This window comes from Asterias amurensis, chromosome 7 (genome assembly GCF_032118995.1).
Source record: "Asterias amurensis chromosome 7, ASM3211899v1".
NCBI lineage: Eukaryota > Metazoa > Echinodermata > Asteroidea > Forcipulatida > Asteriidae > Asterias > Asterias amurensis.
The window spans coordinates 17,008,588-17,117,691 of record NC_092654.1 but is presented as its reverse complement, the minus strand read 5'-3'; the positions used below and the strand labels follow the sequence as shown (position 1 = coordinate 17,117,691).

The 109,104-nt window shown below is 38.3% G+C and overlaps 2 protein-coding genes across 3 annotated transcripts; both read right to left on the bottom strand.

Annotated features, from left to right (window-relative positions):
* Positions 1–569: 569 nt before the first annotated feature.
* Positions 570–21,059, bottom strand: LOC139940155 (myosin light chain kinase, smooth muscle-like). The gene is made up of 12 exons (XM_071936443.1): positions 20,833–21,059; positions 15,108–15,132; positions 14,075–14,380; positions 13,466–13,492; positions 12,704–12,788; positions 11,013–11,112; positions 9,555–9,658; positions 8,213–8,354; positions 7,212–7,405; positions 6,278–6,430; positions 5,884–6,001; positions 570–5,015 (listed from the first exon to the last, which is right to left on the bottom strand). The coding sequence occupies exons 2-12, from the start codon at positions 15,115–15,117 to the stop codon at positions 4,965–4,967; spliced, it is 1,290 nt and encodes a 429-aa protein (XP_071792544.1). The 5' UTR covers positions 15,118–15,132; positions 20,833–21,059; the 3' UTR covers positions 570–4,964.
* A 13,102-nt stretch (positions 21,060–34,161) lies between these two features.
* LOC139940152 (uncharacterized) lies at positions 34,162–106,010 on the bottom strand. 2 transcript variants are annotated; one of them, XM_071936438.1, is made up of 32 exons: positions 105,319–106,010; positions 101,706–103,304; positions 96,122–96,433; positions 93,322–93,373; positions 91,448–91,650; positions 90,155–90,355; positions 89,789–89,840; positions 82,285–82,454; positions 76,646–76,843; positions 70,015–71,679; positions 68,636–69,412; positions 67,109–67,224; positions 64,570–64,713; positions 63,713–63,806; positions 63,366–63,463; positions 61,860–61,883; positions 60,740–61,056; positions 60,093–60,263; positions 59,590–59,659; positions 58,973–59,065; positions 58,288–58,434; positions 57,375–57,452; positions 56,379–56,561; positions 55,707–55,793; positions 55,041–55,149; positions 52,968–53,054; positions 51,346–51,485; positions 50,421–50,637; positions 49,491–49,769; positions 48,759–49,119; positions 41,927–42,110; positions 34,162–34,300 (listed from the first exon to the last, which is right to left on the bottom strand). In XM_071936438.1, the coding sequence occupies exons 1-31, from the start codon at positions 105,779–105,781 to the stop codon at positions 41,927–41,929; spliced, it is 8,691 nt and encodes a 2,896-aa protein (XP_071792539.1). In that variant the 5' UTR covers positions 105,782–106,010; the 3' UTR covers positions 34,162–34,300. The 2 variants fall into 2 exon arrangements, with proteins under 2 accessions (XP_071792539.1, XP_071792540.1); XM_071936439.1 differs by lacking the exon at positions 52,968–53,054 and having other exon boundaries at positions 105,319–106,009.
* Positions 106,011–109,104: the final 3,094 nt, after the last annotated feature.

The following is a 109,104-nucleotide window of genomic DNA, read 5'->3' as shown; positions in this document are numbered from 1 at the left end:
AAGCTGAGTTTCACAAGGAGCTGGGTTCGAACACCACAGGCTGGATTCAAAAACATCCAGTTTCAAAGACCCCGAGTTGGGTTCGAACACCCTAAGCCGAGTCCGAACACAAGAAGCTGGGTATGAACACCCCAGGCTGGGTTTGAACACACCCAGGCTGGGTTCGAACACACCCAAGCTGAGTTCAAACACAAGGAGCTTGGTTCGAACACCACAGGCTGGTCGAAAACATCCAGACTAAGTTTCACTAGTGAGTTTGGTTCGAACACTCTGAGCTGAGTCCGAACACAAGAAGCTGGCTTTGAACACCCCATGTAGAATGGATTTCGAAAACACCCAGGCTGAGTTCAAACACCCCAAGTTGGGTTCGAACACCCCAAGCTGAATTCCAACGCTCCAAGCTGAGGTAAAACACAAGGAGCTGGGTGAGGGTTTTAACATCCCGCGCTAGGTGCGAACACCCCTAGCTGGGTTTTAACAACCCGGACTGGGTTCGAAATCAAACATCCTGAGCTCCAGGGTTTGAACACCTTGAGCTGAAACCTAAAACATTACAACAAAACAAAATGTTCTGGTTTGGAAAATTACTGTTTATTCCGTCATCCACAATGCGCCAAAATGGAACACACGTTCTCTCCTAATTGAATAGAGTATCACTGTCTATAGGAACAAAAGTGTAATGAGTTAACAGTACATGGTATTATAATATGAACTACCTTTAGTTTGAATATAACAATGTTTAACACACCACCAGTGGTTTAATAGGATTTTTTAAAATTATTATTTGTAACAGCTAAGAAAAACCCACTCCATTTTCTGTCTAATAATTAAAGCTGTATATAACAAACATCGATGGATATTTATAAAAGCAGAAATTAAACAAAAATACATAGTTTGTTCTATAGTTATAGTACAACTCCTTCATACATAAATGCGATTCAATGCCAGTCTCTCACCCCCTTGATTAAAAAATGTCATGTTCTATAATCGCAATGGCAACTGTGGGGGCAAACGTTTGCTGAACATTGAACTGACTGTTCCATTATTTTAATGGGTGTTTTATAACATTGCCAAGTTGATGGTTTACTTTTTTTATATTTCTCACAAAACGACCGGCTGGTTGAAAATCCAATTATAATAATGTGAGAATAAAATGTAAAAAGCCAACACTTGGACAAATTTGATGTCTGATCATTAAGATTTAACAACCCATTCTGAAGTAAATAGTGTGCGCTTCATGAAATTTCTTGTTAATCTGTTAGTTAACCCTCCTTGTGAATGGGTCACAATCATAAGAAACACATACTGTATTGAGCCCAAGTTCGTTCTCTAAAAACTACCTTTTATAGGTAAATTGTTGGAATTTTTGGAAAATTCACAAGTATTTAAAAGAAAACTTTTTGATAAAAAGCAATAGCAGTTACAGGATTTAAGTTAAACTAAATATTGTCAAACGGTAATTAAAATTGTAAATTCTCTTTTCTTACTCTCACACTCTCTCCCCCTCTCTTTCTCTCGCTCTCAAAGACTCAAGTGATTAAGGAAGAAATGCCCCCAGCCCACCGAAAAAGGGAGAGAAGAAAAAACCCAAACCCCAACAACAACAACATCATTTGGTGTGCCTTTTTTCATTCTGTGGTCAGTCAGGTACCAATCCAATGACGCACTTTCTCTTTATGAGAAAGGGATCTTGGGTCCTGACTTCTCCAATTTGAAAACTGTCCAATAAACACTTCGACAACATTGGCATCAAAAGGGGCCTTCTAAAACGAACACTGGTCCAAAAAACTTTTTTTTTACAGATGCACTATAGGAAAGTCAAACAGCATCTGATAGAACTATCAGCTGCTTCTACTTCTACAAGATTTTTTTTTCTTTTTTACGAACCAGTCACCTGGGATATATATTTATACCCATATTTATATTTAAATGTAAATATATTACATACAGAAAGACAGACAAAATAACTGACTGCCTGACTAGCCGACTCACAGGAAATGAACATCAGTTAGTAATCATCAATTAAGAAAAAATATGTATTTATAATTAAAATGGTGGGTTACATAAAAAGATATGAAGGACAGGAACTGTCAAAGACTGGGACATATAAAGAGGTAGAAAGAAAACCAAAAAGGTGAATCGAAACAAAAACAGTACTTATTTTACATTGACACTTTTAAATACACAGTGAATGTTGTGTTCAACCTAGCAAGTGATTAACTTATTTGGGAAAGAGAGCCATTTTAACCGGTTACCTCAAATGACTTGAAATTAATATCCCTCTCAAACTGGGAGCTCCATCATTATTTCTTGTTCAACTTGGATGACACTACCTTCTAAAATGATCTTATTCAAAAGCCAAATACAATCTAATTTGTACATGATAAATAGGAAAAACAGAAATGTTCTTAACAATCAATCATGGATAATTGTATGCCCAATTTAAATGGATGAACATTGGCAGATTTTGCAATAATTGACACAAGACACAAATGATACACCAAAACCAGAGAAAACACAGATTGAATGGAGAAGAACACTAATCAGAAATAGGGATTCGGTAGAAACAAGAGATAAAGAAAACAGAAAGATCTGCACCAAGAAGGGAAGTAAATGAATAATCCAAAGATAATTTTGCTAGGAGAGAAATTGCAAATACAACAAAAAGATGAGTAGAACATGAAACATGAAAAAGAAAGTTCACACAACTGAACAACTACTTTTGTTATTGTGTTAAGTATAAACACAACTAATACTTTTGGTGTTAACCAAGTAGTTCACTACTGTTCACCCTGCAGACAACTAAAAAGAAATGAAAATTATTCTTAATAACATTTATAAATAGGAACATTAAAACTTTTTTTTTTAACATATAATTCTTGCAATCACAGTTTAATTTCTATACATTAAAAACTCAAAGTAAATAAATTAATACGTAAACGATACCAAATAAAAGTTATTTCTGTACTCTTTGTCAGAATTATTTAAACAACACTGACAAAGAAAGTTAATTACCACTGATACTCTCTCTCTGTTGCACAAAACCATTAATATTTCTTTTAACAAGATCACTCTCTAAGTAAACACATGTAAATATAACACCGAAACATTTTACTTTAAAAGACAAAATTTCACAATACCCTCAATCAATATATTATCATTTGTAAAGACAACATTGCCACATACCACAACATTCTTTAGGTTTGTAGTGGTTCATATGTGGCTATTTTTTTTTTTTAAGTCCGTCATGGCAGTTTTTCAAACTTTCTCTTCACAAATTCCTTTCTTCAATCTTTCGAGACTCCATGTTATCAACATGAAGAACAACAACCGCTTTTATCCATTCACAATCTTTCGCTGTTTACAAACCAACAGGATACACAAATGTTATTTCATGGAAAACAAGCAAAAATGGAAAGAATACCCAAAACTTTACTAATCAAGATTTAACTAACTCTATAATTTTTTTCTTTTATTTTTTTTTCTTTTGTAATTTTTCTTGCCTCACTTTTTTTTCGTCTTTTTTTTTCTACTTCATTCTTGCTATCATTATGCTTTGTGATTCCTGTTTGTTTGTTTATTTGATTTTCTCACTTGGACACAGAGATATAACTCCATAAAAGTAATAACTGTAGGCATATTTCCTTTTTGAAAGCTCTGGAATGGTTTTGTTACCAGAGAATGATTCAATTTAGATGCCATACCTGCTATGTACATCATTATCATGGGGCGACCATCTTGTTTTTCATCACTAGAAGTCTGATACCTATTTGTGAAATGAGATGTTGCACTCTCACAAGCAGGGAACCATACCAGGGTGACCTGACCACAGTGCGATAAAGGGTGCATCGTTAAAATGGTCCAGTTTTAAAATCCAATATATTCGAAGCAATCAAATGCCTTACAATCCCATACTCACATAATTCAAATTCAATTTGTCAGCAATTTGTAAACATTAGGTTGACTCTTAAAGATTGTTAGCTCTTGCTATTGGTACAAAAGAATAGAACAATTTCGAAATGTGTTTGTAAGTATTTCACTCATGTGAACTGAGAAGTAGAATTACTTAAAACTATTCTTTCAAAATGTTTTTTTTTTCTTTTCTTTTTTCATTTGAACAGCTCTATAAGTCTACATAATTGACCACAAATATTGGACAGTTTTAAAATCTTACAATTTTTTTTCTGTTGTTAAAACGTGTGAACATTTTTGATGTTTTTCTTAAATATTCCAAGTATCAGCTGAACGGTATCGAAAAAACATCATTAATGCGTTTATCATAGAAAGAAGTTATTTTGTGGGAAACAATCCTCAAAGTAGTCCTACTTTGTTTCATGTCTTTGAGTAGCAACACAGCCTTTGTTACTGTACACCAATAACCATTTTTTGAAGTAAGCCTAACACGCACACACACACACCTACAAAATGTCTTGGTTATGTTTTGTGGAAAAAAGACATGTAACAATAGAGTTGATGTGAAAAGTAGCTGCTTCTTTTTTCTGGATTCAGGTCTCAGTATCAACGATAAGTTCTTTGTTTATTTAGTATCGTAAAACAAAGACAGAAACAATAGATTTAATTTAAGGGTCACCTATGCATAGCCATTGAACGAGATGCTTCCTAATATTGCCCTTCTTTTATTTGGTATTTCTGGAGTGTTTGTGACAATAAATACATTTTTATTTTGAAGTTTATCACCTTTGTCTGATGTGTTCGTCATTGCTTTCAAACACGGACACCACTGTGTTGGTTAATCGTTACTTCTCTAGTCCGAGGCACCTAGAAATGGGTGTTTTTTTTCTCCCCCGATGGCTCCAAACTTGAGGTAACAACTCCAATTGCTGCGATACCAGCTGCTATGGTGACGGCATCACAGATTTAACAGTGGATGCAAAGTGACAACAGATGAAGATTCTGGCAAGATGCAGCTTGGATGTAAAACAAGGAGGCTCTTTCTTTAGTATCTATATAAACCTCTTGACTCGTATCATGGCTCGCACTGCATTGAAAGCTTTCTGCAAAGTCAAGAAGTTAAAAAAAAAGAAAAAAAAACAAACATTCAATTCAATTCAGTTCTTCCACAAACATATTTCCACAAATAATACAGAACTACATCGTAATGCATACATGTATAAATAAAATACAGAGGAAAGCGCATGGAGGCAAGGCCCAAGTCAGCCAGGTAGCTTGTAACAGCCTGCCTTTACATAAACAAATACATAACCTAAGATATGCTTAAGAAAATACAAAGACAGACAGACAGACAGACAGACTGACAGACGGACAAACTACTGGAGAAAAGGACAGTGAGAATTATTTAGGAAAAGCGAGTAATGAGAGAGAGAGAGAGGTGGAGAGCAGATCTTTACGGGATCGTCAAATCATTCAATACTTTAAAGGTCTTGAAGAAAGTTTAACTTGTAAGGAACCCCTCCCAACCCCCAAATTCCTGCTTACTGTTACTTAATGTTCTTTTTGCTTTACTCAACTTATAAATGTACTTGTTGATATTTTTCATAGAAGTATGAAAATAAATGTGTATCTGAATTGAACTGAATTGAAAAAGTAATTATCACTGATTCTCTCTTTGAAAAGAAACATGAATTAAGGAATAACAGTTTGGTAATGACCAGGTTGGTGGCTGGCTGCTGTTAATGGACCAAGCTCAAGCGAGGTCCATTATTTATTTATTACAGTAACTTGTTATATGATTTACTATAAAGTGTTTTAGATATTATAAGTCAATTCTACGAAGGCAGCTCTAATGTGTGCTTCATCACTGTCTTTACCTGTCTATACAGATACAGAGAATAAAGGAGATTACCGATTCTCAGAATAGCGTCCTGACCCGAGTGCCACACATATATATCTGGTTGTACTAACCTGCCACCTTCTCTTGATGACGTATTTCTTGATTCGAGCCTTGGAGAGGGCGTGTGTACTTTTGAGTTCCTTCTTTAGCCAGTCATTATTCAAGCACTGATCAGCTGTCATTCTTTCACTAAAGTACCAACAAAAGTTTTAAAAAGTGTTGACATCTTTTCCGATCATAATTTGTGTGACAAGGGTGTTTATTCTTTCATTATTATCTCGCAACTTCAACGACCAATTGAGCTCAAATTTTCACAGGTTTTGTTGTTTTATTCATATGTTGAGGTACACCAAGTGAGAAGACTGGTCTTTGACAATTACCAATAGTGTCCAGTGTCTTAAATCATTACAAAAATAATGCAATTACAAAAGTCGAAATAATATTGAGAAATATGCATTGACGTACCTTTTGTCCTCTTTGAGGAGGCTTTCAATGAAGTTTTTGGACAGGTCTGAGATTTCATCAAAGCATTCATCATCAAAGTCCCATTCCACCTTAAGGATGTTACTCATTGTCTCACCTTCATTATCGCCCATGAACGGCGACAACCCGCTCAATCTGTAAGCATCAGATCAAATTGGAAATAGAAAATGAAATGTGGGAAGAAACTGTAAATAAAGAGTAAACTTACGGGTACAACCATTTGTAAATCTCTTTAGTGGGAGTGTTGGCTCTGAAAAGAGCCGGTGTGGTCTCGACGTTTCGAAAAGTACACTCTGCTCGTCTTCAGGAGAAATTGAAATGGTTTATTGATAAAAACCATTATCGCAGACAGAGACCAAATTAAGACAATTTTTTTCAGATAAGAATATTTACAATTTTTATAAAAAAAATACAGTGCACATATCCACAAATTGCTGGTTGCTGTAAAAAGGTTAATACATTCAATGTTTTCTTGTTCTGTTCTAATCTTGTTTCTCCGAGACAGTCTTCAGGACTTTCTTCATTAAGAATTAAGATTGAATAGGTTGGATCTTTGTGGTACCCACTGCTAAAGTACAGGATTCGAACTGCCTCCAGCTACTCGGCAATCTCGGTGGTCTATTCATAGTTCGTGGGTTAAATTAATAATTAAGATTTAGTTTTCTACTTCAACAGATAAATAGACCCTTCCCATGAAATATGTAAATTGCACACAGCGCGTGCGCACTAACGTTATGATTGGCAAAATGAGGGAAAATCGCGCTGTTTTGTACATGACTAATGGCTGCGTGACGCAGACGCGATCGCGCGTCTGCTCAGTGCACAACTCTATGGCGTTTGCCAACCAACAGGGTCTGTACGCATGCGTGAATGTAATAAGCATATTTCATGGGAAGGGTCCATTGAAGAAACTTACAAAACGTAGCAGATGACACCTACAGCCCACATATCTGTTGTGTAGGAGACCTCGTCATATGACACAACCTCTGGGGCCAAGAACTCTGGCGTACCACACGACACTTTAAGTCCCTTCGTCATGACTTGAGCAAGACCAAAATCAATAATCTTGATTTTGTTGCTATTCTTTCGCACACATAGGATGTTTTCTGGCTGTAGACAGAGAGGGGGGGGGGGGGGGGGAGTGCGTTAATTCAGCTGGTTCTATGTAGATTTTGTTCACCAGTAGCATAAGTAATAATAATCATAACAATAACAGGCGTTTATAGAAGGCTCTTACACAAGGTATCACAGCGCTTAAAAAAAAAAACAGTACAATAAGCAAATAAATAAAGGCATTTATAATGGGAAGACAGCTGGTCCTTAGCAGTCAATCATTGAACAGGAAAGTTTTGAGATGTTTCCTTGAAAACTTCAAGTAGCTCAGCTGAACGAATTTGATGAGGGAGACGGTTCCAAAGCCGCAGGCGGGGTATTTATATAAAATTCCAATTCCTTGCAGCAGAATGCACCTTTAACCACTAAAACCACTAAAATATTTGAATTTGATTTAAAGTCCTCAGAATTATAGATTTGAGGCCTCAAAATCAAGCATCTGAAAGCACACAACTTTGCGTATCAAGGGTGTTTTTTCTTCCATTATTATCTCGCAGCTTCCACCACCAATTGAGTTCAAATTTTCACAGGTTTGTTATTTTGTGCACATGTTGAGATGCACCAATTGAGAAGACTGGTTTTTGACAATTACCAAAGGTATCCAGTGTCTTTAAGACGAATTTAAAACTTTGAATCGTGGAATTACAATTTTAAGGTTTGCATTAACACAATGTACTGATAATCTCCAATTGAGTTGGGGTGGTTCTGTTTAAGGGCGAGACGATAATTTTAATTTTTATTTTAATTTTTTATATTTTTTTTACTTGTCCTTTGAGAAAGACAATTGGAGTAAAGTTTTCTTACTTTCATGTCAAGGTGCAAAACTTTTTGAGCGTGCATGAATTTGACACCTTCACATATTTGCCGCATGAAGAACGTAACTTCCTTTTCCGTCAGATCAAAGGATTCATCAATAACTCTCTCAAACAATTCTCCACCTGAAACACTGAGAATATAGATGAAAAAAAAGAATTGCATTATCTTGATCTGGGCCCAATCTCACGGCTCTGCAAACTAGCCTCTCTTCTTTTTTGGGCCCTTAGCACATCCATGTTTTGAACCTAAAGTCCACTGAACAAAAACAAGTTTGATAACAAGATTACAAATTAGGATTCGAACTGTCTCTCAGGCAATCTCGTTGGTCTACATGTACTTGGTAAGACACTGCTCTAGAATTGCAAAGGTTGTGGGTTCGAATCCCACCTGAGTAATATGCCTGTGATTTTTGTTCACAGAACTCGGGAAAGTACTGAGTATATACGCCTCTCTTAATATTTATACATGACATCATAATTCTTTCCCAAAATGAGGCTATGAGCCCAAGTCCCCCATCACTTGCAGTGGCTGCGCCCATCGCCTTTTTTTTTGGTTAGCATTGTGACGTATCTCATGCATAAGTATTAAGAGAGGCGTATAGTGCTGACACACATTGGTGTACAGGTAACACCAACAATTAAAATTGTTTATACCCGATGCAAATTTAACAGCTATTAAGATTACAAATTGTTATGCTGGAGACATGATATTTGGCCAGCATTGACACTGACGGGTGCAAGAGGGAAGCAGATAACCATTCTGCTTCGAGATCACTGGTTTTAAAAGGCACATGGAGGGCAAAGGAAGTCAGACATGCCCAGCAAGCTGACAACCCAGGTCAAAATTCCAGTTGAACCTAGTTAACTGGGGTCAACTGGTTCAACTGGATAGTGATCAAACTCGTCCATTTTCCATATTAACCAACTGGTTTGGACTAGGTTTAACTGTGTTCAACTAGGTTGAAATTATAAACCAGTTGGTCTCTGTCCATTTTCCATATTAAACCAACTGGTTTTAACTGTGTTTAACTAGTTTATCAACTGGTTTCAACTAGTTCCAGTTAAACCCAGTTTAACTAGGTTCAACTGGAATTTCGACCTGGGAAGAGAGCAAGGAGAAAGGAATGGACAGAACTTTTTTTAAAACCGTTTCATTTTCAGACTCACTACAGCAATGAAACAAGTACAATTTGTGTAGTATCAAGAGCTTCTCAAACTTCAAAGTGCTTACGTCTGTAAAATGAGAGCATGTTATTTACAACAACAAAAACCCATTCTTATTGGGTCTTGAAAGAACAGTCTGAACAAAAATAATAAATAAAGGTACTTACTATTCTAGAATCATGACCATATTATTTCCTGTGGCAAAGGCGTCATAAAGCTGAAGCAGCTTAGGGTGCTGTAGAACCATCATGATTTCAATTTCATGTTCACACTGTAATGAAAAATATAGGACTGTTAACTTTACCGGCACAAAAATTCTTCAGCTCCATTTTGAAAGCTCACTGTGTATTGGACGCCTTGGACAAAAAATACACAATGTATAAAACATGCATAAAATAATTACAAATCTGTGAAAAGTTGGGGCTCAATTGGTCATCGAAGTTGCAAGAAAATAACGAAGAAAAAAAAAAACATCCTTGCTGCATAGAATTGTGTGCTTTACAGATGCCTGAAAAAAAGGCCTCATGCCCGAAGCCTTTCTCAGATTAAAAATGTTTATGTGAAACATGACCTCTTTCTCTGAAACTACTTTACTTCAAAAGGGGGCGTTCCTTTATTATGAAGAATAAACCCAGGAAAAAATTCCCATTGAGTCCCATTGATATTTTGAATGGGATTCAATGGGATCCCATTGTTTCAATGAGATTCAATGGGATCCCCTGTGGATCCCATTAGATCCGGTTGAATATGTCCCAAATTCCACCTCAATCCCATTGTATCCCATTAATCCCATTCAAATTTTCAATGGGATCCCATTAAATCCCATTGATTTGTTTCAATGGGAATTTTTTCCTGGGAAGTGAAGAATAAAGTGATTATGTGAAGAATCTGTTTGATGCGCATGGGTTGTGTGTATGCGCGCGCGCTTAGAAATAGATTACATGCTGTTGCTATTAGCTATGAGTGCATTCGGCGTGATAATCTTGTGCGCCTGACAAGCAGAAGCCAGCCGATAATAAACAGCTCCAGCTGGTCATTATCAACCGTTTAAACACCCCCACGTGATGCGCTCTCCGCCAACAGGAATAGTGAAACTGTCCGAGGTATTTATGAATGACCATTAACAGGAGTAATGAGCAAAAGTACACACTGCCTTTGGTAAAAATTGTATGGGTGCTTTGGTCTTTGTTTGATACGAGCGAGACTTTCCCAATCTGTAATCACAACATATTTATGATTGTCTGATCGATTGGCAAGTATATACTGCCAAAACAATTTCCGCAAAAACAAGTTGTGACAAAGTAACCGTCAATTATGCTCATGCCAAACTTTCAGCCACTCGTTTACGAGACCAATTCTTATTGGTCAACCATGTTAATCAAGCCAACACAAACTTATGTAAGCCTTGCTCTCATTGGTTGTTCTGCCTTCCACTTCCTTGCATAATTTCACTCACACAACATGCAACAGTGTAAAGCCATAGAGGAACAACCTAGACTGAAGCTTTAGAGCTAACCCAGGAGCAGTTGGGGTCTCTAACCTAGGGTGTGTTGTGCCAATAATAAAGAACTTCATCATTTACTGGATACAATTAATTTAAGTAATAACATATTTAAAACATTTACCTCTTTTTTATCTGCTGGTTTCTCTGCCTTGATAAACTTAGCTGCAAGCATTTTCTTGGATTTCTTTTCCACACACTTGTTGACTGTTCCAAATTTACCCCTGAGAATTGTTTAAATAAGAAATATATATTTGGTTTGCGGTAACACCATGTGTGTATCTACTTGCCAGGTAGAGTTGTTCTTAGGGAACTGGGGTCTCTTGCTGTATTCTACTGCCGCAGAGTAGATAATCGGAGGTTCGGGAGACTTCTCAGTTCTGAAAAGAACTGTCCTGCTTTTTAACTATTACCAGGGCGGATGGTATAGAAATAGACTGGACTACTACTTTAGCTTATAGGATCATAATTAACTGTACTGCCGCGGAGTCAGTTCTGAATTGGTCTCAATGTTTCGACTAGCCTTGCTCTAGTCATCATCAGGAGACCGTCAATAAATAAGAAATACTTGTAAATACTGCTTCTTCTAGCACTATATCCGTCACTCAGTGATGCTCAAGGCCCTTCAACATTCAGGATTTTCCTGCAAGGTATTGTGAAGCAACGCTTTTAAAGAATCAAAATAATTTCTTGATAAACCACTATGTAATGGTTTACAAGGTGCTGTGGCGCAAAATACAGCCAATCAAACCAGGGGTGGATTTTACAAAGAGTTGGGACTAGTCTTATCTCGAGTTAGGACGAGTTACTCGTCCCAACTTAGGACTAGCTGTACATTTTTGATATCTCTTAGGACTAGTCCTAAGTTAGGACTAGTCCTAACTCTTAGTGAAATCGACCCCAGGAAGACCGGGGCGATCAACCACTTCTTTTTTTGGTAGTGCACTGGCTTCTTTCACGTGCATTTACACAGCACCCGGAACGAACAACTTTACGTCCGATCCGAGGACGCAGCAATAATGGTTAAGTGTCTTGCTTAGGTCACAAGTGTCAAGACTCAAACCCACACTGATGATAAGAGTGGTGTAATTTTTTGATGACCAGAAACACTAGAGCTTGAGTCCAGTGCTCTTATCAGCTCAGCAATACTAAGGGTAATGCCCCACACAGTAATGCACAAGCAACCAGTTTCCGGCAATCTCCAAGAAAGCAAAGCATTTACATTTCAAACTTCAAATTTAACCTAATTTCCTTGGAAAGAGTCTAGCCCGGTTCATACTTCCTGCGAATGCAAATGGGATACCAATGTTGACGTCACAAATACGCAACAAACAATTTGCAGGGGTTGAGCTGTGCTCAACTCTCTTGCGAATATCGCAGCAACAACAGAGTTGTCACGCCAAATTCACTTCAAATTCGCATCGCATTTGCATTCACAGTAAGTATGAACCAGGCTTAACACAGTGTAGTCGCCTGTGACTGTCACTGACGAATTCCTTTTGCACGGGGGACTTTTAGGACACTAGGTGGCAGCAGACTGATCAGGTAAATATTTTGTTCATGCTTATGTGCGCATTCTCAAAAACAACATAATTATAATGGTAATTCTGCTGCCACTTAGAGTCCCAATAGTCTCTCATTGGAGCTGCTGACAGCTGAACGGCTGAAAGAAAAATCAACCCGGACATTCCATTCTGTAGCAGGTACAGGCATGCACCTACTGTGCTACACTTTGTTTCACCCGTACAAATGGGACACAAGATACAGGCCATAATGCCTCTTAATGTCAACTTGAAGTTCAAAGGTCATACGTACTTTCCTAGTTCTTCTCTTATCTCATAGAAATCCTTGACGTTTTCCTTTCTGGTTTTGACTTTCCGTGGTTCAAAGGCTGCCTCATCTGTAGATAAAAGGAGGAAAAATAGTCTTAATAGTTGGCACTGTCAAAATACTCAAAGAAAGAAGATTTATTCTTAACAACTCTTCAACATCATAAACAATTAGTGTTACACTCTTTTGGAATTTAAAATGTTTTTTTATATGCCTGACATTTCGACCCTAGCAGACTCTGATAGGGTCAAAATGTCAGCCCACTAACTATTTTTTTTTGCATTTATACTATAGATCGTTTTAGTTGGTAGCCTAAGCAGTTTGCAACAGCTTATGCTTTTTTTTTCTAAGAAAATATAATCGGCTGTTGGAAACTTCTTACCAACCAAAAGGACCTATGGTATAAACGCAAACAAAAATGTTAATGGCCTGAAGTTTCAACCCTAGCAGAGTCTTTCTCGAAGGAAGGCTCTGTTAGGGTCGAAACATTGGACCATTAATTTTTGTTTGCCTCTTTAATAAAGAAACAAAACGGTGTGCATGGTTTCAATGTTTAGACTACAATATTTTGACAATTATTTTTCAAATAAGTAAGACTTGAAACTGTTTAAGATGATAAGAGTGGTGTACCTTGTAATCATCTATTTAATTGTAGTTGCCTTCGATCGGCCGCTTTTGGGCTATAACAAGCATTTGTAATGAAATGAATATAGTCGGAAAGATATTTTAAAATCTGCAACCTCTTACCTGGTTCGTCCTCCTCGTCATAGTCATCTGCAAGTTTTTGGGTGAAAAAAAGGAGGGAAAGAATAAACAAACAGAACCCAATTTCATAGACCTGCTTAAGCAGAAATTATTGCTGAATAAATTTGCTAAAAATAAAAAATCAGCAGGCTACCAGGCACAGATTGTACATGTAACAAGGTGAACAATCGGTAACCGGGTTCAATAACATTCGTTTACTCTGCATCTCCTGCTCCAAAATACGCCAGACTTACAAACAGTAGAGCATTTTGTGATTCTACCATTGAAGTAAAATGGAACCAAATGGGAGACTTTGGAACAGTAGGTGGCAGCAAACATACCGGGAAATTTTCCACTGTCTACATTAGTCTGATCATGCACACATTAGCGATAGATTTTACCTGGTAAGTCTGCTGCCACCAAGCATTCCAAAAGTCCCCTGTAGAGACTTTCTTCTGTGATTTTAGGCTCGGCATGGTGGAGTACTGATCTTTTAGTTTACAAAAGCGTTGTGAAGAAACAACAAATACCCCATCCCTCGCTAACCCCCCCCCCCACCCCCCCCCCATCCCAAACTTCCACCTCTATAAACCAAACGGATGGTTGACTTACCCCCTTTTGAATCTGACGCTACAATGGGCTCCGACACGATGCTGGGTTTGCTTGTCCCTATTGCGTTAATACAACTGACTCTGAATTTGTAGGTGCTATTGTCTTTGAGACCCTTGACCGCGTAGCTGGTGCTGAACACGTTCTTGGTCAGAACCTTCCAGCTATTCTTGTTTCCTTCGCACATCTCTATCTGGTACCCGGTCACGATGCTGCCCCCATCGTAGGTCGTACCCGGCCACACAAGGTTGATCATGTCCTTGAAAACTTTGGCCGCGTACGGTTTATTGGCAGGGGGTTCAGGAACCTCTGTTATACGGGAACAAAAAAAAAACACAAAATGTCCAAAGTTAAGAATGAAAGTATCAAAGTAAAAAAAACAAAAAACTTATTATTCCTATAAATCTTTCTTGGGGTGGGGGTAGCAGCGGAAGGATTGCTACAAATGTATACATGGCAGGCCTGGAATTTCATCTTTAAAAGGACAAGGCCACTTTAATTTTGCAAGGGGCACTTCCATTGGAAAATCTTAGAGTCAATGGGAAACTTTTGAAGGGGCACCAAGGCCAAGACCAGGGGCAACAGGTCTGTGGCCTGCGTGCGCATTATTCCATCCTGACCCGGTGCCCTGTAAATAATGGCAAACAAGAATTTAACTTTCAAATAAAAAAAAACTGGAATTGAAAAGATTGTTCACCTTTTGTTTATGCTATTAATAACAACATGTAAACAATCAACTGACCCAGTACTTCATGAAACACTTCCTCGGCATTTTATTTTTGGAAAACCTACCTGATGTTTAAATCATTTTAATCTAAAATGAGATACCATTGTCCAACGCCGGATGTGATGGTTTTGAAAGTTGAAGGTTGAAGGTACGACCAACCTCCATACTGAGAACCAATCTTTCCTTTAAATAGACCAATTGGACATATGGTTTCATGAAGTTCATCTGTAACTTCATCAACTGAATAATTACTTTATAGGCATTAAGTAATATTTAATACATCTGTCCGTTTTAATGAGATAATCTTACCTGCAGGCATGGTGTATTTTTGTCACTGCAAAAGAAAAAAAGAGAAAACAAGTTTATTTTAAAGACACTGATACACTTAATTGCTGCAGATACCTGATGTACATGTAAGACCTCCTTCTTGTTAACACACTTTGATTAACCCTCAAACCTCTCTAAACACACCTTGCAAGGGAGTGGTTGTTGCTGTTATTGCTTAAAGCAGAAAAAATGCTTAACAATTTTCTGCCTAGCAGAAACGAGCAGGTTATCCATCACAAGTTGCACATGTAACATGGTAGTTTGGCCGGTAACCTTATTCTGGTAAGCAACATTTTGTTGTGCTTAGCTATTTTATGTGCTTAAGCAGCTTTGTGAAATTGGGCCCTGGTGATTCAAGTCCGAAAATAAAGTAACACAACAAGGAGAACTTGAAGGAATGCACCCAACCATCAATGAACAGCAAAAAGGGAAACCTCTCTACATAAATAGCTCATGGAGATATCTGAGAATTATACAAACATTTCATCAAATATCTCATCCAGACATTCCAAACTATATTTATTCTCATCCAATTCACTAGGGATAAGATCCCTGTGCTTCACACAAACTACCTCTTCATAATCAATGACAAGATTTCTGATAAAAAAAACTATCTTCCTTTTACCAACAGCGTTCTTTCAGCAGAATCCTAACAACCCCACAAATATTGTTGGAAAAACAGACAGGCATCCACAGCTCTTTTTAAAAATCCAGAAGTGATTCCTTTTATGAGTGATATCAAAGAGTTCTATCCTTCTTGAGGACATAGTCCATTCCCCTGATAGGGGAATTCCAAGAAATGACCCCTAAGATACCTTTCTTAACTCATCATTTACTGCCAAAATAAAACACAAATGTCTTGCAAAGTCAAACAAAACCACTCACGCAAACTTGATTATTGACTAGACTAATCTTAATTATAAGTTTAATTATAGATTGGTTATGGTTTCCCTGTGTAATACCATTAAGTTCCCCCTCGGCCATGAATAGTATGCCCCGATAATGCAGCAGTTCAGTAGGAGGAGATTCTTCTAGGAGGTGCATGGACACCGTGCGTACGCTGCCGCCGGGTTATCTATGCTCACCCATAGAGTTAAGCCTTGGGGATACATTAATATCTACGTCATTCCCATGGTTGAAATTTCTCATCTCCTGTAGATCCTTTAGCCGACGTGGATCTCATTCCAGGGGAATGCTTCCCGACCCCCCCCCCCTCCTCCCTTCGGATTTATTAAAGCATCTCCCCTCTCTCTCTCTCTCTTCCGAACGAGCAGGAGGTTCTTAAGTCTCGGTGTTATGTTCCCAAATGTCAGAGAAGTACCAGGAGGGTGAAAAAAGGTTGTTGGTGATGAACGGAGTAAAAGGTCCATGGCTTGGTACACTATGACACTCAGGCCTGTATGCTCAGTTTTTGAAAGGGCAAGGGCGCCAAGGCATTTTCTCCTTGGTAAAGGGCACCCTAGAAGGAAATTGTAAATTTTTACTGAAGCATTTCAAGGGCACCGAGGCAATGACCAGGTTGCATGGAGGCAATCGCATTCAATGCCTCTGTGTCGTATCAAGGCTGGACACTTTTAACATTGTTTTGTTTGTTGTACAATCACTGCAAATAGTAGCAATATGAAGTTAAAAGGTTTTTGGTTGCTTCCGGTTTTTTTTCCAGCGTCTCTAGATTGACAAATAAACTAGTACATCCAATTCTCAGATTCTTATTTAAACTTTAAAAAAAAGAAATCATGAGTACACATTAAGTTATGTTTACAAATTCAGGACTGCAATTTCCTCATTAAGAGGGCAAGGCAATTTTGCAAAGGGTACTTTCATCTTTAAGTATATGGGAAACTTTTGAAGGGGCCTGAGGCCAAGACGAGGGGCAACCGACGCCATGGCCTGCGTGGCCTCCATGTTATTCCGGGTCTGCATATTTGAGTTTGTAAGTTTCAAACACAACTCCTTCTTCAGACTTTTCTGTCTAGCCGGCCTTTTTTTTTTCTTCTCAAAAACTTAACATCTTCACACAGTCTCGTTGTACTGTTGCACTGACATTTAACTGATAATCTTATATGTCATGGTAATTAAACCTCTTAACTGATATGAACTCATAAGAATGTTCAAATCAATCATGCACTTTTATGCCATCTTAAATTTCAAGACGCTGTTTTTTAAGGTTATTCCGAGTGAAAACAAACTTAGAACTGAAGTTGGCAGAAAACCCAACCATCATGTTCAGCAAGGATTGTTTGCTTGGTCCATTTCTGCCTACATGCTTTGCTGAACTAGAGACGAGGGAAATATTGTAAGCATGGATAAATGTGGTTATCAGTAAATTAGCACAGCTTGTTTCTACAACTCTTTTCCATTAATTTTATGACTGAGTCAAGAAAATGTAAACCTTTCGTTTCATCAAATTGGTGCTGGGAGTGGGGACTTACACATATGTAGGCTTAATTGGCAATAAAAAACAATTGTATTGGATATCTGTTTATTACAAGCTTAGAGGAAGTGTGTTTTAAAACTGTTCTGTTTATTAAATACAAGCTTAAACTTTGCAAAGAAAAAAATGTCTGTCTCAGAACGCTTGACCCCAACAAAGTTTTTCTCTTTGTGAACTAACAACTTTGTTATTATAATTTGTGTTTAAAAACTGTCTTTGTTTATCTGTTTATTAATACAAGCTTAAACTTTGCAAAGAAAAAAGTCTGCCTATGAACACTTGACCCTGGCATAGTTTTTTCTCTTTGCGAACTTCTAACAACAAAAATTAATATCTGGTCTAAAACAAATGTCATCACACTGACAGTTACTGATTAGAAATCCAGTCGAGGAGTAATGTCACAAGCAGAGAGCTGGGGCCCACAACAATGTAAGGAAGCAAAAAATTTTAATGGGTTTTATGGTTAGTATTACAATCCAAAGATCGGGCCGGACATACCACGCATAGTGAACTATGGTAGGGTGCATGTGTATAATAAGAACTGGGAAAAAGAAAAAATAAGAATAAAATACTTTGACCGTCAGTCGAGTTGGATATCTAGTTAAAGATTGTCTAAAAATAATTTGTTGAGTAAACATTGTTTTTTTTTCTTTTCATTTTTCCATTTTGTGAGCTCTGAAGTGCAAGTATACTGTGTTCATTTATGGTTTACTTTTGGTGATGAAAATTTAAAAGTTGTAGAAGCTGCATTCCTTCCTCCATGTTGTAAAGAACTTTTACAATGCAAGATGACCTCAAAAAGATAGACCTTCCCAAGGTATAAGCTTCAGTGTCAAATGGCTGCCCAATTATTTAATACTCAATTTTCACAGAGAACAGATCTTTCTCTACTATTTGTTTGAAGAAGGTACATGTATGCACGCCGTTCGCTTTGTGTTTGCTTTTGTGCAGGAGTAGATCACCAGGCCTGGAATTTTTTTCCCACAGACTTTAAGATTTTCCAATAGAAGTGCCCTTTTCAAAATGAAAATGGCCTTGCCATCTCAAAGATGAAATCCCAGGCCTGGATCACTGTTTGAGGAATAAACTTACATTAAATTCTGAAAATATGCAAACGGCTGAACTTGAGGGAAGATTCATGAATTAATATCCTTGCTATATTTATACAGTTATATTTGACACAAAATGTGAAATGAGCATTTAGCAGGAAAACAATGTGAAAGATGATCAAATGGTGTGACATCGATGGCAAAGGTCGCACCTGAAATAACATGTCTGTTGATTACTTTTAATAGGACTCAGAAAAGTACTACATACAACACATTGGTGTATGGATAAAACAGTAATAAAACTTTTTATGAATAAAACAATAATAATAGAGAATTTATTCTGTTGACAATTACCAACCCATCAATCTGAATCTGGTGGATCATTCCAATGAAAGTGCAATAGGGCAACATGTGCAGCTGTAATGTTGCCTCATGTTACATTAGTTCTTGTATTTAAACAATACTCCTACACATCTTAAAGGGACTGTCCGACATCTTCATTTAGAGTACCTCCTGGTTTTGTTTTCACCATACATAATCTGTGAAAGTTTTCGTCTACTTCTGTTGTGATGTTTTTTAAGAAGACAACTCTAAATAAGTTTGTGTTTTGTTTTGGGTTTGGTGAAGCAATGCTTGTTCAAATACAAATAAAATAAGCGAGAATGATTTGTGGACTTTTGATATATACTTTCCTTGACAGTGATATATTGCTATTGAGAAATAGTGCTAGTAAAAATGTGATGACCAGCGAATTACCAGTTTGAATTGAATAGCTTTTGTTTATGTAATTATAAATCCTGAACTATGTCTTTAAGGTGACGTACCATGGATTCAGATGTGTTGTACTCAACTGGAGTGAGACAACACAAATCACCCAATAGTACCCACAAATTGTCAAGAATCTTTTAAGAAATTTGTGTAGAATTCTTGTATAGATCCATTGACAAGGCAAACAATTTGATACAGAGAAATGTTCTGAAAGGATATTTATGAATTTCGAAAATTCTAAGAATTAAGATTTAAAAAAAAAATCATCCCCCCCCCTGAAAATTTAAATTCCATTGAGGTCGGGGGGTCAATATTGCTTCTCTATGAAAAAAAAAAACATTTATTAGTTTTTAATAAAAAAGTATAAGTGTAATAACAATATTATTTTGTAAAGTTGTGTTGATGATATCAAAATAAGTCAAGAAAGTTAATCACAATTGACAATCACAACTGAGTGGAAACTTATCAACTCACTTTAAAGGATATCAACCAAAACAAAATTGTATTTTAAAAATAAGAGGCGTGATGATCAAAATGGATTGGGGGTCATAAATGTATAGTCAACCTAAAAAAAAAAAGAAAAGAAAAAAAAAGGGGGCACACACAAATTATTTGATATATGAAAGTTAAAATAAATATGACTTGAAATACATCGTACTATTTGCATAACAAACCTTGTAAAGAAAACACATACTTTTTTATGTTACACTTTGCATCTATTGTTTCAGTTAAAAACAAAAAATATCACAAAAGGAAATTAATACCCTTAAAGAAAAAAAGTCGGAATGTGTAAAAGTTTTTGCAACACAAAATGAGGAAGAACCAAAGAGCACAAAATCATTCCCAAAAATTTGATTTTGAAATTAATGAACAAAAGGTAAGTAATTTAAGAATGAATGTACCCCCCCCCTTTCATGGCCTCAATTAATAAAATACATTTCATAGATCCTAATAACATTTGAGTACACATGAGTACACATAAATCATACCTCACACTCAATCGATCACAGTCATTTGAAATAATTTAAGCTAATTAGCTGAAGTTGCGGTGGGCACAAGACACACCGCAAAAAGAAAAAATGGAACAAGGGTTAAAGAAGAGTCTTAAAAAAAATCAACTCTGTGTATCTTAAAGAATAAGACTCCAGCAAACTCCAGTCATCAGAGAGAGGTTGTATTTTGTAATTGTCCGACCAATTACAAATGCAAAATGGAGGCAGAATGAGACCAGTATCAAGCAGCATATTTTGAATTCCTTCAGCAACAACGGAAAGAAAGAGAAAAAAAAAGCACCAAAGATGCTGTCACTCCATGTACCCGAACCCAATCAAAATGTCTTCCCCCAATCCAGTTCCTTGTCCAAAAAGTTTAACTTTAAGTTTGTTGTACATGATTTTTTCTTGGGGAGATAAAAAAGACAAGCAAAAAGAAGGCAAAAGGAGAGATTGCAACTCACCACACAAATTTGTAGAAAGAAGGCTGTTCCAATATGATTTCCTTGCACACGGTTGTAAAAGTATGACAAAAATTCTCCTTCCAATCCTGAGCAACTAGCTTACTACCATCCTCTTCTATCTGTGTGTGCATACGTAAGAAACGTCCCTGGCCAAGCCTGAGCTGCAAAGGATGCTGGGTAAATCCCTCCACTGGGCACAAAACACATGTATACACTGATGCTACACATCTACACATCTGCACTCTCTGCATGTGCTGGCCTGTTGCTTCAGAGGCCGGGGCTGCAAAGAGAAACATACCTATTTCTGGCTTTTTTTTTTCTTCTTCTTTAGTTTGGCCTTTGGGCATATAGGAAAACACACATGTAACACACAAACAAGCAAGTTTTACCTGTAACTTAAGAGGCATGTATTTACTTTAGGAAAGGTTAATTATATGCACTTGTGAAAGATCTGCGAGATTGAGAAGTCAATATTTTGAAACTGAGCTCTATTTGTCAACAAAGTGCAAAAGAGTCTTGCTTGTTAGGATAAGTTTTACCAGAGATTTGTTGTTATTATTTTTAATTTTAAAAAACATATGCATTTGGGGATATTTGTGAGAATTGTTTTCACAATTTGTGTATTAAGTTAAATGAAAGGGCATTATACTAAGATGATACATGTATGCATATATATTAAAATATTTCTACAGAGATTTTCAAGGTTAAAGTAGAAATGCAATTATGACGCGCCTGGGGAAGGGGGGGGGGTAGGCATTTTCTTATTTTTCTTATTCCACATTACATCCAAAAGCAGGATATAAAGATCTTTGCACTAGCTGCAGTGGAATATAAGCAGTGTAATGAGGAATTCTCAGAAATCAGAAATCCTTTGATTGAACCCCCATCTTTCACATAGCAGATTCCATTCCCCTGGTATGCAAGGCATGCATGTCCATATATGGGCAGGGAGTTCAACTGTTGTCCAATCGCAGGACAGCAGCAGACAAGTATGCAAAACAGCGTACAGCTGGTGACGGGGGTAGCTCACCACTATTTTAAGCGGGCAGTATTGCGCTTTGAGGGGCTCCAATGGGTAGAGTAAACAACAGTGACTGGGGAGGGCACATATGTTCATGTGAAATGTGGATTGAAGTTTCAATTTCAATTTTTTGTTTTGATTCCAAATTTCCAGACGGTCTGATCGTATAGATTTTGATGTGAGCGCTGAATGAGATGGGAAAGAAAATAAGGTGACAATGGAGATTTACCAGCTGAAAGTAAGAAGCTATTTTTAGGTTTCTGTGTGAAAAACCAAGATGGCGTAAAATATGTTTTTTTATTATAACCTTGGTGATTTAGAAAGCAGGGCTGCAATACTTTCATTTAAAGCCATTGGACACTTTCGGTAAACAGTATTGTCAAAGGCCCACACTTCGTGTATCACAACTTATATATAAAATAACAAACCTGTGAAAATTTAGGCTTAATTGGTCATCAGAGTCGGGAGAAAATAACAGGAAAACCCACCCTTGTTTTTGTACGTTTCGCCGTGTCATGACATGTGTTTAAAATAAATCCGAGAATTGATAATTGTTTTAATGTTTTCTCAAAAAGTAAAGCATTTCATGGAGTAATATTTCAAGAAAAGTCTTTCACCATTACCTCATGTAAACCCTGTAAGTTATTTGTAAATCTGTAAACTTTTTTTTTTTTTCCTGTTCCGAAAGTGTATAATGGCTTTAAAGAATTTTGGTTCCCTTTGTAAATCAAGATTTTGGCTCTTTCATGAATCCTATAGACCTTTATCACAGTGTGGCCATCTTGATTTTACTTCATTCCAACTCATTGTAACCAAACTGAGGCTGGAGGGCGAAATAATAGTCTGGTGCCATGCGCAATGAATGTTAGCATTCATTACTGTTATTGCAAACAAGGAACATGAACAAGATGATGACAGCATGAGGAAGATCTATACTCACTGTGAATGAAGATTAATACGCGATAGAAGTTTCAGATTCATTAGTTGTTAAGTTTTTGAGAAAAAAAGTGAAAATCACAGAGCAATGTTTTTAGGAGAGTTGCGTTAATCCATTGTACGTGCTAAAATAAGGTTTTTATTCATTTCCAAAGATTCCGCACCTCAGCAACTATTTTAAGGGAAGCTTTGTACATTCTGTGGATGTTTGGGTTGTACTAAAAGTACTCAAACCTTCTAAGCAATCAGAGTCACAAAAAAAATTGTGAAAATTGTCACTTTTCAAAAATTTGACTATGTTTTCACTCTTTTTAAACATTTGAGTGTTGGACTCAACTATTTATTTCCTTATTTCTCAAAAACAACCGCATTTCAGGCAAAATTATTTCATTATTTTCCACCATGACCATCTTTGTACCATTTAACTTATGTACAAATCTGTGAACATTTGTATTAGGAATATTGAGCACACACTTTAAATGCATTAATTTAATATCCTAAAGATAAAACAAAATATATAAATTCCTATAAAAGTTTGAAGGAAAAAAATTAAACATGCACGCAATGTACAAAAACGTATGCATGTTCAGAGCTGTTTTTTCCCCAAATACAAGCTTGTTCCTTCCCTTTAAGAAGAGCCAGGCATTCCTTGTTCAAGAAATTCCTAGTTCAAGAAAATCAATGTGCGCAGTCTCATTCTAAAAATAGAAATTCCTGCTCACCTTTGACCTTAGCTATAATAGGATCAGAGTATCTCAGTTTGTACCTAAACACGTAGAATTACTGATGGTATAAATCTTTAAAATCTTTGGCTCTGCATGTTTAGACATTTATCACGCTGTCACCATCTTGGTCATGCTCCCCGTTTCCAATAACAGTAATGAATGCATCAATTGTGATTTTCAAGGAGTGGAAGGGAACTCAGATGGTGTCTGTGTTTTAAATTGGTGTTAAAGGCAGTGGACACTTTTGGTAATTACTCAAAATAACTATTAGCATAAAACCTTACTTGGTAACAAGTAATGGGGAGCTGTTGATAGTATAAAACATTGTGAGAAACGGCTCCCTCTGAAGTAACGTAGTTTTTGAGAAAGAAGTAATTTTCCACAAATTTGATTTCAAGACCTCAGAATTAGATTTTGAGGTCTCGAAATCAAGCATTTGAAAGCACATATCTTCATGTGACAAGGGTGTTTTTTCTTTCATTTATATTATCTCGCAACTTTGATGACCAATTGAGTTCAAATTTTCACAGGTTTGTTATTTTGTGCAAATGTTGAGATACACCAAGTGAGAAGACTGGTCTTGGACAATTACCAATAGTGTCTAAGTTATTTCAGTAGATTAAGCAGTATTGTAGTATTCGTCCTCACAACTCATTGGGAATTAATACATCAAGTTTTCATGGTACACAAAAGAAGATACACAACTTGACATGCAGAGTCTTTCTTGAAGGCTAAAATATCATCTTAAAATATGATTTTCAATGTCTGTGTATTGACACTTAACATCCGTTTCCAAAAGGAGCATATCAGTTTCTTGCATACCAGTTTCCAGAATGGTCGCTCAAATAGTCAGCCAAGTCAAAATGAACCCCGCCTTGAAAAAACACAAATACATCACAATCCATAGAGTGACGTCAGTGCCAGTGATGATATGACCTGATTTATAACACACTGCGTTTCAATTTAGCTAGGTGTAGCCTTGTTATTTAACAAGCCGCATACATGCTTAAGATATTTGGTCAGATCAAGTTTAAAGATAGGACAACAAAAGTGAAATGACAGCAGGGCCAGCCAGATTTCTCCAGCAGAAAGAGGAAGGACACCATCACCCTCCAGCTGTTTTCAAAACACCAGTGTTTTCATATCTGAAAGTTCATTCCCCAATTCAAGGGAAACCAGTTGGTTGTTATGGACTTTTCTTCAGAAATTTGTGTGGCTGGTACCCTACTAGTCTACAACATCATGTTGTAAGCTCTTCCATGGAACAATCAAGACAAATAGGGCACTTTCTAGTGGAAAGCTAGGACACTTTACAGTGGAAATTTGAAGGCAATCTTCAATAGGAACATAGGGAACTTATGGAAACTTTAGGACCTTCCTGAAGAAAATTAAGGCATTCCTGTGGAACTTCAGGCTAAAAATAAAGGCAGTCTATATCGGGAAATTAGGACAATCCTGAAAAAACTAAGGCATTTCTAGTGTAAAATTAAGGCACTTTCCAGTAAAAAACTAAAAGGCGAATTTAAGTGAGAAATTAGGGAACATCAAGTGAAAACTTCCTTAGAATATTTGAAGCATCTAGTTGAATTTTAAGGCAATTCCAGCAGAAAATAAAAAGGCAGTGTTCACTGGGAAATGAGGGAAATTCCTGAAGAAATTTAAGGCATCTCTTAGGTTCAATTAAGGCACTTTCCAGTGGGAAAATAAGGCACACTCAGAAGGGCTAAATAAGGAACATTTCTATGGAAAATGAAGACACATTCCAGGGAAAAATTATGGCATTTTTCCATTGAAAAAACCATGTTGGAGATTGATGACAAAGTTTCTGTGATATAAATTATATTATTACTTTGATGAATACCAGGTTTATGAATTTGGAACACCATTTGTTTGTTTTTACTACAGTAGTATCATGAACCTTCAAACAATTGTGACTGTTAATGGAATATTATTACCATTATCTTAGAGCCTAGAGGTAAATGCTTTAGATGGTTCCAAGTTGCCGACATGTTGGGAGATAATTCTACCATGTGTCCTTCCATGAGGTAAACTATCTTCCAAAATAAACGATCTCAAAATGCAACTTTAAGTTTCTTAAAGGCACTAGACACTATTGCTAACTTACTACCCAAAATAATTGTTAGCATAAACACTTACTTGGTAACGAACAATGGAGAGCTGTTGATAGTAATAAAAAATCGTGAGAAACAGCTTCCTCTGAAGTAGCGTAGTTTTTTAGAATTGAAGACTTCAGGCCTGAAGCCTTTCATATGATTAGGCATCTGAAGGCAAACAAATTTGTTCAGCAAGGGCGTTTTTTCTTTCATTATTTTCTAGCAACTTTGATGACCAATTGAGTCCAAATTTTTACAGATTTGTTATTTTATGCATCTGTTAGGATACACAAAGTGAGAATACTTCTGTTTGAAAAATACCAAAGGAGGCCAGTGCCTTTAAAAATATTTTTTAAAGCTTCATCATGATTGCAGACAAGTAACAATGCAAAAATACTTCACTAAAAAAATGTAAAAAATCATAAATTGATTTAATTTATTGTAAAGAACATGGTCCATATCCCCTTTAGATGACATTTACTGATCTGTTTTATGTGCATGAGATGAATGAACCATTGATCAAAGATCATGTCATACCAGCTGGTGTGTTGAAGCTCACCTATCAATCAGTTCATGAACTTGTTTTTTTCTCTTGTTGAAGGTGGATGGATGGAGGGGGGATATGCAGAGATATTATTTAAGTCGTCATCAATCAAAGTCAATGTAACGGCTGCTTGTAATTAATTACCATGGTTGTTACTGCTATTAATATCCTTGCTGTAACCCTCAACCTAAAAACGCTGTCTTGATGAAATAAAAGTCCCTGCTTGGCTACGCACCGTACATCACGTACACGTCATCTGTAGCACGTGACTGACATATTAAAGGTGGTTGCACTCAAGTGTCTATAAATATACAGTATCACCAGTGGCAGAACCAGAGATAAGACCCGCCCCCATCAGAACACCTGTCCCTCCCAAAACTAGACCCCCTATTCACAAACGAGATTGAAAGAAATTCACAACTAAATATAGCCCTGACAAATCTCACTCTGAGCTGGTCTATTTCTGAACATGGCACCCCTGCATTCTCTGCTTTTCAGCTTTACGAGAAACACTCCATAAAGTGCCAGGAGTTCACACTTTATTCGAAAAAGGAGGAAAGAAAGTTTATGATTTGACAGTTTCCAGACAATATTAATTTTTGTTTTTACCCATACACCGATGTGTGTTAGCACTGTATACTCAGTACTTTCCCGAGTCCTGTGAAAAAATACCACAGGCATGTTACTCGGGTAGGATTCGAACCCACAACCCTTGCAATTCTAGAGCAGTGTCTTACCTACAAGACTACCGAGATTGCCCGGTAGCTATAGGCAGTTCGAATCCTTATGTTTTTGGCAGCGGGTACCGCAACGATATGTCTAGTTTCCAGACAGAAACACTTCCCTTGAAGGGTTGGCAGTAGTATGAACTTTCTAGGCTAGTCAGTAAGCTTTTAGATTGGTGTAAGTGGTGTCTTGCCTCACCTTCCACCTCTGGGACACCGGTTTGAATCCCACCGGGGAGCACTATGTAGATTTGGGTTTCCGGGCCCCACTTGACACAGTGGGTTTTCCCTGGAATAAGTCCCTGGGGTTTTCCTTCCACATCTAAAACTAAACTTTCTTCATTGTCTTCTCTCTTCTCGCTTGGCTCTAAAACAAGCATTGAGGATATATATCAAAGTTCAAAATAGCACTCCACACAAATGAGTGCTATTGAAACTAAGGCCGTGTCCGAAACGACAACTTCGGCTACAGCTACGTCTAGATCAGCGCGTCTACCAGTGTTGAAGAATAGGCAGACGCGCGTGAACCAGCCGTAGCTGTAGCCGAAGTCACCGTTTCGGACACAGCCTAACACTTTTTTCAGCCTGTAAATACCAAAAATAGTTTGCCCTTAAAGTCAGGCTGCACTATTTCAAAAGTAATTTATTACCATTTATTTTATCGTGGCTAAACTATTTAAACAAAAAATCTGGAAGCAATTCCATCCACTCCATAAAAATGTCAAGCCATTTGACCATGGAGGTAGGATCCATGATTTGACCATCAAAAGCTACAATTATACCACTGGCAGAATTCTTGCAGTCCCAATACAACAAGTTATACCATAGAGCTAGGACCCATGGTTATACTACATACATCACTCTGCTACCCATCATGCTTGCATTCCTAAGACACACTTTGGTCACACTTCATCCACACTTCTACCAGGTTAGGCCCACACTCCTTGTTATTATAAGCCCACCCATTGGACATGCATGCCTTGGATCACAGGGACTTCATGGGGTACCATGGCAAGGGCACCAATGAAGGCTGGGTAGGTAGGGTCACCAAGGGTTCATCTGGGACTCTGGGGTGTACCACACTAAATAAGCTCACAATATCAACCAATTTTTAACATCTATTAAATCGTTTTGGCTGATGGACTGCCTCTAGCTACCAGGCAATCTCGTAGGTCTAGTTGGTGTCCACAAGGTCGTAGGTTTGAATCCCACCCGAGTAATATGCCTGTGATTTTCCTTCTTCAAGGAACCCTGGAAAGTACAGTACAAGGCTTACAGAGTATACAGTGCTAAAAATAGTGTAAGGGTAAAACCAACAATTTAATATGATTCAAACAAACTCTAAAAATATTTTAAAATCTCTCTGAAGTAGACCATTATCTTTGCTGACAACTATACTTATTTGTTGCTGATTAGTTTGTTGGCAGCATAGCCATAGAATTATTGAGCTTCGCCCATTTGAAATGAAAACACAACAGAACAAATAATAGTCAGATTCCATATAAACGGGCCCTACACCGTTGGCAAAATAAGGCCATTTTCAAGTACACCCAAAAAACCTTCAGGTTAAAAAGTTAACAACCCTTAGGAATCTAAGTGAGAACCCTGAGGTCAACGAGGACAAGTAACTCACTCAAGATAAGACTAGTCTTAACTTTTTGTGAAATCCACCCTCGGACATGTACACAAGGAGTTTTGAAAACTAAAATAGGATAATTAGATGCATTGTAGTCAATCAAGTAATAAACAAATTAAACAATGAGTCACAAGTAGGACACTTGATTTATGGCAGCACAGCCCCTCCAAAGCAAGTGAATAAGGCATACTGCTCCATAATTAGTCTATGAATGGATGCCCTTATATGGTAAATTGCTGGCCACAGGCAAGGGTCCTTTGTTTGAGGGGAAATACTACATTTGGTATACCTACATTACAGACAGGAAAAATAAATCTCTGTTTATCCTTTTTTATGTTGTAAGATATCACTTTCAAATGGGAAGGTGTTTTCAAGTTTTTGTACATATCTCAGGAATGTATGGGGGATTTAAAAAAAAGTTACAAATAATCAAAATAAAAATGTGCTTTAATAAAAAAATTGGGGTCAGATAAGTGTATGTTGCATTGGGATATAATTTTAATAAGAGGAAACGCTCTAAGATGAAGTGAGTGACTTGTCCAAAGAAACAACAAATCAATCGAAGTTGCTTAGTAAAGTGTGATGTCACAACACTTTTTTTTTAGTGTTAGCTCAAGACCCATTTTGATGTGTAGACTTGTCTAGTATCTCCTTTATGTGAATGTCTTTGCTCGTTTGCCTTTTATAGTTGTTCAGTGATTGGTATTATCTTCTGTGCTTTTTTATATGCCCTTTCATGCCTTCATGTATTTATTTGGATTTAGGAAACATGTCTTTTTGGCGAAAGTTTGTTATGGTCCCCTGGGCACCCACCCCACTGTTATTTAACTTTGTGTGTACATGTGCTTGTAAATGTGTTTGCCCGAATAAATATTATTATTATTATTATTATTATTAACACAAATCGCTATGGTAATACTGACAATTTGTCATGCGATGAATTTTATTGCTTTGTGAAATCGGTCCCTGAACTGTGTAATTGTAATCATCAATTGAAAGCTGTAAAATATTGGGTACTCTTTTTGATACTGTTCAGTTCAATAAACCAAGGTAGTAAACCATGTTGATGTTAACTGACATTGAACTCCAATGCCTTTTAATTTTAAGACATCTGTCAGATACCTTCAACTAAAAATACAAGACACAGCTGGTTCGTTATAATCATACCTCCATGGTTATACAAGGGTCAAATTGGTTTACTATTTAATTGTTCTTAATTAGGATTAGTTGGTTAATGAGTTAAACCTGTGTACAAGTTAAAGGCACTGGACACCTTTGGTTACGGTCTTTTTTCATAGGTTGTCTCTGGGGTTTTTTTTTAGGCAATGGACAACTTAAGTAATTGTCAAAGACCAGTTTTCTCACTTGATGCATCCCAACATTATATGCATATACATGTAATAACAAATCTGTGAAAATGTTGACTCAATTGGTCAACCAAATTGAACGAGAACTATGAAAGGAAAAACATGCTTCTTGCACAAATTGGTGTGCTTTCAGATGCCTAAAGAAGGCTTCAGGCCTGAAGTCTTCGAATATTCGAGTGAGAAATTACCTCTTTCTACGTTACTTCAGATATTTTTGACCTTGTGAGGGTGTGTGTCAACCAAGTTTACATGATTCAAAATTGGAAACTAGTAAAATGAACTGTTTTCCTTATTGTTGTTTTCGTTAATGTTTTTTATTTTACCATTGATAGAAGAAAACAATATACAGTGATGATTAAAGGTACTTATAAAAAAGTGTGAACGAGGTACCAGTAAACACTCCCGCTCGCAATCGCTCACAATCGCTCGGACAAATTTAGATTTAGGAACAAGTTGTGCCGAGTTACACCCAGGCACCTGTCCTCGTTTGGATAACTACCTTTAATCATCACTGTGCAGTCAATCAAAATAAGACAAACTGCTCTTGTTGAGCAAGGCAAATTGAAAGCGCCCTCATTCAGTCACAAATACAGTCAGTTGAGGTTTTGAAAACTGATTTGGTACATTTCTTGTTGGGTTGCCGAAAGTGAACAAGAAAAAAAAAACTGGAAAAAAAAGCTTTTTTTTTAAACTATTGAATTAGTTTAAAACAGACCACTTACAGTTGGAAATTGGTTTGAAATATGCATTTGTGTTGATTTTAGACTAGCAGATCAAAGTAAGAGTTTTGCAAAATTCTTAAAAATGTATCACTCACATCATTTCACAATGATTTGTTTTGCTATGTTTCAGGGTTTATAAAATAGCTCTGGGGTAACCCTTTATCTTCCGAAAGGCCCGGTCCCACTGCAGCGATACAAGAACGATAACGATAACAAAGCAAAGAGGACGCATTCCATTGGTTGAATGAGCGTGGGGGATTCTGCGTGAGCAATTCAACCAATACAATGCGTTCTTTTTGCGTCATGATCGTTATCGTTTTCGTTATCGCTGCAGTGTGACTCGGACTTAAGAATCGTTTTTAAACTTAACATGGGCTCTACCAGTTTAAGAGTGCCCTGTTCACGCCCAGACCTGCCAACTTACCAAAAAAAAGAGTTTCATGCCTAAGTACATACCCTTTTTAAATTTTAGTTTCAACTGGAAACCTTGGAAACAGTAAGTGTTATTATGAACTGTTATTGCTTGGATAGAAGTAGGTCCTGGAGTGTTGTGGCCGAGCGGTCAAGAGCAATGGACTCAAGCTCTCTTGTTTCTAACCCGAGCAGAGTGAGGGTTCAAGTCACGGTCAAGGCACTTGTGTCCTTGAGCAAAATACTTTTTCAGTTGTTTCGACTATTGGATGGGACATTAACCTGTTGGTCCTGTGAACTAGGATTGACAGTCTATTTGAAGGCACTGGACACCTTTGTAAACAGTCAAAGACCAGCATTCTCACTTGGTGCATCTGTGAAAATTTGCAATTGGTAATCGAAGTTGCAAGAGAATAATAATAGAAAAAACGCCCTTATTGCACAATAATTTGTAGTGCTTTCAAAATGCCTAAAAAGGGTTTTAGGCCAGAAGTCTTTTTTTATTAGAGTGAGAAGTTACCTCCTCAACAAAATTTGTTACTTCAGAGGGAGCCGTTTCTCACAAAGTTTTATGCCATTAATTGCTCTCTATTGCTTGTTACCAAGTAAGTTTTTATACTAACAACTATTTTGAGTAATTACCAATAGTGTCCAGTGCCTTTTAAAGAGCCAGGGGACTCATATGTTCTCCCGAGCACTTAGAGACTTTCTTCTGAAGGTATTGGCGCTATATCATTATTATTATTCTTAATCTGCAAGACATCTGCAACTATGACAATGCGAATAAGCAGATGCTCTAAAACAATACAAAAAAACATTAAACTTTAAGATTTAGATGCGAAAGAAGAGATGCGAGACAAATAAACGGTGAGTAAATGTTTCTCTGCAAACCTTCAGGTTGTTTTTATTTGGGACTGGTTAACAGATGGTTTCACCATTCACTTTAGGAAATTACAATCATGTAAAGTATGGAGATGAAGAGTCAAAATTGTGTGACATTTTAAAAGACTTGTGCAGTTTCTTCCGTTAAAAACATCGACCCATGTCAAATCAAAAAATATATTTGATGGGTCTCTCTCTATTCCTATTCATAACCCGCTCTGCAAAATGTTCTCTCTTACAAGGATCTAAAAAACAAAATAGCAGTACTGGGTAAAAACTATACAGTCTTCATCAGAATCTAAAATGTATCCGTGGTTAAAGATGTATAATATTTCTACTGCCTATACGTGACATAGTGTTGAAGTAATCAACAAAGTCACAATTTTGTTTAAGTGGGCGAGGGGGCTACAGACGTGATTCTGCTGTTTTAAAGCTTTCGATTTTATTGACTGAATGGATGTAAAGTTCTATCCAGAATATAAAATTGCATAATGACATTCGATTCATGCCTTTATAATATATAAAAAGTTTTTATGACTTACATATATAACATGTACAAATAACGCTCATTTCTAGTCTACCATTCAATGATATGTCTTGCTAGGGTTGAATAAAATTAGGAGTTAAACACCCCCGTGAAAACTAATGCAAAATCTAAGACAGAATTATTGCAAAAAACATGTAGTTCAAACTGTTCTAAAAATGTGTATAGTAGACTACAGATATTTAAGTTACCAACTACGGGAAATAAAATGAGAAAAAGCCATCACCACTAGCAGATTAATCAAACTGTAGTGATTCAACAGTATAGGCATGGATTGTTTCAGCTAATTGAGGCAGCCATCTTTAGTTGTACAGTTTATTCATTTAGTCTTATTTGTTGTATTATTATTATTATTGTTTTATGTTTAATAAATATTGATATTAACTTTGTACACAGCACACATACCTACAAAGAAAAAGCAGTATCCCTATTAACCCATGCAGTTTATTTTTTATTTTTATTTTAGGAAAAGTGGAACGGGATTCTGTAGTTATTGCTTTTAAAAAAATGAAAACAGTTCAGGTATAAATTCATGTAGCATTTCCCCTGAATAAGGCACACGGTGAAATACCTTCATCATTCATAACTAAAAACGGATCATGAGAGTTGCAACTTGTGGCTTTAAGTTTGGACAAAATTGAACTTTTGTTCTCTTTTTTTGTATAAACATCTACCCCAGGCTAGTTACAACTGTCATGATCAGTCGTTGGAAGAAGAAAGTGTTCTGATTTTGTGATGAGTAAATTTAAAATGCTTATGTAAGCACTCTGACGATAGAGGGCTTCGGAGTCTGGGGTTGGGGTTTGGTTGGCAGAGTGACCATCGTTGTATCATGCAAATTACAACATGGATAGCAGGCGTCAACCTGTTGCCTTAGTCTCCACTTAAATTAAGTAGAGTGTGATTGAGAAGTTAAAGTTTATTACTGTTACTGCTGGTACATTCACCAATCATGAAGGCTCAGCTAGTAAAAATTTCCCTCACCATACCCATATTGGAAGGTCGGATCAAAGTTTTCAGGAAAAAAAACATGAATATGAGAGCGTGTGGTTTGGGCTTCTTTTTCTGTGAATTTTAAAACCTTTAAAAAAGCCTTGTCGACACCTATAACGGGAGAGGTTTTATTTATCATACGAAACTATCTGACTAAAGGCACTTTTATAAACATAAAAAACAACAGTTGCTCCTACAGTTCTCTATGCACAATCTGATCTGCCTGGTTTGCTTGATAAGGTCTAGGATACACTGCCAAAAAAAATGTCACTGCAATGTGTTGTGGTGGTTTCAACGACGACGTGATTTACAATTTCAGGATAAAATTGCACCAAGTCCAGTTCTTTCAAGTGAGAGACGCATGTCCAGAATAAACAGTTATTGGATTATTTGGACAAGTAAGATGGTGAGGGAGGAGGGGAGTGGTCAAGAAGGAGTGGGGTGAACTGTTGAATCCATTGCTTGAGGTTGGAGGGAGGGTGTTGAAGGGATCTTTCTGGCCTCAAATTCTCATTCCAAGTGGGCGACTTTATCAACAAGCTTCCGTGCTGTGTCAGGCATTGGTTCAATACCTATGGTTGCTTCAGAGATTGTTTTGCCGTGCTTGTTTGTAGCCTCGCATGTATATGTGCCGGAATCTTCCATTCTTAATTCGGTGATTGTGAGCGTGTAGACACCCTTGGCCTCGTCCTCCTCCATGTCGATGCGAACATCGTTCTCGTCGAGGGCGCCCTCCTCGTCGCACCACTTGACCTCGATCGGTTTTTCGCCTGTGATTTTGACCTGGAAGCATGCGCAGCTGTCTTCTACTTCTTCGATGTCGCACATCTCCTGTGTGAATATAGGTGCTGCGGAGAAATAAAAAGACATATGCAAAGCAATCAAACAAATGATCAATGATTTTTTTTCAAACTTAAAAAGGGCCATTGTCTAACCCCCAAAATGGCAGTTATCTGTGTCTTTTCCTAAGCTTTACAATCAGCCATTCACCTTTGATTTCCTTTTTCGTGAACTAGACAAGTTCAAACTTTAGCGTCTAGATTTGTAGTGGTCTTAATAAGTTTGCATAATATTGTATTATCTCTGTATAGACCTTATCGCAAATACCAATGCGCAAGCGCAGACTGTTGAATGAGGTGCATTGTGGGATAGATATGGATCAAATTTGGATACCAGCTAGACCACAATGCACCTAATTCCAAGCTTTACGCGCGCACCCCAGTATTTGCGAAAAGGTCTATGGCATTAACGTTTTCAATATTACACTAAGGCATAATGTGTGCATATGGAAAAACCTTACACACATGCACAAAATGTACCTCTTGTGAAAGGACAACAATTTGTTCTACTGTCCAAGTTCTCTTCCAAAATCTTGTCAAACATTGCTACATTTTACAACCATGCTAAAGTTAAGCAAGGGACCCAAGTTAAATTGCTGTCATGTGAATAGCACTTAAGGCACAATCTCTGTGCATGTGATACTACATAACATGTAAGCACAGCCAACCCTTCCCATGTAAACTTAGAGTGTACATACATTCCGATCCTTGTCGGAACCTAATATGTTGTTCAACCAGTGGCAATGAAGGCCTATTTAGCTGGGCCCAATTCCATAGCGCTGCTTAACGTTAAGCAAAACTTTGTGCTAACTATAGCAGAAAAAATTGCTTTAACATAAGCATATTTCACAGGTTCACAATGGATTCGTATTTGAATGTTACCCATTTTCATACAGTAAGCATCGGAAGGTTAGCATGCCTTTTTGTGTGTCTTACAGTTAGCAGTGCTATGAAATGAAAATCACACAGTAAGCACAAAATCGGTCGCTAAGCAGCTCTATGCAATTGGATCCTGGAGTTAAGGTGGGCCCATAATCATTTTTACGTGGGGGGGGGGGAGGAGAGGTGACGATCCCCATAAAAACATCTGACAGGCAGATACAGGAGTGTGGTATTGTTTCAATGCATTTGCTCCAGCCTCACAAAGGCAGGGACACATTATGGCAATGAGTCCACCGAGAGAAAAGTGGAAGTATCTGGAAAGTCCTGCAGTAAGGCCGAGGTACCACACAACCTGTCTCTGTGACCATATATGGAGAACCCTGATTGCATAGAGGGCGGGGAAGGGGGTTGGATAACAGGGCATTGTTTCTGTTTCATGGGGGCTCAGGTTTGAATTTCAGACCTGGCCCCAATTTCATAAGGCTGCTTAGCAGAAAATGTTGCTGAATAAGGTTCTGCTTAGCAGAAATGGGCAGAATATCAGTCAGAAATTGTACATGTGACATGGTATTTTGACTGGTAACCTTGTTCTGGTAAGAATAATTTTGTTGTGCTAAGCAACTTTTGCAATAACTCAACCAAGAGGAAGTTTCTGGAAAGTCCTACAATGAGGCAGTACTACACAACCTGTCCCCGTGACCATATATGGAGAACCCTGATTGCATAGAGGGTGGGAAAGGGAGGGGGGCTGGATAACAGGGCATTGTTTCTGTTTCATGGAGGCTCAGCTTTGAATTTCAGACCTAAGCCCAATTTCATAGAGCTGCTGATATTAAGCAGAAAATATTGTCTAACAATGTTCTGCTTAGCAGAAATGAGCAGGAAACCAGTCACAAATTGTACATGTGACATAGTGTTTTGGTTGGTAACCTTGTTCGCGTAAGAATGATTTTGTTGTGCTTAAGCTACTTTTGCAATGATTCAACCATGGAGGACCAAGAGGAAGTTTCTGGAAAGTCCTACAATGACTACACAACCTGTCTCCGTGACCATATATGGAGAACTCTGATTGCATAGAGGGTAATGTCAGAAGTAACTTAGGGTGGTTCCAATATGGAGCTAAGGTTCCAGGGAGTAGGACAGGGGGTGGGGAACAGGGCATTGATTTCTGTTTGATGGAGGCCCAATTTCATAGAGCTGTTTAGCAGAAAATTCTGCTTAGAACATTCTATTGAAGCGAGAAGTTAGTGTAGTGAAGTACCACTCGCAGAAATGGTAAATGTACAGTATGTTGGCTGGTAACCTAATTTTGGTAAGCAGTAATTTGTTTTGCTTAGCAAACTTGTATGCTTACATGGTAAGAGCTGCCCAAGCAGAAAATGTTACTTAAAAGTTTTCTGCTGAGTAGGAATGAGCAGGTTACCAGTCACAATTTGTACATATGACATGGCATTTTGACTGGTAACCCTGTTCTGGAAAGAATAATGTTGTTGTGCTTATGTCATTTTTGTGCTTAAGCAGCTCTATGAAATTAGGCCCAGAATGCATCCAAACTTTTGACAGCTTGAACGCTTAAATGTGGTAACACTACAACTTGTAGTTTGTATCCTAGGCCCAATTTCATATAGCTGTTAAGCAGAAAATACTGCTTGATGAAAATTCTTTGCTAAGCAAAAATTGAGTGGGGCACCAGTCACAACGATTGAAACTTGATGAAATTTTGGCTGGTAACCTGTATCTGTTAAGAAATAGTTTTCTGTGCTTAGCAAGTTTTTGTGCCTACAGGCTCTTATTCCCTTGAGCCACAAAAAAAGGTTTAAGTGAAGAGAAACAATATGAGGTAAGCCCGGTTCTTACTTCCTGCGAATGCGAAGCGAATTTTTACGCCACAATTTGGAAAGCATTTAATAATTCAGTTGAGATGTACTCAACTCCTGCGAAAAATTTGCTGGGAAACAACCCCATGACGTAAAAACTTGCTTCGCATGTGCAGTATGAACCTCCTACTTATAATGGTTCACTGTAGTTGAAGTCAAGTTTACAATGAAAACTTACTTTGAAATCTACAATTAGTAACAACTCTATAATGTAGATTTTCACCTAAATATTTTGTACTGACTTTAGATCAAGTTCTATGTTAAACTATAAAACGCTTCTTGAAATGAGAGTTAGGTATAACATACATTCTTTAAATATGAGTGTGGCGTAATGCCACTCCCATCTGCTAGAACAAAATTATTAGGGGAGATGTTAGATCCATGATAATATCTTAATTAAACAAATTATGTGGAATAAAAAAAACACAGACAAACGGAGAGACACTTGAACTTTGACCCCTGAAATTCAAATTATAAAGAGTTAGGACTAGTCCTAACTTAGAACTAGTCCAATGATATATTAAAAACTTAAGGCTAGTCCAAACTCGTCCTAGCTCAAGATATGACCAGTCTTAACTCTTTGTGAAATTCACCCCAGGATTGTTATAATCTAACAAAATCAAGGATTGTTAAAAGGAAAAAAAATTGATGATTAACATGGAAGCTTTGATAGCTAAGCGGATGAAAATGGGCTTGCCAAATTAGGAATGCACTGGTGGGCAGAGGGAGATATTAGACGTATGTGTGTAATGAACACTACAGACTATCAGTGGCTGTTAGCAGCTAGCAATAAAGCAAAATAGGAAAAGAGACAGACTTTGTAATGAGAAAAAACAAAAACATGAGAAGGCAAAAACTGAAAAGATGTCATTTTGATCATCCTGTTACAGTAAATGTTATAGTGGATGCATATAAAATGTTCTATAAATAGTTGTTTTAGTTAAGTCCTAAAACAGAATACATGCAAAAGACACTAGGCCTATTGCACACAAAGGAAGTATTAATGCCTTTGTGTAGTTCTAAACTCTGGCCCCCCCCCCCACCCCAAGGGTACGGAATGGTTAAAAAATGAACCAACATGTGGGATTTGTACAACAAAAACGTTAAGTGTCTAACCGATAATTATCAAAAGATTTTAATCCCAAACATTATTTGGTACTGGCAATTCCTGCATTTCATGCAGCCTTTTTTTGACAAAATTTTCCCCATGCTATATTAGTTAAAGTTTACTGGCCATTAAATTTAAACAAGTAATTATAACTTGACCAAAAAATACAGAAATATATGTTAATGTTATAAACATTTTTTTTCTTTTTCAAAAGCAAGGAAAATAAACCCCACATTTTGAATGACAGGGCCATTTCTTCTGCAACAAAAGCCAGAAACATTGAATAATGTACTCTTCCAGAAGTTAATAAATTGCAACCCCTTTAAGATATTATAAGTATTTTAACGCCAATTTAGTTACATGACAACTGGAAAGAAAATGCAAGCAGCATGGATATGTCTGAAAGCAGAAACAATGGAAAACAAAAAAGGAAAAGGAGGGAAAAAAACACAAAAAGAAAAAGAAAAGCAGCTCACCCTTTGATTTTGAAGCAGCCATGGTTGAAATAACTAAATGCAAACCCTTTGAAGCAGAGCTATCGGGTACTCAGAAGCATGCAGTGTTTGCCGACCGAGCTAAGGAGTGTGCTATCAAACGTAGGGAACTACACGAGGACAATCAGTCAAGACTTGCACGCCGCAGAGCAAAGGAAAGCAAAGAGAAGTAGTAGGCCGTTGAGCAAGTGAAAAGAGTAGCCAATGTCTCAGCTAGCTAGTAAGGGGCCGTACACAATGGTTGGTAGAGGCTATGACCCTAAGCTGGCATGTCAGGAATGGGGAGGTCTTAATGAAGGCATTGGTGAAGTCAAGGTATGTGGGCCCACTACTGACCAATCACAACGCGGAACATTCATCCAGGGTCTGTTCACCGCGGGTTCTGATTGGTCGGAGAAGGATGCAGGGATGGTATTGAGATTTCAGTTTTCTTCCTTTTCTTCTTTCTCTCTTACTCTGTTGCACAACCTTTAGCTATCTATTGGCATGTTTAAATAGACTGCAACCAGCGGTGGTGCTGACCAAATATGAACAATGATTGGAGGGTGGAGATGGCACTGTGGCGTGGTTGGAAACGATAAGGAGTAGTGTAGCTTGATTGAATATGTATAGAAAGTATGTATGTGATAGGAAGATGGTAGGGAAAAGAAACTACTACAAATATCCATTTGATGTACAGTGTGTCTAATTAGATTCAAGGTATAATTGTCTTCAGCTTTGGCATTTATTATTACTGACCAACGTTCATGCAACAGAAGATGCATATACAAAGGAACTTTTACAACCTGGCATTAATATGATGTGCGGTTTTATTGGAAGAGAAATTAATTGATAAAGACCAGGTACAGACCTTGTTATTATCAAAAAATGTTTAAGTCCATTCTGGAAGCTCACTGATTATTAAAAGATTATGCATAAATCCTCAAAGAAAGTATTTCTGTCTGGAATGTTGTAAAGTTGAGGTTTGCACTCGACAACTCCACAATTTGCTGTTTGAAAGTTACCCTTATTATTAACCAGGTTTTAAAGACCATTTATTTCTGTACAATCATCACCACATACAGCCAGATGTATGACTGATCTTGTTGATTTTTGGCCCTGTTATTTTCAGGAAAAATCCCAGTAAATCTAAAAATTAATTAAGAAACTGAAGTATGTTGTTTTGTTTTAGAATTGAACATTCTAAGTGAACAGGGAAACATTGTGACAACAAGTTCTCACTAAAATAGGACGTTTGAATTTGAATAACTTGCCGCAGGTTGGTCATTGTTTGTTAACTTACTGATTAAAAAAAAAACAGTAATGGGGTACTTTCTATTTAATCTGTTTTGTCAAGCATAATAGCCAATAGAATGTTCTAGACTGACCAGTTATGAAAACAAAACTAAGAGAACTAATCACGGTAATCTACTAAGTGTAATTAGCAGATAACACTGGTTAAGTCATTTATTACCAAATTGCATCTGGTTAATAAGATAAGATGTTTGTTTTGGTACGATATAAAAAAAATGCTTGAGGTCTTAATAATAATAATAATAATAATAATAATAACAATAATAATAAAGACATTGCACACATATCCACCCTGCTGGGTGCTCAAGGCAAACAGTCAAGGCGAACAGTATGTGTTCAGTCTTACTTATAATAACAGTGTCATTGTTTATAGAAGAATTAAAACTACTAATTTGCATCTGAACAAATTTGTTTAATTCAGTAAGGCAAACAGTGTGTGTTAAAGCCTTACACACATGTATTACCAAACACATGTGTCACTATTTGTAGAAAAAATATAATTACTAATTTGAATCTGAAAAAACATTTTAATTCAGTAACAACTGATAATAAATATTACATTTTTTTATGCTTAAAATAATTATGAGTGATTATAAATGTGGTCCATCCAATTGTGGTGGATGATTAGAAGAAACCAAAAAAAAGTAGAAAATGCATTCAGGGGGTAAAATTTATGTTGTTTAATAGATTAAAACATTTTGACCATTAAAATTATTAGGGAAAATTAGATTGAAAAGGTTGAGAAACTTTCAAGACATCTAAAGACCAATCATCCAGTGGTGTAATCAGATTTTTTTTATTTGGGGAAAAACGGGGGGGGGGGGGGGGGGGGGGCAAAGCGAGGGCAAAGACATAATGTCTTTATAAATTTATTTATTTAATTTATGAAGTATTATTTTAATGTTATTTTTATTTTTATTTTGTACTTATTTATTCATAGGTCCTTTTGGTTGATAAGCAGCAGTTTGCAACAGCTAGTGCTATTTTCGAATTCATTTAATTATTTACTTATTTATGTATTCATTTATTCTTATTTTTCAATTCAATCTATAAAACCATTTTGTTTGTGCATTCTTTTCGATCTGGAACAACTTTGAGTGCCCTGAATTGTTTGCAGAACTCAAGCCAAGTTTTATTAAAAACTTCCACTTTAAATTTCACTTGGCAACACGACAATTTATTTATCTCAGACACAACTTGATCCCATCTTAAATACCTGAACAATATCAATACTTGAGGAAAGAAATAAACACCACATTTCCGATAGCTGAACTTGCCACCCAGGAAAGTATATATCATATACGAACGAATGCTTTGAGCCCTAAAGCACAGAAGGGGCAATAAAAGTTGGGCTCCATTATGGAGATATTGAGAATCAATACTCATTATTCCTTTTGAACACCATGAACCAGACATAGATGGTGTCCATCTGATGAAGAATTGTATGGACGCTTACCAAACTATGGTCACCAGCCAACATGCCATTTCTCATGCACAAAATGTGACTGATATCCTGCTAATATTTGCTTAGCAGAAAGTTTTAAAGCAATATTTTCTGCTTAAGCAGCTCTACGAAATTGAGTCCAGGGTCCAATTGCATAGAGCTGCTTAAGCAGAAAAAGTAGCTTAGCTGCTAACCAGACAAAAAGTTACCAGCCAAACTACCATGTCAAGTGTACAATTTGTGAATGGTATCCTGCTGATTTCTGCTTAACAGGAGATATTTTCTGCCCTCAGCAGCTCTATGAAATTGAGTCCAGATTAGTGAAAAGCTTTATTCTTTGATTATGTTGCTGAAGCTAACAGCCATAATCGCCATAGCTGTAGCCATAGCATTAGCCATTGCAAAAGCCGCAGTCATAGCCATAGCTATAGTCAATACATTGACATAGCCATATCCCAAGTCCCTTGATTTGACACAGCCCGTACACACTGAAATAAAAACCACAAGGCACAGCTAAAATAAAAACTTGTTACTCACCTATCTGACTGATGCATCCTCCTCTTCTTCAAGTAATGTTTCTCTACTGCCTGCGAGTAGCTTCTGAGCACATGCCTCGCAGACTGCCTGGGTGTTCTCAGACATGTCGTCCCTCTCGGCTTTACAGTGGACGCACGTTGTTGTCTTCTGTTGTTGTTGATGTTGTTGGTGGTGTTTACTTCTTCTGTGAGGTTAAAATGTAAACAAGATTTTTATACTTATCAAATTGTGGTTAAAATAAATATAAAACAAACATTAATAATAATAATCTTGATTGTTTGATGCTACTTTCACCCAACACATTCATCAAATTTTAAGATTTTATTTACAGTTATTGGGGAGATAGTATGCTGAAATTAAATAGAAATCTGGCCTGTTCTAATGTGTACAATATTAGGGTTTGGGTTTTCGAGTTTTTGTTGTTTTTCCGATTAAAGAAGAAATTTCTTAAATCTTAGAGAACCATATGTTTTGAAATTTGCAAAACTTATTCGGTGACGAAAATCGTTTTCCTTAAAACTTTTCTAATATAGTAACTTTTCTCAGAATGTTTGTTCTCTTGTTTGATAATTTCTTTATAAACCAGTGCACAAATCACTGTATAATGGTTAATGCTACACAGACTTGTTGTTTTCCCCAACAAGTTCTATCTTTACATCAGTTGAGACTTCCCTTTGATGACACTGGCCTCCTTTCATTGTCAAAATGTGTCAAAAATCACAAACATTTGTAAATTGGTTTTGTATAAATTCTTGACATACGATTTGCTATCGAAATTGTCAGCAAGTTTCAGGACCTATATCATAAAATTTTAAAAGAATAATTTACTTGTTTTTCCATCATTGTGTTGTTACTATAGAAAACTTCAAACAGGTACAAAACCAAAGCAAATACTATTTAATCAGGGTAAAACTTTTTGAGCCAATTTCACTATTTTTCAAGTATTTTTTCAGTTGAAAATAGCACTTGAGCCGCTGAAACTTTTTAGTAACAAATTATATTTTATTAAAATTCATACAATTAGCTAAAAAATGGTGTCTCAGTGTCACATTTGTGTCATTTACAGTTTACAGTTCCATGGGACTGCCCAACATGCAAAAGTTGTTTAATCTGAACAAGTTTGCTAAAAACAAGGCTTTCAAAATCCACTCCTGGCAAGGGGCTACAAGAAGAAAAACATTGAAGATGAAAATAACTCAGGGGAGTTGAAGTTAGAAATTGATACCCAAACAAGTCTAGAATGTAGAATGGAGGGAAACATGCACCAGGCGAGGAGTTCCAAAGACGTGCAGTACGAGGAATAAAGTTGTTGGAATGGCCCATTGTTCTACATCTTAGCAAAGCAAGAGTGTATGGGTGAGAAGAAGTAGAAAGTATGGTTTCACGCTCAGACGCATAATTGAGGCCTGATACACTTCACTGAGGCAACTGAGGCAACGAAGGCAAATGCCTCCATGCCCCCTAATGCCTCCATGCCCATTAGTCATTGCCTTGGTGCCCCTGAAATGCTCAAGTAGAAATTTACAATTTCTTCATGTGGTGCCCTTTACCTAGGATAAAAAAGCCTTGGTGCCCTTGCTTTAAAAAACATGGGGATTTTAATTCCTTTACACACTCAAAAAATACACGGAGAGAGAAAAAAAAGGTTAAAATAAGAGCACAACTTTTTGCCTTCTAATATTATTGCTCCTCCACTGATGCTACCTCCATGGTTGGTCCAAGAATTCCGACTCCATGGTCAAAGGAATGGTCAGCTCACTATAACCAGATAATATCAAATCCACCAAGCTGCACTGCACAGCAGTTTATCATTATAACAACACACCTCAACCCACCATATATGAATGGGTGGTCTGTTTGTACAACACTGAATGCCAGACTACATGACTGTGGTAGTAATACACCACATAACTTGACCAAATATGCACACGGTTGGGCATGCCATGAGTTGATGAGAGAGAGGAAAAGGTGAAAGGTGCCTGTCTCATTCTCTCTGGTAGCAATTGATGATGCGAGGGGAGTGACCACTGGTAACCGCAGGAAAAACCTCCAGACATGGCTGATTATATGGTATCTTTGACTGTTTGATTCATAACCAAGGAGGATTGAGGGGTCCCATCCAATTATACAGCGTTATCTTGTACATGTACATGTAGGCCTACTACATGTACCATCACTCTAAGGATTGCCATCTAGCATCTCAATGGGGATAGAGTGTGTTCTAGAACATTCTATATTATATCCATCGATGTGTGAATGTCACAAAGTGGTGATGCTACATGTACAGGTACCTGTAATACAATGTGTGGTTCGCAAGAAATGCTTGCAAAGCAAAGTTATACAAAATAAAGGCTTGGTAGATATTATAAGAGAAATATTATATAAACTTAATCTAGCTGAAAGTTCGCTGGTTAGAAAGTTCAGAACAGTATCAACTCTACAGAGAAATGCTGTCAAAGATAGATGAAAAGGGGAAAGGTACATGTACCTGTCTCTCTGGTAGCAATTGATGATGGGAGGGGAGTGACCACTGGTAACCCCTGGAAAAACCACCAGACATGGCTGATTATATGGTATCTTTGACTGTTTGATTCATAAAACCAAGGAGGATTGAGGGGTCCCATCCAATTATACAGCGTTATATTGTACCATCATCACTTTAAGGATGCTATCTAGCATCTCAATGGATAGAATGTTCTCTAGAACATTCTATTCGTTTGGGATGTGTGAATGTGAAGAACAAAGGGGTGATGCTACTTGTACGTATATGAATGTGCAATTCGCATGAGATGCCTTAGAAGCAATGTTCCAAAATTCAGGATTGGTAGATATTATAAGAAAAATATTATAAAGATTTAATCTAGCTGAAAGTTGGCTGGTTAGAAAGTTCAGAACAGTATCAGCTCTCCAGAGAAATGCTGTCAAAAGATAGAGGAAAATGGGAAATGTGTCTGACTCTCCAGTAGCGATTGATGATTCGAGGGGAGTGACCACTGGTAACAGCAGGAAAACATCCAGACATGGCTGATTATTTTGACTGTATGATTCATAACCAAAAAGGATTGAGGGGTCCCATCCAATTATACAGCGTTATCTTGTACTATCATCACTTTAAAGGCAGTGGACACTATTGGTAATTACTCAAAATATTTATCATCATAAAATCTTTCTTGATTACAAGTAATGGAGAGAGATAGATGGTATAAAAAATTGTGAGAAACAGCTCCCACTTTTTCAAGAAAAAAGTAATTTTCCACGAATTTGATTTCGTTTAGAGTTTAGAACTTGAGGTCTCGAAATCAAGCATCAGAAAGCACACAACTTCGTGTGACAAGGGTGTTTTTTCTTTCATTATTATCTTGCAACTTCGACGACCGATTGAGCTCAAATTTTCACAGGTTTGTTATTTTATGCATATGTTGAGATACACCAAGTGAGAAGACTGGTCTTTGACAATTATAAATAGTGTCCACTGTCTTTAAGGATGCTATCTAGCATCTCAATGGATAGAATGTTCTCTAGAACATTCGATTCATTTGGGATGTGTGAATGTGAAGAACAAAGCGGTGATGCTACATGATGAATGTGCACAATGGGTCGCAAGAGATGTCTTTTAGCAATGTTTTAATAAGTTCAGGATGTTATGTACTAAAAACCAAATGCTTAAATTTAATTTAGCTCGCTGGTTAGAAAGTTTAGAACAGTATCAACTCTCTAGAGAAATGCTGTTAAAAGATGAGGAAATAGCATTGGACAATACAAAAAAATCACTGATTGCTCATTTACATCAGCCTAATCGCAACATAAGCACATATATAGATTCCAATTTGACGCCATCTTTGGGCAACTTGGGTTTTGGCTTTGTGCTGCATCAAGCGCTCCTAGTTTTCACTGACCAATCATGACCAATGATAAAACTTGTGCCTGCCGCACATGGTATTAATGCAAAACGCAAGGCTGTGCGCTCAAAACATGATTGAACGTAAGGAAGCCAACTTTATACTGTGAGACATAAAGTGGGAATGATCAATATGTATGTGGTACAAAATTCCTGACAAAACATAAATAATATTATCATATAGCTACATAGGTCAAAATAAATATATATAAAAACAATATAATTTTTATTACCAACGCATACAAATTGTTTTGCTGTTTTCAAAACTAGACAATCACTGAATGTTATGATTTCTTTTTACAGTTATTCGGGAGATGGTGTGTTTATTTGAAACCTAAGGAATGGAACTTGTTAACCTCTTTAAAAAAAAAATTTTCCCTTTGACCCAGTGCATTCCTAGGTTGATGAACAGACAAATGTGATAGGTTAGTAACATTTGTGAGAGAGCCATAAATCCAGACAGCATGCAAAACCAATCAAAGCACTCAACGATTTGTTTTTAGTAGTTAGTAGGAGAAATCTTTTCAAGGAGATGCTGAGAATGAGTGGGTAGACACTGATGCAAGCAATGACAGTAACAAATTATTGCACGCTGTGACGGGGTCCATGGTGTTTTGTACACCCGAGGGGGAAAATGGAACCCTTTTGCAAAGGGCACTTCCATTAAGCTTGGGCGATATCATGATATTATCGAATATCGCGATATTAATTTGGAAACGATTTCGATATCGGATCGAATTGGTTTTAATCGAAATATCGAAATATCGGGGCGCCAAGGCCAAGACCAGGGGCACCAAGGCCAAGACCAGGGGCACCAAGGCCAAGACCAGGGGCAACAAGGCCAAGACCAGGGGCACCAAGGCCAAGACCAGGGGCAACAAGGCCAAGACCAGGGGCACCAAGGCCAAGACCAGGGGCACCAAGGCCAAGACCAGGGGCAACAGGGGCCATCATGGCCTCTGTGCACTGTGTGTGATTCCAGGCCTGGGCCAATTTTATATAGCTGCTAAGCAAACAAAATTGCTTAGCATGAAATTTCTTCCTTGATAAAACAAGGATTACCAAACAAATTTCCACGTGAATTTCCGGATAAGCAAGCAACAGCTGAATACCAGTAACAAGCAAAATACAACAAATGGAAATTTGGTTGGAAATCCTGCTTTTATCACAGAAGAAATTTCATGCTAAGCAAATTCTTGTGCTTAGCAGCTCTATGAAACTGGGCCCTGGTCTCATGCTAAATACTGATCAGCAGAGCATCCAAATTAAAAGATTAGCTACAAAACGACATCAACTGCGGGCACTGCAGGCAGTGGACGCTCCCCTACAGTCTTAAAGACAAGAACGACAGGGGGGACAACCCTCAATGAACTTCACATCAGAGCGTGTTTCTTCTCAAGAATTAGAACTATGGCTCTGGCTTAAAGGAACGGACAAAATTTTGACTAAATTGGTCATCGAAGTGGCAAGAGAATAATGAAAGAAAAAACCCCCTTGTTGAATCAATTTGTGTGCTTTCGGATGCCTATAAAAGGCTTCAGACTTGAAGTCTTAATATTTGTGTGAGAAATTTCCTCTTTCTCAAAAAAATATGTTCCTTCAGAGGGAGCCGTTTCTCACAAAGTTTGATACTGTCAACAGCTCTCCATTGCTTGTTACCCGGTAAGTTTGTATACTAACAATTATTTTTGAGTAATTACCAATAGTAATCAGTGCCTTTAAGACTCATTGTGCTATCTGGAAGCCATGTCTTGCCTAGATGCAAAGCCACAAGATGGAGTTATCAGACAAGTCATAGCCAAAGACACAGATTAGGGAAAGATCTGACTTTGATTGCAGCTGTCAACATAGGGTGTGCCGAAGAGCACGTACACACAGTCCACCTGTTCTCAATCTTAGCTACCCTTTACCGTCAAGTGTGTTACTGACATCAACAAAATCACTGGATAATGTGACTAGACATGCATGAGCTGCACATTCAAACCATCCACGTCTTGCACGTATTTAATCATTATGGGGTTTGAACATGTACATGTATGTACATGTATGCCTTGAATGTGTGGAGGAAACAAAATTAGGAACCTACATGTAAATGGGTCCCAACTTAGATTGCGTCTGTTGGTTTCCATTGTGAGAAGAAAAAAAAATTGAGAACCTTAACGGGTCCCAACTTGGAATACACTCATTGGCTCCAATGAGTGCATTGAATGTATGAAGGAACCAAAATTGAAAACCAAGACATCAACACTGGGCTTTGTCATACCTTAATGAAACACTGAGAGCTACGGAAAATATACACTGCCCTCACTAGCCAGAACTCGGAATTATTCTTCTATGTTTCTGTTTTCGGGTTTTTATTTCTTTCTTTTTTATTTCTTTCTTTTTCCAACCACATATTGTGACACATGTGCTGCAAAGCTGAGGGTGGTGTCTTCTTTTTAAATTGTTTTTATTGTTGTAAGTTTGTGAATGTTTACACCTTGAATTTTTATGCGATTTTTATTTTTTTAATTTTTTACATGTTTTTGTACAATTTTTTTAACTTGTAACCTATTTCAATATGAACAGGGTCGCAGGTAAGCCCTGTCATGGCCAAGTGGTTAAGAGCACCGGACTCAAGATCTGGTGTTTGATCAGCAGAGTGTGGGTGCGAACCCCGGTCGTGACACTTGTGTCTTTAAGCAAGACACTTAACCATGATTGCTTCGTAAAATTGGAGAGGTAGTGCTTTCTGCTCTACCAGCCGGGCTTCTGATGGATGATACCCAAGCCTACATCCATATATGGACTGTAAGGGGGTTTCAGCCCCAGGAGTAGGTGGGAACAGCCCCTGGAAAAAAAGTTGATTGTAGCCCATACCTTGAAGTGGCCTTCAGGCCTTGTGTGTCTGGCGACTTGCATAAATTAAAAATAATAATAAAAAATCCTACTTACTGATTGCTGCCCCCGCTTGGCGCTCTCTGTAAGTTATGAAGAATCTTGTCTCTCTCCGCTCCCACGCTGCTGAACGCCCTCTTGAAGTGTTTCCGGAAACTCCCAATCTTCTCCTTGGTCGACTCCAAGCTGGACGCCCTGCGGCTGGAGCTCAGCATCCCCCGTCCGGAGACGGAGGAGGCCCGGATGATCTCGGTCGGGAGGACGTCAAAGTCTTCCGGGAGGGTGGTGAGGTTCTCCAGGGAGGAGGAGCGAACCAGGAGGGGCGGCTCGGGGTAGGTTGGGGAGACGGCGGGGCTGGAGGTACAGCCTTCCCGGACGTCTTCTAGGTCTGTTGGAGTACTGCTTGTTGAATAGGCACCTGACCATTGGTAAGGAAATAAGGAGATTGTAACAATAATCGTTGCATATCGCTCTTAACACACAAGGGTCTCAGAACTCATCCAACCATATTACCCCTGGTCATTGGGCCATTTAATTTATCGCTTAAACCCTCTCAGCTCCCTGAGGAGTATACAGCCTGTGCAACAAATATGCCTAATAAGCTAAATCAATCACAAGAACCATCTATGCCCTCACAGGTACACATTAACCCCTGAAAAGAAACACCAGAGCTTGAGTTCATTATTCAGAAATATTTCTTGTTTGAATTCAGATTAGAAATCATCAAATTGCTCATGTTCATTTATTGGACCATAAATATTAATTGTCTGTTCAAAACAAATAGTTTACCTTTGACATCGAGCCTGGCCGAACAGCAAGCAGAGCCGCTAGAATTCTCCACGGTGCACGCATACTCCCCGGTATCCCGTATGACCGTATTGTACAGAATCAACGTTGAGCTTTCCTCAGTGGTGACAAACTCCAAGCGTTTGTCGTCATGACTGAGGTGGTTTGCCAGCGACCACGTCGCCGTCGGTGAAGGCTTGCCAAGGAAGGAGCAGGTTAAGATGGCGGTCTCATCGGCAAATACGGTGCGGGATTTGACTCTTTCTGTGAAGTAGGGATGTTCTGCAAGAAACAAAGTAACAAAGTATATATAACTGAGGGTTTATGCTTTTGAATGTTGAGGAAAAGGATTGACAATTACAATGTACATAAAATATAGGCCATGTCCAGCTTCTGCTATGTCAAACTCAATGAGTTTAGTTTGTGTCCCAACTTGCAAGTTTCAAGTTTATTCTACAAAATGCTGTACATCCATGTGCCTTTATAACAATTAAAACATTTCAAATTTTGCACTATAAAGCTTCTGCTACATCAATTTAAAAAAATTTAAAATACCAAAGTGTGGCAAACTTGATGATTTGTTTTATAAATTTGTTGTGTTTTGTTTATTTGAAAACTGGAAAAAAGGTCTCAAACATTTAAAGATTATTAATTTAGGGTTACCCTAACACTGATGTGTGTTAGCACTGCATTTTCAGTACTTTCCAGAGTTCTGTGAAAAACAAATCACAGGCATAATATTACTCAGGTGGTAAATGAACCCACAACCTTTGCAAATCTAGAACATTGTCTTACCAACTAGACCACCGAGATTGCCCTGAAGCTAGAGGCAGTTCAAATCCTATAATTTAGCAGCGCGTACTGCAACAATTTAATAGATGTGGTAATTTGCATCTATTAAAATTTAAAATTACAAAACAAGTGATTGTTTACCTTCAGATGAGCCAATCTTCTTGACCAGGCCGGGGGAGACGTAGCCCTCAATTCCTGGGCTGGATTCATCCACCGGTAAGGTTAGGACGTGGAACATGTTATTATCGCAAACCTCTAGTAGCTTGACCATGTCCCCTCTATAAAGCTCCTTAGATTTGTGCCCCTCTGCCACCATATCCTCTACGACTTCATAGGTCGATCCCACGGACGGAATTAGCTAAGGAAAATTAATAATAATAACAACAATAATAATAATGGCTTCTTATAAAACTCGCATATCCGTCACTCAGTGACGCTCCAGGCGCTTCAACATACAGTATTTTCCGGCAAGGTATGTGGGACTACATTTGAATTATGAGACCTACATACACATAGCACCATGTAACAGTTTACAAGGTGCTGTGGCGCAATAGGCTGCTGATCAAACCAGGAACATCGAGGCGAACCCCTTCTCTTTTTGATAAGTGCACTGGGTTATTTTATGTGCGTTGCACATCACTCCGTACCAACAGCTTTCTGATTTGATTTCGGATGATCTTATTTGTTTAGATAAAAACATGTCAAAAATACATACACAACGGGAGAAAAGACGATGAAATAAGACAATAAACCAAATTAGAACATAAGATAAAAAAACCGGCACAAAAATATTCAAGGATAACCCAACAAAGCCAATATCTTAGGCTTATTTCCATTGGGGTCCTAATTTGAACGAGGAAGCATCATGGTTAAGTGTCTTCCTTAAGGACACAGGTGTCACACCTGGGACTCGAACCAACACTCTGCTGATCAGAAACACCAGAGTTTGATTCCGGTGCACTTAACCGCAAGGCCACAACACGCCACAAACTAAAAGACAGATCATCATGAACCAATACAAAGTAAAAATTAAAACATTTAAAAGAAAGAGACATATCATACTTACTGCGCTGAAAGCACTAAACTCTGCTGAACCCATCATACTGTCGACACTACCCCGACCTGAACGGGGGACATTCAGCAAGGACGGACTGGACATCAAACTACTTAGGGACTCAGTGGATTTGCTCATGTTGCCAAGGAGACCTACACATCAAGTCAAACAAATTCTACCATTAATAAAATATCTATATATTTGCGGTAACACCATGTGTGTATTGACTTGCCAGGTAGAGTTTGTTCTTTAGAGAACTGTCTTTCTATATTCTACTATCGCGGAGTAGATTTATCGGATTGTTTAGGAGACGACTCAGTTCTGCAAAGAACTGTCCTGCCTCAAATCATATAAAATATCTAGTACCCAAGAAGTTTTGGTTGGGATCAGTTGAGCTTTCTTGCGGAACTGACCATATTTGCTCGTTTTATGGAGTGGATAGTCAGAATGTTTTCAGCTCGCTGTAATTTAAATCTTACCTAAGTGATGTTGGTGTGAAAAATAAGAATAAACTATTAATAATAGTTAACTTGTGGGTACAGCCATGACAAGAGCCATTTCTATTAGTATTCTCTACGTGTCTTTAGGGGAAAAGAGTAAATAGTGGCTTCTGTTATGCTAATATCTTGGTTAATGTTTTAGCTGGTTGGTTAAAATGGTTAAATGTTTAGTATAGAATTAGATTTATTATACAGTGCTAAAACACAATGGTGCAGGGTAAAACCAAAATTAATATTCTGTATCCCTGATGCAAGTTTAACATCTATCACTATTAGATTTAGTCTGTATTGTTAACTTTATTACTGCAATGTTCTTGCCAACAACTACAAAAGCTGTTTCCACATGCTATGCATTCTCAGGCAAGGTTCTTAAATAGGCACAAAAATATTGAAAACATAGTCCTTTTTGATGTATGTCAAGAGGTGGACGCCACACTCAGTATAATGTTGGCAATGAAGTTTACATATGGACTGGTGTCATAGAGATATGCGTTATGGTTGGAGCTAGCTACAATGGTCTTATTGCTTAGGCCATGTCTGAATTGGCAGTTAAGCTATGGCTACAACTATTGCTAAGGATGTCATATACTTCAAATGATATACCTATAACAATTTGGCTCATTTCTGACCAGACTGCTTATTTGTACTGAATACTTTTATTCATAACAGGGTTAAATTAAAAACTGGACCCGATTTTCCTCGTGGACTTTGGTGTAGTCCATATGCAAATTGCAATATTTTTCTGTATGTACTTTTTTTTAAATGTACCTTCTAGTTGGAATAACTTTGTTCCAAATGGAAGAGCTTGCAACTCTAAATGGAATAAGTCTTTTTCAACACGGACTAAACCTGGTTCATACTTCCTGCAAATGCGATTGCGACTCGGATTTTGTTGTCAAAAATTTGCAACGAATAATTCACATCAGTTGACTAAGCTTGTGCTCAACTCCTGCAAATCATTCGCTGCGAAAAAAGGCAAGTGACGTCAAAATTAACTTCGCTTTCGCATTCGTATGAACCGGCATTTAGTCTACTTCTATCCATATAGAATCTCTCATTCCTCATAGAATGTGCCACTTTTCCCAGAAGGAATATGTTAAGATCCATACAGACTACTTTGTACTTATGTAATACCTGGTTCCGATAGCAGTGATGACATGGAACTTCCTGATGAAAGCATGGAGAGAGCACGCCGCTTACGTGTCATGATTGGTGAGTGAACTGGATATGGGCAGGGGTCAAGGGTCAGGGTGGGTTTCCGTCACACAGCACACAAGGAATGAACATTAGTTAAGAAAATGTTAAGGGTTGCTAAATGGGGAGTGCATTCAATTAATAAAAAGGGGGGGGAGAATAGACCCTATTCACAATGCGCAGCGCACATACACGTGCGTATTGTGTGTCAAAACATGCACAAAAGGAATGGACTCCCCAAAAAGGCAGAAAACGGTATCAGCGCATTATTCCAAGTGCGTAAAAACATGTGCCATCCTTTTTTTGAACGCTTTTGACACACAAAATAGCGGACAGGAGATGCGCGTGTATGTGCAATGCATGTTGTAAACAGGGTCTATAAAGAAAATCATTGTTCTCTGATCCCCAACAACTATGTTAGCAGCATTGTCAAAAATGTCTGCTCAGAACTATTAGGTCCTAACTACCTTTGTATTGTTAATTTTCTTTTAATTGTGCTTTGGTTGTTATTTTATTAGTGAACAACTTCTTCCTCCAAACACACACACACAAGACACACAGTCATCATAACATGCATTAAATATTTAAATCAGTGACACCTCTAGAGTCTATGGCCATTTTTCGAAGTGACGGCTTCGGCTTTGGATTTGGCTCGGGCTACCTTGGCCCCGCCGGTTGTTTTGACATCTTTGCGCATACACGCTTTCGTCTTCAGATGAGAGACTCAAGATGAGAGCCTCAAGCTGAATCCAAAGCCGAAACCGTGGTTTCGAAAAGGGCCTATTTTAGATACGGACTGTGCAAGTCTCACACGTATTCAAAATTCCGGGACCATGATCCTAACCATATTGAAACTCTGTTTCCTCAAATGTTTGTTTCTGCCTTTTGCAACTTTATAACTTTTTGATATTTGTGGTGCTTTTTTAAACTTGTGTGAGCAATATAATTTCGTCTTTTTGGAGAGTCATGAAGTTTTTATGTCTTATATCTCAATTATGGCTATGAAAATTATACCATTTTGTTGGAAAAGTGAAATGTGGACATGAAATATAAAAAAAAAGTAAAATAAATCATTTCACAAATCAACAAGGAAACCCTGTTAAGTTACTTGTTAATATTTAAGACTTTTGGCCAACTGATGTTCATGTTTTCATTAAACATATGAAATGGTCGCACAAAGCTGAGCATGATTGGTGGATGAGTGGGGTTTAAAAAAATGTCCCAAGTTTCAATTGTGCTTCAATATCAGTATTAAAAAATTTGTTACAGTTCATAAAATCTAAATTGTATTTATAACAAAATGCTATGGACATTTTAATTTTCAAGAAATTTTGATAAATAGAATTTAAAAAATTGATTTTATCCACAAATATAGTCTTGGTTTGAGTTGTTTTCAAGCTATCAATAATACGGAAGAGACTTTCACAGTCATTTAATAATGCAGAACAAAAATTATAGTTGTAATAATTTTTCTGATGCTAACAACTCCAATGGATATTAATTTTGGTTTTACCCATACACCGATGTATGTTAGCACTGTATACTCAGTACTTTCCCGAGTCCTGTGAAAAATATCACAGGCATATCCCATCCGAGTAATATGCCTGTGATATTTTTCACAGGACTCGGGAAAGTACTGAGTATACAGTGCTAACACACATCGCTGTATGGGTAAAAACCAAAATTAATATTCTTTATCCCCGATGCAAATTTATCATCTATTAAACTCCAATGGATGGTTTTAACACAGCAAACAATGACAGCCCCGGATTTCACGAAACTCATCGCAAGTAGCGACGCATCGTAGGGTTTGCGATGCGTCGCAGACCTATAAGACACTACGCGGCTGCGACGAGTTCGCAACTTACGACGTGTTACCGGTCGCAACTTGCACTTGCGACGCGTCGCAGAGCTTCGTGAAATCGGGGGCAGCTCAAATCAAAATATTCCTTCAACTGTCAGCCAAAAAAATCAGTCAGTTCATAAAAATACTACAATGTTAAGAGTACATACCTAGACGTCGTTCAGTGGATGACTTCCCTTCCTTAAGATCCTTCGGCACCTCTGCTATCAAGTCTCGAAGGGCTTTCACCCACGCCTCCTTCATGTACTTTGTCTTACCCTAAAGAAACAAACAGAATAAAATGTTTCTTGGCGGGCTAAGAGTGGTTAAATTGACCATATACTCAAATTTGGCTTCCATTTTAAGGGTTTTGATACCTCTTGTAGATCAGGTCTTGTAAGCCATGACACAAATCTCTACTCACTGTGAATGGAAATGTACATGTATGTTATATAATTTACCAGTAGGAGTTTCAACTTAAATTGGTTGTCATGTTTTTGAGAGAAAAAAAGATCACAGAGCAATGTTTTCAGGAGAGTTGCATAAATCGGTTGTTCATGCTAAATAATTGTTGTCTCGCTGAAACAAAAAATTATTTAAATGAAATTGTTCTACTAATTTCTTGAAAACTGCAGCACCCCATCAAGTTATATTTTAAGGGCGGAATTCTATCATCATTATCTTTAAACCGTGTTAGTTTAATGTAAATCCGTGGGTTTTTGTGTTTTGTTTAGTACAAAAAGTACCCAAACCTTTTAAAACATGCCAACAAAATTTAGCAACAATTTCTGCAGACTAGGAGGGGGAGCTCATATTCACTTGGATGAAACCTTTACCTGAAGTGTTAATGTGGACGATCTTCTTTGGGAGATCTCAAACCGTCTCTCATCAGCCATGTCCTCAGAGACAATCAGACTGCCAACCTGGGAGAAATAATCAAGAGTTAATAAGATGATTAGTAAGAGTCTTGGGTCTGTGAGTGGAACCCCGAGAACCTTCTTAGATTGTGTTTGCTGCTTTAATAAAACTAATAATGTGTATTTATTATGTGTTTTTTCCTGTTTTCTTAGCAAGTTGACAATGTATCCAGCTTTCACGGGTGACTTTTCTTGTCCCTTGCTTTAAAAATTTGGCCTCAATATATGTAAACTAACATTACACTGACAAAACAAATCCTTTATAAATGAATCTCAATTTTCTTACTGGTATTTTTTATTATTATGTCCCTGGAGAGAGCACAATATAATTTTAATAAACTATTATTATTATTATCCCAATTTTGAAAGCCAAATCAGTGTTCTCATGCAGGCATGATATTGGGTCTTTGGAAAAAAAGTAGGACAATTTTATTGGCTGACCTACATGAACATATGGGTTAGGCTTTAATAGACTTCTCAGGGAATTTAATCACAGTTTTCCTGATTTTTCCAAGGGCAAAACTAAATCGGAAATCAGACGATAAGTACAAAGAATGTCACGTCTGCTTCTGGAGTCGTTTTATTACTTACGATAAGATGACTCTTGTAGACGTAGCCCACCACATCTCCTTTCAGTTCCTTCCTTGGTTTAGTGAACATCAAGACATCCTTAAAGAGGAAGAGGTATCGCTCCTTGCCTCGTCCCTTGGGCTTCCCTGACCATGCCGAGAAGAAATCCTGACGGTATAGCTTGCCGAGTTCAGTTGCGTCACGCTGAATTAGGAAATAAGAGCGACTCTCAATTATTATTATTATTATTATTATTATTATTATGCATTAAGGTACGCTACTCATAGTATAACTATATCACAGCGTTTACAACAGTAATGAGCAATATATCAACAAATCATTAAACATTATACAAACAAAACGGCAATAATAAATCAATTAGGAAAGATGTATGTTTTGAGGATCTTCTTAAACTCATGCACTGATGGAGCAGATTTAATTAAGGAGGGAAGTTCAAGGAGGGAAGTTTGGTCTCATGGGAAAAAGTTAGCCGAGATGGATCTGCATTAGAGTGGAGCTTTGTACGCAACGGTCAATACAACTCAAGACACTCATTAAAATACTCTGGTGCCGGATTATGAAATAATTGTTATACAAATAAAAGAATCTTAAACACAATCCTCTGTGTAATTGGTAACAAGTGAAGTGATCTTAGAAGATCTGTATGGCATCATATAAGGTGCTAAATAATTGGGTCTCAGAATTCATCACTGCAATAACCTATCTTTCTGAAAGTTTGTATATACTCAGCGCCTTGAGTACCTTGTTTGGTAGATACGTGCGCTATATAAGACTTCAATATTATTATTATTATTATTATGAAGTTTATTTTATGCTATCTATTATTATTATTATTATTATTATTATTATTATTATTATTATTATTATCATGACGACTCTCAACAACATATCAAAGTTAACCTGTTAACCTTTCATTCTAAAGTATATTAAAATTTAATGCTCAATGAGATTTTAATACCCTTTTGAGAAATCACAGGCCTGATAATAAGCACTTACCTGGAAGCCTTCAATGAGTCTCAGATGCATTAAATCATTCGCTCTCTTTGGAACTTCAATCATCACATTTAACGCAAACTGCAAGACAAATAAATAACTGTTGTTATTAGGCTCTTGAAATGTAACCAGCGAAACTTGGGTAAATTTTCTTGGTATTCTGTTCTTCTTTGTTTATTCTTTGGGACCCTCCTTTCGACTTTGCGAATAAGCCACCTACATGTAACTGATGTTTGAGCTGGGGAAAGACAAAGGAATTTCAAAAGATTGAAGATAAGAATTATAGATACCTGTATCAGAGAATACAATTTGAATAATATAAGTAGCCACTGATTGAAGGAAGGAAGGTACAAATTCCCCATCCCCCAACAAAAAAGACATAAAATATTAACATCAAATAACTATGAACATTAATGTTTTTCCAATATTGCTGCTATTTACCATTCTTCATTAAAGGCAGTGGACACTATTGGTAATTACTCAAAATAATTATTATCATCAAAACCTTTCTTGATTACGAGTAATGGGGAGAGGTTGATAGTATAAAACATTGTGAGAAACAGCTCCCTCTAAAGTGACATAGTTTTTGAGAAAGAAGTAATTTTCCACGAATTTGATTTTGAGACCTCAGATTTAGAATTTGAGGTCTCGAAATCAAACATCTGAAACAAGTAGTTCGTGCGACAAGGGTGCCTTTTTTCTTTCATTAATATCTCCCAACTTCGACGACCGATTGAGCTAAAATTTTCACGAATTGTTATTTTATGCATATGTTGAGATACATCAACTGTGAAGACTAGTCTTTGACAATTACCAATAGTGTCCAGTTTCTTTAAGAAGAATTTTTTTTAGAGGGAAAATCAGAAAAATTTTCTTTTATCAAACTTGTCTTCCTCGTCTCTGCCCATCTTCCTACCTCAAGTTCACTGCAATCCTCCTTGGCTCTGGATGTGTACTTGACAATCTCCTTAAGGAGTAGTTGATACTTGGTGATCCTCTGTACTGGCTTGATGAGGTAGTCACCTAGACCTAATTGGCCTGGACCAGTACCACCGCCATATTGCTGTCAATAGGCAAAGAAATATCATCAATAAATCATCTTCATAAACAAAAACCTTCAGTATAAATTTCAATATTATAAAACACCCAAGCAGATCCTTGCCATTTGATTGGAGGATGGTCCGTCACGTGATAGCAAGCAAACATACCATTGCACGCTACGTCATTCACCAAGCATTTTCCATTCCATTCATCGTTCATTTGTCGTTTCATCCGATTTGTTCTATGCGCAGTGCCATACCACATAACTGCTTGCACGTGTCTTTGATAATGCAGCAGTAGTTACTGCAGGGCACATAACGGCACCCGCGGGCCTCAAAATAAAGATCTACTTGGATGTTGTAGCAAACAAATAATGAATGTTTTTCATTTGTGCAATATAATATTGAGAAAAATTTCATTTGCTGAAAGATGGAATAACATTCATTATTTGTGAATCATCCACTGTGGTTATCTTCATTTTTATTCCTGTTGTTACAATAAAATTTACTCTCAATACACTAAGCATCTTCAAGCTTGTGGGTTTTAAATATGGGACTTACCAGAAAGAAGGCTTTTGCCGCTGGAGTGAGCACATTGTCTGCTTTGGGTTTGTTCTTGCAGTACTGGACGTGTAGGTTAATGAAGGTAGATTGCTGTAAAGTAGAAATACAAATATCATCAATACTTAAAGTGTCTGGGTACTTTTTGTATGACACAAAACACAAACGTCCACAGATTTACATTAAACTTACACAGTTTGAAGATAATGTTGGTAGAAAGCTTCCCTTAAAACATTACTTTTATTGATTTCTAATCACATGGGGATTTCTAATCACATGGGGCACTTCGGACAAAATAATTAACCTCTATTACCATTGGTGAAACAAGTAGGCTTTCAGATAAAACTTCCAAAATGTATAAAGTATGACCCTGGTTCAGGTTGGTGTAGTGGTGTCTTGCCTCGCCTATCATCTCTGGTTCGAATCCCACTTGGGGCACTATGATTGGGTTTGCAGTCCCTTCTTGACTGCGTGGGTTTTCCCTGGAATAATTCTCTGGGATTTTCCTCCATTATCTAAAACTGAAATTTCTTCATTGCTTTTTTCTCTCATTTGGCTCAATTATTAGAGCACCAAGAATATCCAAATTCCAAACTTTCTGAAGGCTATCTACTCACCCACTTGATGAATGCCCTGGCTATGCTGTTGGCGTCGTTTTCACACTCCTCCAACTCATGATGGAACTGACTGTTAAAAGCAAGAGTACATGCAAATAGACTGTTATCATTTGCCACCATTGTTGTCATGTTTCTTAACTTCAGTTCTTTTTATATCAAAACGGAACCCTAACTATTTTTACCTTACAGACCCAGTTTGGCTTTATTGATTTGAATGTGGTAGTATCAAAATGGCTGCCATTGCAACTAAAAGTTAATAGTGAATCAATAATGATTCCAACACAATAGGGATCAGACGGAATTTCACGGATCTGCTTAACGCCGAATTTAACAATTACGTTTGCCATTCTTTGCTCACAGGGCAAGCGCCGAATTTCTGCGCTAGCTGTGTAAGCGAAGAATGCCAAGAAGCGTGGAGTATGCACGTGCAATCGCCAATTTTTTGCTTAATGTTACCAGAGCTATGAAATGGGCCCTGGTTTCTTGGTGAGAACAAGTCTTACCTGTTATGAAACTCATAGATCTCTTTGATGTTGCCGAAGATGTCATCTTTCTTGCCCCTGAGAGCAGCGGGAACGTTGGGGTGCTCAATGGGAGGGATGAAACGGGTCGTCACGTATCGAAGATCCTTCACAAAGTCTCGCTCTGTGTCTAGGAGTTCTTTGAGTACAAACCTGAAGTGTTGAACAAGTACAAAACAAGCCCACCACTCTTTAAAACCCAACTGTATGTTTTGTTTGATTCTGAAGATTGTACTTGTAAACTAAATGTGCTTTAAACGCGCCTTGTCGTGTCCGCGCCTTGTCGTGTCCGCGCCTTGTCGTGTCCGCGCCTTGTCGTGTCCGCGCCTTGTCGTGTCCGAGCCGTCTAGCGGACCTCATCAAAGAGAGGATAACACTCCAAACCAAATGGATTAGGCGCAACTTAACATAACATTTCATTAGGTTCATCCCATGACAAGATCGACGTCTGAAAACTAGACGGTCCAGAGTCGTTCCAAACAACTGCAACAGTTGATCTTTCGACTTCTAGCGCATCCAGTCCCTCCTAACTGTTACAGACGCTAAACTTTTCATGTACTTCAGAATTTGATTTGGCGCAATTCTATAGCTCCTGTCTGAAATGGGTATAATATTCTTAACCTACTCACCCTCTCTTCAGCATGGCCTCTTTCTCTTTACTCCCGACCTCCCTCTGCTCTTCCTCCTCGGTGCTGATATCCTCAAAGTCATCTCGGAGACTCCTGGAGCCTCGTCTCGCGCCGTAGTGACCGCTACACACAAAGGGAGTCAGGTAACTTGCTGGTACCCATCCGACACTGCAAGGGCTGCTCTCGGCTCTCACCAGCCAATTGAGGGCGCTGTTTGAGTCCAGCACCTCAAAGACTTGGTTCTCTGCCATGGGGATGAAACCTTTCTGTTCAGCCGAGGGGGTGTAGGAGGCGACCGCCATGTAGAGGTCGTAACACTGATTGGGGGAAAGGGGATTAAATGGAGTCAGGGAAGGATGCAAAATGTAAGAGGAACAAGTTTTGTCAATTATACTGACCTCAAATCTTTACAGAAACTGGATCTTGTTAACGGTGCAGACAATACATATGGTGGGTTTAATTTTGTTAAAATTTCAGTATTTGCCTCTGTTTAAGTTTGTTCTACATCATTATGTTATGCTGTCCTGCCAGGGAAATTGAGAAAACCGGTGACGATTAATTTGCCTAAAAAGTGAACTTGTTTAGATGTCTCTGTTTACATATTCTGGTGCTGTCAGTGTCCCAGCAAATGTGGCTTGGCACACAGCTCCACAACAAATCCTGACTTTGTACAAAGATTTCTGTTATAAATGAATCAGTTATCAGTTTTTGTAAGCTCATTCACTTTTATATCATAAACTACTCAAAATACCCTAAATGGGTTAAAGCAGTTTATAAGGAAACAGTTCAGTATGATACTTCATTAGACTGGACAAAATATTTTTAAAAATGTTTTTCGATCAGCAGATTTAATTTTTGTTAACTCTCTTGGGAAATATCCATTTTTAAATACTGTTTGAGAGAAAAAATTCTCTCAAAGATGTTTTAACTTGGCAAATTTACTAAAGTACTAAACCCTAAAAACTACAATATTATTCAGTGACATTGTTCACAGTTTGGCTGTGTGATAATTTTGTTAGAGTCTTAAGAATTTGAATAAGTGGTTACCCTAGAAAAAAATGAAGTATCATACATTTTTAGAGGTGTATTGAGAGAAATTTTAAAATAAAGTGAAATATACCTGTGTAGCCTCGGCATCTGAAAACTGCTTGCAAGATGTGTGATGATTGGGTGGTATGGTACAGGAGTGCAAGGTTAGAAAATGCAACAGAAAAAAACAGAGGTTAGAGTACATTGAATGGCGATTAATATTTTTTAAAGTGATTACAAGTATGATTACGTCTGCTCAGAACTATAAGGTCCTTAAGTGCAATTTCATATACGTAGTAATCAAATTTTCTTTAAAAATAAATGTGTATAAAGTAGAGGAGAAGAAAAAAGTTCAAAATAAAATAATGAAGGTTTTACTAAAAGTAACAATGCTTCTTTTTGCCAAACAAATACTTTGAAGACCACACTTGTTCAATAAACTTCATTTACCAGGAGCTTCAAAATATGCAATAAGCATTTTTACGAAATCCATAGATATTGCACCCTGGGACCTTATAGTTCTGACCAGACGATAAGTGCATTTTCCATGTTGGGCTGTTTCCTAACGAGTGGCTGTGGCTATGGCTAGATCACTACATGTGTTGAGGCATAGAATGCCCTTAGCAACACCCTTAGAAACAGCCGTAGCTGCAATCACTCATTGGGACACAGCCTTCCTTAAGCCCGGTTCATACTTACTGCAAATGGGATACAAATTTAAATGCCACAAATTCGCAACAGTCTAAATGTGCTGAACTCCTGCAAAACATTTGTTGACATCAAAATTCGATTTGCAGGTGTATGAACCAGGCTTTAAAGGTAGGGTCTTAGATTGGTTTCTGTCAATATTTATAAGCCTAATTATCAATAAAGATACAATAAAAGTCACCAGTGAAAGTGCAAGTTTTTTTTTACCAATTTATGACCCTACATTTAATAATTCAGGGGTTTCTTTGTATACATGTAGCGTGGGTTTTGAATTGGTTCAAGTGTTAGATGCACAAAGAAACCCCATCCCTATTTATTCTTAATACTTATTCTTAAAAGGACACAAACTGTTTTGAACATTAGTTGAACATAATGAGATATGCTAGTATCAAATGTGTTACTGACAGAGTGGACATATTTTGTAAGGACTAAGGCCCAATTTCATAAAGCCTGCAATCACAAAACTTGCTAAGCATTTCTAAGAAGAAACAGGTAACCAGCCAAAATTGCATAGAGATGACATTGCAACTGGTTTCTAAGTCATTTTTTGCTTTGCTTAAGAAGACGATCGCGCATACTGTTCGAAATGTTGAGTTGAAACCTTAGGTTCTTTTCAGAACCGTCTCAACTCAATGAGAGATTATCATTACATGGTGTTACCGCAAACCTTACTAGCATAATTGTTCCACCATGTAAAGTTTCAAATCCTACTATGCTAAGAATTTTTTTTTGATCAACAGCTTCATGAATTTGAGCCCTGGGCAAGCTTCATGGCAAGCTGCCATGAAATTGGGACCTGATAAGGAATAACAGTTTTTGTTACTAATGTCTGTAGATTGGTACATGTAGTAGAGGTTAGATATAAGGAAAATACAAACTTATTTCTTACATCGTCAATTATTCTTCCTTCTTCTAACTCGGAGAGCTGTCCGTCTTTAGAGGTATGTCTGTTCAGTTTCTGTTGTCCTCTGGAACGCTTCTCGATGCCTGTTTTGACAAACACAAAAGCCCAAATTAGGGGGGGGGGTTCAGACACTACATACAAATTTAAAAGGTGTGAACAATTTTGCTTAAATTTTGGAAGTAAAATGTTGGAAAATACTTCTTTCGGGGAGGGAGGTGACCCTCAAAAGTAGCAGTCTCTGTACGACCTGAAAAATGTTGAAAACTTCAGATGGCCCGAAGTAGCTGTTTAAAAGTTGTCTTGTGTTAGTGTTAGTTAAAATTTTGACTCACTTTGTTTGGCGACAAAGTTATAGACAATCTTTCTGTCCTCTCTCTCAGATGATGATGCGCTCCGTTTTAACAGTGTACATGGGATATAACCAATCTAGGGTAGAAACAGAACACACGGTATCAAGAACACTATCGCTCATGGGCTACAGAAAATGGAGCAGGGTCAAATTTCATAAAGCCCGTAAGCACAAAAACTTGCTTAGCACCAACAAAAATTGCTTAGCAAAAATAGGTGACCAGCTAGAACACCCTACAGTAACCAATGCTGTAACTAGTACCATGGTCATTTCTTGCTTAGCCAAGACATTTGCTTAGCAGAATGTTCTGCTTTATGAAATTGGGCCAAGAACTGGTGGTTCCATCATTGAAAATAATGAGGACGTGAACCACAGTAATAAGAGAAGAAAACACCCAAGTCCGGGTTCATTACTTTTAACCCAAGAAATCTTTTAGCTTGAAACAATGTCCATGAACATTGTGACTTGGCTTCCAATTCACCAACAGATCTGCTTCAAAATTACCTTCTTGCGTATAAAGTTGTTTATAATTTGGCCCTAGTATATCTTCAAGATCCCTTCCTTCATCTTCATAATCATCAGCCTTTGCTCTTCTTCAATCGCTCATTTCCAGCTTTCCCCGGGACCCCGCACCGTGACACGCTATCGCAATCATGCTTTCTCATTCATAGCACCAACACTTTGAAACAAGCTACCCACCCACATTTGAGCGGCACCTTCATTAGACACTTTTAAAATGCACTTTAAACCCATCTGTTTTATCAATCTGATTAGCTTGGTTATAGGGCTAAGAATAAATCTTATTATTTTTTATTATCATTGTTTCTATGGATGACTGACCATGTTGGCATTGGTCTTGTGTCTGACCAGCCACTTGTCTTTCCTCCTGCCGTCCAGCAGCTCTACCTGCTCTCCTCTCTTGACGGACATCCTGCCACTAGAATCACTGTAGTCTGACTCCAGGGTGAAGCTCTTCAGTAAATCCTGAAAGATTCAATGCAGTGAAAAAAAATAGTCATTCCTTGAAACAATCATTCAGCTTTCTCTACAGCTAGCTAGTGACATAATTGTAAGTAGGATTTGAAACTTTGCATGGTGTAAATACGATATAGAAAGGTTTGGAGAAGAGAAAAAAAAGAAAGAAAGAAAACAGTGTCTTAGCCAGGAATTTGGGAAGTGGGAGTGCAAACTGAAAAAGTGGGAGTGCAACCTAAAATCACTAGAAAAATAGAAACGTGTGCGTAGCCCACAATACGAGCGCGCACCGCCAAGTCTGTCTCACCCCCGCCCCCCCCCCCCCCCCCCCCCCCCCTCCCCCTCTTAAGGGCCCTGGAAGCTCTGGCTACTGTATGTGCTCTCTGGTGGTTTGATGCATTTCTGGTTTCTGTGACAAGTAAACTATTTTGATTTAATTTTTGTATTGCTTTGAACTTGAAAATGAGAGCCTTTAAAGCACAGATATTGTAAAGGTGATCGACGTCTGCTATTTAACTCTATGAAATGTTTCTGGGTCAATATTAGGCCAGTTCAAAGCAGTTACTTGGACCATGGAGCTGTGTTTGGACCCATTTAGCATGAAATGATTCAAAAGAGATCAAATCATGCAGTACAAGTTTGCTGTCAACAACATATTTTTTGCCAAGTGTTACTCTTGATACAAAGTTTTGCTTAAAGACTAAAAAAAAAATGAAGAGGTAATGAAGAAGAAATTAAGAGTTATCATTTACTAGTGTTAGTTTTGTTTCCATTCTTGTCCATTCGATTTCAGAACTATAGGCCTAAGGTCAAGAAGCTGATAATAGTTTTTGTATTTATTTTTAACAAATCAATTAGTTAATGTAAAATAACGATTCACACAAGTACTTGCAACCATCAATATGCCAAGAGTGATTTACATGTACCATAATTGTTTGCTTAATTTAAACTGACTGATCATGGTAATTAATATTTTCCTTAGTATGTGTTAAGGTTTCATAATGTTTAAGTCTTCCAGTCTGTGGAGAATAAAGAACAAACAGTTACGAAAGACAGTGCCATTTAAGTAGTTCCACTGGGCAAAAAAACGTACCATGCATTGAAAAATAAATTTAGGAGGTCTACAGCAAAACCGACTTGAGATTTGAAAAGAAATATGAACCAATTTTGATCCTTTTGAGCGGAAAATAAACATTGTTTTGTCAACTGCATTAACACCCATGAGATGTAAACATTGAAATCCAAAAAAGTCTCGATGTTTCAAACAAACTCTACAACGAACAAACGATGTGCCCTTGAATTTCTAGAAGGAAAAAAGATCGTCATGTTTGCCGCCGTCGAGTTGGGAAAAACTGCGGAACCAATCTACAAAGCAACTGCAGAATGTATGCGGTAAAAGGTGCACTGCACCGCGTGTCACACAGTTACTGATACTGACGCCATAGTAGAAAAATCCAGAGCGCGATGGTTTGTAGGATCGTGGAGATGAGATTGGTACCTAAAATAATTGGAACGAAAACGCGTGTGAATTCGCCTCTATCATACCACGCGTGCATGGAGTTCATGCTGCGTGCTGATGACGGTCGATGACGTGTAATTTGCACGTGCGTTGTGTAATGTGTGTTTTGTGCGTTGTGTTTTGTTTAGTCGCAATGTGGTCAGGGTTTTCGAGGCAACTTCGAGTGATTGTTTTATGGTTGCGTCGTTGAAATTTTGATTCAAAAAGCAGGAAATCTGGTAAAGCCAAATCTAATCTTACTCACTGCTGTTTTAAACTGTTTAACAACAACAAAATAATAAAAGAAGTTCAGTAATTTTCACTGAAATTATTTAACAGCACGGCTTCACCCAAGCCGTGCATCAAATTTTTGCCCGTGTTTTCAGCCCAACTGACCGTGCTAACACGGCGTGCACGGCTCGCTAGCTAACACGTTGAAAGAAAAAAAAAAAAAGGTTTTCCTCCAGAAGACAATCAGAGCATACTGATCGAAACCTTGAGTTGAAACCAACGGTTCTTTTCAGAACCACCCCAACTCATTAGAGATAGTCATTACATGGTGTTACCACAAACCTTTTTATGACATATTTGTAGATACAATGATTAGTATGATGCCTTATCACCATAGAAGTTTTCAATTCAATTAAGTTCAACAACATTTATTTCCATTTCTCAAAATATGTGTACAAGTATCATACAAAACGATGATTTACAATAAAACAGATTACACTAATGAGAAGTGAAACAACTCAACATGACATGAGAGAAAAATCAATCGAATGGTCCTCATTGGGATTTGAACCCAAGAACCGTGAGACTCCGGGCAGATGTTCTACCAACTTAGCTGTGAGGCACAGTAGTATACCCTAAGAAACACAAGTTGAAAACTGAATGGTAATTTGATACCTCCTCAATCTGTGACGATTCCCCAAAGCTCTGTTCGTCTTCTTTCTCCTTAACGAGTCTAGAGACGATACTCTTGTCATTCTCATCACCATTGTCGCCTTCATTTCCATTTAATACTGGACAAGAACAAAATACCAAGACATGTTTTAAAAAATAAAATAAAATTCTCTTTGTAAAGAAATATCTAAGATTTAAAACAAATTTTTCACTCTTCTCATGTACTTAAAGGAACACGTTGCCTTGGATCGGACGAGTTGGTCAAAACAAAAGCGTTTGTAACCGTTTTTTATAAAATGCAAATGGTTGGAAAGATGTTTTAAAAGTAGAATACAATGATCCACACAAGTTTGCCTCGAAATTGCGTGGTTTTCCTTCTACTGTGCGAACTAACATGGTCGGCCATTTATGGGAGTCAAAATTTTGACCCCCATAAATGGCCGACGTGTTAGTCGACAAGGTAAAAGGAAAACCACGCAATTTCGAGGCATGTTTGTGTGGATCATTGTATTCTACTTTTACAACATCTTTCTACCCATATGCATTTTATAAAAAACGGTTACAAACGCTTTTCAAAGACCAACTCGACCGATCCAAGGCAACGTGTTCCTTTAAAGGTATTTTACAAGATTGGTAAAGATAAAAAGCATCATTGTTTAATTTTAGAACGATAGCTGAACAACTATGAAATTCATACTAGAATCGTTTTTTCTGTTTTATATACCAGAATACCTAAAAAATGCAGTTCAGCTGATTTCAGTTGTTACAATCAAAATTAAGGATTCATGTGTTTGCATGCTGAAAACTGTGCTACATGTAGGTTTGACAATATTTTCACCAGACTCCTGGCTCAAGCCCAAATTTTCACCGGTTCATTATTTCATGTATATGGTTGATTCACACAAAACATGAACACTGTCTGTGACTATTTTGTCAGCTCTACCTACATGTATCCTGCTTAATATTTCTCTCCAAAGTCAAGTCATAATCGATAAAACTGTATGTGAATGGTAAACCAGTAGCAGTCATACCAGTAAAAACATTGCATTGTTTAAACAGTCAGTCTGCTGGCACCTAGCATTCACATAAGTCTCTCATGTAATTACTTTTTTAATTGGATTTTGATTAAGTTGCATACTTCACTATAATTAAAACATTAAGGTTAACTCAGGTCAGGCAGCAACCGCCCCTTTTAAACCAACGACCTTTGTATTGCCAGAGTAGATGTCTAGTGGGTAAGACATCTGCTTTGGCCACACAATGGTCGTGGGTTTGAATCCCACCTGAGTGATTAGCCTTCAAGGGCGCCTATGGCAGCCAGCGACATCTACCTATATGAACATGGGGCACAGCAAGAGATGAAAAGGGCCCGGATAAAACTCTTGTAGCATATAGGAGAGAACCAACGCACAAATCTATTCACATACATGTAGGCCTTAGCCCCGTATCCAACCAGGGTCACATGGGGGCAAAGCACTTTATGCACTAGCCACCCATGCCAATAGTATAATGAAATAAGTTTCAACTCACGTTCTACGATCAAGAAGGCAATGCAAGCCTTGACCCCTAATCTGTTCTCCGCCCGACACATATATTTCCCATCATCTTCCTGCCGGACTCTTGAAATGCATAACCTCCAGACGTTGGTGTTTTCAACTCGTCTACACTTTGTATGACTGGTATCTTTGAGTTCCGATGAATCGTGATACCACCTAACCTTAGGTTCAGGGTCCCCCGTCACACACACTTCAAATTGCACGGACTCTCCCTCCAGAATTTCAGTGGTCTTCAGGGCCTTGATGAACTTGGGGGCGCCCTCCGTGTCGCTCTCGTCCGACGTCGAGTTACCCGTGGAGCTGGGCTCGACGGACGTCGTACTATCCCGACTCGTGTTCTTCCGGAATGCCCTGCGGTGACGAATGATCTCAATGTTACTTTCTGGGCGGCTTCGTTTCTGAATGCTAAACGGCACGGCCTTATCGGAGTTGTTGGAGTTGGACCGACTGACGTCTGGCGAGGATTCGTCGGCCCAGTTTGCGTTACTGTCCAAGCGGATGGCTTCTAGGACTCTGGATGAGGCCTCACGAATGTCCTCCTCCCCGCTCTGACTCAAGGTGCTGTCCTCTTCGGCATTGAGAAGGATCGTCGGGAGAATGTCTTTGGAATTGGTCTTGACAATAAAGACATCATCGTCCAGGGCAGTAGGGGAGGATGCTGAGAGACCATGTGAGGAGCTCTGAGATTCCTTGGCCTCGACGGTGTCTTCGTCCTCATCACAATCAGCAGATTCGGGTTCGTCCACGAGACCTGTTGAGGTAAATGCCAACAATGCATCAGTAGCGGGTTCACATTTTTTTTACAAAGACACTGATTTCATGAACAGCGATATAGTTTTTGCTGATATTATACATTGAACTATTTAAACATTTTGGGACCCTTTTGATCTCGCAGCATTCAAGTGACATCTAGGTTGACTATGGTTAAGTCTAGTCTTTAATCTGAACTTGCATCATTGCTCTCAGAAGTGTGTGCATGCTCAAAAGTTTGTAAACAATGGAGAAAACCAGGTATTTCTGCTGCCACATGGCATTTTTTTCACACTCTGCTCACAAAGAGCTGAATGATCAGTTTATAAATCGACATGAAATTATTATTCTGTTTTGGGTTTTCTGATCTTATTCATCTCATAAAGACACCACCCCATTTCAGAGCAAATATTATTTTAGTTTAAAACGCGCCTTTCATCAATGTTTATAAGGCTCAACATGATTCCGACCTCGGTCGACTAGAGAGAGAGAGAGAGCGAGAGAAACAAATTTTATACTGGCTCACTGAATGTGTCTGCAATTTGATGGTTCGAAAAAAAGTAGGAGTATTGAGTCTATTTTATACAAATGAGGGCTACAAACCTGCAACAGCAATGACAGCACTTGTGCTAGTTGAGCCCAGCGAGTTTTCTGCGACACACGTGTACACCCCACCGTCTTGAGCTTTAATGTTCCTGGTAATGAGCGCCCAAGTGTCCTCACCGTCAAACTTGAGCTGGAGATTCTTGCCATTCTGGAGCTCCGTGCCGTCTTTGTACCACAGGACCTCAGGGACAGGGTGACCTCTTGCTTGCACTTCCAGTCTCATGGCATCGCCCTTGAGAATAAACGTGTCTTGGAGTTGGGTGAGAAGTTCAGGAGGAGAGTCTTGACTCTGCGAGTCTTTAGCCGGCAGCTCTTCAGGGGGAAACTCTGTATGAGGAGAGCCTTCGGGTGAACCAGCAACCGGACTTGGGCTGTGTGGCTGGCTGTGACACTCCAGGAGTGTAAATTTTTGGGCCTTGTCGACGGGCGAGGTGGCTTTAGAGCTTTGCTCAGAGTTTCCATCTACGGCTGTCTCCGGGAGGGCATCGAGGATTTCATCCAAGGTAAAGATTTTGTCTTGGGGGCCACGGAAGAGGCAAGTTCGTGGCGACATTGAATGCGACGAGTCTACTGGTGGTTTTAAGCGTGGTGACTCTGGCGAATGACTTAGGTCTAGTTGTTCAGATCTGTCAAGTCCATTCTTACAATCAAGGGAGTTTGTTTCCTGCAAAGAAGCAGTCGTTGTAAAGCTGAAAGGTTCAAGGTCCACTGAAAGGTTGAGGTCCATGTCTTCTTGGGCAACCTCTTCATCTGAGGTCTTGTTAAAATCATCTTTGGCAGAGTGCTTAGTTTTGGGTGCAAAACCATTTGTTAATGGCAAGTCCGCTTGGAGTTGTGGGGCAACCGGTAGGCTATCTGTTTCCCTCATCATTTGCTCAGCAATTGCACCTGCTACGGTTTGCGCGGCCATGTGTTTGATAAAGTCATCCTCTGTGTCACTGTCCACGAGACTGCTGTCCACATTCTCAGACTGGTGAAGGCTGCCGTCTGATTCCGACACATTAGCTCTGAAGGCATTGATCTGCTCCTGTAGAGCATCGTCCACTTCCTTATCGAAAGATGTCATTTCTAGAACCGAGTTCACAATATTCAAACAGGCGTCGGCCTTATCAGATAATGCCATAACCCGCTCCAAACCATCGTCAAAGTCGTCGTCGAGATCCGACGAGAAACTGCTGCGATACTTCTTCTGAGGTTTACTCCTGTGGGTCGGCGTTTTCGTTCGGCCGTAACTATCCTCCGAGGAATCCGATTCCTGCTTCAGGCCGAAGTTGAGTTGGTTTCCGTCACCTCCTGACCTCTTACTGCGGTTGCTCTTGCGGCTTTTGCGGTGGTCTTTATGTTTCCGTGGTGTCGCATAATGTTGCTTCTCCCTCCGCCTGATCACAGCATCCTCTCCGTTGCCGCTACTGCTGCTGCTGGAGCTGTCTGAATAGTCCACAGAACCAAGAGTTCGGTGTCCGGCTTTCCTGCCGCCCTTATCAGGAGCAACGACAGGACTTACTTTCGGACGACCCTCAAGAATCTCCTTACGTACAAACGTTGTCTTGTTCAACTCGACTGGCTGTGGCTTGTCGTTTGGAGTATTTTCAACTTTTGGTGTCGAAGAGAATGGACGTGAGCTGATTGAATCTGTTCCGTCATTTGCGTTTGCCTCCTCCTCTGCAGAAAAATCAAGAACGAAAACCATACCAAATAATTGTTAGTTTTCTCACGATCTGAGCACTTTAAAAAAAGAATTGTTTTCCAATAAAAACTGTGGATTAAATTTCTTTTTGGAGTAGCATTGATTCTTAGAAGAACTGGAGCTGAGAAACATGTAATAGCATCTTGATTATTATTAGTGCTTTGTCTATCTTAACTATTTCCATCTAAATGAGCATCAACACTGCTCAAATTGTCTTGATTCTACTACATCTCAACTTCAGGTTTTCCTTGTAATCAGGGCCCAATGTCATAAAGCCTGTATGCACCAAAACATGCTTAACACAGTATAGTAATGCTTAGCAGAATCAGGTTACCAGCCCAAATTACACTAAGTTTGAATTGATGTGGCTGGTGCCCAACTCAATTTTTGTTTAGCAAAGAAATTTTCCAAGAAGTATTTTCTTCTTAACACAGTTCTAACTTGCATCCTACACCATGAAAGGCTTAAAATCTTGCTCACCTAAAATAACAAGCATTATAAAGAATGCTTTTAAAACAACAACAACTTTGGTGTTTTTTCTTTATTGATGATGACACACTCTTTGCGCAACAACCCTCAAGTATTAACAAGAAAACTGGTCCACAAGTTTTTCAAATTAACAATCGCTGTTTTTAATCCACTCAGCAATTTCAGTGAAATGACTCACTGGCTGATTATGCATTCAGACTTATCACTAAGTACGTAAGCAAAGTGTATTTTTGTTTTCTGTTTAGTAGTAGTTGGTCCAAGTGTTACTGAGGATGACCCTACAGGTAGTTTAAAGGCACTGAACACGTTTGGTAATTGTCAAAGACCAGTGTTCTCACTTGGTGTATCCAAACAAATGCATACAGTAACAAACCTGTAAACATTTGGGCTCAATTGGTCATCGAAGTTGCGAGAGAATAATGAAAGACAAAACACCCGCTGCACAAATTGAGGTGCTTTCAGATGCCTAAAAAAAGCTTCAGGCCTAAAGTCTCTTGTCAGATTCAAATATTTGAGTGAGAAATTACCTCTTTCTCAAAACAACGTTACTTCAGAGGGAGCCGTTTCTCACAATGTTTCATTTTATCAACAGCTCTCCATTGCTTCTTACTAAGTAATTTTTTATGCTAACAATTATTTTAAATAATTACCATTAGTGTCCAGTGCCTTTAAGTTATACCCTGAAATACAAATTCACAGTGGATTGAGACCAGCAAACAAGTTCAAAGAATCCGTGGGTTTGAATATTCAATATCTGGGAAAGAATGCAAACTCAGCATCCACCCTTTTTGTACATGTTGATCCAACCCATTTCAAGTTGATGATTATATAGGCAAACAGAAGTCAACCTTTGTCAATAGCAATAGCCGCAGGAATGTTGAAAGTGCGTAGCAACGAGTAAGTTTCTGAGGGGGTTCAGAAAGTACTGGCCAGCAATAATACAAAACAAGTAGGGTTTGAAACTTTGCATGGTAAAAGTATTTAACTAAGAGAGGTTTGCGGGTAAGACTGTGTGAATATCTCTTTTCGATGATCGAAAATGTTGAGTCGTTAACCACCGATTCTTTTCAAAACCAACACACCTCAAAAAGAGATATTCACATGGTGTTACCACAATTCTGCCTCTCTTAGTAAATACAAAATGTTATAATGGAACTCTTGCGATAGAATTTACAAAACCAGAAGAGCCCATGTACGGACCTAAACTTAATATTCTCCCAGAATGTTTTTAAAAAATTCAAATTCTGCAGGGTATGTTCACTTCTGGATTTGGGTATATTATGTAGCGAGAGATTAAATGCTAACAGATAAGTCTGAAACAGTGATCTGATCTAGGGGTTATGTAAAAATGATAGCATTTCTACAAGTAAGTGACCCCTGAAAATACCAAACTGCTTTAAATAAAATATCTTTGGCTGATAAATCAATTATTTAGAAATGAGAGACCACATGCGTGGTGACATATGGTTATATCTTAATGGTGCAAAACAAAGACATTCCTACCATACATGTAGTCAAACATAATATTACAAGTAGTTATGAGGTTAAGTCAATACTCAAGAGTAGCTTTTAAAAGCAATTCATAGTTGTTTCACTTCAAATTGTTCAATGTCATGTATTTACTGTCTGATGTAAAATGTTTAGCATGACATGTCATAAATTTCATAAACTTAACTTAATAGTGGCTTCTTATGTTGCGCCCATATCCGTCATTCAGTGACGCTCAAGGCACTCTAACATACAGTATTTTCCTGCAAGGTATGGTGGGACTACAATCAAACGTAAGCTTTTAAATTGAGACAATCATGTTGCATAGTAATCTGTTCAATAAATTTGGATGTTTATCGACAGTTGAGTAATTCCATGCTAAAAGTAAGTCTGAGGTGAGGAACTGGTAAAATCATTTACAGTTTACATGTCACAAACAATGCTATCTGGAGAAGCTTTTCAAGGGCCCTTCAGATACCGTTTATCTCACAGGCAAAAAGTTTGAAATGTAACCAGCAGACGAAGCAACTTACAATAATTAATTGATCTGCCCTTTGAACTTGTTTTGACGTCACCGCACTCACGTGAACCAAAATTCTATGCAGATTTTTGTTATTTCAGTCTGTGTAGGTGTACCTGGTACAAAATGGAACTCTCTGCTTCAGCATGTGTGAAGTTCAAATGTGTGCACATGTGGCAGACTTTGAGGCCATGATGACTGTATGAATGTTCACCATTGATGTCTTGAAAAGTTTGTCATTTCAATTCAGAAGTTGTTTTCTACAACTTACAATAATTAGTTGATCTACTCTTTGAACTTATTGTGACATCATGTGAACCAAAATCATAAGCAGATTTTTGTTGATTCAACCGGTGTAGGTGTACCTGGTACAAAATAAAACTCCCAGTTTCAGTGCTGTTTGAAAACGTGCGCACATGTGGCAGACTTTGAGGTTACAGTGACTGTATAAAATGTACCCATTGATGTCTAGAAAAGTTTGTCATTTCAATTCATAAGTTTTTTCTACAACTTACAATAATTAATTGATCTACTCTTTGAACTTATTGTGATGTCACGTGAACCAAAAGTCCATGCAGATTTTTTTTATTTCAATCTGTATAATAGGTGTACCTGGTACAAAATGGAACTCCCAGTTTCAGTGCTGTGTGAAAACATGTGCACAAGTGGTAGACTTTGACTGTTTGAGGTCACGGTGACTGTATGAAATGTATGCCAATTAAGTCTAGAAAAGTTTTGTTATTTCAATTCATAAGTTTTCTTACAGACTAAATGTATATTTAGAAAGAACAGAAGAAAAAATACTTTGAAAAAAAAAATGTTTTTAAGTTATGAGTGACCAAGCAAAGACATGCATCCTTTCCAATAGGGAACTGAAGTGTTCAAGAGTGCTTATAAACAGTTTTAAAAAGCATAGTTCTCTGATAACACTGGTCCACTTGTTAAATGTCAATTAACAACTGTATGTATCTGGGGACCAATCAAAACTCAGTCTAGAACAACTGGGCCACCTGCCAGGGTCCAGTTATGGTTAGGTTTTCCCCTAAACAAATATTTCTAAAAGACCGACAGATTAGAACTTTTGATTTTTGAAAGAAAGTCCTGAAAATTAAAGGAAAGAGAGAGAAATTTGCTTAGCAGAATTTTCTTCTTGGGCCTTGGTCTTTGACAATTAAAAAAGTACACCGTGCCTTAAAAAGCTTTTGAAAAAGTCAGGATACAACGGCAAAGCACTTCATCAGGGGCCAATTTCATAGAGCTGCTTAAGCAAAAAAGTTGCTTAAACATGAAAATAGCTCGCTTATTTTACAACACTAGTATTTAGCTGTTGTTTACTTAGCATTTACAATTGAGTGGAGTCTTGGCCTGTAATCTGATTTTACTAAGCAATGAATTTTTTGCTTAAGCAGCTCTATGAAATTGGGCCCTGGTGCATCATTCAGACAACATGTGTACTCCCCTTCATCCTCCAATCCAGCGATCCTATTGAAGCCCACTTTAACCCATCTACAACGTAACTACCGCCATGCTCTAACCCACTCTCAACCCATTCTAACCCACTCTAACCCACTTCATGATACAACGGCATAGCATTTCATCTGGTGCCTCAGTCAGACAACATTTGTACTCCCCTCCGTCCTCCAATCCAGCAATCCTATAAAAGCCTACCTACTTTAAACCAGATTTCAACTTAACTCTAACCCACTTTCAACCCACTCTAACCCACTTACCATGTACCATCAGGATACAACAGCAAAGCACTTCATTTGGTGCATCAGTCAGACAACATGTGTACTCCCCTTCATCCTCCAATCCAGCGATCCTATTGAAGCCCACTTTAACCCATCTACAACCTAACTACCTCCATGCTCTAACCCACTCTAACCCATTCTCAACCCACTTACCATGTACCATTAGGATACAACGGCATAGCACTTCATTTGGTGCATCAGTCAGACAACATGTGTACTCCCCTTCATCCTCCAATCCAGCGATCCTATTGAAGCCCACTTTAACCCATCTACAACCTAACTACCTCCATGCTCTAACCCACTCTAACCCATTCTCAACCCACTTACCATGTACCATTAGGATACAACGGCATAGCACTTCATTTGGTGCATCAGTCAGACAACAAGTGTACTCCCCTTTGCCTCCAATGCATGCAGTGATCCTATAAAAACCTACTTTAACCCAGATCTACAACCTAACTCTAACCCACTCTAACCCACTCTCAACCCATTCTCACCCACTCTCAACCCACTCTAACCCACTTACCATGTACCATCAGAATACAACGGCAAAGCACTTCATCTGGTGCATCAGTCAGACAACATGTGTATTCCCAACTCCCCTATCGTCCTCCAATGCAGTGATCCTATAAAAGCAAACCCAGATCTACAACCTAACTCTAACCCACTCTGAACCCACTCTAACCAACTTACCGTGTACCATCAGGATACAACAGCATAGCACTTCATCTGGTGCATCAGTCAGACAACATGTGTACTCCCCTTCGTCCTCCAATGCAGTGTGTGGTATGTTTAAGATTAACCTGTCCTCATCCACGCTGGAGATGCAGTGAGGGCTGGCGTCTAGGCTCGTTCCATCTTTGAACCATGTCACACTAGAGGTCACACGACCTAGAGAATTCAGGAATATTAAAGAGAAAACACAGAGTAATGGGTTGTATTGAAAGAGTAAATTCTTTCCATTCGTCTAGATTCTAACAAGCATGCCATACAACCAATCTGCAGTCTATTTTACCAAACTTAACTCAGGATTACTCTTAGGACTTAGGATGAGTTAAGTTCCGTAATCCAAATGGGTAGGCAAATTGAACCCATCCTAAGTTAGGACGGGTAACTCGAGATAGGATTAATCCTAGCGTTTCGTGAAATCTACTTTTATGTTTGGCAGGGTTGTTTTTGTGCATTCATATCAGGCTTACAGTTGTGTACTGCTCTACCCTTTCTAGGTATTCCTCACACACACCAAAGATATTCAGCGCTTCCATGGTAAGCAGAGAATTGCAGTCAAGTGCAGAATTCGGCGGTAAGTAGAGCCATGAAATTTAGCCCTGATAATGTTGGACGGTGACTGAAAAAGTTCAGGAAATTTTGACAAAATTCTGAATTCAGAAAAATTTCTGAGAACTCACATGCCTGTTATAATAATGAGCACTGAGATTGATGATTCCATTTGATTGATAATTACAACCTCTATACTTGGTCTGCAGTGTAATCAAAGACCTTTCCAGGAAACCTGCACTTGAATTTACGAAAACGTATGATAAACGAGTATGTACAGTATGAGTGTAATCTACTACCATTTTCAGTTAGTACAAATAATCTTAAAGGAACGTTACAGAATTGGTAAGAAACAAAAACCGTGAAGATCACAGATTTACATAAAACCTACATGTAATGGTGTAATGATGATGATAGAAGAAAACATCCCTTGAAATATTTCTGTCTGAAATGTCATATTCGATGAGAAATAAATAATCAAATTTCGCGTTTGGAGTTTATCGCTCAGTGAGCGTTTTATTCATTTTTGTTTTGACATCAATGCAATGCAAAATTTGTAATTGGTTTTTCACTATTCTCTCGTGACCCAGATGGCCGATTGATCTCAAACTTCTACAGGTTTGTCAGTTGATGTATATGGTGGATCACATAATGTGCTTACACTTCCAGCAACTTTTTTACTAGCAAAACCAATTCTGTAATGTTCCTTTAAACATCAGATATTAAACCCCTAAATTCATCATTCGCGCCAAATAAACCTTGGCTGCCAACAACCTACATTTAATACTAAAAGTACCAGGACTTAATTTTTAATACACACTTACATGTTTACGGTCCGAATCCATGCACATTTCACGTAAAAACAAAAAATTGCAATTCACCCGGCAGCTCGTCAACTTACTTCTAAAATCCAAAATCCAAAGTAAAAACTTAATGGGAGCCCTACCCTGTGGTCTGGCTCACAATGCCCGGGACGAAGACTGAATAACAGAAACACTCAGTGGGTTCCAGGTTTCTTGCTCTCATACATAAACACATACCACGGTGGGGTAAAAAACTGGAGCTGTTCTGTTGACTCTGTATTGTTCTGATCATTGCTGGGTAAATTTTGCTGATGATATGGCCATTAATCATTAACCTTGTCCCTTTTTACCTGTGTTATTCCTGTGCATATGTGCTCTTTGAACTCAACAGGTAATGGGAATCACGATTAAAGATAATTATTTTTTGAAGGTGAATGTAGATTTTTTATTTTATTTTTATTTATTTGTTATGGGGGGGGGGGGGCTGATTTTTACAGACCTCATCAATGCCTGATTCAAGGACTGATTCAGGTGTATGTAACTGAACTAGGGTGCTTTCAGGGACAGGAGTGAATATTAAAATGGTTGTTTTGAATTGCCTTTTAACCGTTTAAAAAAAATGTTATACCTGGGTTTTCTACAGTCCGAAACTAAAATGTTAGTTTTAAAAGATCCATGCTTAAAATCCGAACAGTTCAATGACACAGCTTATGTAATGACATCACATGAGAAATACATCTGCCATCATATCTGTACAAAACCTTTTTAAGTTATGTACTCTTTTGTAAGATTTTGGTAACGGCAAACAGATCTTCTTTAAAGGGTTTTTGCTAAAATGTGTTTCACGTAATAATGTACCGCACTGTACTCACAAACACAAGTAAACACTCCTGAGTCTTAGCAGGGTACACAAAGCTAGGCATTTCATGGCATGTAGGTACTTTTCAACATTTTTTAATTCTGTTAATTTATTTTTAAATGATATTTGTTGTTCTTATCTGCTTTCTACCAGATGTGGGACAACAGGTCTACAGATCACAAGATCACAGTGATTTATTTGCACTGCATGATCAAAATGACTTTAACATTTGCCAATTACCTGGTTCTCGATCACTCTGCTACCACCTTTGGTCCAAAAGTCCCTTATTATCCCAAACATTCTCAGGCCTAAAATTTAAGGTTAAACTCCACGAGACCTTAGGGCTGGGATAGACCTACATGTAACTTTAAAGATGCTATGTCATTTGATTTCATTTGAGCCATTGCTTGAAAAAGTCCGCCAGTCATTAGTAGCAGTGAAATAAAGTGCTCAAAATTCGTATGTGTTTTATATGAACAATTTTAAATTTTTGTCATGGTTTATGACCATTAAAAGTTAAACTTTTTTGTCGTTAGAGCGGATGATACTCTTTGAAATACCCAGGCATGCAACTGCCCGATGAATAAAAAAGAGGAAACTTTTCGAGACCCACAATGGTACCCTAAAAAGTGTTGAGGTTTTTTATGCTCTTAGGTTCATTGTTAGCATGTAAGACAAAGTGGAGTGTTTTATACAACTAAAATAACATGGAAAAAACACCTTGCCTATGTACATGATGTATGCACCGTAATTAAGTTGAGGAAAACTAACTATTGTTGTCCAGATAATTATGAAATTTGCATAAAATTATTATTCTCCAAAATAGAAAGAAAAAAAAGAAAGAAAAAAAATCTTTTTTTTTTTTTGGGGGGGGGGGAATAATAATTTTATGCAAATTTCATAACTACCTGGGAAACAATAGTTATTTTTCCTCAACTTAATCAACTCCCGATGCTTTGCCACCTTACAATGGCCGGTGCGAGCCACTTGTCCTCGCTTGCCGCCGTTAAATCTCCCTCTTGCACACCACACAATATGCCATTCCTGGCTTGTCCACTTTCCGGACGGTTTCGGAGAGCAGTTTACCGTCTACGTCTTTTTTTTTCCCAACCAGAACCACTTCCAGGTATTTTTTACTCCTTTATCTATGGCTTTAATTTGGCCAGGTACCACTCGGTCCCGCTCTAAAATATAATTTCTTTTGGATGTCATTTTGACGGACGTTTGAAGATGCGACTGTTTCGTAAAACAATGTGAGACAAGCACACAGTATACATGTACGTTTGGTAACTAACTCACACACACATACATGTACAACACGTGTATACTATTGCAAAACAGCGGGACCAGACGAAGACACAACCTTAGACTCATTTCAAGGCTGTATAATAACTTGGTTTAGCACACAACTCGCCCGCGCCACGGGGTGCGTTCCACTGTTCCAGATTTTTCGACCGTAAACACGGCTATTAATGACCGCACGCAGTGTGTAAACGTATGCATTGCTTGCTGTGGGCTTTAGATTGACCATGCAGTAGAATGGATTGCGTACCGAGGCAGAGGCCAGACCATGCGTTACGATGCATTGTTGTATTTGTCTTAAGATCGCGCTAACCGCGGAATGTCTTTTTTTTAGCGCTAATCATATTTTTAAAAACGCGGAATTCCGCGGAAACGCGGAAGAGTTGCATGTCTGAATACCATTCACTTAAAAAATTTATTTTTTTATATTTGAGGCCAAAAATCTGACATAGCATCTTTAAGTTAGTCCTAGGATTTATTAAAAACTCAAGACTAGTCCTACATTAATTTAGGACGAGTAACTTGTCTTAACTCGAGATAAGACTACTCTTAAAGGCAGTGGACACTATTGGTAATTACTCAAAATAATTATCAGCATAAAACCTTACTATGGTAATGAGTAATGGGGAGAGGTTGATAGTAAAAAAACATTGTGAGAAACATCTACCTCTGAAGTGAAGTAGTTTTCTAGAAAGAAGTAATTTTCCACGAATTTGATTTCGAGACCTCAAGTTTAGAATTTGAGGTCCCGAAATCAAGCATCTGAAAGCACACAACTCGTGTGACAAGGGTGTTTTTTTCTTTCATTAGTTATCTTGCAACTCCGATGACCAATCGAGCTCAAATTTTCACAGGTTTGTTTTTTTATGCATATGTTGAGAAGACTGGTCTTTGACAATTACCAATAGTGTCCACTGTCTTTAACTATTTGTGAAACCCACCCCTGAATTCAAATGAGGAAGGACTTTCTATAAAGTTTATCATATATATTGGTTTTATTTGACAAGCACTAGAGACGGGTTTGTTTATACTTTCATACCCAACCGAATTGAATGATATTTACTGGTACAAGACTTGAAGTCAACAGTTGAACACCATTTTTTATGGACATGATTTAATTGAAGAAAAAAAACAACAAAAAAAAGGACCATCTGACTTGTCAAGTTGTGAGTTAACTGGCCCACATGCTTAAATCATTTTAGCCCTGTTATCATTGTACAAATCATCCTTCCAGATATTGTTTGCGTATTTCTTGTTTAGCCAACAACAGTTTCTGTTATTTATATGTCAGAAAATTCCCAGAAATCATTTTAATGACAGAATGATTGAATTAAAGGAATATGATGACTCTGCCCCTCCAGGGACTAATCTCACTTTCAACCAACTGAAAATATGTACTTAGGAAGCCACAATCAGTGACAATAAAGGCCTAACATAAAGGAATCTGTAATATCAGAGATTATGTTAGTAACTTACTCATTGCTGAAATATTTTGTTATGGGTCGGGACTTAGTAAATAACAGAGACTGATTTTCGTGTAATTTTATTTAGTCTTTTGTAAAGATATTGTTATCTTATAATGTTAGGAGATTAAGATTAAGAGCTTACTTACCAGTAGTCGGAGTAGCCCAATAGCGGACAGTGAACATAATATAGTATGACACGCTCTGGAATTATTGTACACTACAAAATGTTGTTGCTACTCCATATGGACCATGCCGTGATCATACCTTTTGTAGATCCAATTTTTTTGCCATGACATGAATCCCTACTCACTATGAATGATGAAGTTGTATAATTTACCTGTAGAAGTTTTTAGCTGTGAAAATCACAGAACAATCTTTTTTTTAAGGAGAGTCTCGTAAATCTATTGTACATGCTAAAACAATTTTCGTCTCACTGAGAAAAAGATCTTCTGTGTGAAATTGTTTTACTAGTTTCTCAAAAACTACAACACCTCAGCGTAAGGGAAGCTTTCCTCTATCATTACCTTTTAATCTTGTAAGTTTAATCATGGAGATGTAAATCTGTGGTGTTTAGCGTTGTACAAAAAGTACACAAACCCATGCAGTATTAATTTGATGAATTACCTTCCACTGAGCAGTCCAAGGTTGCTGTTGTTCCTTCCATGGCAAGAACCCTCTGTTGAACCACAGGTGATGCTTCCCTCTCTGGGGGCGGAGTCTCTGCTGACACCTCCTCCTTCTCCTCCTCCTCTGTCCGTGCATCCAGACCATACTGAAGGTACTGCACTGGCAAACTGTAAAGAGAAAAATAAAAATATGAAATTAATTCTCCTCAAGAACAGATCACAAACAATTCTTCTCAAGAATAGATCGGGATCAGGATTTCAAGAGGGTGACGGTAATAAAGACCATAAGAAAAAATGATTACATCAGTGCAAATCACTGCAACTCAATTTAGGTGACCCGTTTATAATTGTCATCATTTTCACAACAGACAAACCATACTGGGAAGGAGGGAGTTAAAGCCACATTACATTTTCGTTTGCTGAATACAAATGTTGAACTATAGCTTCATGGCCCTTTTCGCCTCGTTTGATACGCTTTTTTACCTTTGTATTCTGTCAGATAAGCTGCCTCTTGTATGCAGGAAACACGTATCAATTTTAGTACATTACTGAGTTATAGATCTGGTGACCTCTGTTTACAAAATGAGTGACCTTGCACATTCCAGGTACCACAGTGGTGGGAATTTTCACATTTTCAGTCACAATTTTCACATTATAGGCCCAAGTCCCAGAGTTATGGAAATAACAACTGAACAAGTGATGAGATGTGCCCAAATTCTACATATCAAAAGTTCAATAAAAATCTGCATCATAAGATTTGATTGTTAGTTCAATTGGGATAACTGTGTCAAAGTGTACTAATCGTGCCAACATGAAGTCCAGCTGTTTTGTTTGGTGATGTCACAGTTTACATGGTCTATATAGGTTACAATATTTGAATAACAAAAGAGGAAACTATGCCATAAACATATGGCATACAGAAAAACAACTGGGGAAAAAGAAAAAAAACAGCTGATCTGCCAAGTGAGCTGTTACATGCATGGTCGCATCCATAGCAAAAATAAAAAGACCTCTCTAATGAGAGTTTACAAAAAAACTCACCAAACACGGTATCTTTTCTTCACCTCTGCCATTATCACGACATCATCAGTCTCATTCAATAAAATAATCATCAATGCATCCAATCATATAAATCCACATCAAAAACAACTCGTTGACAATCCCATCCCGTGGCTCCTCCAACAGGATACCATTTACAAAACCAACATCTCTTTCAAAACGAAAGGGCTAGCGCCATTGTTCAGGGCCTCCACACCCCTGTAATGTGCAGTCAGCATCCGACATAAGGCTCGTTGAATAAAATAATCATCAATGCATCCAATTATAAATTCACGTCAACTTGAACCCAGGCATCAATAAACAAGTCATTGTCACTCCCATGACTCCAATAGGCGATCATTTTAATAAAACAAACATCTCTTTCAAAACAAAAGGGCTAGCACTTATGTACAGCGCTTCCAAACCCCTGTAATGAGCACTCTAGCATCCGCCCTCTCAAAGCAGCCATAACTCCACACGGTCAGCAGCTAGCAGCGCAGCAAGCACACTGCTGAAATACACCGCCTGCGCAATCAACAATGCACACAGTGTACATGTATATTAACATTTCATTGATTTCTCCCATGTTGAGAGTTCTTAACGACTCTACCCAGTTCATCCAATTCATCCTACAAAATGACACCTATTACAACCAGCTGCTGTAATCGAAATCAATGAGGATCTAAACTCCATGGAGTCTTGTCCTCTGATGACCTCCGCCCAGCTTAGAAAATAAATTAGTAACCTTCGCTGTTATAAAAGCATATAATGAATTAATTCTGTCTATCGCGCACTTTAAAGGAGCATGCAGCCTGTATCATCAATCAGCAGTAAAAATGTAGGATCACATTAAATATTCAAATATAATGGCTAGACTGTTGAAGCGCTATACGATTTGCCTTTTCACGGGGGATGATTATGTGACAATGTAATGCCAGCTGGGTATGATCAGTTTTTGATTCATTTCTAAAAAGACTCTCCTTTTTTCTATACAGGTGTTGTTTTACATGAAGTTGTATTATTGAGGGGTTTGTGGTGACAAACCCGAAGTTGCTCTTTTTAATGTTAATTTGACAACATTACTCATGGTTTTTGTAGCCCTTTGATAACCTTAAAGGGGAAGTTCATCACTTTTGTAATATCTAGTTATAAACCACAAGGGAAACAGGCTGGGTAAATGTTATGTTTGTTTGTTCTGTTCCTTGCTCTATGGTTCATATTCTGTCAGACTACATGTAGTTTTGAATAAAGAAACCATACCACAAAGTTGCATCGCAAATTCTGTGAAAATTGTATCAACGCTTAAGAGGTAAATGTTGAGAGAAAAAAAACACATAAACAGCTGTTTTTAATGCTTTGTTATAAAAGATTTTACCAGCTTCATGGGTTTAATATTGCACTAACAGGTGCATCTAGGTGTTTTCAATTGCTATTATTTTCCTGAATTTTGTGGCATTCTTCCAGTTTCAAATATTTCTCTGGAGGATTGGTACTCGCATGAACATTTACTGTAAGTGAACTTTCAAACTGAAACTAATCGATTTGTTAAAGCCAACTCTACCAATGTAGAAGTTTGTCTTTAAAATAATTGTCGGTTCTTTTTCTGCTTGTTTAACAGTACTCCTTCTGCGGTCATGGTTGGTGTAGTGTTGTGTAGTGGTGTGGTGTCTTGCCTTGCCCTCTACCTCTGGGTGCCAGGTTCAAATCCCAACGGGGGCACTATGTGGAGTGGGTTTCAGTCCCTACTTGAGTGCGTGGGTTTTCTTTTGAATAATTCTATGGGTTTGTCTCCCACATCTAAAACTGAAATTTCTTATTTTCTTCTCCGGGGGACGATATTGCCCATCAATTTTGCATAGCAAGGCATTTCGACTGAACTTGTTTACCGGTACGTGCACACTGAATGCTAATATTGAATAGCAATTGAAACATTTTGTGTTGCATTTTGCTCTGCTATACAAGGGCAATCTTTCACTCTTCTAAAGATTCTCGCTCATGGCTTTTACAACAAGCAGACCTTGCTCTATGATCAATCAGTGTACATTTCCTTTAACCTGCAAAGTTGCCTTCTACACACTTATCCCTCCCCCTGTTGACCAGATGTCATTGAGAAGCTCCCAAGTGAGATGCTAATCCACTGAAGATTAACACATCATGGATTAGCTTAAATACTTACAAGAGCTTCCTCTGGTAATTTGTATGCAACAATGGGACTTCCTAGAAAGTTTTATTTGTGCGATCTGTGGCCAGGGGTATCAGAGTCACAGATAAACATCACACTGCATACAAACTTGCTCTTACACATCATCATCTAACGACCTTTCACAATGTGACCAAGAGGTTGTTAACTTACACTTCTCAAGGGATAGACCTAAGAAGGCACTGATTTCTACTTTCTAACCTTGGCTTAGTTTCACAAAGCCTGTAGCACAAAAACTTTCTAAACACAGACAAATCTTGCTTAGCATATTAATGTTTGGTACTTGAGTACAAATTGACTGTACAAAAAAATCCAGACCCATTGTTTATTTGAAATGTGAATTACATATTTTTTATATTTATTTATCAATTTTGTGTTTGACTTGTTTTTCTTAATTTCCATGATTCATATTTTTGCTCTCGTCTAGATGTTTGTCTGTTTTTTGGTAACTTATTCTTTTTGCCATTTTTCACTGTTTTATTTGTAAGGACCCCGCTGTAAAATAAGTTACTGGCTTTTTGTGCTATCCTTGGGTAAGTTTGTGACAGTATTTCTATCTTGTGTTCTATTTTGGTTAGTATCTCATTTCAATGCGTTTTCTCCTGTTGTTGTAATCAGCAATGGTTGTGATGTATTTTGGCATCATGTTCCTGCTGTGTTTTTTTCTCAAAATAAATTCAATCAATCAATCATTGAATGAATGGGTTGTTGATTGACAAAATATGCACTAGAAGGGTATCAAATACAATGGCATGAAAGATGTTATTGTTAGAGACGTCCATTAATCATTTCTCCCCATTAGAACTCTTTGAAGTCTCTATATCCCAAGTTTCGACCTTGTAGCTTTTAGGTTTTTTTCAAGTCCTCCCCCACCCCATGTTAAATTTATCCTTCAAGCAGGATCTAGAGTACGCACTTCTTTTTACATGCATTCAAAATACATTTCACGGAAACATAAGGTTAGGGGTCTACACAATGAACCAACCCAAGGTCCCCACTCATGTATTAAATTCAAGTACAATTACAGACTGATTGCTGAATACGGTATTTTAAGCTTGTTAGTTATACTGCGCTGCACTCTGGCTTCTTCGTCTGATCTATAAATAAATATGTAAACATCTGTCCAGGGACATGGTATAGTAGGTTTATTCCATTTTGAAGGGATTATGTTTGGGTTTTTTGTTTTTTGTTTTTTCATGTTTGTCAAAAATGTCAACCTGTCATAGACTGTACAAAAAAAAAATCATCAAGTTAAATACCACACAGCAGGGTCGGTAATATTGAAAAAAAATCTGCACTTTGTATCCAAACTTTTGGGAGCTTTTGGAGTAAATAATTTTCTTTCGGAAATTTATCACTCAATTAAACTCTGACTTGACATAAGAAAAGACAACAATTGGATGGCTCTCATAATGAGCACCAGGATTTGTTGGTCTCTGTTGAGAAAATATGAGTGTTTGTTAAACCCTGAATTGCAAATCCTCAACTGTAGGTTAGGTCCAATAATCTGTCATAGTATGCTGGGATCTTGATTTAAAAAGCACAGTTGGTGAACCTAGTTGCAATAAATCATGACCCAAGATCTTCTGCGACTGTCGGGGAGGATGGATGGTTACGATTATTGCACTAGAAAACCCCCAGGGGCAAACCCTACCCTGGACTTGACTGCCACTGTCAGCATAACATTTTAAACAAGTCATTTCCATAAAGAACTATGTATAGGTCCTGTCTTCTTCTTCCTCCGTATGTATGTGACATGTAGCCTACAGACTCACATGAGCAAAAGCGTACTGCGTTGGCAAGCATGCATTGGCTCGCAAATGACGAGAAATGATTCATGAAGGCAAGTGCATACACCTACAGTGACTCTCAAACAGTGAGGTTAAAAGGGGGGGGGGGAACATGACAAAAATTGACAATCTTCATCAATTTATTGGAATTGGGACTATTTAAAGCTATTGGGAAAAGCATAGTAAAGAGTCTATAGCTCACACAGTAGTGATTAATTTTTGTAAACTTGTTGTGTCGTACAGGTTCCTTGCTCAGTGCATGCTAGCCTCAGTCACACGTCAGTCTCCGTTTGTGTTGTGTTGTTCTGGTGACTTGTTGTGGTATAAAAACGCTGTTCAAAGTTTTGATATGGTTAGCCCCACTTGTGTGGCCAAGGATTACTTCTAGAAAGTATAAGCTCACAGGGGAAGAAGCCAAGGATCAGCTATCCTTGGCCACACAACTGGGGCTATACGATGATTTGAACACGTTACACGGTCCATGTTTTCAAATTCATGTTTTCGACCAGTAAATATCGGAAAAACTTACTTTATAGATACTCTCTTGATCCATGGAGGAAGGGAAATTAATAACCTTGACAACAAGTGACCATTGATTCTTCAAAGCAGATTTACTACTTCGTGTCGTGTTCAAGTTCACACGTGCGTGTCATTTTTGTGGTGGTGGTGTGTGTACAAAAAAATGTACAGACATGACAGAGAGCCGATGTCAAAATGTATCAGACTTGAACAACGCCCTCAATCGACAGATCAAGGATTTTACCGAAAGTGCTCAAAACTACCTCCAAAATTTTATTATCCTGCGGCCGAAAATTCTGCTCAAAATGTTTTGGCTAAGTAAGACATGAATGTTGCAGCAATTATCAATATCTTATTTTTGTTGTGCTAAGCAAGTTTTTGTGATTACAGGCTTAATTAAACTTATTTGGTCCTCTGCAATTATGTCCTCTGTGCAATACTATCCGGAGGACATTGTTGCATATGCAAAAATGTCCGCCGGACGGTTTTGCATAATGCAATTGTGTCCGCCCGACACTTTGCATATGCAGTTGTGTCCGCCCCGTGCAAAACCGTCCTTGCAGTTAGTTAAACGCCATTGGTCGACGGAACACGTTCGCCATTTTTTTACAAGCTAAGTGCATGTCATGAATATGGGAAATGTTCGGCCGTTGGGTATTCGCTGCAATCATAGAATACGTGAAAGTTCATGATGCATATAAATACGTAGGTTCAGTGCATGCACGCTTGCTTACGCCGATGTCAGCCGGACGGTTTTTGCATAGCCCCGGACACGATTGCATATGCAAAAGTGTCCGGAGCGGTCAGTATTGCATGGCGGGCACAGTTGCATCCGACACCGGCCGACAAGATTTTTAAAGACAACCGACTTTATTATTTTGAGATCGTTAAAGTGTTCTTTTTTTTCGTAAACAAAACTTTGTAAAAATAACAAGGAGGCGGCCTCTAAAAAGGAAGCGGATGGTCAGGAACAACGGTGTCACGCCAAAAAGCCTGCTAGCCCAGTGTCCGCGTTAAGCCAAGCCAGATATGATGGTACAGTTAAGCCTTAGAATTCAGTACACTTTGAAATTGAAAAAACAACTATTGAAAAAATCGATGTTAATTGTTTATTAATTTGTGGGTCGGGCAGAAACAATCAAAAATTATGTTTAGATTAATATCTTTAGCATATATACAATACCCAGCCGGTCATATAATTATCATCATTCCTAAAACCCATACAAAGTCGTTTAATTAATACAGGAACAGCCGTAGAAACTTCTGATGCTAGAGAGCTTTCATCTAAAATAACGTTGTTTATTGTAGACATTACGTTGTTCTTCAGTGTCTAAATTATAATTTGAAGCCATTTTTTACTTAAATATCGAACTTTGGGTTAGGTAGATGGGTTAAAACATTGTTTAACCTTGACTTTACTGAATGACCCCTAATCGCTATAAGATAAAGTGGAGTAGCCCGGCGATTCTGTTGGTGGGCAATTCCTTGCTGACTATACAACCTAGACTTGATTCAAGTCCCGTTCTCGTGCGAGAGGTCCCCAAGCATCCGCCGTCAGCGGAACAGGTTTGGGAATGCAGAACATCACAAAACGATAGTTTTGCCGATGGCACGGGATTGGGTCTTGAGTCAAGTCTAATTACATGCCAACCCTTCCTGTTCAATGACCCCTGAGACCAGGGCCCCATTATTTCATAAAGCTGTTCAGCAGAAAATATTGCTAAGAGATTTGTTTTGCTAAGCAAAAAGTGGGTGTGGCATAATGTTGCAACAATAAACTTTGTGGAATGTTGGCTGGTAACATGTTCCTTCTAAGCTTTGTTTTTATGTGCTTAGCAATTTTGTTGTGCTTACAGGCTTTATGAAACTGGACCCATGGGGGTGATAATGCAGTACCCATCGGTAGAAGAATACAAGAGAATTAGGCCCTAATTCATTGGTTCAGAGATACTTACAGTGACATGTCTGCAGCAACGGTCTTAACATCAATTTCTGGTTCACCAAATTCTGAAGTGAATAAGCAAACACAAATAATTATACACTTTAAATTGAAGAAAAGTAACTTTCGACAGTAATACTTTAAGTAGAACTTAATTTTGTGGTGGACTTGATTAAAAACAACGCAAAATTAATTATGTTTTGTTGTATGTGACCATGTAGGCCTTTACTATGTTTTACAATGTCCGCGACATGCGAAAGTTTTTGCTTGTTTTTCGTTTTCAAACAGCATCATCTGTCAAATAGTTGTTCGGAGGAAGACACAAAACATTGGCAAAAATCAGCCGTGCATGGAACTTTTAAAAACAAGTATGTAATCCAACCTTCGACTGAGAGCTCCGTAGCGCAGTAGATCTGCCCGATGATATTCCCGGCCGTGCAGATATAACTACCAGTGTCTAGCAACTCGACCTCCCGTATCTCCAAGACAAAGTTACCATCTTCGCTCTCCAGTACTCGGTAACGTCCCTCGTTCTTGAGCTCAGTGCCGTGATTGAACCAGCTCACGCGCGGCTTAGGGGACCCTGGCGATACATAATAAAAGAGAAGGGATTAACAAAAAAATGCTAATCGATGTCGCAAGATGCCTTCAACAAAGGTGTCAAATTCAACACTTCTTAAGCCGATCTTGTTGTGCATACAGGAATTGTTCTCGCTATTTTTGACATTTTGAAGGCCAACAACAACAACAAGCAGTTCAAGATGAAAGCGAGATTGTTTTGCCAAAGCACGTTAGCGCTGAGCAAGGCGCAGTGACGCGGCAGGGGTTGGAAATAATTATTTTGAAAATGAAGGGTAAATTCCTAGCCATTATTTTGGTACATTTTTACGGTAACATTTTGTTTGTGCGCACCATTTTCCCTCTTCTTATTTAATATGAAGAAAACATAATTATAAAATCAAATCAAATAAAAAAGTTTGACAAAAATAATTCGGGGGGGGGGGACGGGCATGTCCTGCCAAATGAAGTACATTTCTGTAAAATTTTACAACCATGCCAAAATGAAGTAATTTGCCATAATGGCCAGAAAACAATATCACCACTTTTCATACTGCAATGACATCAGTTGAGTCTTAGAAATGTTGATGTACATTCGACAACATTTCCCCCTTCTGTCGTGTCTTTATTCATCTCTATAAATACGGCATATTATTCTCCCATTTCTTGTCTTTCCCTTTCTCTTTAATTATGCACATTATTCTTGGTAAGTTATACTTATATTAAAGGCAGTGGACACTATTGGTAATTACTCAAAATATTTATTAGCTTAAAACCTTACTAGGTAACGAGTAATGGGGAGAGGTTGGTAGAATAAAACATTTTGAGAAACGGCTCCTTCTGTAGTGCAACAGTTTTCGAGAAAGAAGTAATTTTCCATGAATTTGATTTCGAAACCTCAGATTTAGAACTTGAGGACACAACTTCGTGTAACAGGGGTGTTTTTTCTTTCATTATTATCTGGCAAGTTCGATGACCGATTGAGCTCACATTTTCACAGGTTTGTTATTTTATGCATATGTTGAGATACACCAACTGTGAAGGCTAGTCTTTGACAATTACCAATAGTGTCCAATGCCTTTAATTCTTACAAACTTTCGGTATTTGATTTATTTACCTCTGACGCCGCATATGAGTCTGGCCGTCTGTCCGATCTCAACCACCCGACTCTGTGGCTTGAAAGTGAAGCGAGGTGCCGAGGCACGGTGCGTTGTGATGCGTACCGTGCGCTCCGGTACCATCCTACCGGGCGATCTGCTCCGATTCACCCCACGGCCTCGAGCAAGCCACGACTCGCCTAGATTATCCACGATTTCATCTCTGTGGATGTAAATAAACCACATTAAAAAAATCAATAAATGTAGAAAGTTTGACGATAACCTGCAGTCAATGCGGTCGTAGTTCTTCTTCAGAGTCCTCCCAGCATGAAAATGACAGGCCTGAGTGATACTTCACGGAGGCAATGAAGGGGTGTGCCTCCATGCCTTGGTCATTGTCTTGGTTCCCCTAAAATGCTCCAGTAGAAATTTAAAGATTCCTGGGGTCGATTTCACAAAGAGTTAGGACTAGTCCCAACTTAGGACTAGTCCTAGGAGATATTAAAAACGTATGGCTATAGGTATAAGTTAGGACGAGTAACTTGCCCTAACTCAAGATAAGACTAGTCTTAACTCTTTGTGAAATCCACCCTGGTGCCCTTTACGAAGGAGAAAATACCTTGGTGCCCTTGCCCTTTCGAAAACGAAGCCTGAAATGAACGACACACGATGTGAATTAATAAGCACCTTGAAGAAAGATTATAGGCCTTATAATATTGTGAAAACAGGTAACTGCAAAGTCGTCGAAAACGCCTCTACCCAACAAATAAACGGGACAAACTTCAAAAATATACCGAGCAGGCTCAAGTTACTTTTTGGTTTTCCTCGAAGAACTTCTAAAATCGTAGCAACCCATCATCGGCTCCATATTGTCGGCAAAGGGCAAGGTCGGTTTTCACCAATAACGTATGTTTCACCATTGCACATGATATCAGAACTATTATTGTGATTTCTTTTGGGAACCAAAACAGGGCACAATTTCAAAGAGCTGCTTATGCAGATTTTTGTTACACTGTCTGCTTAGCTGAAATGAGCAAATACCAGTCACAACATTTGCATCTGACATGTTAGTTCGGCTAGAATACTCTGGCATCACCCAGAATTGACCGAAGGCGCTGGGAGGTACGGACGTATAAAAGAACGGGTGATTGCAGATTTTACCTCTTGTTCATCCTTTTTATAAGCCGTTTCTATGCAGTGTGTTGACTTTATTATCAACGGTATATACACCAGAATGCCCAGACATGATAGGTGCTAATCCTCGAAATTCCAGACAAACTTAAGGCATTTTCACCACGTGTTAGCTTTAGATAGCACAGTGTGTTTGCCTGTCGAATTACCACTGAAATCAGTGATTATGCCTACTACTGAAATCAGTGCCAAGTAGATTCACAGGTGGCGGACAAAAAAAATGCTCGAGCAAAACCATAAGAACAAATAATTACCCATCTGCTTTACAATATCCAAAAGGAATTGAGGAATTCTGATGATATGCATGAAAATTTACGCGGCCTTTAAATTGAATCGGGCGAGTTGGTCTTTCAAAAGCGTTGGTCTTTCAGAACAACTCGACCGATCCAAGGCAACGTGTTCCTCTAACTTAACCAAATTCAAAATAAACACAATTTTGTCAATAGAGGGCTTGGTAAAGTCCACATCCAAATGTAGTGAAGACCACTCAAAATCTAATCTGTCATTGGAACTGTATCATCTTCGTCAACTCCCCTGTGTGCAATACTACTATTATGTATACTGATGCTACTTCAAAAATGAACCAGACTGCACAATTAATGGTAAATAATTAACACCGGTAGAGAATGTCAGGAAAATCAGCAATGCATGGGAACACATGAATTACGGAAAAAGTCCACGGCAGCAGTGACGTCAAACTTACCCGGATGTAAAATAGGATCGAGCTGTTTCGTACTCTGAATCCGACACTGATTCTGCAAAAGAATAATACAAACAAAAATAGTAAACAAAATTCGATCATAATTTATTTTACAAACTCTAAACTTGTCCTAAAATCAAAGGACTACCGTGAGCTTGTTATAATTTATAAGGTAAAAAAATCGCTTTCAACAAACATACTGTTTGAAGGCACTGGACGACACTATTATGTAATAATATGTCAAAGACCAATAATATAATATATGCTATTGCGGTGGACTTTAACGGACAACATGGACAATGCAACGGGTATTTTCAGATGGCAAATTTGTTCTGCACTTTAAAATTGCCATTCTAAAAAACATTCTGAAGCATTCCCTTTTTTGAATCGATTAAAAAGAAAAGAAAAAATCCTCATTGAAAAACACCACGACAGTGGCAGTTTTGTTTAGCGCAAAAACAAAATTCATTCAGATGCGACCCTTTTTCGAAAAAGTACAAAGTTGATTTGGAAAATTTACTCTCCGGGGTCAACACTCTTTAAGGTTTTGACCAGTAAAAAAAAAACACCCTGCAACAATTGTAACAACTCTTTAGAATTGGGATAAATCCACCTTTATTTGTGCGTTTTGTCCCCAACACGCGTCACCGACCCCTTGGCCCATCTTGGCTTACTGGGTGAATGTATGATGTTTTGTACTTTCTACACTCTCACGCCCCGTTAATAGTCTACAGCTCTTCACTTTCTTGGCCAGTTTTTAACAGGACTGTGTTAGGGGCAGACTTAATGTGTGTCAATCATTCTGGAAACAACACACAACAACAATGCACTTTTGAAAAAGGCCTACTGTTGCATTAGGGATGATTGTTGGAAAAAATCTCTCTTTCTGTTATACATCGATACATCATGTTGAAGCTGTGTCCAGTTTCAAAGAGCTGCTTAAGCACAGGGAGTAGCTGAATATAACAAATTATAATTACCAGATTTACAATGCCAGACGTACAATTTGTGATTGTTATCCACGCTATTGTTTGCTCAGCAAAATGTTTTTAACTCATGTATTGAATTGAATTCGATCAAACCATGGAGGAATAAATTAGATTCATCCATGATCAATTTATTCCTCCATGATCAAACGAACATTTGATGATAGATGTACAGTATTGACATTTCATTTGTTCCAGACAACTGAAGGTAATCTTTTCTTTCATTTTCTTTCTTACTTCTTACTGTTCCCTCTTCATTCGTGTCTGTTTACTCTTTCACTATTAATACTTCTGTTTTTTCATGTGCTGTGGGCACCTTATTGGGTGGATATTGTGCAATAATAACTACGTTACTTTAACGCATGATGATGCGGAAATCATCTAGCCGATAGCCATATTCGTAGCCACCAATTTGGATGCGGCATCAAATTCACTCCAATTAAAAACAAACAACATAGCCACATTGTGCTTGCTGCTGGTCCCAATTTCATAGCGCTGCTAAGCAAAAAAAAATGTGCTTGGCATGAAATTTCTCCCTTGATAAAAACAGGATTACCAACCAATTTTCCACGTGATTTTTAGGATAAGCAAACAACAGCTGAAGACCAGTACAAGCAACATGAAACAAATGGAAATTTTGTTGGTAATCCCGTTTTTATCAAGGATGAAATTTCATGCTAAGCAAATTTTTGTGCTTAGCGGCTCTATGAAATTGGGCCCTGGTCTATTGTTTCATATTAAATTACTTTTAGCCAGACGGGATTCCCCTGCTTCTTTGTAAAAGTCCATTATTGTACTTGACAACAATAACTCTGAACAAATCAAAGATTTATGGAGCGAAACCTCTTTGCAAAAAAGGGCAGGGTTTAGGATTCAAAGGGAAACCAAATAGTTTGTTTATCTTGAGAAGGCTTTGTAATTAGGTATATACATAACCCCAAGGCAAGGCAGAAAGAGTGTTATTACTGTTTGCTGAACTGGAATAAATGGCATTGGCTTTGTGAATCGATCTTTTAGCTCTGCATTTGAACTTCTAACCCGTATACGATGGGTCAGGGTCGGTTTTTTTTTTTTCACGGCAACACAATGTGCATTGGCCCTTTGTGTTGAAACATTGGTCATGGAACATTGTCATTATTAAATTGTTCATGTACTTTGTTTGCTCTTTAAAAAACCTCCACAAAGCCTTGGCTTATAGGATTGTACCTATACAATATTGTATTCTACAATGTTACATTTACTGTTCAATATGGAAATAACATTTCTAACATTGAACTGAATTGATTTGGAACCTCATTACTACAAAGAAGAACGCGTGTGATCTTATTCATATAATTATTTATTATGATACTTTCATTTTGTCTTGCTCATGATTCAACCTTTTGCTTTTTACTTGATCTTTGTCCGCAAAAAATGTGTTAACGGCCTGATGTTTCGACCATAGCAACACCTTTCTCGAAGACTTAGTGACAACACAATACACGTAAAGATTGTATTGACGCAGTCACATTTTGAAAAAGTTTCCGTATGGCGCCAACACTTTTTCATTCGATATGAAATAATATAGTTTCTAGTTTACCTCAATGAGATATCCCTTTTTGTAAAAATGAGTGAAAAAGTGGTGGCGCTATACAGAAAGAATCAGTATCTTGCCACCACGTTTTCATTCGTAAGGAAATAAAATAGTATCTTATTTACTCAAATGAGACATTCCTTTTTGTAAAAAGTGGTGGCAGGATATGGAAAGTTTACACATAAAACTTGTATTTATCCAAAAACCCACGATTGTTGATAAAAAATAAACATAGTGTCCTTACCTTGTACAATCAACTCAGCAGCACTCGTTGCTTCTCCGACGATATTACTAGCTTTACACGTGTAAACCCCGGTATCAAACCCTTCCACTTCCTTCAACAGCAGAGTAAAGACACCTCGTGCACCGTCAGATTTCAACACCACACGGTCTGGATCCACGGCTTCATTACCATCACCTAGCGGCTCGTCCTTGTAAAACCAGCTGACAGTCGGGGCGGGCCAAGCGTCGATTTTACACCTCATCAACACTGAGTTTTCCCCATGACCCTCTCCCGATGCTGATGCCAAAAGAAGTTCTTCAATGAAAAGTGGTCCTGAAAGGTGGAGAAAAGTTTCCGAAATGTTATCCGAAGATACCAGAAGAAGAACTGGGCCCGTAAAAATATGCTTTTTAACGGCGTAGCTAGAGGGACGTCGACCTCGTTGCTCCGTAAACGTTTTCCAAGAATGTTTTGCTGGCGACAACAAAAGAGACACACAGCTCTAATGCCCCATAAGAATCGACGAGCCATGCTAACAATTCCTTCTGTCAACACTCAGACTTTTTTCTCAGTCAAATGTGTCGCAACGGGGTGGATACACATTTGCATACAGTAGCAGACCTGAAGGGCTTACACCGATGTCTGAATGCTCGGCTTAGTGAAATCATAAGGGATTGAGTGCCACAATTGTACTGAACAAAATAATGTGTTTTTCTCTGTGGTCTGATTCTTTTATATTTTTGCAGGGTAAACCATTTTGTGGGGGAAATAATAAGCATTTAACACCCTTGACCTACACGGTAGAATGTTTCTCTTAAGCTCCAGTGGAAAACACTTCAACGTGGTTTCTACGGGACTGAATGGGGAATGGAGAGATACCATCAAATGGCCATGACATTCAAAGCATTGTATTATGTCAAGTCAGAATTGAATTTTCATTAACAATACAGCATTTCGCTCGTGAGGTCATGCACCTTTTTTTTGATGATGTGAGATTTGTTTTCCATTCATTCTTTGTATACAACTTTCAGTCATAAGCGTTCAAAGCAAACACGGCATACTATGCTATTGCTGAAAACATGTGGGATTGTCCATTTTTAGTCTTGTTGTAATGAACGATTGTATCAAATATTGTTTGCGACTGTCTAAACGGAACAATTTCGACTGTGCATGGTGATCAAAATAAGCACGGATTTGGGAGAATTTCAACTGCTATTTCTCATCAGGATACAAGTGTGAAATTTACGGTTTAAGAGCTTTAATCGCCAACTGACAAATATATTTGACAGAAGTTTGATTGATTGGACCATGATTGGACTTATTGCTTAGCAATTTGACAGAATGATTGATACGTACTATAATCTAAATATTTGTTGATGGCAAAGAATCTATAACTACAAACGAGTGTTCCTGACAATCTAATTTTATTTTAAAAACATATTATCTTATTAATCGAACACTTTTATGTAGACATGTCAAATATAAACAAAAGCAAGGTAAGAATTAAGAAGACAAACAAAATATTTGGTCGTAAAAGCAGCAAAGAAAGATCTAACACAAAAACAGGGGTATTAGTAGCCCTATATAGGACTCCTTCTCTATACTACAGAAATGGACCCTGATATCCAGGACGTCACTGTGGTATTACGAAAGTGTAAGGCCGCAGGACTAGGGTATTAGTAGCTCTACTGACAAAACGGTCTGAAATTAGGATCTAAAGCTTTTAATGTTTCTTGGAAATGCTGATATCTAAACTTTTTGATAACCCCTGCTGGGTTGTAGATTTCAAGGAGCTTCTGTGAACAGTCCGAGTACACAGAAAGATAGATCAAAGATCATGATTTCTTTATAGATGCTCGAGAACCTAATAGTGTCTGGTTTCAGATAAAAGTCTGAAACCTCTTTTGATTACTGTTCATTCAAAGGTGATGATTTTGGTAATCCAATGAAATGTAAAAAAAATCTCACCATCTCCCCGCGTTCATTCAAAAAGAATTATCTAAACTGAACATAACTTTAGAGTTTTACTTAGCATTGATCACTCACCATTTTTGTGTATTTTAGGAGAACTCCTGGTTCGATCTTCGACTTTAGTCTCACAAAATAAGTGTACAACCACATCTACCCAAGTAATAACCAGTATGATAACACAACAATCACGCTGAAGTGCCTGGGTTTTTTATGCCACAATTTTCACGGTCAGTCGGCATTTTGTGTACCTAACACATAATCAATATTTTAGAGTTGTGCATAATTTACACCACAATAAGACGTTTGTTTACAAGATGCGGTTCACGGTTGCCATGGATATGGATGGAAACAAACTAGAGAATATGGGAGCACTCAATATGATTCGTATATTGATACTTCGGTTGTGAAAAAAAATTATGTTGAAATGGGAATTCGCAAGGCATTTTTGAAAACCCAAATTTATACCTTAAATCTAGCCTGTGCCTATTTATTACATCAAAATTTTAAACCAAAAGTCTCCTTGAATTAAACTAGCTACAAGTAAGTAACACAAAACTGGTGCGCAAAGAGAGATTACAAATGACTGTTCCATAAATAGATGCAATGCCATAAATAGAATTCCCATGGCTATATTTAGTCCTCATTAGTAGCCTCTATCTGCTCTTTGTTAATCACATAAAGCCCAGATTAACATGTAACTAAGAGAAGCCCCTAAAGGTATCATAAATTCCAGAAAACGATGAATCGAGTCTAGCCAGCCGGAACAATAAAGGTATTCCCCGCTGTACACAACAAACTCTTAAAAAACCTTCGGCTCGACTGGGTTATGACATCTGACCACCTTACAAAGGGCTTTAAGAATGCTGCTCTACCACCGTAAGAGCTCAACACGAATTGGAACCCAAGATGTGCCAAACCACTTTAATATCAAGACAGCGAGATAATTTTAGCTCGCCAAGTCAACTTACTGAAATGAAGGTGTCGAGTTGGCCATGATAACATATCTATTCCCAAGTCGACATTCTGAAACTTACATTGTCTCATGATCTCAACCAGGTGATCTCAGACACTCTGAAACTGAGATTGTAAGTCGACTTTAATTTCTAGTTAGTCTAGACAAGATATTTTGTCAAGACAAGTCGACATAAAAAATATAAAAAGTCGACTTGGCAAATAAATAATAGAGACAAGTCGACATATTCCATAAAATAAGTCGACTTGGCGAGACAAGTTACATCTCGGTATCTGGATTGATAACCACACTCACGGGAGCTCTATAGCTTTCGTGCAAATGAAACCTTACTTCTATGTTCATGATGACTTGAATTATTGTGATTGGCACGAAGATGACACGCTAGTGTGATGTACACGTGCTAATTATACAGGAGAGTAGTATGACAGTAACGATGGGTAGGCTATTGTACGGAACATGGGAGGGGGTCGACAGGGGGCAGAGTGAGCAGGTATAACCATTGGATCAAGGCGGTACAAATAAGAAGTGTTCGTATTTAAAAAAAAAAAAATCTTTGAGTTTATTTATTTATCCACTTCTTTGCTTATCGTTGGGAAACCTTTCAGGGAAACCTTGCTATAAAATTAGTAATTAGAATTTCTATGAGCTCATTAATTTACTATAGTTCCTTGTTTATCATTCGGTAAGCCTTTCAGTGAAACATTGTTTGGCAAAGGTGCCGAGCAAGACATTTATTGCTATAAAATAGAACCGTGATGAATAGGGACTATAACAAAATAATATAAAGGGATCAAATTAGTACTTTAAAGTTAACCTCAAAGCCAATATAAAAAAAAAAAAACTCAGCCAGAGAGTTTATTAAAACAAAAATGCTCTGAAATATTGACTGCTTGTTTGAATTGAAAATAGAACACTCCGGGCTGAACGAGGTAGTCGTAGTTTTGTACGAATCAGCCAATATTTGTTTTATATTATCCTGTGTAGATTCTGCCAAGACGTCTATGTACCAAGAAGTTGTCGTTGCTATGGTTATAGTATACTATTTGCTACGGGTAATTACAGTGCGTTGCGCTCACACATCTCTTTCTAAATATCGAAAATACAACGTATCATGCGATGCTGCATGCGCTGTAAACCAACCCAAGGTTCAGGTAGAATCTAAGCATTGGGTCTATATAATCATATAGGTACAACATTGGACTTGACTCTAGCAACACCTTGCGTCTTTCAGCAGGGCACTAACAACATTGCTTCTCACCACCCAGGGGTGAAATGAGGCTGGTTATTTGTGTAATGAGTGCGCCTATTAGACGGGCTGCATAGGCCTATTCATCTGGACACTTTTGGTAATTGTCAAAATAGAGTATTTTCGCTTGGTGTATCCCAAAATTGTATGCATAAAACAACGAATCAGTGAACAATATAAGACAAAAATGAACGGAATAACACACTTGTTGCACGGATTTGTGTGCTTTATGATGCATATTAAAAGGCTTCAGGCCTGAAGACTTAAAAGTCTTTTGAAATTTGAGTGAGAAATTACCTCTGTCTCAAAACTATACGTTACTATCACAATGTTTTGTACTGACAACAGCTCCCCATTCCTCGTTACCAAATAAGTTTTTATTCTAACGGTAATTTTGATGTTCACATCTATTGTGAGTAATTACCAATAGTGTCTTGCGCCTTTAAATATGTGTCGAGCAAGTAAACAAACACACCTTCATACAGCTTGTTGGTGTAATACCGACAACGCTCAAGATGTAAAAAGGTCATTGATGAAGAACCCAACAACCAATAACTATCCCATCTGACCTTTGATATCGAATTGATTTGCGTACAACCTAATGGAGCCCATACCTCTCAAGGGCTTACTGGTGTGAGATTATTTACTAATCAATAAATCTGTGGGGGAGACTATTCATAAACACAACATGGAACTGTGGCTTATAACCCACTTTGCAAAAAATGCCGAGAAGAATTGGTAGGTTTTGGTTCCGTTTACCAGTGTCCAATGACGTATAAGTGTGGTTTAGCTGATTGAAAAACTCTTTCCTAAGGTAGTATTGGACACCGGTCAAAGCATTGTTGTTAGTTTGTCTGGCAACCTGTTTATTTCTAAGCTAGTTTTGAGTCCATGTGCTTCACATTCAAAGGAGGGAGGGGGTGCACGTTTAATGAAGTTGGTATATATAGAAATGTTTGCGGTAACACCATGTAATGAATATCTCTAATGAGTTGGGGAGGTTCTGAAAAGAACCGTTGGTTTCAACTCGACGTTTCGATCAGTATGCTCTGATCGTCTTCTGGGGAAAAAGTTGGTATAGTTTTGACAATGGCCCTAGGCTGGGCCCTGTCTTTTAACACGAGCCTCGAAGTGTGACGTCAGATATTCAGGCTACAATGGGCCCAGCTCAGTCAGATTGTAACACACTGTTGAAGAGGGCGCTGTTTCCCCAAGTGGAACACTATACTTTTGGTTTCGTGTATGGAGAATAATTACGATATTAAAAATACGATATTCTTTGTGGGTTTTGTGATTTTTTGCCTCATTCAAAGTTTGTCTGATTCGAAACGTAACAAAATCTGAACAAAAAATGCAATACATGGTTTTTTTACATACAGTCAAACGTCAAACAAAAAACTAATTGTATAGCTTACCCTTTGCTGTCTTGTTCTCTTCTTCAGATGATTTCTGATCTGTCGTCACGGGACCGCAATCACCATTTACTTCCGTGTCAAAGGTCTTAGGTGGCTGCTCGAATTGCGGGGTCAGACTTCCTTCGTCCTCCTGGGATGATGCAACGAGTGAGTCGGATGAGTCATGAGTAGGCTCAGCAGAGCTCTTTATAAGAACCGTGTCGTCGCAATCGGCCCAGAAAGAGGTGCCTTCCTCGTCTGCTTCCGGATTGTCTTCCGGGTTTGCTGATGAGGTTGTGGGAACAGAGGACTTTCTTGTAAGATCTGGAGAGGTCACTACTTGAATGTCGAGCGACGTAGGCCTGGCAGGAGCCAATTTGGGATTGACGAGTTCTACCACTTCCTTGAAGGTCATTCGTGGGGGCGGGATCACCGATGGTCCCCCGAATGCAGCGTTCATCGCGGCGAATTGTTCGTACTCTTCCGGGGTTAGATCCAAGCTATCCGATAGGCTGTAACTCTCTACGGTCGGAATTGGTTCTGAGGTATCAGTGGATCTTTTAACAAGATCTGGTTCCAGAGGATCTGGTTCCAGAAGATCTCTAAGCTTGGTAGACAGGGCCGGATCGGGTGTTGGGCTAACCTTCTTGGGTTGGCTTTGTGTTGTGCTTGATGTCTTTGCGGAAAATGAAGGGAATTCCGGGGCAATCTTAGGAGGTGGAAAAACCACCGGACCACCAAATGCAGCGTTCATTGCCATGAACTGCTCAAATTCCGCTGGAGTGAGATCCAAGCTGTCACTGAAGCTGTACTCAGTGGCCGGAGGTGACGCCGTCTCTTGGACGCTGCTCTCGGTCGGTTTGAGCTCTTCCTGAACGGTTTCTTCGGTGTGGCTCGGTATTGGTTCGGTCGTTAGGAGGGAGAAGGGTTGGGGCTCCAATGGGGTCATAGGAGGGGACTCATCACTGAACATTGCTTTAATCATCATCATCTGATCGGCTGCCTCTGGAGTCAGATTAAGACATAACTCATCAAAGATATCTTCGGGTTCGGTATCTCCTTGCAATGAGTCGTAAAGGTCATCGGGTACACACTGTGCGTATGTTAAATCCTCTTTCAATAACGAGGGAAAGCTGAAGTTTGGCACTGAATTGTCTGACAACTCGTCATCGTTTGGCACTGTATAATTGGGCAACTCGTCATCGTTTGGCACTGAATTATTGGACAACTCGTCATCGTTTGACACAGCATTCTTGGACAACTCGTCATCGTCTTCAGAAGCTCCCGAATGTTCCGTGCTGCTGGAAGCCGAGTCTGACTCGGTGTCACTACCTTCTCGGCCCAACTGTGTGTTGTCGAACGGTCTAGAATCCGCCTCGTCAGTGTCACCATGTGAGCTATAACTGCTATTCAGACTGTCTTTCTCGTCGCATTCACTCTCATCATCAGAGGTGGGTTTAGACTCGTTAAAGGTCGAGATACTGCTTTGTGATGAACTAGAAGCACTCGACCAGCCTTCGCTCGAAAGGTTAAGCCCTTTGTCTAGCTGCAAGTCTACCTCAACTGGGGTACTGTCATCATGGTCAAAACTTATGTTGGAAATCCGGCACGGCGTACCATCTGACAAGAAAAGAATAAGAATGATTACATTGATGTTATTTTCAACCTGACGTTTCAGCACCAATACTTTGAGATCGTCATTGAAGGTTGCAATCTTCTCGAAGATCTGTATGCTTCGTTTTTAAAAGGGCAAAAGCACCAATGCATGTTCTCCTTAATAAAGGGCACCCTATGAGGAAATTGTAATGTTTTACTGGAGCATTTCAAGGGCACCAACTTCATTCGCCTTGGTTGCCTCCGTGAAGTATCAGGCCTGGGTCAAAGTGCTGACAAGGTAGAAATCGTTTGTTAGAAAAGTGTTTGCTAAGCAAACGAAGGAAGCATTATAACCAATGTAACAATATTTGACAGGGTGGCTTGCAGTTTTTGCACCACTTTTTGCGCAACAGCCAAAGTGTACTTTTTTATACCGACTTTATAACAAATGGGCGTGGTTGACATACTAACTTCATCGTGTCTAATTAAATTATTATTCTAACGGTTCTTTATACCTCTTTGTTCAATAGACCATCTTTAAAAGTACGTGTAGGCTCATTTTGCAATAATAATATGGCAATAAATAATTATTTGAAGGCTGCACTCGAAATGAAGAAGGGGAAGAATAATTTTTGACCCATCTACCTTGGCTTAATTCCATACACCTGCTTAAGCCGAAAATAATGTTTAATATTGTTCTGCTGAGCAGAAATTAGCAGGATACCAGTCACAAATTGTATACAGTGACATAGCAGTTTGGCTGGTATAACCTTTTTCTGGTAAGCATATTTTTGTTGTGCTAGAATCAACCTATTTAGTGCTTAAGCAGCTCTGTGAAATTGGGCCCTGGTAACAAAATTCAACATTCTAAAAATGTATAGGGAAAAAACGGCTTAAGTCAATCAATGTAACAATTCTAGGGCTAGTTACATATAAAATATGCATTTCCCTTTTGCACTGGAGCATGACTTTTAAAGGCAGTGGACACTATTGGTAATTACTCAAAATAATTATTAGCACAAAACCTTACTTGGTAACGAGTAATGGGGAGAGGTTGATGGTATAAAACATCGTTAGAAACGGCTCCCTCTTATCATAAGTGAGGTAGTTTTCGAGAAAGGAGTAATTTTCATCGAATTTGATTTCGAGACCTCAGATTTAGAAACTGAGGTCTCGAAACCAAGCATCTGAAAGCACACAACTTCGTGTGACAAGGGTGTTTTTTTCTTTCATTATTATCTCGCAACTTCGACGACCGATTGAGCATAAGTTTTTACAGTTTTTTATGCATATGTTGAGATACACCAAGTGAGAAGACTGGTCTTGGACAATTACCAATAATGTCCAGTGTCTTTAATACCAGATCAGATCTTTGCATTCACTTGTTTACAAAAGAGCAACAGAGCTTGGACAAGGCATTGTACAAAGCTCAAGGGGGAAAAACACTTTTGTATTACTTCAGATATTTTATGGAGATTGGTCTGATTTGTAACCACTTTTAATTTGAGTAGAGTGGGCTCATCTCAAAACCTTTCAGAGGTTATTTGTTATAATACTTGAATTTATGGGGAAACTATATAGTGATACAAAATTCAAAAATTATGAGGAAATTATAATGATACCAAAATGGGAAAATTTCCCAATATGACTGGTGTAGCTTGCCTGCCCGAAAATGCCCTGGAGTGTACGAGGTCACTCTTTTTATAAACAAGGTTTTAATATGTATTTGGTTCAATCCTTACATCGATGTACGTTAGCACTGAAAACTCTGAACACTGAAATGGGCACTGTTCTCAATGGCTGTAATATATTGTACCCAACTGGTAATGTTACAGCATATTATATTACCCATTAATTCGTACCAGGCTGATGTACATGTTGAAGGAGACAAGATGTACATCTTTTGTTGTATGATACACAAAAATGAGGTTACTTGTGGGTTAATGAGATTCCTCCGACAGTGAGTTAAAATGCACCTCAGTAAATTAACATGGCTGAAAAGGTAAAGGAAGTAATTATGATAATTTCGATGATTTACCTTTTTCCGCTATCGTCTCTTGCGGTGTGCTCTGAAAGTCAAAGTGGTGGGCAGTTGGAAATTCAATGTCCATTCTGTATGTCTTAGAAGAAGGAGTGTCGAAGAAGGCGCAGGAGAGATACCTTTTGGCGGGAACCCCATTTTCTCCTCCATGGGGACGGATTTGCGGCTCTGCGCGAGACGAACATCGTGCACATGGTTCCGAGCAGGTGTTGCATACACCCCTTCTAAACCTGGGTTCCGAAGCTCCGGAAGGTCCCTGACGAACGGGACCGAAAGGCACGACTTCCTCGGGGATCCTTCGGAAGATGAGTTCCGATTCCGGCGACTGTTCCCATCGTTGGTTCAGTGGTCGCAGTTCCAGATCCAAACCACACGACTTGGATGCATCGATGGTGCAGATACCGCAATCTGACTGGGGTTCGATACCAAGCTCGATTAAGATGGTTTTAGGCGGTGCCATGGTATAGTGGACTACCCTTGAGTCAGGGACTCGATACAGTCATAACCTCTAAACGTCTGAGCTTCTAATTGCATAGATCATGAAGGAAGGAAAATGCATCGGATGAAAGCACTACAAAACGCACTGTGACTTTAACACCGAGGTGAATATAACATCCAATATACGAACGCCGCTCTTCGATTTCCAGCTCTCGATCATAAGTGTCGATATCCGGTGCCGTTACTATTTTTCAGTTTAATTGTTCTAGAGTTAATGAAGCCCTGTTCATCTTCATTAAGAAGCCGCTGTGGATCTATGCCCTATTGCAATATTGCGACTAGACGCTACAGGTCGGTCTCTACTGCGAGGCAACCTGATGCACATTTTGCGGGGGCTACGGTCGAGCCGGATACCCGTGGTGATTTCAAATCACAGGGAGTCTTTTGTGTTTTGTTATCATCTTTATGTTGGAATAAGGTCCATGAACGATTGTCAATATGCACAGTCCCCTATACTCAGTCTCTTGTCTATTTTATTATTCTAGTGAGCCGGAATATCATACGCTCGAAGGTTGACCTTTTTAATGGACTCAGGTTGGAGGTATTGTTTGGAGTTTTGTTTCCCTTGGCGAACGATGTTGGGTAGGTCTGACACCAACAACTAAGCAATACTCAAGTACCGATACGTGTGTATGAAAAGAGCGTGAAAACATATCCAGACTATTTCAATTGCGTTGTACATACAGTGTACTGTAAGATAGAGTTACACCGCGGATGATGCAGTCTTAAATCCTCTACGTGTTGATGACGTCAGTTTTACGTCAACACTATGACAAATCATGCACTTGACATTACACCACTCTTTGTGAACGATCAAAAGTCGGTACCAAAACAGTCAAAACGTCTAGGCGTATTTATTACCTTGGCCTAGACAGTACAGTTAGTAACGCGGACAATATACGTTGTTGCGTTTTGTTCTCAAAGTGGAATGGGTGGAGGGTGGTTAAGACACATTAGTGATGAACATGAGGGGTAGCATGTACTCTCGTAAACGATGTGATCTAGACGAAATGGATGAGTAGTAGTAGTAGTAATGTGGTCTGAGATTTGGGCTTCACATGAAAATGTTTCTCTCTTTGTTAATCACCAGTTATGTTGTTATTAGATGTGGTCAATGGTGCGTGTGATAATGTGTACTCGCCTTCATCAGTACTCAGCGTTAACTCAATGCGAACCTCGTGATGTTTGTTGTTAGGTGTGGCCTGAGGATGCTGAAGATGTTGTGGAAGACCCGGTGATGAATCTTCCCTTTGCATTGTCGAATCTGTAAGACAAAAACAAAGTGTATATATTTAAAGACAGTGGACACTATTGGTAATTACTCAAAATAATTATTAGCATAAAACCTCTTTTGGTGACGAGTAATGGGGAGAGGTTGATGGTATAAAACATTGTGAGGAACGGCTCCCTCTGAAGTGGCATAGTTTTCGAGAAAGAAGTAATTTTCCACAAATTTGATTTCGAGACCTCAGATTTAGAACTTGAGGTATCGAAATCAACCATCTAAACGCACACAACTTCGTGTGACAAGGGTGTTTTCTTCTTTCATTATTATCTCGCAACTTTGATAACCGATTGAGCTCAAATTTTCACAGGTTAGTTATTTTATGCATATGTTGAGATACACCAACTGTGAAGGCTAGTCTTTGACAATTACCAATAGTGTCAACTGCCTTTAAGTCTGGCTGCTTTTTGTTCTATTCGACGTCTGGGTGGTAAACTCGGTTTCTACTGTACATTTTGGGGGGTTGGGAAAAGTTCAAGCGTATGACACACCAGGTCTCATTTTCATAAAGCCTCTATATATGAGCAGAAACATGCCAGTGGATGATGATAGGATCATTTCATTCAGTCTCCTTATGTTGATTTCACAAAGAAAGTCCCAACTATAGGACTAGTCCTTTGGGAGTTATTAAAAACTTAAGGCTGAGGCAAAGTTCTCGTCCGTCGTCTTAGTTCGAGATAAGACTAGTCCAAACACTTTGTGAAACCCACCCCTCAGAAGTGTGAGATTTGGTCAATCAGAGAAGACAATTCTTATTTTTTATCCGGAAGCTCACTCGTTAAGATCAATTACAAAAGTCTCCGTCTGAACTACTGGTAGAAAAATCGAAAAATAGCATTCTAAGACCCTGTAAATCACCGTTGCTTATTATACAACCGGTATAAGCCGTACAATAAGTTGGGTCTTGAACAGTGTTTTGATGTTGTCACTTAAATTTAGAAACGTGACCATCTTAGTTGATGACATTGTCCGGAAATGTGCTTCTTGAAAACTTAGTTGGCAATTACTTGACTCTCTCGAAACCCTTGATGTATGGCATTAGGTGAGCTCCCGGTATGTTTTCAGTACCTCGATCGCAAGGATGCAACACATCATTAAATATGGGTTTGAGATCATCTTGGCCCAATGTCATAGAGCTGCTTAACAGCCGGTTTTGTGCTCACTGTGCGGTTTCCATCTAATAGAGATGCTAACCGTAAGCACATACAAAGGCGCGCTAACCTTCCGGTGCTAACAGCACGAAAATAAATGACGTCACAATGCAAATCCATGGTGAACGTGCAAGATGGCCGCCTAGTTTTCTTGCTAACCTGTGAAATACGCTTACACCTTAGCAAATTGTTCTGCTACAGTAAGCACCAAAAATTTGCTTACCGCAAACCAGCGCTATGCAATTGGGCCCAGCTGGTTACAATGTAAAGCCTACATAATGGGTAACGCACACACTATAAACTGAGGAATTACGAAACGAAGACAATAGACTATCAAACAAACAGACCTTGTACATATCGGATTACACACAGATCAAGTAGACTGTACACAGTCAGACAAATCTGAAATGTCTAGTTTTATGTCAATCAATGCAATATACGTCAACATTAAATTTTATTTTAAAGGTACATGGACACCTTTGGTAATTGTCGAAGACCAGTACTCTCACTAGATGTATACCAACATTTGCACGAAGTAACAAATCTGCGAAAATGTTGACCCATTATTGATCATCGAGGTTGCAAGAGAAAAATGAAATCACTTGTTGCACAAATCTGTGTGTTTTCAGATTCATAATAAGGGGCTTCGGGCCTTAAGTCTTTAAATATTTGAGTGAGAAATTAACTCTTTCTCAAAATTCTCAATGTTTTATACTATCAACAGCTCTCCATTTCTCATTACCAAGCTTTTATGTTTTGAGTAACTGATAGTGTTAAGGCACTCAACACTAATGGTAATTACTCAAAATAATAATACAAAAAATACTCGTCGTTTTCTCAACAGATTCA

What these genes read in the sequence shown, in the direction of transcription:
- LOC139940155 (XM_071936443.1), bottom strand. An exon ending in ATGGTCATGATTCTAGAATA is followed by an intron (nt 8,355 to 9,554) that starts GTAAGTACCTTT and finishes CTATATTCTCAG; the next exon opens with TGTTTCAGGTGGAGAATTGT. An exon ending in CTCCTCAAAGAGGACAAAAG is followed by an intron (nt 6,002 to 6,277) that starts GTACGTCAATGC and finishes TTGGTACTTTAG; the next exon opens with TGAAAGAATGACAGCTGATC.
- LOC139940152 (XM_071936438.1), bottom strand. Translation starts at nt 105,781, where the DNA reads ATGGCACCGCCTAAAACCATCTTAATCGAGCTTGGTATCGAACCCCAG. An exon ending in AGAGAACAAGACAGCAAAGG is followed by an intron (nt 96,434 to 101,705) that starts GTAAGCTATACA and finishes TCCACCTTTCAG; the next exon opens with GACCACTTTTCATTGAAGAA. An exon ending in CCAAGCGGGGGCAGCAATCA is followed by an intron (nt 42,111 to 48,758) that starts GTAAGTAGGATT and finishes TTAACCTCACAG; the next exon opens with AAGAAGTAAACACCACCAAC.